Raw genomic sequence first — 103806 nt, 5'->3', positions numbered from 1 at the left:
ATCGCTCAGCAATTAACATCACAGGCAAAACAGACTTGGGGAGAAAAAAAGACTTGATTTATTAATAAACTATAAGAACAGGGTTATGAGAAATAAAACTGAATCTTAAAACATCTCCCCTACCTTTCTCTCCCCCTCTCCTTCTTTTCCCCCAAGCAGTGCAAGGGGTGGGGATGGGTGTTGTCATTTCATTACAGATGGACTTTGCCACTGCTTCTTCTCAGGGGGAGACCTCCTCACACTTCCCACTCTTACAGTTTGGGGTTCCTCCCTACAGGAGATAGTCCTTCCTGAACATCTCCAATGTGGGTCCTTCCCATGGGCCACAGTTCTTCACAAACTGCTCTGGCATGGGACCTCCCATGGGGACAGCTCCTCACACCCTGCCCCAACGTGGGTCAATCACCAGGAGAACAGTCCTTCAAGAACACACTGCTCCAGTGTGAGTGCCTTACAGGATCACAAGTCCTGACAGCAAACTTGCTCTGGCATGGGCTCCTCTCTTCCCACAGGCTCCCAGGTCCTGCCAGGAACTTGCTCCAGGACAAGCTCTCAACATTCACCCTTCTCTGCCTTCTCTTCTCCAGGCTAAACAGCCCTGGATCTCACAGCCTTTCCTCCTCAGAGGCATGTTCCACTCCCCTGATCATGTTGGACCGCTGGACTCTGTCCAACAATTCCCTATCTCTCCTGGACTGAGTAGTCCAGAACAGGACACAGGACACATTTAACAGACTTTTTTGGGAAGAAATTGTTCCTCATCTACAGTATAAACCTACCCTGGCACAACTTAAGGCTGTTTCCTCTTGTCTAGCCTCTTAGGAGTAGAGATCTACCCCCTTACCTGGCCACAGCCTCCTGCCACGTAGTTGTAGAAGTTGATCATGTCTCCCCTCAGCCTCCTCTTCTCCAGGCTGAACATCCTCGGTTCACCCTCATTCTCTAGACCCTTCCCCAGCTCTGGTGCACCTCTCTGGACACACTCCAGCACCTCAATGTCCTTTTTATAGTGAAGGGCACAAAATTGAACACTATTCGAGGTGTGGCCTCACCAGCGCCAAGTGCAGGGGATAGTCACTGCTCTGGTCCTGTGAACCACACCAGTGCTGATAAAAGCCAGGATGCCATTGTCCTTCTTGGCCATCTGGGCACACTGCTGCCTCATGTTCACTTGCTGTCACAATCCTCCCCCAGGACCTTTGCTCCCCAGCCACTAAACTCTCTTGGGTCAATCTCAAAGTAACCAAAACACCCATCAGGGTCCTACACTGGGGTCCCCCACACACCTCTATGGTGTGGGGCAACCAGGTCCCCAACCCGAGAGGCCTCCTGGAGCCCTCCCTGCCCAGTGGCCATGCCACTGCTCCTCACCCAGGGGATACCCTAAGTTCTGGTGTCTACCCCCTGTGTGACCCCTTCCGCCCCCGTGGTTTTCCTGTTATCTTCCTCTTGCGTCTACATTTCCTGCCCAGGGGTGGGTGGAGAGGATGTGGCACCTAACAGTCACTGTGGCCAGTGACAGGGACAACAAATAGCCACCAGCCAGACCAGAGGCTCACGAAGGGACATGTGAGTCCTCAAGGTACAGGAGGGAAGACTGAGGGGTGGGAGGGCCCAGGGAGGGGACATACACTTGAGAGATCTGAAGGATGGCGAGCTGGAAGTTCTGGAGGGTGACTGGGAGGTTTGGAAGGGGAAATTGGGAGATCTGGGTGGACAACAGATGGCAACTGGGAGGTTTGATGGGGGGAGAAAATGGGTGGTGGGCCACTGGAAGGACTGCGAGGCAACTGGAAGGTCTGAGTGGGCAACTGGGATTTAAGTGGGAGGGTTGATAGAGGCAGCTGGGTGGTGTGGTGGCCCAGTGGGAGATCTGGGATGGAGATGTGTGCAGTTGAGAAGTCTGAGAGATGCCAAGATGGAAGGAAAGAGGTGATGGGGATAAAGGAGAACAACGAGATGTGGGACAATGGGGAGAAGGAAAGAAGAGTGGGAGGATGGATGGGGAGGGGACTGGGATGGGGTGAGATGGGAGGCATGAAAGGATGAAGAGAAGGAGGAATGGAGGAAAAGATGGAGAGATGGAGGGATGAAAAGATAGTGGGAAGGAGAGATGAAGGGATGGAGGAAGGGATGGAGAGATGGAGGGATGAAGGAGTGAAGGGATAGAGGAAGGAATGGGGGAAGAGATGTAGGGAAGGATTGAAAGATGGAAGGAAGGATTGAAGGATGAAGGAAGAGATGGGGGAGGGGTGGAGGGAAGGAAAGATGTTGGGAGATGAAGGGATGGAGGAGCTGAGAAATGGAGATGGAGGGATGGAGGAGTGGAAGGATGGAGGCATTGAGAAAGGGATGGAGGGAAGGATGGAAGGATGAAGGAGGGGATGGGGGGATGGAGGGAGGGATGGAAAGATAGAGGGAGAGATGGAGGGATAGAGAGATGGAGAAAGGGGTGAGGGAATGAGATGTACTCTTTCTCTGGAGAATCCTATGTCTTCTTCTCTCTACAGCCCCTCCTTCCCCCCGCCATGTCCTGGTCCCCCACCAATGCTTCGTTGCCTCCCAACACGACGTTGGGTGCCATCCCCGGTGCAGCCGTGGGGCTGACGCTGCTAGCGGCCGCGGTGGCGGTGGGACTCCCAGGCAATGCCTTGGTCCTGTTGAGTTGCATGGCCGCCCGTCGCTGCAGCGTCCCTGTACTCCTCATTTCCCACCTGGCCATGGCCGACATCGTCACCCTCCTCACAGGCCCCGTCTACCTCCACGCCCTCAGTGCCGGCCAGTGGCGTATGGGCTCGGCCGTGTGCCGCGGCTGCCACTACCTCTGCGCTGCTGCCATGTACGTCAGCGTCTTCCTCATTGCCCTGCTGGGCCTGCACCGCTGTGCCGCTGTCTCCAGCCCGGCCACGGCTGCGCTGGTGGCTGCCGGGAGCCGCGCGGGCCGCTGGGCTCACGGGGCAGCCGCCGTGACATGGGTGACGGCGCTGGCCTTGGCCATCCCAGCCGCTGTGTTCCGGCGTGTGGAAGGAGGGCAGTGCCGGCGGGCGCACGGCACAGGAGCCCGGCTGCTGCTCCACAACCTCCTCGAGACCATCTTGGGTTGGGCTTTGCCGTTGGCCGCCGTGGCCACAGGCTACGGGCTGCTGCTGCGGCGCTTGCGACAGACCCGCTTGGCCCAGCGCAGCCGCACCTTCCGGCTGGTGGCCGCCGTGGTGGTGGCCTTCGCTGTGGTGTGGGGGCCCTACCATGTGGCTAGCATCTTGGAGGTGGTTGTAGCCCTGCAGGGCGGTGGCAGGGCCCTGGAGGCGGCTGCCAAAGCCCTGCGGCCGCCGGCCACCGCTCTGGCCTTCCTCAGCAGTGCCATCAACCCGCTCCTGTACGCGTGTGCAGGCCAGAGGCTGCGCCACGGCACCACCAGGATGCTCCTGCCCCGGTTCCTGGAGCTCTCGGCCGTGACAGGCAGCTCCCGTGGGACACTGGCCAAAGACAATCCACGGGGCAGGAGGGGAGGGGAGGAGCAGGGGACGAGGGGAGAGGGCGGAGAGGAAGGTAGGGAGGGGGATGGGGGGGTGGAGAGGGGGTGAGAGGATACTGTGGGGGCCCAGATGTAAACCTCTCCCTCCCTGTGATCCTCCAACCCTCATCGTCTGTCAGTCCCTCTCCCCATACCTTCCTCTTCTCACCACTCCAGCCCTCCCTTGTTACCCCTATTTCTTCATCCCTCCAACCATCCTCCTCTTCCTCCAAGCCTCTCTCCATCCCTGCAGACCTTCCTCCTTCTCTCCCTCCACACATCCATCCTTCCTCTAACCTTCCTCCCTTCTGCCATCTCTCTATCCATGCCTCCCATCCTCCTTCCTTTCTTTCATCCTTTCCTCCATCCAACCTTCTTTCCATCCTTCTCTCCATCCCTCACTGCTCTCTCCATCCCTCCACCTCCTCCTCCATCGAAGAATGTCCCTCTCTCCATCCTTCCTGCCACCCAACTCTCCCTCTCTCCAGCCATCCCCCCAATCTTCCTTCCCTCCCTCTCTCTATTCCTCTAACCTTTCCTTCACTCCCCGGCCACCAGTTGCTCCCTCACCACCAGTTCCTCCCTCCCTCTCCCTCCCCACCATTGTCACCCACCACAAAGGAGAAACCTGACACTGAAGTCACTCACACCACATGTCACTGTGTCCTCTCTGATGTAATTGCATCCCCTCTATCTCACCGTGGGAGGGGGCTCAGGGGTGAGGGACATACAACATTGTGGGAGGTCACAGATGAGGCAAGGGGTCACCGAGGGGGGGTCACTGGGGATCACCAGGGGTGTCACTTGGGCCCATAATCTCATATAGACCCCGCAGCACCCCATAACCTCATACAGATCCCATAGTGTCCCACAACCTCTCACAGATTCCTGAAGTCCCCACAGCCTCTTAACACACCTCATAGGGCCCATAACCTCTCACAGACCCCTTATGGCCCCACAACTTCTCACAGACTCCCATAGTGCCCACAACCTCTCACACACCCCATAGCACCCCCACAACCTCATATAGACACCATAGCACCCCACATAGATCCCACAGAGCCCTTCCTGCCCCAAGCCACCCACTACCCCACAGCGCCTTTTCCCTGAAGTCATGTGTCTACCTGCCCGTGGGTCAATGGCCGTGGGGCTGATGGGTTAATGATTGACCCCCAACCGCTCATCTGCTGCTGCCGACCCCAACTGCCCCACACAGATGCTGCCATGAGGCCACCATGGGCACTGGAGCTTCTCCTCCTCCTCTTCCTCCCAACCGTGATAGGGGAGAGTCCCCTGGACCCCCAGTAGGGATGATGGGGCAGCTATGGGGGTGGGGGAGGGCTGTGGGGTTGTGTATGACTATGGGCAGCTGTGGGGCTGGGAGAAGGCAGCTATGGGGTTGGAGGAGTAAGCAATGGGAGTGGGTGCAACTATGAGGGGGGCGGGGGGGGGCTCTTAAGATCCTATGGGGTTTATTAGGGGCTATGGGGCAGCTATAAGGCTATGGAGGACTTATCAGGGCTCTATGGGGCAGTGGGAGCTATGGGGCAAGGAGGCATGTGGGGTGCTCTGGGCCACCCCTGGGGTGCAGGGATCTGTGGGGCAGCTGTGAGTCAGGCGGTGTCTCCCCCCAGGCTGGTGCTGGTGGCCCCTCGGCTGGTGGCCCTGGGAAGCCCCGTGGGGCTACTGGTGACCTCTGTTGGGCCAGTAACAGGGACAGTGATGGTGTGGCCTGGGGAGGGTGACCGTGGGGCGGGACCCTGCGGCCCTCCTGTGCCTTTCAGCCTCGGGACCCACAACGACTTCAGCCAAATCCTGACCATCGAGGTGAGGGGACATGGGGGGCACAGGGGGAGTGGGGGGCATGGGGATGTCACTATGTGGCAGGAGACACTGTGGAGGGGTTCCTGTGGGGCATGGTGATGTTGCTATGGGGCAGGAAACACCATGAGGAGAGTTCCTGTGGGGCATGGGGGTATCAGTATGGGATAAGGGGCCATCCTGGTCCCCTACATCCCTCCATGCCCCACAGGTGCCCCTGGATCAGGCCCAACCTTGTGGGGTGACAGAGGCTGCTGTGGGGCAGACGCTGCTGCTGGAGGCCAGGAGCCCCCCCCTGCTCTCTAAGTGGGCACGTGTGGGGCTTGGGGCGCCCCGGGGAGTTATCCTCATCCAGACAGACAAACCCCTCTATGCCCCCCGGCAGACGGGTGAGAGACCTCCCCCCCTACACCCTACATTCTGAATATCCTCAAAACCCCAACCCCTCCCCAAACTCCAGATCCTCACCAAAATCAGAACAAATCGCCTTCAAAATCCCCCCAAATTACTCCCCAAAAAGCTGTAATTGCCCCAAAATCTCCCATTAGCCTTCAAAATCCAAAATATCCTAAATCACCCCAAGATTACTGCAAATCCTTTCAAAATGAGCCCCAAATCCCCCAAACCCAAATCACCCCAAAATCACCACCCAAAAATCACCCCCAAATTGCCTCAAATTACCTTAAATTCCCCAAACACCCTCAAACTTCAAATCACTCAAAAATTCCCCCCAAATCACTCCCCAAAAGCCCAAATCAGCCCCAGATCACCCATCACCTTCCCAAAATCCAAACCTCCCTAAATTCTCTCAAATCCCCTCAGTCACCCCAAATAGCCCCCCAAACCTCAAATGTCTCTATATCCCTCAAAAACCATCCCTAAAAAATTAAATTGCTCCAAATCACCCAAAAATACCCAGATCCCCCCCAATCTCCCCAACTCAAGTCCCACCAAATCTTCTCCAAACCTGAATCATCCCCAAACCCTACATCTCCTTCCAAAAGTCCTCCAAATCCCTGTCAAAAACCCTAATCAAGCCTAAATTGCCCTAAATTAATTTAATTCACCTCCCACACCCAAAATACCAACAAAATCACTCTGAATTCCACCTAAACCTCAAATCCCACTAAAAAAAAACCCCTCCAAATAATCCCAAATCCCTCCAAATCCCATTAATCTCCCCTATATGTGCCTCATATGTCCCCAGTGCGTTTTCGCATCTTCTCCCTGGACCCTGACCTGCGGCCAAACTCTGAACCTGTCCTGATCACCATCACAGTGTGCGGTCAGGGCATGTTATGGGGCTGGGGCCACCCTATGTGGTTGGGAAGGTCCTATGGGGCTGGGGAGATACTATAGGGCTAGAGCCATGGGGATGCCCTATGGGGCTGGCATGGCCCTATGCGGTGGCCCTACGATGCTGGAGTCACCTTATGGGTGACTATGGAGTTATGGGGTGGCCCTTTATAGGTGGGAGAGTCTTGTGGGGCTAGGGCTATGGGGATGCCCTCTGGAGCTGGCATGGCTCTATGCAGCGGCCCTATGATGCTGGAGTCACCTTATGGGTGACTATGGAGCTATGGGGTGGCCCTATAGAGTTAGGAGAGTCTTGTGGGGCTAGGGCTATGGGGATGCCCTATGGGGCTGGCATGGTCCGATAAGATGGTCCTATAGGACTGGGGTGGTCCTATGGGGTGGCCATATGGGGTTGAAATGGCCATATGGGGCACCCTATGGGGCTGAGGCAATGGGGCAGCCTTACAGAGTCCTACAGTGTGGCCTGTGGGGCTGAGGCTATGGGGCTGTGTTGTGCCTATGGGGCTGGGCTGGCCTGCAGGGTAGTCCTACGGGGCAGGGAGCCCTGGGCCAGCCTGTGGGTCAGGCTCCCTGTTGTTTTCTGCCCCTCTCTCCTAGAATCCCCTAGGCGCAAGGGTGCGCGAGGGGCAGCGGGTGCCCCATGGGCCGGTGCTGAGCGATCAGATGGTGCTGCCGGACATCGCCCTGTCAGTGGTGGCTGGGGGGGTTATAGGGCTGGGGGTGTTATGGGACTACAGGGCTGGAGGGTTATGTGGCTTGTGGCATCATGGGGCTGGAGGGGCTTGTGGGTTGATACAGGGCTATGGCTCTGGGAGCTGGGGGCTGGCATGGGACTGTGGGGCTGAGGGTTATGGGGCTGGGGGCTGAGATCAGACTAGGGGTGGTATGGAGCTGGGAGGACTGTGGGGTGGTACGGGATTATGGGGTTGGATGTTACAGGGCTGGGGGGATGGCATAAAGCTGGGGGGTTATAGGGGCTTGGGGCTGGAGGGTTATGGGGCTTGGGGGGTGTAGGGCTATGAGGTGATGTGAGGCTATGGAGTTCAGTGTTACAGGGCTGGCAGGCGGTATGAGGTTGTGAGGTTCTGGGGCTGGGGGGGGCGGGGGGGGCACGGAGGCCAGAGAGGCCCCGGAGCTGAGCAGGTTCGGTGGCACAGCCCGGGCACGTGGCGAGTGGAAGCCCAACTGGTCACCAGTCCTGGCACGCGCGGGGCGGCCGCCTTCGACGTGCGGCCCTATGGTACGGGGAGGGTGCGGGGGACACCCCCAGGACTGCTATGGGGAGCGGGGAAGGGGCGGCATTCCCACTTTCCCGCCGCCCTGTCCCCCTGCCCATCGCCCACCCGCGATGCCCCGTCACCTGCCTTCGCCTTTCCGCCCCCTCCCCGCAGTGCTCCCCGGTTTCTCCGTTCGCGCCGTTCCTGACCGCCCGTTTCTGCTGCTGCAGCATGGACCCTCCCCCTCCCTGTGCCTGCGCCTGCACGCACGGTACCGACACCCTCGGGAACCCCAAATCCCACTGGCATCCCCAATCCCCTTCTCCCGGGGACCCCCAACACCTCCGGGATCGCCAAACCCTCTGGGGACTCCCCACAAAAGCCTAGATCCCCAATAACACCCCAGGACTCTCAAAATTTGTCCGGGAACCCCTAAAACCACAGGACTCCCCCAAACCTCCTCTGGACTCTCCCTATCCTTCCCGGGACCCTCAACATCTCACGGAGATCCCCCACCCCCAAGGACCCCCAAATCTCCCGGGACCCCTCACATCACAGGACTCACCAACCCCCCCTCCCAGGACTCCCTCAACACCCTCTGGGGACCCTCAAAAACCCTGGGACACTTCCTCCCAAATCCTCCGGGATCACTAAGCCCCCGGGACCACCCCCCCCCCCGCCAAAACCCCAGACCCCCAATAACTTACCGGGAACCCCCAAATCCTCCCAGGACCCCTCAAATTCCCCCTTCTTCCTCGAAATCTCCCCACTCCCTGATCATCCCCGACCTTTGGAGTCCTCTCCATGACCCCCATTGATGTGTTGGGAGAGTTCTCCCCAACCCTCCTTGACCTTTGGGGACTCCGCACTGATTTTGGGATCGCCTGCCCCCGATTCCCGGGATCCCCCCAGGTACACGGAAGGGGCACCGGTGTGGGGATGGGCACTGCTGCGTGTGGGACTGCGGGGAGGAGCCCTGCTGCACGGGCTGGACCAGCGCACGCAGGTCAGACACCTCCAAATCCCCCGCACCCCAACCTCCCCCCCCCCGCAAACCAAAACGCCCTGCATCCTCACAACCCCTCTCCCAGCACCCTGAAACTCCCCCGACACCCCAGCTCCCACCCCTCAACATCACAAAACCCCTCCCCAACACCTCAACCCCGCACCCCACTCCTCCCTCCAGCACTACCAACGCCCTGCATTCCCAAATCCCCCTGCGGGCACCCTAAAATCCTCAAGCATCCCAACCCTCTGGCACCCCAAAACTTCGACACCCCCAAATCTCCCCCTGGGCCCTCACCCTTTGGCGCTCCAAAGCCTACCCGCACCCACAGCCAGAACACCCCAAAATCTCCTCTGAGGAGATCTCCAACACCCCCACCCCCGGGGTCCCCCCCCAAACCCCCATACGCCACCTTGGCACACAAATACTCCCTGTGAGGACACGAAAAATGTCATGGGGTACCCCAAAACTCCTTGAGAACCCTCAAATTTCTCCGTGAGGACCCTAAAATACACCCATAGACCCTTAAAACCCCTTTGTCCTCCCCGCAGGACTCCAAAACCTCCTCTGGAGTCTCCAACATCCCCACGGATGACCCCCAAAACCCCTTTATCCCCTTCCAGGGACCCCAAAACCCCCCCGAGGGTCCTCCAAACACTCCCCAGATCCCCCCAGGCCCTCGCAGACCACCGCCCCCAGCTCCGCCATTTGCCCTATTCCCCCCTTCAGCTGACGGCGGGGGAGGCGGAGTTCAACGTCACTCTGGACGCGATCGCCAGCGCCGTGGGCGTGTCCCAGGAGGAGCTGGCGGGGGAGAGGCTGCGGCTCATGGTCACGGCCGTCAGCAACGAGGGTGAGGGCGGGGCCTGGGCGGGGCACAGGGGCTGCGGAGCGGGAAGGGGCGGAGCCAGGGGTTGAGGGGCGGGCTCTAAAGGGGCGGGGCACGGAGGGGGCGGGGCCTGGAGGAGGGGCAGCGTCTGCAACGGGGCGCGGCTTAAAGAGGGCGGTGCCCGGGTGGGGGCGGGGCCAAGGACCGGACCGTGGAGGTGGGTGTTGCGGCCGTGTCTTTGACCCCGCCCCTTTGGCGACGTCACTACAGGGGGCTTGGCGGTGCGACAGGAGGTGGGGGTGGGGCTGGTGGCCACGCCCTGGGCCCTTGACATCAGCCCCTCCCCCCGCTTCTTCACCCCGGGGGCTCCCTACGTCCTCCTGGTGAGTCGAGGGGGGCTGAGACCCCGGCGCGCACACGTGTGTGCGATGGGCCTCGAGTGAGTGTCTTCCCACTCTCTCACAGGGCCGTGTGCTGGAGGCCGGGGGAGCCCCCGCTGGGGGCGTGGAGGTGCGGGTGGGGGTGGGTGTGACGGGGGCTGCCCCTGTCCCCGCCATCGTCCAGCGAGCGGATGCACGGGGGGAGATCAGTGTCCCCATCAACGTCCCGCCCGGGGCCACGGGCTTGAGGCTGACCGTGAGTGGGCGTGGGGCGATGGGACCACAGGGGGACAGGGGGACATAAGGGGACATGGGACCATGATGGACACGGGGTGATATGTGGGACATGGAGACATATGGAGGGACACATGGGGACGTGGGGTGACATGAGGGATGTTGGGAAACATGGGGTCTATGAAGGGATGTGGGAGGGTGCGGAGGACATGGGGGAGCATGGGGACTTGAGGAGATGTGAGGGGCGTGAGTGATTGGGGGAACATAGGGAGATGGCAACATGGGGGCATATGGGGACATGGGGTGGACATTGGGATGTGGGGAATGGGGAGGCATAGGAGGGACATGGGATATATTGGGAGATGGCGACAGGAGGGATATGGAAGACATGGGGGTAACATGGGGGACACAGGAGGACATATGGGGGGACACAGGGAGACACATAGGGATGTGGGGGAAGATGCGGACATATGGAAAGATGGTGATATGGGTACAATAAGGGACATGGATAAGTGGAGGGATATAGAAGGATATGGGAACCTGTAGAGAGATGGAGATATGGAGGGACATGTGGGGACACAGGAGGACATATGGGGACATATGTCCTATATATCCTCCTGTGGGGGATGTGGGGCCATGTGCCCAGTGGTGGTGGCTAATGCCCTTGGTCTCAGGTGGCTGCAGGCGCTGTGGATTTCCCCCCGGCGCGGGCGGAGCTGTTGGTTCAGCCCGTGGAACCTGTCTCGGGGCGATTCCTGCTGCTGGGGGGGCCAGGGGGGCCCTTGCACCCCGGGGAGACCCTGCACCTCACCCTGCACCCCATGGGCCCCCCGCCCGCACCCCACACTATTCACCTGCTGGTGAGCCTCCTCTGTGGGTATCCCACTCATGCCCCCCCACCCCCCAAGAACTCCCACCCACAGGACCTCCCATGGGACCCATGGATTTCCCCCATGGGACACTCATACACAGGAATCCTCATGGGGCCTCCCAAACCAGTGCACCCTGAATCCCAAAGCATGGGACCCCAACCACAGGAAAACCCTCAAACCAGCATCTCCCAAGGGACCCATGTGACCCCCAACCCATGAGACTCCCCCCACAGGACCAATAAAACCGCACAAATATGGGACACGCCCCCCCCCCCCCCCCCGTGACCTCCAATCCGTGGGGCCTCTGGAACTCCCCCTACAAGGACCTTTTCCCTGTGCTGTGGGTCATTGCCTGGGAAATCCCTCCCAGGACACCTCTGGTACCCCTGGATCCTCCAGCCCCTCTCTGGCCCCCTGTGATCCCCCCCATCCATCTGAGACCCCCCCATGATCCCTCTCTGACCAACCCACCCCTCTGAGACCCCCCATAACCCCTTCTGACCTCCCTGACCCCTGCAATCCGTCATGACCCCCCTTGACCACCATGACCTCACCATGACCTTCATGATCTCTCTGCCCTCCTAAGGTATTTTTGTGTGCCTCACACACATATCATGTGTCACATGGTGTGTTGTGTACATGTCACACTCCACGTGCGTGTCATGTTGTGTGGGGAGCTGTGGGTCGTGTGACACACATGACGTCATGTGTTGCATGTAGAAGTTGCACGTTGGTGTTGCACACTGCATGTTGCTTGGGGCAGGTGCCACGTCATGTGTTGCATGTTGATGTGACATTCTACATGTTGCATATGCATGTTGCATATTTCAGGTGGATGTAGCATGTTGTATGTTACATGCTTTATGTTGTGTGTTGCATGGTGCATGTTACATGTTGCATATTGCATGTTCCATAGGATGTCACACATCACATGTGGCATTTTTATGTTGCTGATGCATGTTACATGTTGCAGGTGCACGGTGAATGGGCATGTTCCATGTAGATATTGCACGTTAGTGTTGCATGTTTCATTTGAATGTTGCATGTTATATGTTGTGTGTGTTGTGTGCTACATGATGTATGTTACATGATGGTTCTTACTGCATGTTGGTGTTCCATGTTGCATGTTGGTGTTGCAGATAGGAGCCACGTTTCATGTGGATGTTGCATGTTCTATGTTACATGTTGTGTGACATGGTTTGTGTCTTGCATGTTACTTGTTGATGGTGCATGTTACATGTTGGTGGTGCATGTCACCCACTGCATGTCACACGTTCTTGTCACGTGATTCCTGTTGCATGGTGGCTGTGTGTTGCTTGTCACATGTTGCATGTTGTATTGTGTGTGCAGTGCATGTTGCACCTCCAAGTCCCTCCTGCATGTCACACATGAGATGTGGCAACCAATGTGCTCCATGTCCCCCTGTGTCTCTAATGCCCCCCCCATTCCCCATATCCCAAATGTCCCCCGTGTCCCCTCATATCCCCCACATCTCCATATCTCCCCATATCCCTTCCATAACCCCCATGTTCCCCCCTCCCCCATCTCCCCAGTGTCCTCAGTGACCCCATATCCCCCCAGCTCTCCAATGTCCCCCCATGTCCCCATGTGCCCCTGTCTCCATATGTCCCTCCCTGACAGGCGGTGGCCCGGGGGCGGCTGGTGGCTGCCCAGGGGATCCGTCAGGGGACGGTGACAGATGTGACACTGCCTGTGACCCCCAGCATGGTCCCACGGCTGCGCCTCATCGCCTTCTTCCAGAGCGATGGGGAACTGGTGACAGCAACCTGGAGTGTGCCTATAGTAGCCACCTGCCACAGACAGGTGAGGGGGTAGAGGGAGAGACTACGGGGACTTTTGGGGGGTACTGGGAAGACAGAGGGGGCAACGGGGGACATTGGAGAGGATCTGGGGGGACTGGAGGGGGATTGGGGGAGTCACTGGGAGGCATAGAGTGGGCACTGTGGGGCACTGAGGGGTCACTGGGGGTAGAGGGGTGGACTGATGGGCACTGAGGTCACTGGACAGTCACTGGGGGGATCACTAGGGGTTCGCTGGAGGGCAGCAGGGATCACTAGGGCTGCACTGGGGCTCACAGGGGTAACTGCGTGGTCACTGGGCATCACTGGAGGATCACTGGGTTCCCTGCAGGCAGACTAGGGGGCAGTGGGGTGGACTGGGGGTCACTGGGGCAGCTGAGGGGTCACTGGGGTTACGGGGTGCAGCTGACCCCTGACCCCGTTGTGGGGGGGGCAGGTGCGGGTGGGGGTGGGGCGGCGCAGGGTCCCTTTTCGCCCACAGGAACCTCTGACGGTGACAGTGACATGGGAGGGGTTGGACCCCTCCACCCTGCCCCTCACTGTGGCACTTGGTGCCACCGACGCAGCTCTGACCAAGCTGGAGCCGAGGCACCGCCTAAGCCCTGCACAGGTCACCTCAAACTGGGGCCCTCAAACAGGAACCTCCCCCAAATCAGTAACCCCTCCAAAGTGGGACCGCGAAAATCCCAGCACCTCCAAACTGATACCCCCAAACTGGGATCCCTAAACCGACACCCCATCCCTAAACTGAGACACTCTCCCAACCCGGGACCTCCAATCCTGAGACCCCCAAACATGGACCCCCAAAACCCTGAGAACCTCCCTAAACCAAGGCTCCCCAAACTTAGAACCCCCAAACAGGAATCCTCTGCAAAACCTGCCCCCCCTCCAAACCGGGACCATAATCCTGAGATCTCCAAACCTGGTCCCCTAAACCAGGACCCCTCCAATCCCAAGACCTCCCCCAAACCTGGACCCCCCAAACCTGGAACCTCCAAACCAGGAACCCTCCCAAAACTGAGACCCTCCCCAAACCCCAAAACACCTCTAAACTGGGAACCCCAAAACCAGGATACTCAACCCCCAAATCCCCAACCTCAGATGCCCCCAAACCTGTAACTTCCAAACCAGGACTCCCCTAAACCAGGACCTCCATAAACCTGGGTACCCCCAAACTGAGATCCCTAAAGCGAAACCCACCCTCAAACCTGAGACCCTCAATAAGCCTGGGACCTCCAACCCCAGATCCCCAACCTGAGACCCCCAAAACAGCACCTCCAGCCCCAGGACACCCCCAAAACCGGGACCTTTCCAAATGCCTGGGACTCCTCAAAACCTGAGAAACTCTCCACCCAGCACACCCAGCCTCAGATGTACCCAGACTGGGAACCCCAACCCCCTCCAAACTGGGAGCGCCAAAACCACAGCACTCCCAATCCTATCACCTTCCAAATCTTGGGACCTCCTAAAACCCGGGAACCCCCCAAACCTGCAACTCCCAAAAGCCCATGAATCCTCCCCCTGTAGCACTCCAAAATCTGTGAACCGCCGCAAAACCCTGCACCTCCAAACCCCAGGGTACCCCCACCTAAGCATGGTCACAGCCAACCCTGCACCCCTAAACCTCAGGAACACCCTCCACCCCCAAACCTAGCACCTATAATCCTGGGATGCCCCCAAAACCAAGACCCTCAAACATGAGACCTCCAAAATCTGGGAACCCCCCACCAAAAAGAACACCTCCAAAATCTGGGGACTCCAAATCTGTGATTGCCCTCCCCCTAAACCCTCTGGAACCCCCAAATTCCTTTGAGAGAACCCCACATGTCCCTGTTTCCCCTGGGGGACACATTGGCGCCATTCAGGGGACATGGGGTGACCCTCTCTCCCTGACTCCACAGGTGGAGGCAGTTTTGGGGAGCAATGATTTGGGGTGCGGCCCTGGGGGGGGCCCCAATGCTGAGGGGATGTTCAGAGGGACAGGACTGGTGCTGGGGGATGCCAACCTCCCCCTGGACCTCTGTGAGTGTGGACGAGATGGGGAGGGCATGGAATGATGAGGGGGGACGTGGAGGGGGCATTGGGGACCTAGGGGGGGACACGGCGGGATGGGAGGGACATAGAGGGGACTTGGGGGGATATGGGGGGCATGGAGGGGCATGGCAGGAACATGGGGGGACATGTGGAATCATGAGGAGGACATGAAGAGATATTGGGGAGGACACAAGGACATGGAGGACATAGGAGGACATGGAGATGTTGGGAACATATGGGGGACATGAGGGGACAGGGGGGAGCACAGGGCTGTGGGGGTGCCCCTGTGACCTGTGTCCCTGTACTCAGCCCCTGGCTGTCCCCCCGCCCTATCCCGCACACGGCGCTCCCCGAGGCTGCAGCAGCTGCTGGAGGAGACGGGTCAGTGTCACCCCCTTCCCCCATGGTAGCCCTCAGCACTCACTGTCCATGTCTCTGTGTCCCCTGCCATTGCCCACAGCGTTCCCTGGTGCCACCCCTTGCTGTCACCTTTCCCTGTAGTGTCACCTGTGTCCCTGTGTCCCACACTTGGCCCCATCCCATGTCCATGGTGTCACCCACATCCCCATAGTGTCCCCCACGTCACTATGCCCCCTCTCTAGTGTCCTCCCTGGTGTCCCCCAGGTCCTTGTCTCATGTCTGTGTCACTCTCCATGTCCCCATGTTCCCACCCTGCATTCGTGTCCCCTCCATGTTCCTGTACCCCTTCCCAATGACATGTCCTGTATCCCTGTGTCGTGTCCCCCCATGTACCCCCGTATCCCCATGTATCCCGTGGACCCTCGTGTCCCCATGCCCACCCCTGGTGACATGTCCTGTGTCCCATCATGTCCCCATATGTCCCCATATCCTCCCATGTCCCCCTGTGTCTCCCAGTGTTCTCCTCATGTCCCCTGTCCCTGGTATCCTCTGGTGCCTTCGTGGCCGTGCCTGTTGATGTGTCCCCATGTCCCATGTTGCCATGACCCGTGTCCATCCCAGTGACCTGTCATGGTGTCTCTCCATGTACCCCTGTGTCCTCCCGTGTCTCTCCATGTCCCCTCATGACCCCGTGCCCGTACCGGTGATGCGTCTTCTCGTCCCTCCATGTCCCGCCGTGTCCCTGTGCCCATCCTGGTAACACGTACCTGTGACCCGCACGCTCCCCCGGTGCCGTGCCGTGCCGTGCCGTGCTAGCGGCGGGGGTGGCCAGGCGCTGCTGCCGGGACGGGGCACAGCTGCTGCCGCTGCGGGTGTCATGTGCCCAGCGGAGCCGGCGGGTGCCCGCGGCCGGCGGGTGCCGGGCGGCCCTGGAGCGCTGCTGCCGCCGTGCCCGCGCCCAGCGCCGTCGGGGCGGGCCCGGCCTGGCCAGAGGTGGGGGCAACAGGGAGCGTGGGCCGGGGGGAGCACGGGAGTGGTCAGTGGTTAAGGGGTTACGAGTGGGGTCGATGGGAGCGTGGGTGTCGTGGAGGAAGTCACAGATGAAGGAGGATCTGGGGGGGGCAGTGGAGGAACTATGGGTGGGGGTTGGGGGAATAAGCAGATGAGGGGGTCGGTGGATAGGTGGGGGGTCATGGTAAGTCACTGAACGGGTAAGGGTCATGGGGGGCAATGGGTGAAAGTGTCAGTGGGTGGGAGAGTGGGTGGGGTGTCGGTGGGGGTCATGGGAGGGTCAGTGTTTTAAGGGGGTCAATGGAGGGGACGTGGGCTGGGGAGTCATGGGGCAGTAGGTGTAGGTCATAGGGTGGTGGGCAGAGGAGGGGAGGATTATGAGGGAGGGGCAGCCCTGACACCCCTCCCCCACTCCCAGTGCTGCTGGAGGAGCTGGAGGAGGAGTTGGAGGAAGGTTTGACCCCCACTAGGAGCTTCTTCCCTGAGAGCTGGATGTGGAGGAGTCTCCCCGGGCCTGGGAGGTGACCACATGGCCCCCCCATGTCCTCAGTGTCCCCCTTGTGTCCCCCCATGTACCCCTGTGCCCCTGTGTTCCCCATGTCACCCAGTGTCTCATGTCCCTCCATCACCCCATGTCACCCATGTCTCTGCATTTCCCCCCATGTCCCCATATCCCCCAATGTCCCCATGTCTCTACCATTTCCCCTGTGTCCCAGTCCCCATGTACCCTTCATCTCCCCGTGTCCCCCCCGTTTCCCCAATGTTCCTACCCTATCTGCAGTGTCACCGTTCTCCTCCCTGACTCCATCACCACGTGGGAGATTGAGGCCATCGCTGTCGTCCCTGGTCACGGTCAGTGTCCCCTCAGAGTATCCCAGTGTCACCCCCCTATTTCTCCCCACTCACCTCTGCCCCCTGGCTCAGGGCTCTGCGTGGCCACTGCCCAGCGGGTGCCAGTGGCCCAGGATCTGTACATACGGCTGCAGCTGCCCCCCAGCACCCGCCCCCATGAGCAGCTCCAGCTCCTGCCCCACATCCACAGCCGGCTGCCCCACAGTGTCAATGTGAGCCCCCCACAACCCCCTGAGTCCCTCACAGTCCTCTGCATGCCCCACAGATACCACCCTGTGCCCCACAGATACCTCTTTTGCCCCATAAATGCCCATCTGAGCCACATAGATACTTATTTTGCCCCACAGATAAACCACCAGTGCGCCACAGCCCCTCCACCTCATAGCCATAACTCCTATCCACAGCCTCCCCCATAGCCTCTCCTCTGTAGCCCCCCCACTTCACAGTTTCCCTCACCCCACCCCCCCATTGTCCCCTTGCCCATAGCCCCCGTCTGCCCCACAGCCCTTCCATCCCACACTCCCTTATGCCCCACAGTCCCCCCACCTCATAGACCCCCCATCACCCCATAGCCCCCTCACCCCATAACTCCCCACCCCATATTTCTCAGTAGTCCCCCATCCCATATCTCTCCCCACCCCACAGCCCCCCATAGACCCCTCACCTCATAGCCTTCTTATCCCACACTACCTCTGCCTCACACCCCCTCCTGCCCCATGCCCCCTACAGCCTCCCCACACTATACCCCCCCCCACCCCAACCCATCCTGCCCCACAGCCCCCATCATACCCCCCCACCCTACAGGCCCTTGCCCCATGCCTCCTGTGCCCCACACCCCCTCTGCCTCCACAGGTGTCAGTGTCTGTGGCAGTGCCCGCAGGGGTGTGTGGGGGTCTGTCGGGGCCCCCTGCTGTGCTGACAGTGCCCCCTGGGGGGGCAGTGGCTGTCCCAGTGTCCCTGGTAGCCCTGCGGCCAGGCCAGCACCCACTCACCCTGCGAGCCCGCGGGCCCTGGGGGGTGGGCGACAGCATCACCCAGCTGCTGCATGTTGAGGTCAGACCCCCACCCTGCCATGGGTGCTCCCCTCCCTTGATCCCCTCCTGCCTTGGATGCCTCCCAACACCCAGGTCCCCTCCTGGTCCCTGTATTCTCCGTGACCCCCTCCTCAGACACTTGAGTGCCTGCCCACCCCCGGGTACCCCACTCCTGAGTCCCCCTGTGATGCCTCCCCCAATAGTGGGTGTACTCCACACTCCTGAGTGCCTCCCAATACCGGGACATTTCCCCCCCACACACCATTGCTCCCCGTGGGATCCCCCTCACCCATGAGTTCTCCTCCCCTGGGTCCCTCTCTGCACCCCTGAGTACCTCCATGACCCCCCTGACTCCCACAGACCCTGGGTGCCCCACTCCACCCCTGGGTCCCCTCCTAGCACCCCGTGCCTTGATTACCCTCCTTGACTCCCTCACCCCTGAATGCCCCCCTGCACCAACCCAAACCCCTCTGATTCTCCCCCTAAGTGACTTCTTGCACCCCTGGATGGCCCCCTGTCAGTACCTGAGTTCCCCCCACCCTGGACACATGGGTCCTCCCTGGGTGTCCCTGTGACCCTTTCCCACCTCTGAGTGCCCCCCTTCTCCAATATCTGGGTGCTCCCCTTGCCCCCCAACCTCTGAGTGCTTCCGTGATCTCCCCTCACTCCTGAGTGCCTCCCCCAGTACCTGAGTTCTGCCCCCCCCAGACAACTGGGTTCCCCCCTGCACCTCTGAATGCGCCCCCTCCCCAATACCTGGGTGCCCCTCTGAACCCCCTCGGTGACCCCTGCACCCCTGGGTGCTCCCTGGACTCCTCTTCCCACCACAGCCCGAGGGGGAGCTGTACCTGGAGGAGACCACATACGTCCTGGACACTGATGGTGGGTCTGAGGCATCCGTGGGGGGGGGCACCCACAGTGAGGGGGCCCACAGCAGGTCCTACTGACCCTCTCTGCTGCAGGCGAGAGTGGTCGGAGGCTGCTGATCCCCGGGAATGTCCCGGGGGAGGTTGTACCCAATGGAGAGTTCAGCGTCAGCATCCGTGTCACCGGTGGGTCAGGCACAGGGGGGAGACACGAGGGAATGTGGAAGGACACGGGGATGTGGCGGGGATGTGACGGGGACATGGGAAAGGAACATAGGGTAATGTGGTGGGGACATGGAAGGGATGTGAGGGGGTACATGGGTGGGACATGGTGGGGGGACGTGGGGGGATGTAGGGAGGCATAGGGGATGTGGGGAGAACACAGGGACGTGAGGGGATGGGGGGAACATGTGGAGTACATGGAAGGGAGACAGAGACATGGGGACATTGGCGGGAGGACATAGGGCAATGGGTGGGGATGTCTGGTGTCAGCACTGACCGTGTCACTCTCCCTGTCCCTGTGTGTGACCCCCTGTGTATCACCATGTCTCTACTCTTTTCCCTCTGTGTGCCCATGTCCCCATCTCCTGTGTGTCCACACACACCTATGTGTCCCCATGTCATCTCTGTGTCCCCACGTCTGGTGTGTCCTCATATCTGCCCCACGTGTCCTCATATGTACCCCATGAATGTCCTTATGTGTGTTTCCATGTCTGATAATTTCCCCCTGTCCCTATATGTTCCCATCTGCACCTCCACACCTTGTATGTGTCCCCACATTATCCATGAATCCATGATGTCCATCTCTCCCCACGTCGCCATGTGTCTCCTCTGTATCCCCCCACCTGTGTCCATGTCTGGTGTGTCTCCATGTGTGTCCCCTCTGTGTCCTCCCATCCCCTCTGTCTCCACATGTGTCCCCCTCTGACCCCCCATCATGTGTCCCCTTGTCTTCTCTGTGTCCCCACCTGTCCCCAAACCCCATGTGTGTCCCCACATCCCCCTCTGTCCCCTTTGCACCCTCTCACCTGTCCCCATGTCTGATGTGTCCCCACATGTGTCCCCTCGATCTCTCCCCACCTCCTCCATCTCTCTCTGTTCCCATGTCTCCCCACGTCCCCTCCACCCCTTCTGTCTTCCTCCTGTCCTCTGTGTCTCCCGTTCTCCCATCCCTCCTGTCCCCCTGGTCCCCACGTCCCCCCTGTCCTCCCCATGTCCCCCTGTCCCTTGCCCCTCTGTCCTCTCTGTGTCCTCCCTGTCTTCCCCATCCCCTCTATCTGCCCCATCCCCATGACCCCTCTGTCCCCCGCATCCTGTCTGTCCCGCCTGACCCCCTCTGTCCCTGTCCTCTCTGTGTCCTCTCTGTGTCCCCTGTGTTTCCCTCTTCCCCTGCCCACATCTTCCCCATCCTCTGTCCCCTTTGACCCTTCTGTGTCCACTGTCCCTTTCCTGTGCCCCTGACCCCTTTGTATGTCTCCGTGCCCCGCCCCCCTCCATCCCCTCTGTCCCCATCCTGTCCCCCCGACCCCCACCAGGCCGGGTGGGGAGTTGGGCGCTGCGTGGGGCGCTGGGTGTGGGGCGCACGCTGCTGAGCGGCCCGGCAGGCTGTGGTGAACAAGCGCTGCTGGCACTCGCCCCCCGCGCCGCTGCCCTGCGCTACCTGGACCTCAGCGAGGGCTGGGCAGGGCTGCCCCCCGGCACGCGGCCGCGGGCCTTGCGCGGCCTCCACAGGGGTACGGGAGCTGCCGGGTAGCTACTGCGGGCTACGGACTACTGGGGGCTGGGAGGAGCTATGGGAGGTTTTAGGGGGCTATCGGCTATTGGGCAACTACAGAGAGGCTGTGGGCTGGCAAGACTGGGGGGCTATGGGTTATGTGGGCTATGGGACAGTTATAGGGGAGTTATAGGCTGAGGGGCTATGGGGTGGCTATGGGGCAGCTGTAGCGGGGCTCCAGGCTAGGAGAGGCTGGGAGGGTTATGAGAGGGCTATGAGGCAACTAAAGGGGGACTATTGGCTAGTGGAGACTCGGGGAGCTAGAGGGGGTTTATAGGGCAACTATAGGAGGCGTATCCAAGCAGTGTCTAGGGAAGCAATGGGACAGCTAAAAGGGATATGGGGGTCTATAGGGCAACTTGAGGGGGGCTATGGCATATGGGTAGGCTATAGGGGTTGCCAGGCAACTAGTGGAGGCTATAGGCTAGGAGGGGTGGAGGGAGGCTATGGGGCAACTATAGGGGGGCTATAGGCTAGGAGGGGATGGGGGGCTATGGGGTGACTATAGGGGAGCTGTGCACTAGTGAGGCCTGAGGGGGTCTATGGGCTCTGGGAGCTATGAGCTATGGAGCAACTATAGGGGTCTGGGGGGCTATGGGGCAAGTAAAAGTGGGATACAGGCTGGGGGGGTTGTGGGCTATGTGATGCTGTGGGGCTTATGGGCTATTGGGGGCATAATGGGAGGCTCTTGGGGGGGCAAAGGAGAGGAGGGAGCATAGGCTGAGGCGGGGATGAGGGCTGTGGGGATTGGAGAACACTAGGAGGTGAGGAAAGGTGGCTCTGGCAGTGCTGCCCCACTGTCCCCATATCCCTCCTGTCCCACCTCGTCTCCCCACCTCTTGTCCATCTCCAGGGCTGGAGCGGGTGCAGAGCTTCCGGCGGCCCGAGGGCTGCTACAGTGCGTGGCCACACCGGGGAGGGAGCACCTGGTGAGGGGACACAGATGGGGATGGGGGCACATGGGTGATATGAGGGACATGGAGGGACATGGGGAGCACTGGGGACATGAGGAGACATTTTGGGACATGGTGGGGACTTTGGGGGATATGGGGGGAAATGGGGACATGAGAAATATGTGGACACTGGGGACATGAGGGCACCGGAGCTTGGGAGGGGTCTGGAGCACAAGTGTGATGAAGAGTGGCCAAGGGAATGCCAGTGTTCTGTCTGCAGAAGAAGAGGCTGAGGGGAGACATGATCACTCTCTGCAACTCCCTAACAGGGGGTTGCAGTGAGGTGAGGGTTGGTATCTTCTCTCCAGTAATGAATGATAGGACACGAGGAAGTGGGCTCAGGCTGCACCAGGGGAGGTTTGGGTTGGATATTTAGGCAGAACTTTTTCACTGAGAGGCTTATTAAGTATGGGAATGGGCTGCCCAGGGAGGTGGTGGAGTCACCATCCCTAGAGATATTCAAAAGACATATAGCTGAGGTGCTGAGGGATATGGTTTAGTTTAGTGATGGGCCTGGCAGTGTGAGGTTAGTGGTTGGACACAATGATCTTAAAGGTCTTTTCCAGCCATAATGATTCTTTGATTCTATATGGGAGGACATGGGGAAACATGAGGGACACTGGGGACATGAGTATATGGAGGACATGGGGATATGGAAGATATGGGGACATCGGGACATGGAGGGCCATGGAGGAACACTGGGGACATGGGGCCAGTGGCATTGGTGTCCCCTCCTTCAGGCTGACGGCGCTGGTGCTGCGGGTGCTGTCCTTGGCCCGGCCATACCTGCCAGTGGCTGCCAATGGCCCTGCGCTGGCCCTGCGGTGGCTCCTGCAGCAGCAGCGCTCAGATGGGGCCTTCCATGAGAGCCACCCTGTGCTGCACCGGGAGATGCAGGTGAGCATGGCCACCTCTGGCTGCCTCGGGCCCACCTCAACAGTCACCTCCATGGCCACGTCAGGCCACCATAGGCCACATTGGGGCTACCTCTGTGGCCACTCGGGGCCACCTCCATGGTCACCTCCACAGTCACCTTGGGCCACCTCTGTGGCAACCCCCATGTGTCCCCAATTGATGCCACCACTGGTGCCACCCCCTGCAGTGTCCCTGGGCCACCCTCTGTGCCATGCCCAATGTCCCCCTGTGAGCCCCTGTGACCCCTGACCCCATGTGACCCCTGGCAGGGCTCGCTGGCAGACCCTGGCGCCGAGGCTGTGGTGGCACTGACGGCCTTTGTGGCGGTAGCCCTGCAGGGGGCACGCGTACTGCTGCCCTCTGACAGCACCGACCATCACCTGCTGGTATGACTCAAACCCAAACCCAGAACCTGAAACCCCCCAAATGTCCCAAACCCCAATCCCCCAAACTCCAATCCAAAACCCCAATCTCTGAACCCTAAAACCCCCCAAACTCCATCCATGAACCCCAAAGACTAGACCCTCAAACCCCCCAAAAAACACAGACTTCCTAAACCTCAAATCGCACAAACCTTTGAACCCCAGACTCCAAACACCACAAACCCCAAATGCTGAACTCTGACCTCCATTGCCCCAAAGGCTCAAACCCTGAACCCTCAAACCTCCTAACCCCACCCAAACCAACAAAGCCCCCACAAATTCCCCAAACACTCAAACTCTCCAAATTCTGAACCCCAAGTGCCAATCACAACATCCACAAAGCCTCATGAAACCCCCAAATGCCCCCAAACCTCCCTATGTCCACACATGTCCCCATCTCCCCTCATATATCCCCAATGTCTCATACCCCCTATGCCCATGTCCCCCCTGGTCCCTGCTCCCGCTCCAGGACCGGTCCCTGTCTCTCGCCACCTCCTTCCTCTCAGCCCGTGTGGGGACGCTGGGGCCGTTCGGGATGGCCATCACTGCCTACGCGCTGGCACTAGGGGACAGCGGGCCCCCCGGGCCTTCCCCGGCCCTGCAGCATCTGTACAGCCACGCACGCACCACGCAGGGTCAGGGGGCACAAGGGGGTCATGTGGGGTCATGGGAGTCACACGGGGGTAGTGTGGGGGCACAGAAGGTCACACCGGATCAGTACAAGGGGAAGGGGGTCGTGGGCTCCACATAGAGGCATTAGGTCAGCACGGGGGCATGTGGCATCTTGGAGGTCAGCATGGGGTCATGCAGGGCCATGGGGAAATATGACCGTGGGGTCACTGGGAACACACAGAGTCAGCACAGGGGGAAAGGGGTCACATGAAGTCAGGGGGCCACAGGAGCATGGGGGGGGGGCATGGAAGGCTAATGGGGTCATGGGGTTAGTGTGAGGCACAAGGTCATGTGGGGTCACAGGGCTTACACAAGGTCAGCACAGAGGGAAGGGGGTTGTGGAGAGAAAGGGGTAGTAGCTCTGGGCCCGTTGGTTCTTGAGTGGTGGTGACCACTGGCTGCCAAGGCCTCTGAGTGAAGTGGTCAGTCTTGGCTGATGAGTCCCCTGGCTTGGGTAGTAACCCGAGGGCACCAAGGCCCGTGGGTGGAGAAGTGGCTGTAGGTGCCTTGTCTCTGGTTGCCCCCTGAGCCCAGGCCCTGTGGGCAGGTGGCCGAGCACAGTTCTGGCCAGCTGGTGGCCCTGCGGCCACCGTGGAGGCCACAGCCTATGGACTCCTGGCGCTGCTGCAGCACCGGGACATGGCGGGGGCCACCCGGGTGGCCCGATGGCTACGGGAGCAGAGCAACTATGGTGGTGGATTCCACTCCACACAGGTGCGGTGGGGGGTGTGACTTGGGTGGGGAGTCCCTTGGGAAATGGGGTCTCTTGGGTGGGGGTGGTGATCCCTGAGATGGTTGAGTCCTTATCGGTGGGGGTCTCCTGGGGTGGGGGAGTTGCCTGGACATGGGACCACTTAGGTGAGGGGTCCCTAGGACACAGGACCTGTTGAGAGGAGGGGTACTGTGGGAGGGGGGTACCCTGGGAGGAGGGTACCTCAAGCAAGGAGTCTCCTAGATCCCTGGGTCACCTGGGACACAGAGTCCCTTGAGTGGGGAATACCCTGGACTTCTGGGTTCCCTGGGATACCAACTCCCTTGGGTGGAGGGTGCCCTGGGACACGTGGTCCTCTGAGTGGGGGATCTCCCAAAGCCCTGGGTTCTGAGGGAAATGGGGTCCATTGGGAGGGGAGGTCCTCGGGAAGGGGTGTCCCTTGAGTGAGGGGTTGCCTGGACATCTGGGGTCTCTGGGACACTGGACCCCTTGAGGGGGGGACCCTTGGGAGACAGGTCCTTTGACTGAAGAGTCCCCCAGACCTCTGCATCCCAGGGGTCACCTGAGTGGGTGTCCTCTGATCATCTGGAGCCTCTGGGAGATGGGACCCCCGAGACAGTGTCCTCAGGGGCGTTCTCACTAATGGAGGCCCTGCCAGGACACACTGGTGGCACTGGAGGCCCTGTCTCAACTGTGGCTGCAGTGGGGGGGGATGGTGGGCACAGGACTGAGCCTGAGGCTGAGCTGGGCTGGGGGCAGCCACGGGGCACCTGCCGGAACACGAGTGACACTGGGGCCCGGACTGCAGTCCTTGGAACGCGAGTTGCAGGTGGGGGCAGGGGCATGGGGAGTGTGGGGACATGGTGGAGACATGAGGACTTATGGGGATGTTTCAATTACACAAGAATGTGGGAAGGAAAATGGGGGATGTGAGGGGATATGGGGGGGGACACAGGTTGAGTGGGGACATGGTGAGACATGAGGGATGGGGGAACATGAGGGAACACAGGGTGGTCATGGGGCACGTGAGGACCTGGGGGAGATCCATGGTGTCCGCCCCCTACAGGTGCCTCTGGGCAGCCCAATCACAGTGGAGGTGGAAGGACACGGCGAAGGGACCCTGACAGTGAGTGCCCTCCTGACCCCCGGATGACCGCCGGTATCCCCTGACCCCAGAGTGACTCCTGACCCTCTCCTCAGGTCCTGCGGCAGTTTCGCCTCCTGTCCCCCCTCAACGGCACCTGCCAGGGGCTGCACCTGGAGGTTGCCCTGACTGGACCAATCATTTACGAGGGTGAGGGCACGCCGCCTGTCGAGGACATTTCCTGGGATGAGGAGGAGCCACATCCCCCTCCCCCTTAATGCTCCCCTCCCCCTGCAGAGGAGGACTATGAGGACTACGAGGAGGAGGTGCAGCCAGACGAGGAGACGGATCCTGCGGAGGGGGCGGAGCCAGGCGACGAGGCGGAGCCTGAGGAGGGGGCGGAACCAGGAGAGGGGGCGGGGCCTGTGGAGGGCACCACCCGCCCGAGAGTCCCCTCGGAGCACGGGGCGTCGCGGCGGCGCCGGAGCGGCCGTGACGCCGAGCGGGAGGCGGCGTTCGTGGTGTGCATGTGGTGAGGGGCAGGGCCGGCGGGCAGCGGGGGAGAGGCTTCCGCCTCTGGCAGGACAGGGGGCAGGGCTTCCCACTCTGGCGGGAAATGGGGGTGTCGCCCCCTCACTGTGTGTCCCCTCTAGGCGAGAGCTGGGCCTGCAGCTCTCTGGAATGGCCGTGCTGGAGCTGACGCTGCTCAGCGGGTTCCGGCCCCGGGCTACGGACCTTGACAAGGTGTGGGGGGGCAGTGGGTATCAGTGAGTGTGGGAGGGCTGTCAGTGGGTGTCAGCAGGTGCTTTTTGGTGTCTGGGGTGTCAGTGCCAGTGGTGCCTGCGGGTGTTAGTGGGTGTCAGTGCTGTCAGGGGATGTCAGGGGTGCCGTGTGTCCCCTCCAGATGCGGGATGTGGTCGATCGCTGGATCAGCCACTACGAGCTCAGCGGGACGCGGCTTGTGATCTACCTTGACCAGGTGGGGGCATTGCCCTACGGCCCCACACAGCCTCAGATGTCTCCACATCCCCGCGTCCCCTCAGATGTCCCCATAACCCCCCACATCTCCGTATCTCACTGCTCCCCTGTCCCCTCCTTGTCCCGTGCAGGTACCCGCGGAGCGTCAGTGTCTGAGCTTCGGGGCCACACAGGAAGTGGCCGTAGGGCAGCTCCAGCCGGCTTTGGCCGCCATCTACGACTACTATGAGCCGGGTGCGCGTGGCCACCGGCCCGCGCGGGGCGTGGCCCGTGCGGGGCGCCCGTCTGGGTGGGGTCGGGGCTCAGCGGCCGTAGCGGGGCGCGGCCGCCCTGACCCCCGCTCCCGCCCCACGCAGAGCGGCGCTGCAGCGTCTTCTACAGCGCCCCCCGCAGGAGCAACGCGGTCCCCACGCTCTGCTCCGACCAGAGCTGCCTCTGTGCGCACGGTGAGGCCCCACCCCCACCTCCCGAGGGGCTTCCGGTTCCGGCGGGCGGGATGGGCAGAGCTGACCACGCATGCCCCTCCCCCACAGCCGAGTGCCCACGGCTCCGCCAGGGGGCGCTGTCACTGCAGGAGCGCCTCGACTTCGCCTGTTACAGCCCCCGCGTGGATTACGGTGACTCACACCCACTCTACGTCCACCCCACACTGCCCAACATCACCCCACACTGCCCCACATCCACCCCACATCTGCTCAACACTACCCTACACTGCCCCACATCTGCCCCACGTCCACCCTACAGTGCCCAACATCAACCCACATTGCTCTACATCCGCCCAACTCCACCCCACATCCACCCCACACTGCCCCACATCTGCCCAACACCATGCCACATCCACCCCACACTGCCCCACATCTGCCCAACACCATGCCACATCCACTGCACACTGCTCCATGTCTGCCCAACACCACCCCACACTGCCCCCATCTGCCCTGCCCCACACACTGCCCCATATCTACCTAAGTGCCCCACACCCAGCCCACATTTGCCCAACACTGCCTCACAAACACCCCATACTGCCCCACACCTCCCCAGTGACCCCAAACCCCATTACCCCAGACCCTAATGTCTCCCCCTTGACCCCATGATCTCTTGACCCCTAAGCCTGTGACCCCTGTTTGACTCTGTACCCCTTTCATACCCCCAACTCCATGACCCTGTGACACCTTTGACCCCAACACATGACCCTCTTGACCACCCTTGACCTTCTTGCCCCCCATGTGACAGTGACCCCTGACCCCTTAATCTCTCTAACCTGGACTCCTCATGGCCCCTGCCCCCAGCTCTGGTGATTCAGGCACTGTCCCAGAGTGAGGCTGGGCCCTTTTTGGCCTTTGAGGTCGAAATTTTGGAGGTTCTGCTGGGAGGTGAGGGGGACACTGGGAGAGACTGGGGGGCACTGGGTGGGAAACAGGGCAGTGGAGAGGACTGGGAGGCTGAGAGGTTCTTGGAAAGACTGGAGAGGAATGGGAGGTGGCTAGGGGGGCAACTGGATCACTGGGAGGATATTGGAGGGGGACTGGGATCTGCTGGGGGGACTGGTGAGGACCTGGAGGGGCAAAGGAGTAGCGTGGGGAGGGGTTGGGTCATACTGGGAGAGACTAGGGGTGAACTGGGCTGTACTGGGGGGAGGTGACAGGTGCTGAGCAGTGTGCCCGTTATGCTGGCAGAGGCTGCCCTGCAGGGGCAGGGCCAGGTGCTGTGGAGGGGCAGCTGCCCCCTGAGGCTCCATCCCCGACGGCAGTACCTGCTGATGGGGGAGGGGATGGTGTTGGATGCCCATAGACGGTAAGGGGGGACCCTGTGCCCCAATGTCCCCAAATGTCCCCATATGTCCCTATGTTCCTTCCATGTCCCAAATGTCCTCTGCCTCTCCCCTATATGCCCCTGTGTCCTCAGTATCCCCCCTAATGTCCCCATATCCCCAGTGTCCTCAAATGTCTCTCATGCTTTTTCCCACGTCTCCACATTTCCCCTCCGTGTTCCCCCATGTTCCCTGTGTCCTCCCATGTCCCCAGTGTTCCCATCCCCATGTTCTCAGGTCCCTCCATGTTTCTGTGCCCCAATAGCCCAACAGGTCTCCATGTCCTCAAATATCCCCCCATATTACCAATATCCCCCTGTATCCTCCCAGTGTCCCTCATGTCCCTAGTATCCCCCATTTCCTCCCATGTCCCCATGTTCCCCCAATGTTCCCCATAATGTCTCCATGTCCCCCGTATGCTCCATGTCCCCAAAGTCCCCACACCCTTCCATCTCCCAATATCCCCCCAATGTTGCCCATGGGTCCCCAAATCTCCCCCCGTACCCTCTATGTCTGCAATGTCCCTCGTGTCCTCCCATGCCCCTCCATATCTGGAATGTCCCCAATATCCCGACATGTCCCCTCAAAGTCCCCGTGTTCCCAATATCTCCTCATGTCCCCAAATGTCTCACGTCTCCAAATGTCCCCATATCCCACCAACATCTCCATGTCCCTCCATGTTCCCCTATGTTGTCCCCCTATGTTGTCCCCGTGTCCCCAGTATACTCCTGTCCCAGTCATGTCCCCCCATATCTCCTTCATCTTCCCATGAACCTTCTGTGCCACACCATTTACACCCAATGTCTCCCGATGTCCCCGTGTCCCCAGTGTCTCCATGTTCCCCAATGTCCCACACATTCCCAAATATCCTCCCTGTGCCCAATGTTCTCCATGTCCTGCAGTGTCCCCGTTGTGCGCTGTGTATCCTCAATGGCCCCATCTCTGCCATGCCCGCCTAATGCCCCAATAACCCAAATAATGTCCTCACTGTTCTCATCATGTTCCCCAGTGTCCTCCTGTCCGCCAGTTTCCCTCCCATGTCCCCCAATACTGCTCCAATGTCCCCCAATATCCCTCATGTCCCTGTGTCCTCCCCATGTCTGAAACGTCTCCCCACATCCCCATGTACCCCCCATATCCCCCACGTCCCCAATATCCTCAATAATGTCCCCACATCCACTCGTATCCCCCGTGTCCCCTTCCTGTACCCAGTGTATCCCCCATGTCCCCCTCTGTGTCCCTCATGTCCCCAACGTCCCGAATAACGTCCCCCATGCCTCTACACCCCGCAATGTCCCGCGAGCGTCCCCATCTCCCCCACGGCCCCAAATGTCCCGCGTGTGTGCCCATCTCCCCCACGGCCCCAAATGTCCCCCGCTCCCCATGTCCGCAGTATCCCCAGTGTCCCCGAGTCCCCCTGTCCCCGGCACCCCGCGTGTGCCCGCGCGTGTCGCCAGCACTGTCCCCCCCAGGCCGCGCCTCCTGGCCGGGCCCCGCTCGTGGGTGGAGCCGATCCCGCCCCGCTCCCGCTGCGGCGCCGCCGCCGCCTGTCGCCCCCTGCTGGACTTCATCGGCACCCTGCGCCCCCACGGCTGCCCCTTCTGACGCGCCGGGGCAACTGGCGGCACTGGGGCGGTGCTGGGATTATACTGGGAGTGGCTGAGGCCACACTGGGGACAAGTGGGATATACTGGGAGCAACTGGAACTGGGAGCTCAGAGTGACTGAGAGTGACTGGAGTAACTCTGGGAGCATTTTGAGGGACTGGGAGCGCACTGGGGGCAACTGGGAGTGTGCCACGGTGATACTGGGAAGAACTGGAAGCGACTGACACCACATTGGGCATGACTGGGATATACTGGGAGCAACTGGTATCATGTGGGGAGTAGCTGGAAACACGCTGGGGGTGACTGGGAGCGATGATTGTTCTGGGAGCAACTGGGAGGGACTGGAATGACACCGTGAGGAACCAGGATTCCAATGGGAGTGACTGGGACCGTGCTGGGGGCAACTGGGATACACCAGGAACCACACTCCTCCCAGCCATAAAGCCAAATTTATGCTAATGAGCCTCACGATGTCTCTTCTTTCCCCGCGGCACCGCCAAGTTGCAACTGGGAGCAACTGGGAGGGTGCAGGAATCACGCTGGGAAGAACTGGGAGTGACTGGAATCCTGCTGGAAGTGACTGGGAGCAACTGAAGCCGGGACGGCTTTGGGGGGTACTGGGAGAAACTGGGAGTCTGTAGAAGCACGCTGGGGGCAACCGGGACACCCTGGAGGCCACGGGCCGGGAGCCGGTACCGGCAGCCGCCGGCTACACCCGAACGAGCTTCGCGCCGACGCCGCCGTAAGTGGCGCGTGCGGGCGGTGCCCGCGCGGGCGCGGGGCGGAAGTGACGTGCCGCGGGAGGTAACGGCGGGTCTGGGCAGCGCAGCAGCGCTAAAGCGCCCTCGGTCCCTGCGGCAGACCCATGGACCCCTCTGTGACGCCCACCCGCTCGTCCCTGGACCCTTTAGCCCCCGCCCCCCCTCCCCGCCATGGAGCCCTCTTTGACACCCCTCAGCCGTGTAGACCGCCCTGGCAGCCTCCCTCAGATTCTGTAGATCTCTCCCTGACTCCCTGACCCCAAAGACTCCCTCTCAGTCCACCCCCACACCTTATAGACCTCTCTCTGACGCCCCCAAACCCCCATACACCCATCCATGAACTCCCCAGACTCTATGGACTCCCCTGATTCCCCTACTGCCCCTAGACTCTAGAGACACTCCTGCAGCTCTGTAAGACCCCCTACAGACCCCTCCAGTTCCTCCCTTCAGACCCAATAGACCACTCCCAAGACCCATGGAACCTAGGAGACTCTTCTGTAACCCTGCCCCCAAACCCTATAGGACCTTATAGATCTCTCCCTCCCTCTGGTCCCAGACCATCTAGACCCCCCTGGCCCTATAGATTCCCCCAAACCTGCACCATGGCCCTATTGATGCCTCCCCATAGCTCCCTCTTAACCTCCAATGGATGCCTTCAAGCACTATAGGACCCTCCTACACCCTATAGTTCTCCTTTTCCCCTGCACCCCATAGAGCCCCTCCAGCCCTATAGCCCCTCCTGGCCCTGTAGACCTCTTCTGCACCCTGTTCCCTGCTCTGGCCCTATAGACCCACTCCTGCACCGTATACATGCCCCCTTGGCCCCTATAGACCCCTCCACTGCCCCCTGTGCACTCCCCTGCACCCTATAGACTCTCCCTGGCCCTATAGACCTTCCCTACACCCTGTACACGCCCCCGTCTCTATAGACTCCCCTGTGCCTTACAGACACCCCCCTCTTTGGCTCCTATAGATCTCACTCTCCACTTCCTCTTTTTCCCCACACGCTGCCCCTATAGAGTGTCCAGAGCCCTCCATCCACCGCACTCCTATAGATCCTCCCCATGTCCCTGTCCTTTCCCCACATGTGTCCCTGTCCCAGGGACATCCAGGGACCCCATCCGTCCTCCTCAGGGGATCCCAACACCCACCTGGGGACACTCTCACCCCCGGGGGACACCCCAAATGCTCCTGGGGACAACCTCACCCGCCTGAGACCCATGCAGTCACCCTCACCCGCCCGGGGACACCCTGAACCCCCTGGGACACTCTAGAGACACTCCCACCCCTCACTAGGGACCCCAGCCCTTCCCCCAGGGACATCCATCCCCTTCAAGACCAACCCCCCCTCGATGTCCTTGTGTCTCCCTGCCATGACGTGGGTCCCCCTTGGCCTTGTGTCCCGCCCGGTGCCAGTGCTGCGGTGGCCTTGTCCCCTCCCCCCACCATAGCCTTGTGTGTCTGCTCGGGATGCTGTGTCCTCTCTGCCCCTCCCCCATGTCTCCCTGTCCCCAACCCGGGGTGGCCCCACGGGGGTGTCCCTATCCATAGGGTGGCCCTGTCCTCATCAGGGTACTTCCAGGGCATCCCTGTGCCCCTGCTGTCCCTCCCCTTGAGGTGGGCTGTCCCCATGCTGACACTTGGGTGTCTCCAAGCCCAGAGTGGCCCCAAGGTGGTGGTGGCCCCGTATCCCCACCCCCAAGTTGTCCCCATCCCCACTGCCCTTTGGTGAGTTCCCAGGGTGTCCCCTGTCCCCAGGGGGTTGTCCCCAAGGCCGGAGGGTGGCCTCATCCCATGTCACTGCTGTTGCCCCCCAGTTGTGGGAGATCTGTCTCCACCCATGGCATGGACTGTCACAGACAGAGCTCAGCCCTGCTGGTGCAGTGCTGGGGGTTCTGGGGTCTGATACATGGGGGCTGGGGAGACCTATGGGTGCTGGGGTGGGCCCTATGGGTGCTGGGGGAGTCCTATATGTGTTCGGGGGGCCATGGGGTCTGGAGGGGAGCAAGGGTGCTGGGAGGTTCTGTGGGTGCTACTGGAAGGACATGGAGGCTGGGGGAGTCTTGTTGGATAAGGGTGTTCTATGGGGGCTGGGGTAGACGTGTGGGCTGAGAAGAGTCCTGTGGCAAGGGACTTGGGAGGACTGCTCAGCGTCTGCAGAGGGGAGGGAGGGGCAGGATTGGGGGGGTGGGTTTTGGGGTGCCCCCCTCACCGCGCCTCCCCCCCCCCCCCCCGTGCGCATGCGCAGGACGGGCCCGTGCCGCCGGGCGAGGCGCGCGAGGTGCAGCGCCCCCTGCGGGTGCAGCAGGTGCAGCGCGCCGCCCCGCGGGCCCCGCCCCGCCCCGCCCGCTCCCAGCGCCCGAGCGCCGCCGCTGCGAGCGCCACGAGCCCAGCATCGCCCGCGGGGCGGCGCCGTAATACCGGCGGCGCGGACACGCCCCTCCCACGCGCCACCATCCCCAGAAGCTCCGTGTGTCCTGGGCATAGATTACCTCAAGAGAGGGTATTTTGAGGACCCAAAAGGGTACCGGTGGGCCGTTGGTGTGGCTGCAGTGGAGACCGAGGAAATTATCAGGTCTTTGGTACTTGAGGCTAATCGTGGTCTTTTGTTTCCTGATGGCCCTAAACCAGGACATGTGGGTTTTTGGAGAATGCACACTCCAAATTACAGTATGATTGTGAGCCCTCTCTACCACGTGGCATGGCAGAAAAATTATTTTGAATTGAATCCTGAACAGCAATAAAGTTTTAAACAAATTAAACAGGAGATTGTTCATGTGATGGCTCTTGGGCCGGTCTGGACAGGACCAGATGTTAAAAATGTGCTCTAAACTGCAGCCGGGGAGAATGTCCCTACTTGGAGTCTTTGGCAGAGAGCACCTGGGAAGACTCGAGGCCGACCCTTTGGGTTCTGGAGTTGGGGATACAGAGGATCCGAGGCCTGATATACTCCAACCGAGAAGGAGATTCTGCAGCATATGAAGGGGTTCAAGCTGCCTCAGAAATGATTGGCACAGAAACACAACTTCTACTAGCACCCTGACTGCAAGTGCTGGGCTGGATATTCAAAGGGAGGGCCTTCCCCACGTGTCATGCAAGTGATACCACATGGAGGAAGTGGATCGCACCAATCACACAACGAGCTTGTGTAGGAAATTCTAGCCACCCTGGAATTCTGGAATTGATCACGAACTGGCCAAAGTGTGAAGACAGTGAATTATCACCAGAAAAGGGGGTGACACATGCTTAAGAGACCCCATCATATGAGGAACTTCCAGAAGCGGTATGCCTCGTTTACTGATGGGTCCTGCTGCCTTGTGGGAAGTCATCGGAGGTGGAAGGTGGCTGTATGGAGTCCCCTATGCAAAATCTCAGAAGCTGCGGATGAAGAAGGTGAATCAAGCCAGTTTGCAGAGGTAAAAGCCATCCAGTTGTCTTTAGACATTGCTGAACGGGAGAAATGGCTGAGACTTTATCTCTACACTGACTCATGGATGGCGGCAAATCCTCTGTGGGAATGGCTACAGCAATGGAGACAAAACAACTGGCAACGATGGGGCAAACCTGTCTGGGCTGCTCCACTATGGCAGGACATCACTGTTTGGCTGGAGAAGCTAGTTGTGAAGGTGCACCATGTAGATGCCCACATACCTAAGAACAGGGACATGGAAGAACATCAGCCACCACCTGGAGCACCATCCAATGCCTTGAAAAGAAAATCCTCAGGAGCTGGCTGATGTGATTGCTAAGCCTCTCAACATCATTTTTGAACAATCATGGAAGACAGGTGAGGTGCCTGAGGACTGGAGAAAGGCCAATGTCATGCCAGTCTTCAAAAAGGGCAGGAAACTACAGGCTGCTCAGCCTCACCTCCATCCCTGGAACAGTGATGGAACAACTCATCCTGAATGTTATCACTGAACATATGAAGGATAAGATAGTCGGGAGTCAACATGGCTTCACCAAGGGGAAATCCTGTTTGACCAACCTGATAGCCTTCTGTGAGGGCATAACCAGCTGGCTAGATGAGGGAAGAGCAGCGGATATCATCTACCTTGACTTCAGCAAGGCTTTTGACAGTCTCACATAACATCCTCACAGGAAAGCTCAAGCAATGTGACTTGGATGAGTGGACAGTGAGGTGGATCGAGAGCTGGCTGAATGACAGAGCCCAGAGGGTGGTGATCAATGGAACAGAATCGAGTTGGAGGCCTGTGGCCAGTGGAGTTCCACAGGGATTGGTTCTGGGGCCAGTCTTGTTCAGTATCTCCATCAATGACCTGGATGAGGGGACAGAGTGTACCCTCAGCAAGTTGGCTGATGACACCAAACTGGAAGGACTGTCTGATTCCCCAGAAGGCTGTGCTGCCATTCAGCGGGATCTCGACCGGCTTGAGAATTGGGCAGAGAGGAACCTCATGAGGTTCAACAAAGACAAGTGCAGAGTCCTGCATCTGGAAGGAACAACCCCCTGCACAGGTACAGGCTGGGGGTCGAACTGCTGAAGAGCAGCTCTGCAGAGAGAGACCTGGGAGTCCTGATTGATAATAAACTAACCATGAGCCAGCAATGTGCCCTCGTGGCCAAGAAGGCCAATGGCATCCTGGGATGCATCAAGAAGAGTGTGGCCAGCAGGTCAAGGGAGGTTCTTCTCTCCCTCTACTCTGCCCTGGTGAGGCCTCATCTGGAGTCCTGTGTCCAGTTCTCCTCAGCTCCAGAGAGACAGAGAACTTCTGGAGAGACTCCAGCACAGGGCCACCAAGATGATCGGGGACTGGAACATCTTTCTTGTGAGGAAAGGCTGCAGGAACTGGGACTGTTTAGTATGGAGAAGAGGAGACTGAGGGGGGATCTTATTAACATTTATAACTATCTAAAGGGTGGGTGTCAGTAGGTTGGAACATCCCTTTTTTCTATAGTAGCTACAGGACAAGGGGTAATGGGATGAATCTGGAACACAAAAAGTTCCACTTAAACATAAGAAAAAACTATTTCACTGTGAGGGTGATGGAGCCCTGGCACAGGCTGCCCAGAGGGGTTGTGGAGTCTCCTTCCTTGGAGGTCTTCAAGACCCGCCTGGACGTGTTCCTATGCGACCTGATCTAGGTGAACCTGCTTCTGCAGGGGTGTTGGACTAGATGATCTCTAAAGGTCCTTTCCAACCCGTACAATTCTATGTTTCTATGTTTCTATGTTTCTATGTTTCTATGTTTCTATGTTTCTATGACAAGGCACTCCAGAAAGAATTGAATCAGACAATGGGACACACTTTGAAACAACCTCATAGATTCCTGGGCCCTGAGACTCTAGCACAGGGCCACCAAGATGATCAGGGGACTGGAGGAAAGGCTGCAGGAACTGGGACTGTTTAGTCTAGAGAAGAAGAGACTGTGGGGGCATGTCACTAATATTTACAAATATCTAAATGGTGAGTGTCAAGAGGTTGGGACATCCCTTTTTTCTGTTGTATCTAGCAACAGGACAAGGGGTCATTACCCCCCCTAGGATGAAGCTGGAACACAAGAAATTCCCTTTAAACATAAAAAACTATTTCACTGTGAAGATGAGGGAGCCCTGGCACAGGCTGCCCAGAGGGGTTGTGCAGTCTCCTTCCTTGGGAGGTCTTCAAGACCCACCTGGACATGTTTCTATGCGACCTGATCTAGGTGAACCTGCTTCTGCAGGGGGGTTGGACTGGATGATCTCTAAAGGCCCCTTACAACCCCTACCATTCTATGATTCTATGTTCTGGTCAGCTGTTGGTGCTCCAGGATGATCACCTGGTATGAGGTAGCTATCAGGTTGCTGGGCTCACCACCCCAGGGTCATGATCTGGGGGGGCCGTCTGGGTGTTGGGACAACTACCCCAGAGTCATGGTCCAAAGCGGTCGCTGGGGCGCTGGGTCAACCACTCCTAGGTAACAGTTTTGCTGCCTCCCCCTTGAACAACTTGAAAATACGCCTCTGACTACAGATATTCTAGTACCTCTCTATTGCTCAATCAGAGCAAGCCAAGGATCTCTCTCATGTACTGAATCCCTCAATACCCAAACTGCTTAAGTAGTAGCTGATTTCCTGCCTGCTCCAAATGGCTCTTTTCAAGACAAAGTATAGGAGCTATCTGAGGACAGTTTGGTCCAAGGACCATGCTAAAAGTCACAAGCTTTCGTCAACCAGACTCTGTTCTTGGCCTTGTCTAATAATCTTCTGATGCTAGCCCAAATATTTTGTGACTTTAAATACCTGCACATACCCTCCTGTCACACACTATGGGTATGTGATGTGTACCCTTAGTTTTGTGATGTAACTAAACCACTGCTGGACTGTGTAATGGTTCACTTTATTTCAGACACTGGGAGGAAAAAAGACATAAATTGTGTCCTAGGTTTACAGTAAGCCAGCAGAGATCATGGGCTAAATGCTATGTAGTTTGGACACAGTCAGGGAGGTCTAGAGGTTCAGAGTTTGGATGCAATCCAGTCCGTGCTACTTGACCTCAGGGATCATTCCCTTCCTCTCTTAACTGGAAGTATAGACTACACAAAAATTTTGTTCTCAGCAGACTGATGTAGGAAAAAAAACCCCTACTTTTCTTGCTCCTACTCTGTCACAGCTCCAGTGAATAAATTATTGCATCAATCCTAGTGTTTGAAAATGTTGCCTCTTTTTCCCAGGGGCAATGTAATTGTTTCTGTGCAGAGCTGTTTTAGTGCAGGTCCTCATATTTTATTGTTGCTCTGTGACAAAACTAATACATTACATCCAAAGCTAAAACACTGGACTGTGCTTGTGTAGAAATGTTTATATTAGCCACTGTTTATATTAGTCTGAAGATTCCAAGTGAAGTGAACAGCAATGTAAGTCCTTGAGTCAGGAAAAATAAATAGTTGTAATTAATGGAATTACTCATGTTTTTTTGTATCTGAACTGTTTCAGTCCAGGGAAAAGTTCACAGTCTTTACACAGTTGTTAAAAAATAGATGCATGAGTGTTACAGCCAACTAGATGCATTATATCCAACATTTTAAACATAACTTATCTCCAAGCACACAAGTTAGGCTTTCAGATTAGAACTGTACAGTAAGTTCTTGAACCTATGTTTGCCTAATCTAAGAAGAAATTATTATATTTACAGCACCTCTCAGCTACAATTTAAAGTCAAGGTACTAGAAATCTTATTGTATTTTGTGTGGAATGGTCAGCAGAATTATCACTCCAAACTTTTCCTGTTAACAGCATCTTGGAGTCTAAGATTTTCTAAGCCATATTCAAGCAAGTTTTTGAGAAGAAACATTTTAACCTTTGAGCACAAACATCTACCCCACTTGGCAATCTTAAACTTACAAGTAAATTTCAGTAACTTGTAGGAAACTTTGGAGTGGATTCCTGAAAGCAGAAGGACTTCCACATAGCTATCTTTGAACAGTTAACCAGGAGAGATGAGGAAACACTTAAAGCATGGTTTTTTGGATGGAGGATTTTTTTTTCTTAGTAGACCTTGTACAACAAACAAAATGTTTACAAATAACATAATTAAAGGAGATGTTCAATCTGTCCAAGCATGTGTTTATATAGGGAACTTCTCCCATTATGCAAGGCTTTCATAACTACCTCTACGTGTAAAGATGAACCACAATGAATCAAATTTTGAGACCATACAACTAACATGGATAGGTGTTAACTTTATCAAATACTTTGTTCCTTATCAATTCCTACCATAAAAAACAGTAATTAAAATTGTTGGCTTTTGCTGCACTACATTATCATCTAGTCTGAATGAAAATCAGCTTCTCTGTTTTATTTGCAGCTGCTCAAAGTAAGGATATATTTTCCTAGGTGGAATTCACCAGCTTAGACAATGGATCTCTCTGTTCCTTGTGCCTATAGAGCATAGGGCTTCATAGAGTCTGGCACTGCTTACATTCTCTGCCTTCTAGAATAATACAACTTGCAAAAATTGTCATTTAGAAAAAGAGTATGTGATTTCTCAGATGAATCTAAATAATCATGACAATTAAAAAGACACTTGACTCAAGGACATTTCTGAAAACTTACTATTTTTTAAAGTGCAATCCATTGCCTAAGCTGGTGAATGTTCTTGTCATTGTAAAAGAGATGACCCAATCATGACGGGGGGAAATGAGTCAAGTGTCTTCTTAATTGTCATGATTATTTAGATTCATCTGAGAAATCACATACTCTTTTTCTAAATGGTGGAGTCACCATCCCTGGAAGTGTTGTAAGAGATGGGTGGATGCTGTACTTTGGGAAATGGTCTGGTGGTTAGTAGGGCTGGGACAAAGGCTTTACTTGATGATCTTAGAGTTCTCTTCCAGCTGAAAGAATTCTATGATTCTACAATTCTATGATTCTGTAACAGGTAAGAGATAGTGGCTGGATTGTCACAGGAGAGTTTGCCAATGTTTCAGACTTTATTAGTCCTTTTAAATATCTGTAGAAAAGCTGAGACTGACCTTTTTTGCAATCATTTGTTACTGAATTTATAGCCATCATTAGTGCCAGACCAGTGCTTGACCTCTCTTTTCTTCTTGATTGTCAACTAGAAGTTTTGCTGCTAGGACTCAGTGCAACACCTCTTTTGTGTGTTCCATGTACAACCGAAACTCACAGTCATTACAGTCAAAGTCTGGATCTCAAGTAACAGAATACAAAATTTAGCAATGCTTTTTGTTTGGATGCACATTCATTCTTAAGTGATGGTTTAACTTGAGTTACATCAAATTCCATCTCACCACCAGACTACAAGGAGATGTATTTTCCCTGTGTGTATTATCTCTATTCTGAAATCTGACACAGTAACGTATCAGAGGGTTGGAGTAATTATTCTCTAGTCTTGGAGTAGATAGAAGGCAAAGGATACCTCTTCCATATTTGTCTTCCTGTCTTATTCAAATTGCTTTTACATATCCTGCTCCTATTGTTTAAAATCCAATATTCCTTTATATTGTAATTGGTTTTGCATATATGAGTGTCGTGGTTTAGGCCCATCAGGGAACAAAGACCATGATTAGCCTCAAGTACCGAAGAGGCTGAGAATTGCTCAAAGGCAGGGAGGGCTTAATTGCCGCTTAAGGTTCAGGACAAAACAGACCAGGCTACTCGGTTTGGGGAAGAAAACAGAAAATAATTTAATGCAACATCAACTAAACCATACCTCCCCAAAAAAAACCCAAAACATAACCAAAACGAAACAACACAGAGTAATACATCAATGGAAAGTCCAACCAGCCTTTTTAAGAACACCTTCCCGCCACACCTCCCCTCTTCCCGGGCTCAGAGCCCTGATCCGGGTGTTTTTACCTTGCCCCCCCCTGAACGGTTCAGGGGGGCAGGCAGTGGAGGTCTCAGTCAGTCTGCTCCCAATAGCTTCTGCCGTCTGTCCCTCTTCAGGACGGGTGAACTCCACACCAGTCCTCCCTGCGAGTCCGTGGGGTAACTCATATGCATGGCAGCCCTGCACGGGCTGCTCCGACGTGCACCCATTCCAAAGGCTGCAGCTCCTCTCTGCCTCTCGTGTGGGGCTGCTCTGTGACGTGCAGGCTCTCCAACACGGCCTGGGCCATGGCCGTCTCCCCACACAGTCCCTCGCCCGTCCGGGCTCACTCACACGGAACTGCTGGTGGCTCTCAGTCCTGCCACGGATCTCCACAGGTTTCAGGGGCACAGCTTGCATTCTCGCCACGGCTTGCAGAAGGGTCTCCGGTCTACTGCTCCTCCTTCCTTCCTCCTCTGGCTGAAGGGTCCGCGTGGTCGCCTCCATCTTGTATCACCCATACACCTCCTGCCTCGCATTTCAAATTCCCGTCCCCTAAATAGTGATGGCAGAGGCGCCAGATTGGCCCAGCCGGGCCGGAGGTGGGTCTGAACCCAGGAGCCGGGGGAGAGTCCACAAACTCTTTACCGGGTCTTCACTGCAACCCGCTCCCCCTGTTATTAAGCCAAAAGCTGCTCCTTGCTAAACCAGAACAATGAGAAATGGGTTGTACATTTTGATTTCCTGTCTCTTGTGTGTTTTTTAAAAAGTCTGAAGTCAATTATTATTGTCTGTTCTGAGTCTTCTGTTGCACAAAGATAAAAAACTTTAGATAATAATAGAACAGTAACACTTGAAGTAGCTGTGGTAGTGCTGAATATTTACATAGAAGAGTAATTATATATGATGTTGCCCTCTAACAACTCTCTCTTACTACAGAGAAGTCCTAGTATTCTCACTGGATTAGAGACTGTCTTCTAGAAAGAAAACAAGCGTTAGTTAGAATGTAAGAAGAATATTTGAATAAAACATAAATAAAGATTAAAAGTGTCATAGTTTTCAAAAACTTCCACTTAAACATAAGAAAAAACTGTTTCACTGTGAGAGTGACGGAGCAGTGGCACAGGATGCTAAGGGAAGGTGTGGGGTCTCCTTCCTTGGAGGTCTTCAAGACCTGTCTGGATGCGTTCCTGTGTGAAGTGATCTAGGTGAACCTGCTTCTGCAGTGGAGTTGAACTAGATGACCTCTAAAGGTCCCTTCCAACCCTACCATTCTATGATTATAGTATATTTTTCATGTGTTTGCAAAACATATGGAAGGATTTTATCTAGCCTGTTTCTGTGATGCTGACATTTTTCTTTTCCATGTTCCATCTCATTTTTCCTAAGTTACAAACTTCTACATAAGCATAACTTCCTCCATAATATTTTTCCCCCTTCTTTTATTAATACGGTTATCACTTCTAATAATGAGACATAGAAATAGATGAAGGTAACCATAGAAATGTAAGTAGTCTCTCCTAGCACCAGACCTAGGAAGGACCCAAAAGATACTGTTTCTCCCATGTTTCTTGCCCTGCTTTAGGCAGTTCCTAATCTGTTAAGGCTATCTACCATTACTTCGCAGCAGTATATCTCTTCTGTACTGACCAGGTCATTGGCCAAATGTTAACGCATTCCTACTCTTACCCAGCTTTCTCCAAAACAGGATATGAGTTCCCAAGGAGCTTGTCCTTTTATTTCCCTGTAAGATCTCCAAACAAGAGAAAAAAGGGATTCTGCAATCTTCTGTACCCTCCTCTGATGCACAGTGAGATACAATATTGCCCTTCATGTGCATCTCTTTCTCAAGGGCGTCTAAGATTGCTTCAAAATGAGCCTCTCTCTGTGGAGACTTCTGCTGCAAAATATGCTTTTTTAAAGTTGTTCCTGGGTCTTGTGACCTCCACAGTGATTCAGGCTCATGTAGTTACAGAGGGAATGTTATCGTGTTCCACTTTAATGGACAATGAACATTAAGTTCCAAGAGAGTGGTTTAAATTTATGGTTCTCACTCCATGATGTTCCTGTAAGCCTTGCCTTTGCTTGTGACCCTCTGATTCCCATGACCTTATCTCTCTAAAAAATGCTCCTTCTCAGCAGACCTCGGTCCTGTTCTTTCTTTCCTGTCATTATCCCAAATGCTCTGTTTTCTCCAATTTATTACCCCATGGTTACTCTGTTCTTTGATGATCCATCCACTGGAATGCTTTGTCATCTTAGGATAGAAGATCATCATGAGGGGCCCAAGGCATTACTTTCCTTCCCTCCTTTGCTAGAATGCTAGTGAAGAAGACACTAATTGCCTTTTATCTGTAAGTAGAACAAGTATTTGCAATCCTCTTCTCCAAAACTCCTCACATGTAGGCAGAAGTTTTCAAATATATCTGCATGTATAACTGTGAGCTGTTTTACTACTGTATGAACATAGACACTCGGGTCAAAATCTGTTTGGCTGTCTCATCTCATGATCAAGTATAGAATTATTCCTTAAGGTTTGTTATTTAGTAATCTGACCAGCCTGATGTTGGACAATTCAATGCTTTCTGTCATTTTGCTTCCACTATGCCTGATCTATGATTTTTCTGAAAACAGAATTCACGGTAAGGAAGCATTTTCTGATATATAGTTTTCATGATTTTGGCCTAGCAAGCAATGAAGTACCACAACAGTCTTTTGCTCACTGCTCCCCATCCACCCGTACCCTTGTTAAGATGGTGGAGGCCATCGTGAGATGGGAGGAAAAAAGATAACCAAGGATGTTGTGGATTGAGACAAGGGCAAGGAGGGCTTGCTGCCAATTATGGTTCCAGTCAAAACAGACTCCAGTGCTTGACTTAGACAAGAAAGTAAGGAAATTTTATTCTACTACCTACAAGAAACAGAACAGAACAAAAAGCAAAAAGAGCAGGATGATGATAAAATTACAACCAGCACTTTAAGATCTCCCTTCCCCATCCCTCCTTCCTTCCCGGGCCCAGCTCACTGCTCCTGAAATCTCTACCTCCTCCCCCCTCAACGGCTCAGGGGGGCAGGGAGTGGGGGATGTGGTCAGTCTCTCACAGATGGGCTCTGCCGCTTCTGTCTTCTCAGAGGAGGACGACTCCTGGCATTCTTCCTCTGGTCTGATACGGGATCCCTCCCACAGGATACTGTTCTTAACAAACTTCTCTGGTGTGAATTCTTCCCAACAGCTACAGCTTCTGCTCAAAAACTCCTCCTGCATGGGACTCCTCTGTGGCAATAGCATTCCAGGCACCTTATGCTGCAACGCTGCCCTCCCACAAATTCACAACCTCCTCTGGGCATAGTCACTACCCCTGGCATTGGATCTTTTCAGCTTCACCAGTCTTCTCCACAGGATACAGGGGGTTCTCTGCTCCAGCACACCTCTTCCTCACTTCTCTCGCTGACCTTGGGATTTGCATAGTCACTTCTCTCTCCTCCAACTCCTTGCACCACCGCCAACTGGAAAAAGAAGGAAGAACAGCAAGAAAGAACAGGAAGAACCCTCCTCTTCTGGCTTCTTCTTCTTAAAAAGTGATTGTGGAGGTGCCTAATTGGCTCAGCCCAGAAGTGGGTCTGGCTCAGAGCTGGGTAGAGTTGCGAGCAACTTCTTACAGGAGCCATCTTTACAGCCCCTTCCCCCTTACTAGAAACAGCTCCACAGAAAGCCATGACAATAGCTTCATGGCTTCTTTTAGTTATTTTGTTCTCCTAGTTATCCATACCTCAAACTCATCTGCATAATTTCTCCATCTGTTTGGTAATACTCTTCAGATACTTGAACTGAAGGCACTCCATATCATTGGAAAATGTTATTCAAATCTCCTTCCTGTTATCATTTAGCCAAGTACACAAGTTTGGTTCTTCCCTGTATCTCACTCCCTCTGTTCTTCTGATTTTTTTTTTAATTGTTCCACTCTGAATTCTCTCCAGTGGTGAATTTTCTGTGACATTTCTGATGGAAAACTTGGAGCCCAACAGAAATGGCATTTTAATGTCATGAATGTTTTTGTGGGGCTCTGGAGGTGTTCTAGATTTTAATTTAGGCTTTCCTTTTACTGTGGAGCTGCATTGCACATGCACATGTTGCCTCTAGGTTCTGCAGGTTTAGAAATATGTTTATGCTGGAGACATGAGATTTTAATGGGAGTTTGATTTATGGTGAAGGCAGTTGATAGTGTTCATGTGGGTAAGAAGTCACAGTTTGCTTAACTGCTTGTAGTTTAATTATCCATTTGTCAAACGAGGAGAAAGATATCTCGACTGGGTATCTTGCGGTATCTCTATGGACACGACTATGCTCTGACATAGTGGCGATCCAGCTAAGAGATTGTTTTTGTAGCACTAGTTATAGCCAGATATTCCTGAACCCAGCAGTTACCATCTTATGGGTTACGAAAATATGGAAGTCACAGGTAAAAATACAGCAAGTTCTGAATTGTGTACCTCACAGACCAGCACGCTGCTTGTCTCTAGTGGCAGTTTTCACCAAAATATGGAAGTAATTGTAAAATTGCAAGAAGTTGCTGGTGACAATAGTGGTGACTAGATACACAGCAATGTTTCTCTCTTTTAGGTAGGCAGAGTTATAGCTCGATCCTGGAGTGTCTTGTGCTCCTGTAATTTGCCAAATGCAAAACTTACCAAAAAAAGAAAAGTGAGCAGATGTTTACAGAAAGGTCAAAAGCTGTGTGAAAAGCCTGTGCGTAGCATTTCAGCTGCCTTCCCTCAGGTGGCTTTCTGCAGTAAACATTATGGAAATATCAGGACATACACTTTACTGAACAATCTGTAATCCTTAAACATTGCACTCTTCACTTGGCAGCTTTAGGATAGATGAAATACACCCACTCTTCAGTTGCGTCTGTTTTATGAGAGCAAGACTGGGCTATAAACCATGAAGACAAAGTCAGAAACAATATATTTTAATATCTCATATTTATTCTCTATATGTCTCTCATCATCAGTGAGTTTTCATTTACAGATATTTTTTCTTTAATTTTACAACCAAAGGCAGCTTTGACATTGATGATGTTTATTTATGAAACACGTTCCAGGGTATGTCTTCATTCCCCCACCCCCCCCACTCCCCGATGTTAAGGACCTGGTGTGAAAATGACCTGAGAAGCCAGCACAGGGATTCGCATTTTTGTTTCCCGCTGCTTTGGGGACTTTGTTTCCGTGGCATACTGGCGGAAATTACCGCAGCTGCTAGAAGAACTTAGAGCCCGCGTTTCCTAAACTCACGACGAAACCCTGCCGGCCCTGGGAGAAAGCCGTAGCTTCGGAAGAACCCGTCGGACGCCCAGAGCCACGCTCCGCTTGAGCGGCCCGAGCTCCTCACTCCACCAGCGACCCGCTGGGACCCCGATAGGCGGCTGGGTCTGTGCCACCAGCCCTGGCGCGCTCCCGCGCCCTGGCTTTGCTCTGCCCCCAGCGCCGGACTGTGGGAGCGAGCCGCGGGGGGTCCCGCCGGCGGGCGGAGCCGTGCTGGGGACGCCCCAGGGCACTGGGGCTCCCGCCCGCCCCCTCGCCCCCCGCTCGGCCATTGGCCGCCGCGCCGCACTCCGCCCGCCGCCGCGGCCCCGCTCCCCGCGCATATAGCAGTGGGACGGCGCCGCTGCCGTGCGAGCTGCCGGGATGGGCGCCGGGCGGAGCTGCGTGCCGTGGCCGCTGCTGGCCCTGGCCCTAGCGCTGCCCGCCGAGCCGCTGGCGCTGCTGCCGCACGGCGAGGAGCACGGCGATGTCTCTCTGGAGCCCGGGGACGATGCGCGCTCGGCGGCTCTGGAGTTGAGCACGGCGCTGCGCTTCTACGGCGCCGCCGTCCGCTCCCTCTACGTGAGTGTGGGGCCGGGAGGGCGCTGGAGGGTCACAGAGGCTCTCGCGGACTCCCCGCGGGGCTTGCGGCCTCTTGCCGTGGTGCTGACTGGCTTTGGGTTGGTGCGTGGTGGTGGTTGCTGGGTTTCACGTCGGTGGTGTGAGCACCATGGTCGGAGGTCGATCCAGAGAGCTTAACTGTTCCAGCTGTATTCAGTGCGGTGGCGAGTCCTTATTAATCCCTTTCTCACATTATGGTTGTTGCTGATTCTTTGCGATATGCACAGTGTGTGCTGAGAGGCAATGCAACGGACAGTTAAAGAGAATGCAACCGGAGTGAACGCCATCCTCAGGCGTTTTCTGTGCTCCCACATAGGCTATATGTCCAGCTATGAAACATATTCTTCTGTGTTTGTGGTCTGTGTTCTGTGTCTTTCAGCGTGCCAGGGTCAGCCTTTTAGCACCGAGAATGCTCTCAACCATTTAGTGTCTTAGGCACTCTCAGACGTTTGTTGCTTAAGGGTCTCTTGGGCAGGGGAAATCCACATCCAGAGCAATTGCAGACTTTGAGTTGCAGACAGACCTCAGCCGTTGTGCATGCCTCGTAGCAGAATCTGCATCCCAGGGTTGTGTGTGCATGTTTATAGCTAATGGATGATGGTTAGTATATGAAGGTGGGATTGAAAACAGATTGTCTGGAACAGATGTGCTCAAAAGTAGCCAGACAAAAAATGCTTAGAATGGCAGCATGCCTTCAGAACACTACAAGAGTGTTGGCTGTTTTATCATGTCTTTTCCCCTGAAGCTTTCCCTTCTGGCTGTCAGTTGAAGATGCTAACGTATTTAGAAAGATCTTAGTAGGGAAGGCCCAGTGTGTTTGGTGTGTTAATCTGATCAAGTAAAAACCAACTTTCCTGTCCAGATAAACCAATATGCTTTAGCTCTAAGGTGCAACTTGGGGGACTAATCTACATGGAGACATTTGGGAAACTAAATCTCCAGATGATTACAGGAATTCAAAATTTGGTGGAGTTCCCATGTACTTGAGTTTATTTTATGAATACTCACTGAAGATTTAACATGCATGTATTACGCTCAATTATATTAGTGCTGACACTTCAGTTGTGTTCTTTCTTCGTTGTCCTCACTGCCTCTATCTAGATAATTTTGGATTTCAGGATTTTTGAGGAATTCAAGTTATGCTCACGTGGAAAGTGGGCGTTATTAACTGAGACTGGTCATCAAGACAAAGTAATTCACAACTATTAATTGAAGTTCAGACTTCAGTTTGACCCTTAGTTCATTGTCTTGTCTTTCATGCTCAAAGTTTGGTCACTGATTAGCCTACCCAAGTAAAAAATACACTTTTTGAAGCACAGACGTACTCTTGAAAGATAGCGGGCTGTGTATCCAGTCACCAAGGAGAGAAGATAACAAGTAACAGCACAGATAAGTGACAGAAAGAGGACAGAGTTTTCAAAGAGCAGTAAATTGGTTAACACTATGTTCCTTTAGTTTAATGATCTTGTTACTTGTCCATGCCATAAAACAGAAATGGTTCTGGCTAGTTTTTGTCTGGAAGAATACTCATATATCAAGGCTATTCCAGAATCACTTTTAGGGTTCATTCAGCATGATTAGTCAGTACTAAGGATGAGCAATTTGAATATAGCCAGAGTCTGATACTGAATGGCATTTCAGTATCAATCTTCGTATGTGGAGGCTTTTAATCTGTCACAAGTATTGCAAAACAGGAGCACAGTACAAAGTGTATGGAGATATTAAAAGGAGAAGTATTCCTGGCAAGGAAATATCTTGAGCAGTCTTAAACGCACTTTCACAGTAGGCAGATTTATTGTATATGGGCAATGGGTGCTTGGTCAGCTCTATGCTGTTACTCAGTAAGCAGAATTTACCAACATATTACTAAATGATAGTAAATGTTCTCAAGCTGATAGAATTAAAATACAATATCAGTAGGAAGACACTGTAAGGCATAAAATAATTCCTAGATCAGATTTTGAGTCGTGATGAAATATGTCTTTCTGTATGGTTCATCCAGATAACATGATAAGCTCATTTTCATTTTTCAGTGCTTGACTTTTGCAAGTTTTACCTTCAATCAGCTAAAAGCCTGTGTGCATTCTCTCTTTTTTCCTAACAGTTGAGAAACTGAGTTGATTGAGTTAGCCCTATGTGTGAATAAAAAGGCAAAGAGTTCTGCAAAACAATTGTTTAGTATCAATTTGTCATAAGGTCCCCGGCAGCAAAACTTTTTTCTTTTAATAGAGAGAAATAACATAATTTGAAACAGACTTTCACATACTGTAATCTTTAATATGGTATGTTCCTATGCAAGATCTGTAACACTGAATCCTATCATTAACCCACTTGATCTATTTGCTTCAGTAGCTCACTTTTATTAAGGCTTTTTCAGTTTAACTGATGTGGAAAAGTTAAAACGTTAGGGATTGCTTTCTTCTAGGGAAAAATTAGAGTCCTTTAAGGCAAGCTTGGATCAATTTTTAATTGTTACTTTTATTCACTTTCTAAATTAGTTGTTGATCATGTTTGTATTAGAAAGTTGTTCTGCTTTTAGTCAACTGGGACTTCATTATACAAAGATATTTTAAAATTATATTATTTAAATATAAATATGTACATACTATAAATATATATATTTAATATATATATTTCTGTTCCTCAGAAATATTCAGGTCCTCAAAATGCCTAATGACAGAACATGGAAAAATACCTAATTTGTTTAAAACTTTGGGGTTTTTTTGTACACACATGATATGCTTTTTCTTTCAATAGAAGTATTTTGTACTTCCTTCCTACTTGTTTTTTCAAGGTGGGCCTATAACAGAGCATCCGTGATTTGTTCTGCTACAGACCATGAATGTATTTTAACTATGAGTGTAATCCAGAAGTTTAACATGCTGAAAATACATTTGTGTTAGTTCCTGTCAAGTTAAATAGTATTATACCCTAAAAGGAAAGATGTACCATACAGTTTGTCTTTAAACAAAGCTCACTTGAGGCGTTTTTTTCCACTTTCCCGTTTGACAGAATGATACTTTAATGAAACCTAGTACTTGTCCTGAAAAGTTCTCTTTATTTTGAGGTTCACACTTTAGCCTATCTGTGTGACCTTAAAAGGGACAGGGTAAAGTGAAATGATACTATTCACCATCTTTGTCAATGTAAATGTATTGTTAAATATGAAAACTAAACCCATTTTTTTCAGTAATGGTGAGTGTTCTTTCTCTAAACTAATAATCTCTTTGCTGGGTGAGAAGTTTATTTGTTTTCATTTAATGGCTTATGAGTTTTTTTTAGGTGACAGAGTACTTGCATCCAAACATTCCATTAACATTTAAAACTGGATGGACTTGTTTATGAACTACAAGCAAATGGAAACAGGATTGGCATTTTTGAATCCTCTAAATAAAATTATTTGTTGCATTTAATTTTTTTTTTTTAGCAAAATAGGAAATGAATAGTTAGAAGCATGGCCTTAATAGTTGAAGAGAGTCACATGTTAGATCATTTCTTCTAGCCTCTGCTTCGTTCTGTAGTATTAATTAGTCCTAATTGTATGTTCTCTCAATGTTATTTTAATCTCTGCCATAAATGGTGGACAATGCAGCCACAAAGTCTGCATGTACCAAATCTGATGAAGAGCATGGAATTTGTTTAAAATACTTCAAACACCAGTCATCTCTCATAAGAGGATTTGGAGTGGGAGTAGGGTGCTTGTGTACAAGAAGTGTAAGCAAGGAGAAGGAAAGGAAAAACTAATTTATGAAACTGGATTGTATCTCCTTGCTAAAGTCTTAGCAAGGAGACTGTAATGCCCTCCATCTTCCCTACTATCTTCCCATGGTATAGTATACTTGGTGGCTTTTCATTTTGAGGGTAAATTTTAGCTTTGCTTTACAGGATTACAAGGTGTTTTCCAGTGTACAGATGTTCTGGGAACCTGTCTGGACTAGATCTGTTGCATGTCTGCCTGCAATTGCAGACTCTAGACTGGGGTAACCCATGCTGCCTTTTTGGTTCTACATTCCTAAAATTCATAAATTATTAAAGGAAAAGTGATCACAATATTTAGCTACTTCTCATTTCTGACATAACTTCTCATCATTCTTGTACAGATTGTATACTGTTTATATCTCTTAGATATACTGTTCATGCATAAAGCCAACTTTCTATTTGCTACATGATCTTAAATTTTTAAGTATTTTTCACTGGGGCAACTAATGAAATTATACATCTGCAGACAATAGTCAGCATATGTCAAGCTATTTTTAAAGTAAATTCTGACATAGTGTGTGGACTAATTGCTAAGTTTAGGTAATGGTTTGTGCTAAACATTATCCAGTTACACACCAAGCTGATTGACTACTAGCCTGTGGAAACATAAAAGCCAGATTGGATACAAAGAAAAGTAGAGGAGACCTCAGGATATGAGTCACAAATCAGTGGAGTTCCATTTTAAGGGATTTTCTGGATGTTTATGTGTGTTAAGGGAAGACTTAATAGATATGTGAGCGAGATCCACTGAGGATGAATAATTGGTTAAATTACACGGAGTCCCTTGAGCTGAAAGTGGTTGGAGGCTGGTCAGAAAAGTAAGTGTATGCCCTTCTCTTGTTCTGCTGAATCTGTAACCTAGAAGTTATAGCTGGGGACAGGTTTGTGGTCTGAGTCACGGTAGCCATTCTGACCGTCTTCCAAGCATTCAAAAAGATTGTGTAATGTTGATTGGGTAATGTTGTGAATGCCTTGACAGTGTGAAAAGATCCAGCAGCAGTTTGTTACTGGACTTGCAAGAATCCTTGTGAGTTGGATAAATCTGTGGTAGATGGCAGTTTTAGTGTCATAGCTTGCAGTGCCAATTTTGGGACCTCTGTGGCAGCAGCTCTAGGGTGGTGAGTGCGTGGCTGCCTGCAGATAGTCAGATGTGTCCTGTTATCAGGTAGTCAAACACTTGGAGATAAATTTGTGTGTGCCTGATGCATACAGTGTCATACACATCTGGAGGAAAGGACTGAGAGAAGACAACTCCATGTGAGCAGTTTATGCACTCAAGGCTTCACACATGTAGTCTGTTTTGCTGCTTCTGAGCGTGTTAGCTCTGATTTGCCAAGGGAATTTGGCTGTTATATTGGCAAACGTGCCACATTTTGGCATGTACCCTGTATGTATGCATATATATGTGTACTTACTTAATTTTTAGTCAGAGGCAACTGGCTGCCAGTCATCATCTCATTGACCAGTTAAATCTCACTGGGCCTTCTGTCTTCTAGCCTTGATAACCTCTGGTATAGGAGCTGTGCTCACAGCATATTTTAACAGTAAGTAGCAGCATATTGCAGTGAGCCTTTCACAGTAGCAGAGAGGATGATTATAGTGAAGGAGGATGTTTCCACTATATAACCATCCTCCTAGGATGTTATAGTGAATTGAAAATTAGACAGAGAAATCTGTACATCTTCACAGAAGACTCACCCAAGCTATTACAATATTTAAGCATGGAACAGTTTTTTTTGGATGAACATCTATGTGCAGATGAGTTCTTTGCTCAGAAGCCTTATCTAGCTTCTGAGGCAGTGCTGTAGTAGCAGGGAAAGCTTGGCTGACCCACTTGTACCCTGACTCCCTAACCAGATTTTCTTGTGGATGACATAGCCTGTTGTGTCACCACTTTTATGGGTGTGTTGTCCAAGAAAGAGCAGTTCAGTTTTTCCTTCCCCCTCCTCCCTGCTTTTTCTTTTTTTCATTAACATCAAGCTTTCGTAGGAGTGGGCAGCTTTCTCAACAGTCCAGATTAAGTATCTTCCTCTGTCTTCATGGTAGAGGTCCAGATTCTTTGACACAGCTTCTCTATAGTCCACTCTGCTTTACAACAGGTAAGAATTTAGCTCACTGGTTGACAAAAAAGTAACCATTGCAAATACTTGCTTCATCTTTACCATCCCCAGTCATGCTGTTGTAAAACTACTCTTCAGGAGAGTAAGAGGTAAAAACAAGAAGAGCTTTTGGTCATCTGAGAGAGACTGTACACAGTTCTTGATGGGTTCACAGAGAGATTGCACTGGCTTTTTGTCCGAGAGACTTGGAAACCTGTGAAATGTGGTGGTTGTGTATGTCTTTGCCTGAAATTTAAATAGCTAAAATCTTTATCTAAGGAAAAAGATTGGTCTGTCTGTCAAGTAGACCTCTGGTTTTGGGCAACTGAAATCCCAGGACTCATGACATGGGATACAAAACAAAACCTTGAAAAAATTCAATTACTTTAGATAGAAAAGACTGATTTTTGATTCAGTTTCTTTTGGAAATACAATGAAAGTATCACAATCCAGATCATATAGGTGTGAGAGACTGTTTTATAATATCTTATATTTTATAATCTCATAACTTCCACCTTTTTATTAGGTTGCCACTAATGGGATTATTGCAGTGAATGAACCTTCAAGTGAAGAAGAATATCTTGGTCAATTCCCAGTCAGTTTTGGGGTTATTGCGCCTTTTATGGCTGACCTGGACACATCAGATGGACGTGGAAATGTCTATTACAGAGAAGATTCATCCTCAGGCATCTTGCAACTTGCGTCAGACTATATCAAAAGTGGTTTCCCTGAATCTGCTTTTGATCCCAGCAGTGTTGTCATTGTTACCTGGAAACTTGTGGCTCCTTATGAGGCACAGGGAGAAGACCATACTTTGGAAGGAAAGGTGAATGTTAATGAGAGCTTTAAAACATCTTGGAGACATGTTCAGCTGAAGTGTATTGATGTAACCTATTGCTTTGAAGCCTTGAATTTCTTTGGGTTAAAATGAATCTTACACAGTTAGGAATGTATTTGATTGTTGAAAAGGCTGTAGCAAAATAGGAGTTTCTAGAATTTTAACTTGATTTGTGTTTTTCAGTATTTTATTCATTCAGAAGAAAATTCTTGGATCCATGTAGCTGATTTCTTTGCACTTCCTGGCAATTAACTTTTAAGTGTGATGTGGTAATAAGTGAAATAGTAGGATATCTTGTCCTCCATATGTGCAATATAATCCAATTGGCTTGCATTTTTCAACAGATTGCTAAATCATCTCGACTTAAAACTCCCTAAAGTCTGATAGTTATGTGGATTAACAGGAACGTCAAACTGTGTGTCTCTTCTGAACAGAAGATATTATATTCACAAAAAGGTCATTGAATGAAGAAGTTGTTAGAGGTTAATTTTTGTATTACTTACAAACCATTTTCCATTTTTAAAACAGATGGTATCCTGCAAAGATATGTACCTTTGTGCACCATAATTATCCCTGCTGATGAACCTGCTCACAAAATCTTACTTTGTCAAAGATTAATTTTTTGTGCCTAACTTGACACAAGTGTTGTGTTCACAGTAAATAATTCTGCACTCTAGTAGCAACAAATAACTGACGGCCTTTAAAGTATGTAGGAGTGTTCCTCCGGGATACTTGCAACACTTGAGTTCTTTTTTAAATTGTCTCTTTGCAGAATTTTTCTATTTAGTCTAGCACATCACTTTTTATTTTAAGGAGATGATCTAGCATCCTATGCATATGACAGAACTTAGAATTGTTGTGTTTTAGATGATCTCTCTGAATATTTCCTAACAGATTTAACTTACCTTTGATAATATTTTCTTTTTCATATTTATGCATGCTAAAGCTAAAACTGCCTTAGCAAAGCATAAGCTTGTGTAGTATTGATTTCTCCTGTAAAGTACATGATATGTTACGTGTGATGGACATTCTGACTTTAATTTTGTGGGTTTTTTAAAGTTTTTCTGTTTTCTATCTTGACTATTTTTCCATAAGTAAATAGTTGTTATTTTTTTCCACAGAGAAACACATTCCAGGCAGTTTTAGCTTCTTCTGACTCCAGTTCCTATGCTATTTTCCTTTATCCAGAAGATAGTTTGCAGTTCTATAGCACATACTCCAAGAACAAAGATGAAAAGATTCCTGCTATGGTTGGATTTAGTCAAGCCTCTACAAACTACTACTTTTGGGAAAAGCCAGGATCCTACAATGTCATTGCTAATGATGAGGACAGCATTAGAAACCTGCACAAGTATGCTTTTTTTGTTTAAGCTACTCAAGGAAGCATCAAAGAGTTCCATATTTTTCTTAATTGTAGCATGAGACAATGTGAAATAAGAAGATGCCATTAGACAGTGCATGAGACATTGCAAAGTTTGCCACTAATAAATGCCCACCTTCTTGAGGAATAGGAGGGTTTTGGTCTAATTTGTCAAAAGTCCATGGTGTCATTGTCACTGGTAGGAACTGTTGTATACTTAGCCCTCTGAAAATAGAACACCTTAAATCTTTAACCCTTTATAGTCTATCCTGGGTTCACTATTTAAAAAAAGAAAGTGAACAACAAGGAAAAGGAATGAGTTAGAAAGTTCTAGTAAGTGTTAGTAAGGTCCTTGTGGCAAATATCTCCTGTTCCCATCACTTTGGAGACAGGAAGGCTAGAAAGTCTCAAGAAGAGAGCTCTGGATATGAAGAAAAAATGCTATCCCAAATGTCAGGGGTGGTTTATAGCTGAGTAAACTGTACCTGTAGATAAGTAAGATAATTCATCAGTTTTGTCCCGATATTTCTCAGTGAAGGATAACATTTTGTGTAGACTAGAAATACCACACAACTTGCACTTGATTGTTTTGATCTGGCATATGCTTTTCTTCTTTCAGAAGCAGCAATGCTGGGGAGCAAGGTGTCTGGGTGTTTGAGATTGGTAGCCTCTCTGACAGCATTGTGCCTGCCAAGATCAGCAATGTTTTGAAGAGCTTAGAGTCCAGTGAACAAGACCAGGAGACGACTTCAAAACCATTTACATCAGACTATGGCTCCACTGAAATAAGACAGCAGTACGTTACCAGTAGTGTAGGCAGCACAGAAGAGGATCAGCACCACGTTACATATAGTGTTCCACAGCTAGCTGCTGAAGACTTTCTGACTCCATATCTAGATATAATAGGAACACCTTCAACTGAGTCTTTTTATAGTCATCAAGATTTCCCGACAGCAAAAGCTCCACCTCGCCAGTTCCAGGTCCAGCAGTTTCCCCCACAGCAACCCCAAGTCATAGATGTAGAAGAATTTGATGAAACTGGCATAGGTAAGGTCTTTTTTTACAGCTTGGGTCTTTTTAAGATGGGTAGGCTGCAAAAAAAACAGGTACACAAGAGACTGAACTACTAGAGAAAGAATCAGTTCCCTTCTCATTACCTTCATATATGAAAATCTGGGCACATTTAATAAGTTGTGTTATTCATGAAGATATTTTGGATATTACCTCAGATTTAGGTTTTGCCACATTCCCCATTCAAGCTTAAAGGAGAGCACATTTACAATGTGTTTGCGGACCCTGAATCACTCCAAATGTATAGAGCTGACACTTCAGGAACTGATTTCCCCACATCTCTTTTGCTCAGGACTGTTGTTATAAGTATGATCTCAACTTTAATAACTACATTAAGTGGCTATTCCTAGTAAGAATTTTATAATCAGTTCTACTGAAACCTAGCTTTTTTCCTTTCATATGTAACTGAATACAGGCGATTTAATAAAGTTTGTGAATAGTAATTGTTGGCTTAGGTTACATGGCCACAAGTTTCCCAAGGACGAGATAGTGATTTGAACTCCCGAGGAGGTGTTTCTAGAAAATTAAAAACAGTTTGATTGTGTCCCAGATGTTATTTACTTCTCAAGGCAGATGTGAGAATTGCTATCTTCACAAAATAATAGGGTAAACTAATTAGGATTACAGGGTGAATCAGTTAGTTCCTAGCCCTGAGTACCATATTGATATATTTTGTTCTGAGGTTGGAAAGGTTCCTTATTGCTTTGGTTTGGAAACAAGTACAAGTTAAAATGACTGTATTTTTAGTTTCACCAAGGCAATTTAACTGATGTGTTTTAATATAGCTCCGATGAAGTCGATACACTTAAAGTTTTCTAACATCTGCAGACCTGATATTTTCTGCAAAATAGCAGACTGTAACTTGCTTATTGCAAGGTTAGCAAAAATCAATTGACATTGTGAGAAAATGAATAAACAAATTGAGTGAGTGTAGAGATATTTTTAAACTAAACCAAAGATATGTGAATACATTAGTAATTACATGAAGTATAAGTGTCTGGTCTTATTTTCTACAGTGTTTCGCTATCACACAGATGTCCAACAGACCTGTTCTAACAACCGCCACCAGTGCTCTGTTCATGCTATTTGCAAAGACTATCCCAATGGATTTTGTTGCAGCTGTATTGCTGGTTACAAAGGAAATGGCAGACAATGTGTAGCAGAAGGTAACTTTTTGGAAAATTACATCCATAAGCATGAGTTACCCACAGCATTCTTGAATGAGGTGACTTATTTTCAATACTAAAACGAAAGTGCTTAAGTACTTTTTGAAAGACTTACCACTGAGATATCTTGAAAGGTATTTAAAGAAGTGAGCTATATGTTTTTAAATAGTGTGGGTTTTTTGTATGAAGCAAATTGTTTGAAGTCATAAATTATATGCATTATGCATTTTCACATGAATTTCTAGAAAAAATAGTCTTGTCTAACTAACATAATTGTAAGATAACGTAACATGCAGTGTTTTTTTGCTAGAATTAGTCCTGAAATTCCAATGTGCTGTAGTCTGATACGGTCCTCACACCAGAAATGTCAACTCAAAGGAGATGAACAAATTAACTTTGATCATCAAACTGAAGAGCATGGCTCCCCTTTGTCTGGCTCTTAAGCTTCTTTACCAAAGGACTAATCTGCCAGATTTTTGTGAGATACCAGTTTAAACTTTGTTCCTGTGTAAAATCCATAAAGGAATTTCTTATGTATACACTTGTAATCCTCATAGTGACTTGACTCACAGTATAGATGCATTTCAACAACTAAAATAGCTGACTGCAGACTTTGTGTTTTATGAGGCAGCAAAGCAAACCCATCTACTTAAATTCAGCTTTATTAACTGAGAGCCTCTGGAGAAAGAAAAGAAGAATTTGATGATAATGAAATTGAATTCGCATGTAGGAAATTAAATACTGAAGAAAATGAGCAATCCAAACTGGCTACCTCTGTAAAACATGGACAGTCAATGGTCAATAGTTTTGAGTCAAGAAATATGATAGCTTAGAACAATAGGTCAATTACTCTTAACATCTAGTGGCGTTAGCCTTCTAATAGGAAATGAACAAATTTGCGTTCAGTCAGTATTGATGTGAAGTGTGATTTTTGGATTTTTTTTTTTCAAAAGAAGTTTCGGTGTGCTACTTACTGTCAGAGAGACTGTAACAGCTTAGTTTGTTTATGTCCTTGCAGACAAAATTGTTAGGATAAAGGGTATCTCTTCAGGCAATTTTGGCCACTTAGTCATCTGTATAATGACAACACACACATACACACAGGTACATATGTATGTAAGCCAATTAACACACTGTTTGTAGGCACTTTCCTGTCTACTGAATTCTGTGAGGATTCGTTTGCTGCAATTGATTTCAACGTTGATATCTTTGAGCATAGTGAGCACTCTGAACACATTCCTTAGACAGTATGTGAAAACTGTCATTTTGTTCTGATGTATTGCATTGATTTGCTAGGTTCTCCTCAGAGAGTCAACGGGAAAGTCAAAGGAAGAATCTTTGTAGGAAATAACCCCATTCCAGTTACATTTGAGAATACTGATCTCCACTCCTATGTTGTGATGAACCAAGGGCGTGCCTACACTGCCATCAGCACACTCCCAGAGACTTTGGGATATTCTTTACTGCCTCTTGCCTCTATTGGAGGCATCATAGGATGGATGTTTGCAGTGGAACAAGAAGGATATAAAAATGGATTCAGTATTACTGGTAACTTCTAAATTAACTAATGTTCAAAAAATGTACTATGTTTTCCTCTGACTTAAAAAAATGTTTCTTTAGAAGCAGTATAGGATGAAAATATATTTATTCTTAGCTGTAAATTTCTTAGTAGTCAAATATCTCACCATTTGTCTTGTTTATGATTTGTAGATATTGGGCTTTTAAATTTACTGTCAGTGCACAAGCATGCACATGCTCCTTTGGCCAGTTCCTGTGCAAGAAAGCTTATGATCTGATGATCTGATTTTTCTTGCTAGAGTGTACAGAGCTACTGACAAAAACTGCCTCTATATCTACAAGAGATCTAATGGTAATATGCCTGATTGTATCAACAGAGAAAAAAAGGAATGAAAATCTGACCTCATGAAGGTCTGAAATTCTTAACAGAAGCAATTCCTACAAGAGATGCAAACAATTCTGTTACCTTACTTGAGGAGATACCCAGTTCCCAGTTACAGCTTTCCATAAGAGGCCAAATCTCATTGTTTGTGCACATGAATTTAAGTTGTAGATCCAGTCTGTTCTAGGAGAACATGTGTTTCTTTTTAAATTTTTATCCTTTACAACCCCATATTATGAATGTAGTTGAACATAGCTTCTTAGTGTGTGGTTTTTTTTTTATTTGGTGTGCATGAAATTTGTTCTGGAATGTATAACATACATTTCACTTGGTTTTCATTTGGAAACAGATGTACTGGATTTAAATTTATATTTTTTTAACTCCCTGTGTTCCTAAGGGAGGTTTTATCTAAAATGTACTTTTCCTTTGCCATTTTAACTGTGTTTTTAATTTAAAAAACCCTACTTCTTCAGGCTTATTTGCAATTTCATGTATTCAGTGCTTAAGAAAAGATAATTTCCTTGCTATATGCAACGATATTATCAGTATACATCTGGAAGTTATTTCTGTAGAAACCCAAAAATTTAGATCAAAGCCTTCAAAAAATAGTAATTTATATCTTATCTACTAGAAGTAATGCTTTGGATAGAAGGATTCAGAAACCACTATTGGATGGTTTAACTAGTGCTATTTCTTTAGGTGGCGAGTTTACACGGCAGACTGAAGTAACTTTTCTTGGCAACAATGAGAAGCTGGTTATAAAGCAGAAATTCAGTGGAATTGATGAGCATGGTCACCTTACTATCAGCACAGAAATGGAAGGCAGAATACCTGAAATCCCATCTGGTGCATCAGTTCATATAGAACCATATACTGAACTCTATCACTATTCTAGTTCTGGTAAGTTTTGCTAAGAATGAAATTACAAGTAAGTGCATGTTCTCAGAGCAGAGAATAAGACAATCTGAAAAACGTTATTCCCTTGTTAGTGAGTGAACTTAGGACCATTCAGTTTTTAGAAAGTTGCTTTTTGCATCTTAGGAACACATCCCAAAAGAAGGTAGATTTTGAGTGGGACAGTGCAAGTATTTCTAGCCTTTTTATTTTAAAAAGTGAGTTTCATTTTCTCAGAACTGATGTTTGCAAAACACTCTAGATTTCCCTGTTAATTGGGTGTACTTGACACTGTTGATGACAGTCGTACAAGTCACAAAGCTTTTTTTGTATGGCTCTTCAATAGGAGATACACTGACATACATCTTTTTGTGGTAATGGTATTAAACGGGCTTTGGTCTTTTCTGACAAGACTATACTAACCAGTTATTTACCAGGATGTGTCATGCAAACTGCATTGCAGTGACCATGCCCTGTGGTGTTAAGATGCATTTGTCAGTATTATTTGAGCTGATTTTGAACAATTGACCATAAAATTAGGAGCCTCTTAATTCCCTTATCGATTTCCTCCATTGTTTCTTTAGTACTTTTCTCCTTCTCTCTTCCTTATCTCAGATTTGGTAAGAGAGCCATTCTTCATTTCACTGTTTACAGGAGAAACCCCCTTTTTTTGCCTTCCTCTTCCTGGATAAAATTATGAGTGTTTCAACACAGCAAAACCAAAGTGAGGTTGGAGAGTTGCTGCTAACCAGCCAACCCAGCTGCCAAAGAGCAATAAAGAGGAAGTGGCCTGTGCTGCACCCAAGTGCACAGGAATACTGGACAGAGTACATTTTACTTCAAGTGCACACTTTGATTGCTAGAGATAGCTGAAAATGGTGTAGTTATGTCATCACCGCCTTATATCCACTGATATCTGGCTTTAGTAGTGGTGATGAACCCCTCTTGCTGCTTTACTTGTTGCTATAGACTTGGAGGAGAAGGAGCTGGAAGCAGCAGGAAGCTTGTGCTTTGTGCTGGGTATCATCAGAGTTTTGGAGGAGTTATTTGGGCAGTGTGTGCTCTGTAGAATGCCTGCCTTCTTGGCAGAGATGCTCTCCCCTTGGAGGCTGGAAGGTGACATCCTTCAGGCTGGATTTGATTTACCAGTACTCAAATAGCTATTCTTCTATGCTATGCCATGGCATATCTGATAGACTGTTATTTAGCAGAAACCCAGCTTTTGCCAAATGTTGCAAGTCGATTGAGATAGGCGTGTTCTGGTGTCCAAATGAAAAATAGTGGAGTTTTGAGGATCTTTCTGTTGGTGAAAGGATCCTCTGCTTTGAGGAGTTTTGGTAAAAACTTTTCAGTATATAGAAAACTCTGGCGAAGTATACAGGAGCTCTCGCAGCCTTGCATCTTCTTCACGACTCCATTAAAACCTAAAGCCAGTAGACTACAATGAACTAAAAGTGGGTGTAGGTTACTGCTGAGTTTTCCGAGTTTAATTTTTCCTTTCTTTACCTGGAAATCCACAAAGTAAGGCCAATTTTTAAAATATGTCAAGCTAAATTATAGGACTTATTCCTCAAGACTGTGATACCTGAGAACAGAGTAAGCCTAATCAGGTGCCAGTCCCTTTGTATGGAAATGCATCCACTTTCATAGCTTCCTGCCTTTACATTTTTCATTTACAATACTCAGCCTCTATCCAAAGTCTACAGATAACATTTGGCAGAGTATTTTGCTCTCTGTTCTGATCAGTGTGATTGCTGCCATGTTGCAGTAATCACTTCGTCATCCACGAGGGAGTACACAGTGACCGAGCCAGAAAGGGATGGGATTGCTTCCACGTACACGGGTGCCTACCAGTGGCGACAGACCATCTCCTTCAATGAATGTGTTCATGACGAGTCTCATCGTGTTGCTTCTGCAACTCAGCAGCTCTCAGTGGACAGTGTGTTTGTCCTGTATAACCAAGAGGAGCAGATCCTGCGATATGCTATGAGTAACTCCATTGGCCCAGTCAGTGGTATGTATGACATTGAAGTCTTTCCCTTTCTCTTTTGTGAGTAATTAAGGGCACACTTTTACAATTTTTAGCCTTATGTCGCTGGGTATTAATGAGTTAAATTAATCTACTATGTTAGTACAAGTCCAGGTCCATGAATTAAGAGGAGAAATGGGACTGCTGAAAGTTTCTGGTTTTACCTGGTAGTATTGAGGTTATTCTCTCCTCTTGAAATTCAGTGGAGCTGGTATCTAATTCCTTGAAACACTCTGAATATACCACCTATATTGTATTGCTGCTCAGACCTATGGACTGCATCGTTCACCTAGCTTGTAGTTCCTCCGTTAATGATTTTTTTGTATTGTCAGAGCAAAGGACGAAAGCGGGGAATAAAATCTGCCATTGAAACAGCTAGTTTCTTGAAACCTGACATTTTGTCTTTGATAGGCAGCCTATGAAGTACATATTTTTTTTAGGACGAGCTGTCCAATTTTGTCTCTTTGCAAAAAGATCAGAGAAAAAACAAAGGAGCAATTTAAAAACACATACCAGATATACAACAAAAGACTGCTCACTTTTTTCTGTTACAAAATGAAGTTCTACTAATTGAAATGGATAAACCAAGCTGTTAAGAATTGCATTTTGGGTCTAGTGACAGTGACTGGAAGGTGCATTATCATTGTCAGTCTTGCTCTGTAGAGAAGGTTTTGTGCCTTCTCTTTTAGCTCAGCAGTCCTTTGCACAAATAGCAAAGAGTACAGGTGCTCTTAGCATGTCTGAAACTCATGTCCTGCATGTCACCTGCAAATTCCCTTCATCCTGATGCAAAAACCATTCCCTTTCACGTGTATTAAACCCAACCTCTTTCTGGGCCTTAGCTGAGTCCTATTGCTTGGAGTAATCATGGCTTATTATGGTCTCTCCTGTCAGATGGTTCTGCTGATATTAACCAGAATCCCTGCTACACTGGCACCCATAACTGTGATACCAACGCTATATGTCGTCCAGGAACTGGAAACCATTTCTTCTGCGAATGTTTGATTGGCTTCCATGGAGATGGAAATGTTTGTTACGGTATCAGAAAATCTCCTTACAAAATGACAGCTAATGTAGAACTTGTTTTGCTTGAAATGTATGGACCCTCAAGACTAGCCGTTCCAGCAAAATGAACCGCGTGGAGAGGCTGGGTTTGGGCAAGATAGGTTAGAGGTACCTGATTTATCTCAGTAATCAAAGTAAACAAATTTGACTGTCTTGAAGGGTCAAACTTGGATATGTTTTACTAGTCTGCCAAAGCACCTTTCCCTAGCCAGTTTGTCTGTTTATAAAGCCTGGGAGAAATTTAATGTAATGCAAGTTCTGGTTAAAACGAGTCAACTAGGTTAAAAGTTATTGAGGGAGATGAAGAGGTTCCACTTAAACTTAAGGAAAATCTTCTTTACCATAAGAGTGAGGGAGCCCTGGCACAAGCTGCCCAGGGAGGGTGTGAAGTCTCCTTCTCTGGAGGCTTTCAAAACCTTACCTGGAATTGTTCCTATGTGACCTGATCTAGGTGGACCTGCTTTAAGCAGGGGGTTGGACCTTTAGAGTTGCTTTCCAACCCCTCTGATTCTGTAAATGGTATACACACATGCATACAGAGCACAGATACGTGGAACCCGTTGAAATAATCTTGTTTCAAGATTGGCTTTGAAGTTCCCTTCTGTTCAAGGAGACTTTTATTTCTCAGCTCTGTATTCTTAATGTATTTCGGTTTTGGTTTATAATCAAATAACAGCACAAATACTTGTTTTCAAGAGGTAAAAGTGTGTATTAATGAAATATGCATAACCCCTATTAGTTAAGTGAGCTGTGTTTTTAATAAAAAACAAAACAAAATACAGCCTTCCCCTTAACTGCAGTTGTTAACTTGCAAATGACAACAACAGCATCACACTCCTCTGGTGCTGTTGCTTGAACAGTAGGGGATTAGAGATGTGTACGGATAATGAAAGGGGAAGCCTTTCCTGAAGTTAATGGTCCCCTAGTAGTCATCACTGCTTCTGATCACCTTGTAGTCTGCATTTTCTTTATCAGTGGCTCATGAATTTCCTGTCCCTTCCCTTTATGACTCCGTTATAGAACCTCATTTGTGTTTTTCTGGTGGAGGTTAGCTGAGGACACAGTTACCTGAAAACGTCCTTTCAGGTTCCTAATATCTCTTAAGAGATACGGTCTATACAAGATGTGATTTAAATACATAAGCCTGCTATTATTCAACAGTTGCACAGTTTCTGGTTTTGGTTTGGGTTTTTTTTTTTTTCTGGCATCAATATTAAATGCATCTTTGTAATAACTGGAATCCTTATAATATTCTAGATGTTGATGAATGTTCAGAGCAACCAGCTCTATGTGGCAGCAATGCAATCTGCAATAACCAGCCGGGAACCTACCACTGTGAGTGTGTTGATGGATACCAGTTTGCAGCAGATGGGCAGACTTGTGTTGGTGAGTTTCACATTTCTTAAAAACCACAGACAGCTTTTGGGCTGTGATTCATCTCACAGAGACAGAAATCAGAGCTCAAAGATCTGTGCTGACTTCTAACATGAGTTGAATTTAGGAGTTAATGTTGCAGTTAGTGATTAACAATCCATTAGGTAACTGAAGAAGGTGCCTCAAGTACTTTGTTTTTATTTCATAAAAATTCCCCATTCATAGTGCTTCAAAATAAAAAGGGGAAATTATTATTGAGTGCATTGATCCTTTGTATAATATTACCTTTAGATTTCACATGGTAGTAAAATTCAAATTTGTAAAAGAAGAATTAAAGTGAGCACTTATTAAATTGTTGGTATTTTACAACATCTCACTTGAGGTAAGGCTTTTTCTGCATTTTCTGTAGTGCTGTGCTTTGTTTTTTTGGGGTTCTGGGTTTTGTTTCTTTCTTATCTCTAAATTAGATTTAAAAGATTAGATTTTAGTTACAGATTCATCCCTTGGATAAGGAAGCTTGCAGGTTTTTAAACAAGCGTATCTTGAATACTGCAGGCTTGTTCTGAGAAGGACTTACAACTACAGATCCTTTTACTGTTCAAGTCCTTGAAATTTGGAGGAAATCTAGTTGGTTTGTTGATGGAAAATTAAAACTTCAAAATCAGTAGTTGTCACAGGATTTTTTAAGATTTAATTAAAAAACTTCTCTTTTCCTGGAGGAAGCTTGAGTTAATTTGTGCTTGGTGGACTAACTAGGGATAATTTTCTTTTTACTCTGTTTTTCACTGAAGTTGTAGAAATTCCATTTGGTGGTTGTCAGAATTACAAGATAATGGTGTGATGTGTGTATTGAAAGTGAATTTTCTCTATTAAAAAAAAATCCCATGAGGTTTACCCTCAAGAACATTCAACTGACTGTTCTGGGTGGCATTTATATTGCAAATATCAAAAGCTAAATAAAAAAAGTCTATAAATGGCAGATAACAGAGTGGTAATGACCCCACCTTTAGAGGTGCAACTGTCAGGATAGGATATAGATTAGATTTAATTTTTTTTTCAGTTAGAAATTTTTCCTTGTTTGTAACCTGACAGTAATTCTGTACTGACAAAACCTATACACACTCTTTCAGTATATTTGGATTGGCTCCTGTTTGTTTTGGAAATAACTGTTAACAGTTGAGGATTACATTTGTGTCATGACTGCTTTCTGAGGGAAGCTTAGTTACCCTTTGACCAGCTAATGTATACAGAGCTTTCCTCATTATAGCTGAGATGGTTGTTCAGCAAAGACTGAGGAGCTTTCATCTTACATCAGAAAGTTGCATTGTTTCTCTTAAGTGTGTGACTTTGCATGCTGTGTACTACATTCCATCATGAGCCCAATTTTCTGCTCCAGTAAGAATTACCAGTTGCATCTGCTTTCAGTGAACCCTAAGTCTCTCCTTTGTTGCAGAACTGTTAGAAAAAAGCAACTTCCCAGAGGACACTGGAAAGGATAGAGTTATACGTGGAAGAGCGGCTTTATGTTCTTTCTGTTATGTCCACCACTACCCTTTTGTCAGTTGGACTTGAAAGGGAGTATTCTTCTCTCCAGCCATGACTTCACTAGCTTCTCTCTACTACTATCTTAGGAAGCTGATGTTTCACACTTCTAATAAGTGCCAAGTAATGTCTTTCCCAGCTTGAAGGACTGCAGTTTGATCCCTTCTATGAAAAACAAACTTTGCATCTGTAAGACTGAACAAGAAGGAAGAACTCTAGTTTTCCAACAGATTGAAAATAAAGGTCATGGTAATACTGTTCCCTTTTCCGCAAGGGAGGATTTTATAATCTACAAACAATTTGAACCCCAGAAGGGCAACAGCTACCCTCTTTGTGCTTTTTCAGGTTGCTCTGGGATACCAGCTTTTTTTAACTTAGCTTTTCTGGATCTGCAGCTTTTCCATAGCAGCTGAGTGACTCACTGGAGATCTTTAGAAGAGTGTTGTAAATAAATCCCATTCTCCTCTTTGTAGGCTGAATAGGAGGACTTGGGGTCTCCCATTGAGCTCCAACTCCAAATCTTATGCATTTATAATGCAGTTCTGAATAGATTATTTTGTAATCTAAACTTTATTTCATCAAACAGAACATACAAGTGATTCTAACAATGATGTCATCTGCTCCAGATTGATAGGAAAAATTACGTTTTCAGATCTATCTCTGGTGGCAGATTTCTTTTATTTCCCTGACAATACTGTGGTAGTTTCCATCTTTGTATTGTTATGAGTCTCATCTTGCCTGTCAGCTCCTCATAAGAACTGTGTAAAAAGTGCCTTGATACTGTGATGAAAGAGTCTCATCTTGATGCCCTGTCAACTCCTTATAAGAACTGTGTAAAGAGTGCCTCAGTAGACTGTTACAGCAGCTGGAAGTCTGTTCCTAGATGTTCACACTGGAAACTCATCTGTTTCTGGGCCCAAACTTTTTTTTTTTTTTAATTTTGCCTCTTCCTATTTTAAAAAACATGTTTTCCTTTCCTCTTCTCTGACATAACAGGTAAGCACAGGCAGGGCTCCAGCAGCTATCTGAAACAAATTTTGTGTGAAGCAGTGCAGTGCCTTCAGAGACACTGCGGTCAACAATGAGAGTTATGAAAAGCTGCAGGACTGATCCTGGCTTCTGCTGTTGATAAAAAATCTCTCCACAAATATGTTTATCTCCTAATTGAGTGAGTCACAGCTCCTATCTGTTGCCAAGTGATGACAGCCCTGGGTCAGTGCTAGGTTAGTGTAGCAGAATATCCTAACTTCCAGTGCAGGAAAATGCAGATTTTTCATCTTTCCTGTTGTATGTCTCCCTGCAGCTGTTGAATATGTCATAAACCATTGCCAGAGAGGCACACACAATTGCGACTCTCCTCAGCGTGCTCAGTGTGTATACACTGGAGGATCCGCCTACATCTGCACATGCCTTCCTGGCTTCTCTGGAGATGGCCATGCCTGTGAAGGTGGGTAGTATTGTTTGGGGGATTTTTATACTCCTTATCACGCAGCTTGGCTGGTCATTGCAATGTCCTATACTTACTTGTGATTTAAAGAAGGAAATGTTGTATTTTAAGTCTCTCAGGCAAGCATTGCATTAAGCTTTTGTCATTTCCTCCCCTCACTTTTGAATTCACACTTCAATATTTGAAGGTCCAGAATGAAGTAAACACACAAATTGTAGTACCTGGAATCAGCAGACCAGATCTTCATCTTCTGGAACTGTTTGAACTGTATTGGTTTATATTACTAAGGTGGTGACACATGATGCTCAGACCATGTAAGACAAGTTATGTTCTGTTTCATGTCATTTGGAGTGAAGCGGGGGAGAAGCTTTACCTAACTACCTGTTGAAAACATTGCTGGCCAGATCCTACTTCTCTTTCTGTATTAAGTATTTTCCTTGAGAAATATAGACATGTATGTATAAAATACTGTACAAGTCAATAATACTAGTTACTCATTGGAATGGCAAAGTGCAGAGGCAGAACCTGAAATACATGCATGCAGGTTTTTTTCTCTTTTTCTCTTCTGTATAGATGTTCTTCCAAAGTTCTGTAAGTCTAATGAGATCCTAAAATAGGAGCCTGAAAGTAATACAGCAGATTTGTACTTCCTTTAATCTCTCTGATTTTTCCACCAGGAGGAACGGTTTTCTGATACTGATCTCTTTTACAGATGTAGATGAATGTCAACAGGGCCAATGTCATCCAGATGCTTTCTGCTACAACACTCCTGGGTCCTTCAGCTGCCAGTGTAAGGCAGGTTATCGTGGGGATGGTTTCTGGTGTGTGTTAGGAGGTAAAATTTTACAGTTCTTGAAAGTTGGACCAGAAATGTAATTTGAGAATGTTAATCTGGTTCCTCTCTGCAACTGATTGTGTATTGATCTTTATTCTTTCAAGTTTTGAAGTTCACCAAGCTTGTGTCAAAATCTGTATCTTGACTGTTATGACTTTTCCGTGATATCCTGTCCTATTTTATGTTTTGTTTGTTCTATCTTCAACAGTTCTCAGCTTCAAGGTGATACTATCTTTTGAAGTTGTCTTACGTAAAGTTTTGACCACAGATTGATTTTGTTTGCATACATAGTAGTCATGTATTGTAAAACATCTGGAACAGTTGGAAATGTAAAAGAAATGCAACAACAGGAGAAAAGTGAAGGATGAGACCAAAGTAGCTGCAGTGTTGTTTGCAGTGGGATCTATATGCCTGCATGCCACATAGAACAGCAGGAGTCCAGAAAGACTCCAGTTTCTAGCTAGCACTTAGTTGATTCTGTATTTACCTAGCTTGTTTTCTATTTAGCAGAAAGTTCTTCACCTTTTATGGTGGTTTAGCTTGATGTCCACCTAGTCATAAAATCACTCCCCCTCCTAAACTAGACAGGAGAGAGAGAGAAATACAACAAATGGCTTATGAATTGAGATAAGGACGGAGAGATCACTCTGCAATTAACATCATGGGCAAAACAGACTCAGCTTAAGGAGAAAAGGGTTTGATTTATTAAAGAAACAATAAGAGCAGGGAGATGAGAAATAAAACTGTCTTAAAAACACCTCCCCCCCACCCCTCCTCTGCCCAGGACTCCCTTTCCTTCCCCATCCCACCAGCGCAGGGGATGGGGGATGGTGGTTGCGGTCAGTTCATTACAGATGGACTTTGCAGCTGCTTCTTCTCAGGGGAGTCCTCCTCACACTTCCCACTGCTACACTGTGGGGTCCGTCCCCACGGGAGACAGTCCCTCACAAACTTCTTCAATGTGGGTCCTTCCCATGGGCTGCAGCTCAACACGAACTGCTCCAGCATGGGGCCTTCCACAGGGGCAGCTCCTCACACTCTGCCTCAGCGTTGGTCATCCACGGGGACAACAGTCCTTCAGGGACAGACTGCTCCAGTGTGAGTGCCTTACAGAATCACAAGTCCTGACAGCAAACCTGTTCCAGCATGGGCACCACCCCCACGGACTCCTAGGTCCTGCCAGGAACTTGCTCCAGGATGAACTTACAGAGTCACAGCCTCCTTCAGGCATCCACCTGCTCCAGTGTGGGATCCTCCACAGACTGCGAGTGGGTGTCTGCTTCCCGATGGTCCTCCATGGACTGCAGGGGGACAGCCTGCTTCACCATGGTCCTCACCACGTATCACAGGGGAGCCTTTTCAGTGCCTAAGCACCCTCCTCCCCCCTCCTTCTCCACTGACCTTGGTGTCTGTGGAGGTGTTTTCACATTCTCCCTCCCTGTTGCTGCTGCAGTTTTGCAACTGCGCAACAATTTCTTCTCAAATACATTATTCACAGAGACGTTACCCCCATCACTAATTGTCTAGGCCTGGGTCAGGTGCAGGGTCCAGATTAAACTTGGCTGACCTTAACCCTGTCAGCTACAGGGGAAGCTCCTGGCAACTCTTTTTGTTTAAAGAAGCCACCCCTGTAGCCCCCCTGCTACCGAAAAACCTGGCCCAGGCAAAACCACTACACCCTTCCACACTTCCATTCTTTGGAATGTTGTACTTTGGGCTTTGAAGCATAAAGCTCCTAATATTGAAGCTATGTTTGAAAAAAGAAGGAACCCTCAAGCTCAAAGTCTCATTGTTACAGTTACTTTAGTTCAAAAGCATGACAGACCTGTGGGAGAGCACTCAGGTTTTTCAGTATGATGAATGCTTTAATCCAGGAAAGAAAGCCTAACTGAGTATATTCAAACCCAGTTCTCCTGCTTCTATGATCCTTTCTATTGGGTAAAACACCACTCAACACTACATCACTCAACAAACTGAAACTCAGACTGTGCAATCAAGAGTAAGAAAGGCATAGAGCCAAAGGGAAAGAAAGCCAGAAGCAATGTAACTGAAGAGGAATGTTCTCTTTATAATTCAGCTTGTGCACTATGGTCTTAATGATGTCCAAAGTATTTAGTGATTCAAAATTGAGGGGGTTTTGTAATAACGGATGTGCTGGCTTAAAATGGCATGGTATTACTTCCTGATGCAATGTTGAAACTTAATATTTTTCTTTTGCCATTATATTTCCTAATTGTGAATTTCTGACTTTTTTGCACAATTGGATACTCCTATCTTAAAAAAAAGGCAAAGGATTGTTTATAAGAAAGGCATAAAAAAAATCAAGTGGTTGTTTCTGGTTTTAAATCTTCGTTGTGAGCTTAACAACATGTGTTGTCTCAAATCACCCAGTGCTTGTAGACTTTTCTGTCATAAATTGTAGGAGGTTTTGCAGTGCTTAATTGTGAAACTTGAGCTTTTGCCACTATGTCAATCTTTCAATATTATTTTTAACTAAGTTGCCATTCATAAATCCCATATATGTTTTTATTTTAATACCAGATAAATTAAGAACCTGCCTAATGTTTCTGACCTGTATCAAAATATTTAGGTAGCAAACCAACTGATAAAACCAGGATTCATTCCTCCTAGAGAAGAATCTCAATGTGAAAAACTTGATGCAAAATCCAGCCTTAAAGCTTACAGTTCTTGTCTGGCACATGTCTTTTATAGCTGAAACAAGTAGTTTGGTAGGCGGATGCTTAAATTCAACCAATTTTATTACCAGGATACAATTTCTTTTGAGTATATGTGATAGCATACTTAAATGTTTGTTGTTCTTACTTTTTTAAGAATGCTGTGGTTAGTGTCCCTACTAAGCTACTAAGCACAGTGTGTTATTTTGTAGTGACTTTCTGGGTTTTTTTTCTACTTATTCTATATGTTTCTTGGCTTTCCATACTCATCACAATTGTGTCTTGAATAGGAATGTTTTCATGTAATGGAAGTACCAAATAGTTTGGAGAGTTTTGTTTTATATACTGTTTTAGTGGGTGGTGATCTACCAGATTTTGTTAGTTTTCATATATCCCTCACTGGTTTTTATTTTTTTTTTTTAAATACTGTTTTGTACTACCAGTAGAAGACATACTTTAGAAACACTTGTATTGATTGGCTCGACTCATTAAATGCTCTGAGCAGAAGACATCTGTGTAGATAAGAAGTCTCACTCTTGCTGAATTCTGCCTGAAGTACAGATTATCTGTATTTCTCTGCTAGTCTCCAGCAATGGCAGTGTTTACAAGAAACTTAGCTACTCCTCCCTTCTTGGAGAGTTAATAGAACAATAGCTGCCCCTGGGTTGTCATCTGTTGCTAAAGCTTTGGTACTTTAAAAATGGATATATCCGACAGTTAGTTAATCATTGCCAGGAGACAGAATCAAAATGTGTTTTCTGAAGCCTAGCAAAAAGCAGCTTAGTTTACTTTAGCACCCAATTTGGAAAGTAAGTTGCTTCAGAATGGAGATTCCAGATGAGGCTATATTGTATTCAATTGCAATTAGAGACCCTTTCTCCCATTTTTTGCTTACAAAGGTTTTGATCTAATTATCTGCAGTCAAGTCACTGAAGTTTTTCCTGGTTGTTAGTAGCATGGAAAGCTTCCTGTATTCAGATGTTTTTGCTGTACTGTTTTCTGATCCAAGTGTACAATTGCTTGCTTGTTTGGTGTCTTCATTAGTAGATGAAGCCTTGCTGTTAAAACAAGTAGGCTAACAAGTGAAGTGGATTTGAGTCATGCACAAGAGAATGTCTGTAGGAGTTAACCAGCAGTTAATGAAAGAGTTAATGATACTGCAGTGTCCCACTGCTCACAGCTATTAAGAAAGTCTGTACTTCATTATTTCCTCACGCTTCATTTTTCCATTTCAAAAAACCAGATGTCTGAGTGTTTCAACTGCTGCAGACCCCAGACACTGTTTAGTAAACAGACACAAATCTAAATGCTTGGAACTAGGGGTCTGACTGTTAACGGCCATTTGCTGGTCCTCTGTATACAGTCAGTTTCACATGAGAAATGCACTGAACAGGGCAACACTAAGTGAAGGATTACAAAGGAAAATGAAGAGACAAAGGGAAGTGTGTTATTTTGTTTGGTTTTTTTTTTCTGGCAACGTCTGACAACAGCAATTAAAAATGTCACTATAACTATTGATATATGGGGAATAAAGTGATCCTCATAGGAAATTTTAAAGTGTTCTTTGATTACATACTGATTCCAGATACCGTTTTAAGTAATTTGTGTCTTCAACTTGCAAATTAAAACCCGTTTGAGTAGTTCAGTCTTTAAAAATTTTGAATGCTATTGTAGAACTAATTGAATTTGGTTTAGTGTATTATCAGACTAACCCTCCCTGAAAAAGAGAAGGGAAGGTGTCCCATACATCTCTGTTTCCCAGTCTGTTTTCTCAGCCTCCATCTTTTTTATAAAAGCCCATAAATAATTTTCTGTAGTACTGCTGCAAGAGCTTTCCTTTATCACCAAAAAAGACTTTGAATGCTTGTGTATGGCTTTTGGGCTTTTTTTCTCCCCATTGTTCTATTTCTTTGCTTATGTGGGAAATGTATACATATATGTTTTTCATCTGGCCCACTTTCCGTATCCATGCCATTTTCATTTCATTTTTTCAAGTTCCATGATCTATTTCAGTGACTCTTAAATTCCAGAATACTACTGCTAGTCTGTGAAACAAATGAAAAAAAGTTTAAAACGTTAAATACACATTTTTCTGAGGAAGGATAGTGATTAAACTTGAATTCAGGATGCACCCCTCTTTGTGTTTAGTCTGACTTGTATGTACCATGATCTGTGGAACTTAAATTCTTCATGAAGCATTTGACCTCAGTTCTGCACTACAGTTTCCCTCTTGGGAGCTCTTTTCTGTACGCTGGTTCAATTTTTCACTGTCCTTTCAAACTGGTTGCCAGAGCTGGACCTAATACTCCTTGAATAATACTCCCCTGATAATTCTTTGTACTTGTGCAGTGTTCCCTGTGTATTTGTCGAGCTCTTTTGCACTCTCACAATCCCTACATCACTGAGCTGAGTGCTGGCAGTCTGTCTGTTCACAGTTACCTGCTGATAGCTTTTTTTTTGGTTGTGATTTCCAAGATGAGTCTATCTTTAGAAGCTGGCCTACACATTGCATTCCAAGAAGTGTTAACTTTCCATGTGACTATATGAATCTACTAGTTGATTTTAATGTTCTCAGTTTACCTGGTGATGAAGTCTTGTCCTTCTCATAATTCATGGCCTGTTTCTCTTCGACAAGCGTTATTTGCACTTAGCTCTACCTGCTGTAGTTAATGAAAGTTTTCTTCATGCCAGTCAAGAAATCAGAGAGCTCTCCTGATGCTAATTGTTCTGTGTCTTTGAAGAGTCCTGACTGGACAAAATATTACTGTATTTAGATTAAAGGAGGAGCATTAAGAAATCTCATTTATTTAAGCTGTTGTACTGAGGGAAAGTTACTAGCCGTAAGATTTATACCTAGAACCTGGCTTACAAAGTAGCACCTAAATATGTAGCAATTCTATGTTTTGTCTAACTAGTGCTGTTAGCTCATCAAGGTGCTTTGTTTACTGTCAGCCTCATTTTCCAAACTGTCACAGCTACCCTCCTTTCAGACAATTAATTAATGCAATTGAAAACTTGCAAATCAGAGCATCTTCTCCCAAGCACACAGAGTAAAATATATGACTGCATGACTATTTATCCCAGCCAGCTGTCGTCCGTATCTGAGATGGCTGTGTCTTCATTGCTGTGTAAGTTACAACTCTGAACTGGGATTCAGCTCCCTTTTTGTTAGGTGCTTTTAAACTGTAAGCATAGTAATCCTACCTATGATTCAGAGATAAGGAGAGAATAAATACAATATGGATTCCAAGTGCCTGGTTTAGACAGTCATAATCAATTTTGGGGCTTTTTTTTGTTTGTAAATTTCAGTATCAGTTAAATTCATGTTAGTGAGTTGAAAGGAGCTGGATGTTAAAAGGTTAAAATGATCGAGTTGGCCCAGATGAAGATGATAACACTGGTTTTATTTCTTCCCCAAATATTTCTTTAACATATATTACTTACCACATTTCATAATGTTAAAAAAGTTATTATAAATCTAAGAGCCTTTTAGGTGTGACTAAGCCATAAAATACATAGTTATGCTTAAAAGTAGCAATAGGGTATTTTGTATCTTTTTATGCAACTGAAAAACCATTGTTGATGGGTTTTTTTAGGAAAAAAACATACTTTATGCCTTATAGAAGCTGAGTCTTAATTTTGAAAATGAATTTGTTTATAGCCTCTTGACTTTAGAGAGACTGACTGCATAAGCAGGCCATTTGTGCGACTGGTATTGATCATTACTGTATAAGTATTCTTCAAAAGCTCCATCAGTTTTCCTGGATAAAATCTATGGATAAATGTGAATATTGTCTTAAAATTAGAACAAACCTTAGTATTTCAAGTTACCAATTATACTAGTATATTTTGTGTGTAGCAGGTGGATCCTGTCTGGGAGAGTGTACTCTCACCTTTTGTATAATTTGTATTGGCTAACTGACTTTCATAAAGTTGATCTAGTCTATTGACTTTAAGAAATTGTAAAGTGTTGGTTATTCTCTAATTCTGGGAGTTTCAGATGGGAAGGAAAGCTGACCAGCTTCTACATGTGGTTTTAATTCCCATGGAGTAGGAGCTCATAGTATCTCTCAAAAGATGACATGAATGCAGTGAAGATTTTGCTCTGCAGTGAACAAAAGCAGTGTGGGTCGGTTTATCAATATTCTATTTTCCCTACTTTCTCTTATGAGTGGTGCTTAAAAAAAATCAAACCCCAAACCTCTGGCAAAACTATCCTGGTTACTGTAATCAATATTTCTTTTACCTGCTTACTGCATGGTGAGTTGAATACATGCAAACAAAATTTGAGATAGATAATGGAGGCTGTCCTGGTTTTGTAGGTTGATTCAAGGCTGTCTACCACCCACATGGAAGCTGATGCCAAATATTTCAGCTGCTTAGTGAGCTGTTCTCCAGACATTAATATTTCTCTAATTGTGTTCAGGTGCATGAAACTTGTCCAAAGTTTTAGATTGCATAACTAGTTTAAATAATAGTAAAAAACTATGCTTCTTTTTTGTATTTGTGTGATTTACTCCACAACAGTCTGTAGGTGCATGGGATTAGCTTTTTGCTCAGCTGGTCTGAGCCACACATAGCTAATGCTGTCCACTAAGCAATATAAAACCACAGAAGGAATAAATGTAATAAGCGTAATGTGAAAGCCTCTTCAGCAGGCAGTTCATGGTATTTCTAACTGTCTCTAAAAATCACTGACAGGCAAAAGATACTCCTCCATGATTAGAACTGATTCTTTCCCAGTGCATAGAACCCTTCAGGTGTCTCAAGTGTAAGGTAAAAATAAGCCAGATTTCTTTGCCTAGACAAGGAAAACAATTATTGTATTTTAATTTCATTATGTTTGGCATCTGGAAGGATATTTTTATCCAGGTGACATTCCCTACTGAATCACAGATCACAGTCACAGAATGGTAGGGGTTGGAAGGGACCTTTTGAGAGCATCTAGTCCAACCTCCCTGCTCAAGCAGGTCCACCTAGATCAGGTTGCACAGGAATGTATCCAGGTGTGTTTTGAAGACTTCCAGAGAAGGAGAATTCACACTCTCTTGGAGCAGCCTGTGCCAGGGCTCCCTCACCCTTACAGTACAAAAGTTTTTCCTTAAGTGGAACTTTTTGTCTTCCAGCTTTTGTCCATTACCCGTAGTCCTACCACTGGACACTACAGAAAAAAAGTGTTCCCCCATCCTCCTGACATACACCTTTTAAATACTTGTTCAGAGCACTTGTTCTATTAAACAGCAGCATCTTAAAGGTCAAAGGGTAAAACGTTGTTGCTACGTGATGGATGATAGTTGACATTACTGGCAGGCATTCAACCGTATTGTAACCCATGTTAAAGGCAGGAGTGGAAAAGCAAAGACCTTTGTGGCACTTCCTCCTTCACAAACCTGCTTCCACTATTTCAGCACAAATTCTTCTCCACACATGCAAGGCAATGTAATTTCAAATAGTAATGAAGTATTTTGATCAAGATTGTCCAAACAACCGCACTACACAGAAAAGCTCAGTATATTACATACAGCAAAAGCTAATGTTTTAAAACTATTATGAAACAGAAAACAATTTATCTGACTATAAGATTTCACGAGAACTATTAGATCCTATTGCCAATTCTGACACTAATCTGCTGTGAGACCATGTTCCTTTTGTGCCAGACACCCTACCATTAATTGGGATAATACCTATGTGGCAAGACATTAGAATATCACAATTTTAAAGAACTATGAAGTTTCACTCCCACTTATAAACACTATGGAGTACCTAACATTGTCAGATGAAAATTAACACCTGAAAAACAATACCTTGGAAAAAAGCTTCATATCTTGTGAAATAATAACTTATATCTTATTTGATAGTCACTGAATATCCAGAAACCAACCTACCTTTCTGCTTGTAGGGATTACTAATTACCAGATTGGTGTCATCTGAACCAGATAAAATATATTGTCCTGTATCATTCCAGCAAATTCTATTCACACAGCCATTGTACACAGATAATACATAAGAAGATGTATATTTTAGTCCAGGCTGTTTTGAAGTTGACACCAAAAGAACTGAGCCCCTGAATCTCTTGATAATCTAGAAACTTACCCTTTCATCTCTAGTCTCTACAGTAATACCTATGCATGGTGTAGCTATTGTGCATCATGTGTTTCTCTGAGTACGTGGTAGTATTCCTGTTTTCTTTATGGCCTTTACCAGGCACTGAACAATCTTCTGTCCCTACCATTCCTTTCTTAGGTCCGAAAGTCTCAAGTGAGTGCTCACCTTAATGTACATCTGAGCAAGAATTTGTTTCATTTCCTAGATTCTCTAGAAAGCTCTGCATCTGCCTCATGGTTTGTTTTTTTTTTTTTCTCTTGTGACTCTGAAGGGAGGCTCAACTTAAAGCCTTTCTTCTAAGGCTAAATGTGTGGCCACTGTATGACCTGGCTAATTAATCACATTTTAAGGCTCGTGGATAATTGCCAAATGAGTAGACATTGGGGGTTCACAAGTCAAACAGAGAATGTTCTTGTTAATGTGCCTCAAGGAGAAAGACAATGTTCTCCAGCTTCTGGTTTTGACCTTTCCATGTAGGAAGCTGCACAGGGCTGTTTGTTTTGTTTTAAACTGGAGAGTGAAAGATAAAATGATGTAAGTTTAAGACAAATGTGTTGCATTTACATAGACTGGACTGTTCCTGAAGGTGCACTGAAGGCATATACCTTCAAGGTTTGTAACAATGTTCCTCCAGCAATAAGAATACTTGCCTTATAAGTGGTCAGCATACATTAACTGTTGTTAGTTAAAACAAAAATATTCACTGGTCTTTATTTTTTTTCATAGAAGCAGAAAAGACCAAATGCCTGCGAGAACGAGAAGTAGCTCTTGGAAGTGGAGGCACTTTCTTCCCAAGGGGGATGAGAGTTGGTCAGTTTGTTCCCCAATGTGATGAGCATGGGAATTACCTACCCACTCAGTGCCATTCTAGCAGTGGATATTGTTGGTGCGTGGATAGGGATGGAAATGAGATTGATGGCACCAGAAGCAGCCCAGGAGTTCGACCGCCATGTAAGTGGCTGAAGCACTGTATCTTGTGTGTGTCTCTCTACCCATTGCACTTTCTCACAAATGTGGAGCTTGGTCGTGCCCCTGAGATACAGCACCAACTTGGAGCAATGCAGATCTTTGCTGTCCCAGTGACAATATGCTTTGCGCTACAGCCCTTTGGTAACTCCAGCATATGCTTTTCCTTCAGCCAGGGCATCTGGACAGCTGTGGTGAGCCTCCGAATAAGAAGATGGTTTTCTGACTTCTTCCTTGCCTTGAAACTGTGAGAGGCCTTTGGGAACTATGACAAGAGTCAGTGTGGTAACTGACTTGCCTCAGGAAGTGAAGGATATTCTTTCCTACATCTTCCTCACTTCAGCTGCAAAATAAAATAGGTTGTTATAAACATTTGAAAAAGAAGAGCAATTACAGAGCTGAACATGAAAAGACCTGTTTTGTTAATTGCTCCTTCTCTGTCAGCCAAGGGGAAAATTTCAGAAGCTTTCTGCATCTGGTTATAGTTTTTAGTGTCTGCTTTTAGGGCTGTTTCCTTCTAAGAAGTCTGACTGTAATTATCTCTCTGCAAATAACAAGGAGCCTTGTTAAGTACAAGCTAATTTTTTTCTCCATCTGTTTCTTTCTGTATTAACAAGGTCTGAGCACAGCTGCTCCTCCTGTTGTTATTGGGCCCTCTGTTCGACCAGACACAGTACCTCTGCCACCAGGAACACACTTGCTTTTTGCTCAAAGTGGTAAAATTGAACATGTTCCACTAGAGGGAAACAGCATGAAGAAAAATGGTGCAAAAGCACTCTTGCATATCCCAGTAAGTAACCTACTATACTAAGTTCATGTGTTTTAGAAGACTTGTAACAAAGATGAGAGTGTCTACATAATTAGGTAATGTAAGCTCCAAACTCAATTTTTGCTCTTAAGATTTCAACATCCCATCACTTTGTCACTGAAAATTCCTGACCTGACCAGTCAAAAAGCCTAAAACTATAAAGCTATAAAAAATTAGTTGTCTTTAAAGAATAGCTCATAAGACAAAAATCTAGTATTTGTGATCTCAATGTCTCCAGAAGCTCATGACAGAAACTCTTCTACACTCACACTTCCATTGGCTTTCTCACTCTGGTATAAAATTCTAGGAGACCCACAAGGGGCTGTTTTTTTCTCTCTTACTCCCCCAGAGTTTTTTCCCAAATCTTAATCTCTTCCTGTTTTTTCAGTCAGTTCTGTGCTCTTCTTGGCTACAGACATATACAGATCATGTTTTTTTTCCTTTTTTGTGTCCTTCTGGATGTGCAGGCCCAGCGGGTGGTAAATCTTTTTCCCACACTTCTTACTGCTATCTTGAATCTTTTTTCCTTGAAAATGAATCCCTGACGCTGATGATCTGTCTTTTCTGTCATCTATGACACACCTCAGCTCCTCTCACTTCCAATTTCATCGGATCCAATTTATTTTCCCCAAAGCCTGAGATTTCTGTTTTCATTCCAATGTTACTGTATTTGTAACAGCAATACCAGGTAGCATGCTGGCCTCTTTTTATTTTTGCATTGCATTGCTGTGAATATTTAGTAGATCAAATACTGACTAAATTGCACACATTCAGTTCAGTAAATATTACCACAAACTACTGTGATGGGAGCAAAATTAAGCTTTGTCTTGTCTAAAGTGCCACTGTAATAATATACAAATAAAATACTGTGTGCAAAATAGGGTAGTTAGGCTGATATAGACACATGATTCTGAATCCTTGTTAGCTAGTCTCTTTATTTACATATTACTATTGGTGTAGCTTAAATTAGTTAGAATGTCTTCAAGAAAGAGCTTCCATGAGATAAGATGCAAGTCTCCCTTAAATCTTTCAATTAAAAGGAGACTTTCAGGCTCTGATAATAGCTTTATGTTTGTGTTGTCTCTGTATGAGTATTTGTAAAGTGACAGTGTTCAGGAGCCTTCAGATTTTGTAACCTATATAATTCATGTAAGTGTCTGTTTCACCTGTGCATCTGCTTTAATGTGTGGTCTTTGACCATCTTTCTAAGAACTTGCAACTTAGAAAAGCAGCAAAAGTGATAGATCTAGGAACCCATGTGAAATTATGAATGGAAGTCTCATTTGCCTGGAGGAAAGAACTTCAAGCTGAAAATCTAGTCCTACTTTTTTCTCTCTGGAAAATTGTATATATATATATGTTCCTTGTCTTTGAGCACATGCTTTCCAGCAGAACCATTTATGGAGAATTTGTTTAAGCTATTGTCTTGGTTTTGCCCAGCCAGCAATGAAGCACTACAACAGTTTCTTGCTCACTGCTCCCCATCAACCCCCACCCTTGGTCCCAGAAAAATGGGAGGAAAAAGAATAACCAAGGATGTTGTGGATCAAGACAAGGGCAAGGAGGGCTCATTGCCTGTTACAGTTCTGGGCAAAACTGACTCCAGTACTCAACTTAGAGAGGAAAATAGGAAAACAGAACAACAGCAAAAAGAGAGCAGGATGATGAGAAAAGTACAACCAGCACTTTAAGATCTCCTCCCCCATCCCTCCTTTCTTCCCAGGAGCTCACTGCTCCCCATATCTCTATCTCCTTCTCTCTCAGTGGCTCAGGGGGGCAGGGAATGGGGGATGTGGTCAGTCTCTCACAGATGGACTCTGCCACTTCTATCTTCTCAGAGGACGATTACTCCTGGCATTCTTCCCCTGCTTCAGTAGAGGGTGCCTCCCACGGGACCCAGTCCTTAACAAACTTCTCTGGTGTGGGTTCTTCCCAACAGCTACAGCTTCTGCAAATACAGGGTCCCTCCCACAGGACACAGCCTCCTCTGGGCATAATTTTAATGAACTTCTGTGAATATGAGGTCCCTCACATGGGACATGGCCTCTTTTGGCCATAGTCACTGTCTCTGGCACAGGGTCTTTAACAAAGTGAGTCACTGCCCCTGATGCGGGATCTTTACAAAGAGCAAACAAATCTCAGCTTCACCAGTCCTCTCTGCAGGATGCAGGGAAGTCTCTGCTCCATCACACCTCCTCTCCTTCCTCACTGACCATGGGGTCTGCACGACTGCTTCTCTCTCTCTTCCAACTCCTTGCACCACCACCATCTGGAAAAAAAAAAAGAAAGGACAGAACCAGAAGGAAAAGGAAGAACCCTCCTTTTCTGGCTTCTTCTTAAAAATGGATTGTGGAGGTGTCTAATTGGCTCAGCCCAGAAGTGGATCTGGCTCAGAACTGGGGAGAGTTTCAAGCAACTTCTTACAGCAGCCACCACTGCAGCCCCTTCCCCATTACCAGAAATGGCTCCATGTCAAACCGTGACAGCTATTTTTTGTTTTTAAAACTTTCTTTACTAGAACTTTTTTGACACAAATGATGCTACATAGGTTGTACTGCTGAAATGCAGTCATAATGCATAAGTTGATGAATATTCAGAACACAAGTCAGATTTGAAAAAAGTCATTATTGCTTTGAGGGGAAGGAATAAGAGAAAAGCACATAAGTAAAATAACAGCCTGAACTTTCTCTAAATGGTTATTCAAGTAAAGTAGAAGTCAAAACAGTGGTTCAGTACTAATATCTACAATTTTTCTTTGAAACAAGATCATTATAAATGGTGTCTGTTAGTTAAAAGGGACTTATTTTTCTAAGCTTCTACAGTTAACTGTCACCCAATCATTTCCTCTGTTTTTTTCTCCCCATCTCCTATGTTTCCTTAAGAATTTCTTTTTTTCAGGCTTGAGACTTAGATCCATAAGCTAGTACTGCTGGCAAATTAGTTGTTGTTTAGCATAAATTGATGTAACTTGCTTGTTGGACAACAGGACAAAGTTGTTATTGGAGTTGCTTACGATTGCATGGACAAGATGGTTTATTGGACAGACATCAGTGGCCCTTCAATCAGCAGGGCTAGTCTGCATGGTGGGGAGCCAACAACCATCATCAAAACAGGTAACAGCACAAAATTCTTCACCTTGCTACTTCCTAGAAATGGCATTAGAGACTTGAATGTAGTAATATACGCTTGCCAGGTACTGCCTGAGCTGTAGCATTACATGTTGGTGTTATTTGGATAGACAATAGCTAAAAAGTCTGGATAACAAAATGGAGAAGATCTGTTCCCTATGCAATAGCCCTTCACTGCCTTTCCAGTGCTAAGATAAGCTAGAACTCAGTTCTCTTTAAGCTTTGTTTATTTACGGTCAGAAGTGGGAGTAGAATGGTAGCGAGATGTACTGTATCCGTCTAACCATTGAGTGTCTTGTGAACATCACTGGGGACATTTTAATTGAAGGCTGAGGGATTTGCAAGAAAAATCAGGCTGTTGTGGTGGTTATCTCAAGCATATCTCAAGGCACTAATGGATACAGAGTTCAGAGCCTCACAGTCTAGGCTTTGGACTGTGTCTCAGCTCCTCACAGGAATGTTTAGAGAATTTCTGTATCCAAGTACAGTCCTAGGCTGTACTTATATTCTTGCTGTGTTTAACAAAGAAAAAAACCTCTCCTTTGGATGCTTTGTCTGTTCTGGGGAGGAATCCTGGGATAGACTTGAGGCCTTTATGGCTCTCTACCTGTAGTGGCATCCTCAGGCATGCCACTTCAGTGGAGTAGCAGAGCTAGTGTCCTCAGGGCAATACATCCATACTCAAAGCACTTAAAGCACTCTCAAGACCTCCCTTACTTGTGTTAAGGACTGGCTGTACTACGGCATGCCCAGACTGAGAGCCTTTCTGTAGCACACCTCTTTTTCTAGTTACGTCTTGTCAACCATGCTGGTCTAGCATCCTTCCTGAAAAAGTCCCTGTCCATGAGGAATAGAACACATAGGTAGGTTAAGCTCAGTTAGATAGATGTTATTTATGCTTACAATGATGCAAGGGCTATAAGACATAAATATGTAAAGAACGAAGGTTATCATAAAAGCCTAGGTCGTGTGATGGGGTAGACCCAACATTTTCAATGTATGTACAATCTGAGGAGGGGATGATGTCAATTTGCTACTGAATGAATATTGAACACAATCAAATCTAAAGCTGACTGAAGAGTTGCATTTGTATGTCTACATGGAATATGATCTTTGGGTGTCAATGAATTTTTGTTCTGGCCAGCTGAGATTTGGTTATGTACAGTCTTCTTCTCTTTGAGGATCAAGCAGATGAGAGGTCATTACAAACTGTTTCAGCTATGACTTTCCATGCCTCCCACTCAAGCTGTAAAATAAAAGTCAGTAAATACACTCTGTTCAATTTTCACCCATGGAATTGCTCAAGGATTCAAGAATTTTATTAGAGGGTATTGTAGGGTTAGTGCTTTTACAGTGCTGCTCTCTCCTCCAAGACTCTGCTGCTCACTGCAGTTCATGTTCACTTTCATTAGAAGGGTAATTGTGAGCTCATGTATCCTAAATACAAAAACCTTTTTTAGAAGAAAAGATTTAAGGGGAAGGGTGGGTTTGGAGAACAAAGTAAAGTGTAGGGAGGGACATTAAAAAAACCAAAAAAAACCGCCAAAAAAATAGCCAGAGGCACTTTTTGAATACTAGTGATTCTAGAACACCTGTAAAGATATGAGAGGAGGTCACCATTGCTTTGGATCCTTTGCTATTGTAACAAAAATTTAGGAAATTATTTTAGCAAAATGATCAACCAATTTTAATTCTCTACAGTAAATTAGCTGTAGTTTTCTTTGGATCTGTTGAGAATTTCTATGTGGAGTTTGTGCTTTGGAATCAAAGAATCATAGAATCATTTCAGCTGGAAGAGACCTGTAAGGTCATTGAGTCCAGCCTTTGTCCCAGCCCTATCAACCACTAGACCATTTCCTTAAGTGCAACATCCACTCATCTCTTAAATACCTCTGGGGATGGTGACTCCACCACCTCCCTGGGCAGCCATTTCAATGCCTGACAACCCTTTCAGTAAAGAAATTCCTCTTGATTTTCCAGCCTGAACCTCCCCTGGTGCAACTTGAGGCCGTTTCCTATTGTTCTATTGCTTGTTACTACGAAGAACAGACTGACCCCTCCCTCACTACAACTTCCTTTCAGGAAGTTGTTGTAGAGTGATCAGGTCTCGCCTGAGCCTTCTTTTCTCCAGGCAACACAGCCCTAGATCCCTCAACCATTCCTCATAGGAGATGTGCTCCAAATCCATTACTAGCTTGGTAGCCCACCTCTGGATCCTGTCCAGCACCTCAATGTCCTTCTTGTAGAGAGGGACCAAAACTGGACACAGTATTTGAGGTTCAGCCTCACCAAAGCTGAGTACAGGGGAATGATCACCTCCCAATGTCCAGGATGCCATTGGCCTTCTTGGCCACCTGGGCACTCTACTGGCTCATGTTCAGCTGCTGTCAACCAACACTCCCAGGCCCCTCTCTGTCTGGCAGCTTTCCAGCCATTCCTTCCCAAGCCTGCAGCACTGCTGCGGGTTGTTGTGGCTGAAGTGGAGGACCTGGCATCTGGCCTTATTGAAACTCATGGCATTGGCCTTGGGCCAGCCATCCAGCCAATCTAGATCACTCTGTAGAGCTTGCCTAGTGCAGATCAACACTTCCACCCAGCTTGGTATCATCTGCAAATTTACTAAGGGTGCACTCTATCTTCTCATCCAGATAATTAATAAAGATGTTAAACAGGAGTGGCCCCAGTACTGAGCCCTGGGGGACACCACTCATGACTGGCCACCAACTAGATTTAACTCCATTGACCACAACTCATTGGACTCAGCCATCTCACTAGTTTTTCACCCAGGATAGTGTATGCCCATTCAAGCCAAGAACAGCCAATTTCCTTAAGAGAAGTCTGTGGGAAACAGTGTCAAATGCCTTACTAAATTCAAGGCAGATAACATCCACAGCCTTTCCTTCATCCAAGAAGCACATTACCTTGTCATAAAAGATCCTGTGTAGAAGAGGCAGGCCACAAAGCAGGACCGTGACCCTGGATTTCAGACGAGCTGACTTTGGCCTCTTCAAAGATCTACTTGGATGGATCTCATGGGATATGAGTCTATAAGATAGAAGTGCCTATGAGAGCTGGTCAATCTTCAAGCATCACTTCCTCCCAGCCCAGGATCAGTGTGTCCCAACGTGCAAGAAGGGAGGAAAAGGAGGTAGGAGGCCTCCATGGATGAGCAAGGATCTGTTGGGACAACTCAGGCAGAAAGCAGCCATCTATGAGAGGTGGAAACAGGAGCTGGCTTCTTGGGAAGAGTATAGTAACATTGCCAGGGCATGTAGGGGTGCAGCTAGGAAGGCTAGAGCCCTTCTAGAATTACATTTAGCCAGGGAAGTTAAGGACAGTAATAAGGCATTTTGCAAGTACATCAGCAGCAGAAGGATGATGAGAGGGAATGTGGGCCTGCTGCTAAACACAGACAGTGCCCTGGTGACTGAGGATGCAGAGAAGACTGAAGTACTGAATGCCGCCTTTGCTTCAGTCTTTACAGCCAAGGCTGGCCCTTGGGAAGTGCAGTCTAGCAAGGATAACAGGATGGCCAGGACAGCAGAGGACTTGCCCTGGGTGGAAGAGGAAGAGGTTAAAGACTTTTTGGCCAACATTAAGGCTCATAAATCAATGGGTCCTGATGGGATGCATCCTAGAGTGCTGAGGGAGCTGGCTGATGTGATTGCTAAGCCTCTCTCCACCATTTTTGAACAATCATGGAGGACAGGGGAGGTGCCTGAGGACTGAAGAAAGGCCAATGTCACTCCAGTCTTCAAAAGGGCAGGCAGGATGACCCAGGAAACTACAGGCCGGTCAGTCTCACCTCCATCCCTGGAAAGGTGATGGAACAACTCATCCTGAATGTTATCATTGAACATATGAAGGAAAAGATGGCTAACAGGGGGAGTCAACATGGCTTCACCAAGGGGGAATCCCGTTTGACCAATCTGATAGCCTTCTATGAGTGCATAACTGGCTGGCTAGATGAGGGTAGAGCAGCGGATGTCATCTACCTTGATTTCAGCAAGGCTTTTGACACTGTCTCCCATAACATCCTCATTAGAAAGCTCAAGTAGTGTGGCTTGGATGAGTGGACAGTGAGATGGATCGAGAGCTGGCTGAATGACAGAACGCAGAGGGTGGTGATTAACAGCACAGAATCGAGTTGTTAATGTATTTATGGAAACTTTTCCTGATACCCTTTACTTCTAAAGCCAGTTTGACTTCTTGATGGGCTTTTGACCTTCTAATTATCTCTCTACATAATCTAACAATGTTCCCATACTCACTGTGAGTAGTCTGCCCTTTCTTCCGGTCAAGTGGCTGGGGCTCCAGGCTCTTAGGGGCAGTAGAGAGACAGGGGTGACTTAGATCCTCTCATTGGCCTGTGAAGGAAAAAGGGAGAATTTAAGGCCAGCTCTAATAATTCCAACGATTATGGAGCTCCATATTTGTGTACAGCTTGATGGCTGAGATATTTTTAAAGCTCCTTTTTCATCCCAACATATTTAATCTGAAAGAGACCTGTAGTACAAGCATGTGTGTGCAACTACAAGTTCTGTGTGGAAAAAATTTCCAACTTCCACTATCAAAGTATTCTTTCAGATTCCACACTTTTTAAAGTGAAGGAAGTTACTATTACTAAAAGTTTTATATGGATGTGAATTAGTCTGTCTAATGGAGGGAGTGTAAACATTAAAAATCTTGTGGTGTGTAAAATTTTAGAAAAATATTTGTGAAGGCTTTCAACTACATTTGATTATTTTGGGTAATTCAAGGTGCTTCAATGCCATGTGGAAACCTCATGATTTTTATCTGCTACAAAGAATATGGTATGCATAAAGACATCTTATGTCTGTTCTGTTGTTGGCATAAGAAGCCAATGCTGTTCCTGAAGAGATGTTGAGCAATGCTGCACGTTACTTTTTGTATGTTAATGGGCTCAGTACAAAATAAGGTTGAACATTCAGTATTTGAATGGATGTCTTCTATGCTGGCCCAAACTGAAACTTTAAAATTTCAGGAAAAGGAAAAAAGTTTCCCTCTCAGAAGACACATGAGAATTTGTTTTGTTTTGAACTTTGCCTTTTCCTTCTGTGAGCTGCAGCTGCTTTCTTCAGTTCACATGTATTGTGGAATGCACTACTTTTTGTTTGTTAAAGCTCATCTGATCCAAGTCATATTGCTTTGCAAAAACATATTTTCTTGTAGAGCCCCGTACAGTTCTCATCCATCCCTGCAGCTATATAGCCCATGGAGAATTTCTGGGCTCTGCAGCTGTGGAAGCAGGTTGGGAACCAGAGCTTTCCTCTTTGTTGTAGGTGCTTAAGTCATATCAGCTGTACATGTCTGTTTGAGCCTATCCCTTGGAACAAAGCCTGTGACTCTAGCTGGAGCAGGAGCATATTTGTGATTCTGGAAAGAATGGTGATATATGAAGCCTGTATATTCCATTACCCCATAATCTGTGAGGGATTGATTTTTTTTTTGTTTTTTTTCTGGCTCATTGTCAACCAGACAGAAAAGACATTTACTTTAGACTTCTTTATGTCTCCTGACATAGAGCTGAAGCAAGTAAAGTAGTCAGAGAACAGAGTCTCCTGGGAATTAGTGGCAGCATACAGCCTATTACAACCTTCTGTTTCTTAAAAAGAGGCTGGGAGCTCCTCTACAGCTATTTAGTTAATGATCTTCTGATCCCAGAGACTGGGCATTGTCACCATGATCACCACAGAAGGGACCCACTCTAAGCAGTGGCTGCCATTAGCAAGAAAAGAAGTAGGAACATTTGAGAGTCTGAAGTATATGTGAGGTGGTTTCTTGCAGATGACAGATTTGGCTCCACAGAGGCACTGGAGAAATGCAAGTAGTAATGTGAAGTTAGTGTTAACTAAGTTAAAGTATACTCAAGTGTCCTTTGGAAATGTAAAGAGATAACATTCACATTTACATCCTTAGCCCTCCCCCTGTGTAGGAGCTATGAGTCAGAAGCAGTAAAATAGATCTTCTTTGTTCCTTTCCACCTCTTCAGCAAGGAATAGACATCAAAATGTCGTGTGTCCAGGTTAAATGTGGTAGATATAATCCACCTTTGTGAGAGAGCAGCAGCTGTTTAGGCTGTTGTGTGATTGTTACTCATAGCAAAGTCACAGTAGCAAATTTTAGACAGTTGTATCCAGTGTTCTGGACCAAATGCCTTTTCTCCAGAAAGATTGGTTGGGTCACATAGTGTTTACTTAATGCCTGTCAGTAAATAAACTTGGGAATGAAAAGAAGGCTAATGGGCCATGTTCTGTCATTCTTGGATATTTTCCTGATGTATGGATTTTTTTCAACAGCTGGCTGATATGAAGGATCACTTCACCTGTTTTTAGGAGTGACCATGTACAATTCTTTCTTTTTCTTTTGAAGCTGAAATTGAACTAAAATTCATTTGTACTTTCACTGCATGCCACACAGCCTGCACATACAGCCACGTACAGTGGATGTATGAACCTTGGAAAGTATTTTCATAGTGGCTGAATTAAACCTTGGAGTGCTATATATTTTTTCTGCATCCTTCATCTGATTTAGAAATTACTAATGCTAAAGCAGTAAGGTCATTATCTGCTATTTCCTGTTGCTTTTGTATCATCTAACCGTCCAAGAAAAACTGTGCACATACAGTACTAAAACGTGTTCCAAAAATGATTGCTTTGCAAAAACAAAGAACTGCATCTAAATTCCATCAGCTAGCTAATATCATTATTTGTAGTGCTTTGGACCTTGATTATCTTGAAGTATTGCATGGCTAAACTTAGCACAAGTCCAGTTTTCAAAGGGTTGCCACATATGCCAGTTCTGAACAGTGAATATTAAGGATTAGAATAATAGAATCATAGAATGGTAGGGGTTGGAAGGGACCTTTAGACATCATCTAGTCCAACCCCCCCCGAAGCAGGTCCACATAGATCAGATTGCACAGAAACATGGCCAGGTGGGTCTTGAAGACCTCCAAGGAAGGAGACTCCACACCCTTCCTGGGCAGCCTGTGCCAGTGCTTTGTCACCCTCACAGTGAAACTGTTTGTGTTCCAGCTTCATCCCATTACCCTATTACCCCAATTATAAAGTATATTCTAGATCTTGGCCTACTAAGAAGGGTTGAATAAGATTCTGATAATCTTTACTGTTTATTTCTCTGATATCAACTCTTTTTCTGTGTCCACACCATCAGGAAAACTTGTATGCATGATGAATTTGTTTCTCGTAGGATTTGCCTTTCTGTGTATTTTTGCAAGTTCTGTTTATTTAAACTTCTTAAGGCAAAATGTGCATTCCTCCTCCAAATGACATGAAGCAGCTTTTGTTGCACCACAGCCAAAAATCAGAAGAAAATCTATGCTTATGAAACTGACATTGGGAATAAACATAATGCCTAGGTGTGTTTTTCTCTGTTCTCTTGCAGACTTGGGAAGTCCTGAAGGGATAACTGTAGATCATCTAGGTCGCAACATCTTCTGGACTGACTCTCAACTGGATAGAATAGAAGTGGCTAGACTGGATGGGCGCCAGCGTCGCATCCTTTTTGACACTGGCCTGGTGAACCCCAGAGCAATTGTTGTGGATCCTGTTGGAGGGTATGGATATGTTGTTGAAAGATAGACACAAACCTTGATTATGTCTCTCTGTCTATCTTATCTGTCTTATCTGTCTGTCATGCACTCTGAGTCCATATTTTCAGACTGTCTGTAGACAATAATAGGACTAGCTTTCCCTAAAACAACTATCAAAGAGAAACAGAACAATTTACTTTTGCCCTGAGTTTGAGTGTTGTATTGGAAATAAGATTTAAAAATACCTGCTAATTAATACTGTGATTTTTGTTGGGAGCTTTGTGCCTTGTTTTCAGTTCATTGTTTGTAGGATGACAACTGTTGTTACCTAAAAAAAAAAAGATTTTTTTTTTAAGATTACTGGTCTAAAATACTAGATGAAACAATTTTATATTTTCATTTCTGTCATGACAACCCTTCTTCCTGTATGACATTTCTTCTTTGCAAACTCCCATGGTGGCTAGTCTGTCATCATTTTAATTTCTGTCATTCAGTTCCCTGGGAAAGTCCCATTAGGCTTCTGTCTGAAGATGTGGATAACTACATACTTCAAAAATTGAACCTGTAAGCTACAATCATAGAAATAGCCTGGGAAAGTGTAAATGTTTTGAAGTTAGAGTTCCAGCCTGTAAAGGTGGAAATATGTACGTACTTTTATGTAGTCTGTCATCTGTTGACAATTTTTCTCTCTGAATATTGGAAGAAATACAGGGAAAATTAAAAGTACTACAGAATCCATGGAAGTACTGCATGTCTCTCTGTTAATGTCTGAACTTACCTGGTGTTGTCCTGGTTCAACTTTCTGTAGTGTGTCCACTGCTGACGAGAGACATTTCTGTAAGAGTAGTCAGAGTGCAGAAGAAAAGAGGCTTTCTTTTGAGTCTTAATTTGCTGGGAAGCTCTACTAAATGATTGCCTAAATTATATAATAGGCATTTAGAATGCTCTTAGTTGATAATTCAGTTATGAACAGAAATATACTATATTACTCACAGAGAGTTTCTTGGAAGATGCATTCTCATTCCAGATGTTTGCAGATGAGATTTGTAGTGAGAAAAGAATGCAAGTGATCCATGAAAATTTGAGTCATACAAAATTAAATGAAAAAGTAATGTTATTGTTCTCCAGTTCCTTTAACAAACTTAAATGTAATAGTGATGAAATAGTGGGGTAAAAACATCTGTGGATGTGTGTGAAGTGGCTGCATAACAAGGAAAAAATAATGCACTTCATGATGTGAGAGAAGGGGAGAGGCTCAAGTATAATCAGACTGAGTAAAGACCTCTGTTTTATGCAGAACCTTACTGCTGGAGTAGAGCTCTGGTTTCAGGTCAAGCAGGATGGACTTCTGTCTCCTAGTAGATAGTGTGTGTTAAAAAGTAAACAACAAAATGTTTGTGTTGAGGGGACCTGTAAATTCTCAGCCACAGAATGTGTATCCAAGGAAAAAAAACCACTAAAAATTAGCCGTTAATAATAAAGCATCAGTGAATTAATGTCCCTCTCTTGGGTTCCCTGCTGACCATAAGTGACTCTGATTACATTGTATGTTGCTGATTTGGTGCACTGAAAAGAAAAATGTAGTTTTGAATGAATCCTTCAAATGTATGCCAGATGCTCCTGCTGGTTAGCCTGAACAGATGTGATGGGTAGTGAGGAGGAGAACTGTAGATGGTACATTTTAAATGGTCCTCAGAACTGTTGAAGTAGAGGTCTTTTTGCCTGTCACCTTGAACATAACCTAAACAATATCAGGAAAGCATTTCTTCTGAATGTTTTTGCTCTTTTTGTTTTTAATGACACTACACTTTTGTTATTGTTCCATCAAAGTGCAATGTGGTCCTTAATTATTAAATTATTTAGGATATGTGCATGTTGCTGTTGCATCCATAGTGTTTTCCTTAATTACAACTATCTTTTGAGATCAGTCACTATCTTAATGCTTTCCTTTTTCTTCCACTTAAGAAACTTATACTGGAGTGACTGGAACAGAGAAGCTCCTAAAATTGAAACCTCATACCTGGATGGCACAAACAGAAGAATTCTTGTTAAAGATGATCTTGGGTTACCGAATGGGCTGACGTTTGATCCTTATTCCTCAATGCTGTGCTGGGTAGATGCAGGTAAAGAGGTGTTAAAATCTTTCTTCATAGCAGTAGTAGAATAAGTGTGTCCAATCTTAAAGACAATAGCTCTTTGGGTTGCATCTTAGATTTCATGCCTTTCTTTTTGACTTTAACAAATCTTGATTTATTCGTTGCTCCTACCACTGTAGCATTCACATGAGACTATGTGCAGGCTGAAAGATTTCAATTCTGATCACAAAACTTTCTAGGAATGCAACAGGTTTATATCTGTGTGTCTTCTATGGGCTATCCCTCCAAAAAGGCCTAAGCACTACCTAGAGGTAATTGTGAATTTAAGATCAGGATAAAACACTGATTCATCTAATCTTACCCTACAGGATGTCATCCTGGAACTATTGTTCTAAGTGTAGACAAAGTCTGGCTTATATTTGACTGAAGCAAGTCTTATAAAAGCAATTCACATTAGTTTTAAAGATCAAGAGATGGTTCTGCTACGTGCCCATTGTTAGTTTTGTGCCAGTGTCTTCCCAGTGAACAAAAAGTGTGCTTTTACTTCTCATTTGAATTTTCTTTTTTTTTAAAGTCTTGCTGTGACTCTCCCTGTAGGTTCTGCCAGAAATCTCCTCCTGTGGAGGTACTTTTACACTTCAAGTCACCTTCCAAATTTTTGATGAACAAAAAAATACCAAGGTCTCTTTTTCATTGAGACACTTTCTCCAGCCTTCAGACAGATCTCCTTTTTTTTTTTTCTTTCTTCCTCTCTTGTTCTCACATTTGTCTCTTTTCCTTTTTCCCTAATTCTGAAACCCTCTACTTAAGAGAAACCTACAGGAGTTTACATTACCCAGCAACTTCCCCAATGTATATAGCAGCTTTACAGCTATTTGCGTCTAGAAGTTAGATGTTCTTCCTGCAGTCTTGCCTTCATGGCCAACCCAGCAAGCATTTTAGGAACATGCTCAACAAACTAACATTGCAAAAATGCCTTCTAGAGGCGATGGGACTGGTAACTGATCAAAGTATGCCTCCAGAGGAGAGAAGACCTTCTGTCAGCTTCCACACCAGCCTGAGTATGCTGGTATCTGTAGCAAGAATCTCGTCTTGTGAACAGTGGCCATGGCTGCATGTGACATCTGTATTTCTGTAAGTTAGGTGATACACTGATCAGCATTAGGACCAAAGTACTTTTCCATGCAGTCTTTAGCAGATACAAAGATGTGACTTGGGGAGGGCTTTGGCTAAGCAGCATACTAAAAGACTTCCAAGGAAGTTTTACCCTGGTCATGCTTGCATACTTAGTCTTGTCTTTTCCTCATGAGCGCTCTCTTGGTCTGTTTAAAAGGCTTGTTTCACTACACCCAGGTACCAAGAGGCTGGAATGCATGAACCCTACTCAGCTTGGTCGACGAAAGATAGTTGAAGGAATTCAGTATCCTTTTAGTGTTACGAGCTATGGGAAGAATTTATACTACACAGACTGGAGAAGGTATGTTATCTGCTAAAGAAATTTTGGAGTGCTTTCATCTATTCAGAGGTACACACACACTGCATTTCTCATGTTTGACCTCTCACATGTTCCTGTTTTTTTTGCTTTCCTGGCAATAGCTGATGGAGGGTAGAGTGAGTCTGTAAAGTTGACCTATTGATGTTGATAGTTAACTGAGTTTTCACTTTCAGCATAGTGATTTGTCTGTTAACACTGAAAATTTTGGGGAAAGGAGTGGTGAGCTAACATGTTTCCCTCATAGCTCTATTTACTGCATTGCAGAGGGCAGCGATTAGTCACTTGGACTTTCTATGCCCTATATTATCTGAATGTTCAATCAGAAATAAGAAAAAAATATTTTTACTGGCTTGATGATACTTTCTTTGTTGCAAATATTCTAAAATGTTGACATATGACCAAGACTTTAGAGTTTACTGAATTTGCCAAAAGTCTATCTATCCATGTATTTTAATTTTTTCTTTTCTTGACATAAATGGTTGCATGGGCTCTGTCTGCAAACTCTTACACAATCAGCTCCATCTATTGCAGCATGAAGAACTACTAATGTGTGTAAAGATTTCCAAGCTAGAGCCTAACAGCTGGGAAAAAGTATTCTAGAATAGGCTGGTATAAATCAGAAGGAATGTGTTTAAAATCTGTAAGTTGACTGTCCTTTTATTTTTAGGAAGAAAAAACAGCTTATGCCTTCTGGATATTAGGTTTCACCTGAAATACAGCATTGTCCACAAGCATTATGCCTAATGGCTGCAATTTCAGCTATGCCACAGAAAAAGTCAGAGAGGCAGAATATAGAGAATGTGTCAAAACTATTAACAGATGTGTTTCTGTAGAGGGACATTGTCCTGTGTTGGGATGGGAGTACCTTCAAAATTAGTAACATGGCTCCCTGATAAATTTCTTAGCTGTCTAGAATGAAGGTTCTGACATATTTAAGTTTTCCAGGAAAGATGAGGTCTTGGAGGATTTTGCTTCTCTCATTGCTTCGTAACTGTAAAACAAGAAGCAACTTCAGATTTATTTCCCTTTTTTAATGCTGTTTTGTTTTCACCTGTACTTCCACTTTCATCTCACTTCTATATACTCTCTTCTGCATATGGTAGGGATGCTGTTGTAGCAGTGGATCGCACAATTTCAACAGAAAAGGATAACTTCCAGCCCCAGAAGCGCTCCCGTCTCTATGGAATCACTACAGCCTTTGCTCAGTGCCCAGGAGGTAATCCAGATGATTCTCAAGTTTTTACTGCAGTGCAACACCTTAGCCTGTAAACAAACTTAGTAGCAGCTCGCATTGACAGGTTACCAACTGACCTAGGTAGTTAGTGAAGAACTAGTAGAATAGAAGAACCCTAAATTTACATTTACTAAGAAATTTAAAGCCACCTAATATTTTTTTTAATATATATAAAGGCAGTTGTAGTTGAGATATGAAACCAGAATAGGCAGGGAAGAAAGGATGTATTTGTGAAAGCACACATGTATAATCAACATGAGAATCTGACATGGCAAAAGCTGCTATGTTGTCATAATCTAAAATGAAAGCTATATTCATGACTGGGGCCTTATTTACTTATTGTTAAGTTTAAGCTACAGAAATTTCATGGTCTTCTGGAGGTCCTTAATGAGATCCAGTGTTTTTAAAAAGGGGATGTTTAGAAAAAGCAGGTAGTAGAGTGGCTGGGATGATCCTTCTGCTCTTTGGAATGTTAATTTTTTTGGGTATGTTATTGGAAAGGTCCTTGTGAAGATCAGAAGAGAGGAAGTTGATGCCCTCGGAGTTATTAATTCTGTGGGAAACAATCTCACTGTTCAATTATGTTGTTCTTAGCAAGTCACGGCTAGGAGAAGAATTCACTTCTTTATTATTACAACATGTCTGGAATTCTAGAAGTTGTGGTGGTTTTACTTTAGGCCTGAAAAAAACCCTGAGATAATTTCTTTTCAAATTATCCTACATATATACATATATATATATATATATATAGTGAAAATTAATTTATTTGAAAGCTTGGTTCGGAGCTTAGAAATGGATATAAAAGCCATAGTTAAGAAAGCAGTTACATTGTTATTACTAGCTAATTCCCAAATGCGTTTTGGTAAGCAGTGTAAAACAAAACAATATTGTGTGCTGTGAGCAAATGTTTGTTTATAATATTCAGAACTTTGTTTCTTTCTCATCATATATCTATATCAAGTGTTTTTCTCTCACAGATGCCTTTCCCTTCAGATTCATTGATCCCAGCACTCTTTCATTTTGCCCACCAACATGAATATCCTCTTCCTTGCTTGTGTGATTTTTTTGCTTTGTTTTGTTTTGTTTTGATGGATCACTCCTTCATGTTTCTATAGTTGGAGTTATATTCTTTTGGATTTTGTCCCTGCATACGTTTTCTGTGTTTTCTCACTTGCTATCTCTTCATTCTAATGTCTGTGACCACTAGGCCAATTTAGGAAAGGCATTTCTGGAACAACCCATTTATTTTATCTTGCCTATTCTGCTCTGTTCTGGTGTCTGAATTTTTCTTCAAGGTCGATATCTGAAGCTAACAAAAGGGATATATTGACTCTCATCTCTCCAAAGCAGTTTTATTTCACTCTCAGTTTTGTTATGGCCTGTCTTTCTATTATAGTAATTAAATCTGCATATTTTTTTTCTGTATGTGTGGTGTTTATTGTGGTTTTGCTTTTGTTTTTCTTGAAAATTTCCTATCTCTTCTTTTCCAGGACATAACTACTGTACAGTGAATAATGGTGGTTGTACTCACCTCTGCTTGGCTACCCCAGGAGGTCGTTCTTGCCGCTGTCCTGACAACACAGTTGGAGTGGATTGTATAGAAAGAAACTGAGCAGTAAAATAAGCTTTAGAGCAGCAGACACCTTTTGGAAATGTGCTGTAAACAAGTCACTCATATCAAGACAGTCAGGGCTTAAAGATAAGTGCTCCATGCTGCTGAAAGCAAGCCACAATCCCCAGATGCAGACACACACAGGGGCAATGAATGTTTTATAGCAGTTGGGCAAGATGGAGCCCAGGTTGGGTCCAACTGCATTTTGTTCCTTGCAGTATTATCTCCTTGCTTTTAAAAGTAAATGTGGAGGCCTTAGTCACACCCATGCTGGGACAGGAGGAAATATCTGTCAGCAAAATTCAAATAACAAATAACAAACAGAATAAAGAGGATGATGGCATGACTCAGATCCTGAGACTGGGTTATACCTCAGAGTGTGCAACAGTTACCTGTGCAGTGGCATACTTAGCCCATCATATTTGTGGCTGAGAAAAAAGCAAGGTGTCCCAAGTATAGATGTGGGTAATATGACAGATTTAATGCCTAACTGCACTCCTTCCCGTTACCAGTCCTTCCACTTCCAAAACTTGAGTCTCAACTTTTGCCTCTTGTATTACGGAAATACTTTATGTGTGTGCTGCGACGGTAGTTCTCACCCTGGGACATATGATTATTTCCCACAGCATGTGATTCTTTATAGATAACCAGCACTGTTTAGTAGATGTATTTGAAATTTTTTGTTGGATTTTAAGAGATTTATTTTTCTTATGTCTGAGGTAAGTTCCTGAGTAGTTTTCTAAAATCTGCTAAATTGACTTTACATATATATCTCAATTGCCAATAGTTCATCAAAGAAGTCGATTCATTTGGAAGTGTTTGGTTTTAAAGGGTGACACAGCCATGTTTGTTGTGTGAGAGTTTTTAGAATAGTATTTTCGTGTTTGATTCCATAAGCCTGCAGTTGGCCTTTGACTCTTACCCTAGACATCCTTCTTTAGCAAACCATGTCATGCCTTTTCGTAGACCATGAGAAACCATGGCAGTTAAATCCAGAAAGGTCATTTATGTCTTGGTGCTTAAAAGAAAAAAGGTGGTAATACCCTATTTGTGTACCAGTTACTCAGTAAAAGCAAGAAGGTGTGCTGAAAATCAAAGCAAAGTTGATGTTTTCATCATAACTAGTAAGTTTGGAGTGATGGGGGGAAATCAAAATGCATGTTCATTTGTCAGATTAACAGTACAAATCTGGGAGTGAAGTTTGGCCTGCAAGCCAGCCTGCAGCAGTAGAAAAAAAACAGGACATGTGAGCCTTCTGCCAGAACATGTTTGACAATGTCATGCTCAGAGCAGTAATCTGACATTCCTGTTTCCTCACTCCCTCTTCAGACATTACAGTAACAGTTTTAAACAGTGCCAAATCGGAATCTTAACTGTGTGACAAATTCATCTTTAATTGTATCTTTATCATAAAATAACACACCATATAAACATTTTAAAATATTTTTTACAACTTTTTGTAACTTCTAATTCATTTTATTCATACACTTAATCAGGTATATCTTACTGTAAATATAAAAATGTGTTGAAATGAAGGTGCTTGATAACTCTTTCCAGAACAGTTCACATATCTGGTGAAATATTAAAGTTTACACTCTGTACAGGTATCTACAGTACAGCCAATAAAAATATTTTGGTTTTATTTTCTATTAAAAAAGTCATGCCTGCAGAAGAAAGTGGTATGTGGTGTCTGAAATCTCTTTTCCTGTTAAGTTCTGGGTTTTAGCCAGTTCTCATGCTAATGATGGTTCTTCTAAGATGCAGCACTATACAGGAAAAACTGGTGTTGAGACCTCTGTATTTTGAAACCAGTAGGATACTCTTTATTAAAAAAAATATATGAGAGCACTTAAAGAACATACAGCTTTCTCTGTTTTGACACAGACTTCTAAGTGGTCATTAACTCCTGTTTAACTTTGTTGGGTAAGAATAATTCCGTTATACTATACTTCAGACTTTCATATTTGTGGAAATAGAGAGCAAAAACTAGATTAAATGGGAGGACAGAATTTATCCTTCTGCTCAAAAATGCCCTGGTGTTGAATTTTCAGGTGACAGAGTGCTTTGCTGCCTGGTGCCACAGCACACAGGCTGTGTGTGTGGATGCAGAGATGCTGTTGTTGCAGGACATTATAGACTAAATGAAATGTGGCCTGTTGAAGGTGGTGATACTGAGATTTAAACTCTTCAGCTTGTACAACTCCAGCGTATCAGTGTCTCAAGGGGGATGGCAAAATCCTCTGAAGTATGCTGTAGATGGACAACTGGAGAACAATGTGTCTTGTCAAGTGAGCCTTTGGAAAAGTGTACAGTGGGGCAGCAGAGAGAGCTAGTGGGATCTAGAGGGTGGTGTTTAGTTACAGAAGATTGGTGTTTGTCCATGCTGGGGGCTGCACATGGAATTGGAGGGAATTGGACCTTTAGTTTGTTCTTTACTCTCTGCTTTGTTTTATCTATTCTGATCCTTTAAAATTGATGATTGCCTGCTTTGTATTTGAACAAACTCCTCTTTGTGCATTATGACAATTACTAATTTACTAAATCCCAGTCACCTAATTCTGTGCTAAGCAATGAGCAATGACAAAGATGCCAAGGAAAATGCACCTCAGTAGAAATTCTAGTATCAATGTGTGAACTCCTGTGGAAGTCTGTAGGGCAAGTAGAGAAATGATATTACTATGGCCCAAGTTTTTAGACTGAGTGACTCTGTTTTAACTCTGGTCATTCACATCTGGCAGTAGCTAGTGCTAGATAGGGGAAACTTCAGCAGATCTGTGCTAGTAGTGTAGATGTGTCCATTTGCACAGCTTCAAAGGAACCTTCAGCATCTCAGTCCTGAAAAATGAGGAAATTTTTCAAGTGTCAAATTTTGTTTCTCAGCAAATACTTGTTGCTAGCTTCAGCAGTTGTAGCTCCCTGTCAGAGTGCAGCAAGCACAAATCCATTGCCTCAGGGAATGGAGGCCAGCTACTGAGCATGACAAGGCCAGTAGAAGCAGTGGCTTCATCAGCAAGGCATCAGTTCTACCATACCCCAAGTGAGGCACACAGAGGGTAGTCGGGTTCAGCTCAGGAACCAGACCACCAAGCAAATCTGCAGTGACAGGATAGGTCTAAAATCAAGTTCAGAAGTCAAGTCAGGATCAGAATTGGGCCTGGACACAGTGACCAAAATCAGCGATTGCCAGCCATAGTGGTGAGGCATGCCTGCAGCCAAGCTGGGAACTTGGCTGGGATCAAGATCAATGGGGTGCATGGCTGTGGCACAGCTCAGGCAAGGACCAGGATGAGGACCAGGGTACTTTAAAAGTAGCCTTGAAGGGAAAAAGAGGGTTGCCCTCACTGAGCCCTCCTAACAGAGCTCTTTGAGGACAGGCCTCTGCTGAAGTTTCTTCAAGTTTTCTCCATACCTTCTGTCAGCTGTCAGTTAAGCTGCTAGTGGCAGGAATATGCTCCACTCCTCCATGCTTCCTAACACCCTGAAGTTAAGTCCTCTACCTGTTTGCTTTCTCATTGAATCTTAACTTTAAATGATGTGTGATGTTGAGTTCCTTATTTTAACCACGACAGGCTGGGCAGGAATTTCATACATTGATAAGATTTGGCTTTAGCCACTCCAGTGTGTCTGTCTCATGCCCGTCATATGTTTTCAGTTAACTGTTCACAAGTTAATGTGAATTTTCTGTTTCCTTCTTCTACTCCCAGAGAGTTAATTTATAACTTGTTATAATTTATTTTTATAACACAGGATTTTCTCATGCTGACTTGGTTCTAGTTCATCTAACCAATCCTTTTTGTGACTGTTTCTTAGTAGTGTCTGATTGTTGTAGTCTGATCAGGACCAAGTAAATTTCAGATAACTTTTTTGCATTTTGCTTTTTATTATTATAATAGGCTGGGACTGGTAATCATGTCAGTTTCTGGTGCTGGGGTGATTGAAGAAAAGATTCATTCTAACTACACCTTGTTTTGCTGCAAAAAAATAGTAGATTCCCAGGTTTTCAAGGAAAGGAGAAATGCTTTAATAGTTAAACAAAAGACAAAATAATACTTAACATTCAGTTCACTTTTGAATAAATCTTTCTTAAATGCTTCCATTCAGATCTTCCAGCACACACAAAAATACTTAATGATAAGACCATTAGTAGTATTTGTCAGTGATGTGAAGTTTTTAAAAAAGTGAAATCTACTGAAACTACCCCTGGCTTCCTGATGACTTAATGGCATGGTTCAGCCACCTTTCTATCTGAAGGGTGTTTGAAAACCCCAACTTTACTCAATTCTGTAAAGAACACATGGTGAAAATCCGGTATGACTTTCTGAATCTCAGCGTCATAGAATCATAGAACGGTAGGGGTTGGAAGGGACCTTTAGAGATCATCTAGTCCAACTCCCCATCCTATCCCATGTTGTTCCAAGTTAGCAAACTGCTTACTCTGCAGCTTTCAAATTGCAGAGTTTTGTCACAATATATTAGATTTTTAACTTGCAGGCATATAATTAAGAATGACTAGAGGATAATGGCCCCACAATGGCAGTGTCACAATGCATCAGTTTAACCTGTGGTTAAATGCAGACTGGTTTTGTGTAGTATTTTGGAGTGTATTGCTTTAAGATCTTGCTGGGGAAAAAAAAAAAGGGAGGTTGTGAAAAATATGGCTATAGAAACTATAGTTGTGAAAAGGCCCCTGCTTGGCCTGTCTGTAAGAACTAAATATTACCTCCAGAACCCAAGTTCCCCAATTGAGGATCTGGCAGCAATTTGTTCATTAAGTGATTGCATCACCTTCTTTATTTAAATTCTACTTCACTTGAAGCCTGTCAGTTATATTATAAATAAATTGAGGGTAGTATGTAGGTAAAATAGGTTAAAACCTGCAAATGTACATTTTAATGATTCTGAAGCTTTGCTTGAGTAACAAATGGCTCAGCAGCTAGTGGAATGCAGTGAGTGGGCTTCCCTGTGCTTTGAGGCAAAGCAGATGGGGCTGCAGTATCTTAATGCTCATCTTTTGTTTCCAGAAGGATTTTGGAGTTGATGAATGGGGACATACTCCCATTCCCAGGAGTAAGCAGGATGGTATATTTCAGCCTTTGGATTCTTTGGTTTAAGTGTTCACTAGAGTCCATTCCATTTGTGGTGGTGATGCTTGCCCTGGGCAGGCAATGTTTCCTACCCGACAGGGTGTCTAGAACACACAGGAAGCTCACAGAGGAGCTGTGTAGTGCAGGGCCTTCAACATGAAGAAGTTGTATGCTGTACAGATGTTGGTGTGGCATGCCAAATGTCAGCTGTAACTTGTACAACAGCATTGGAGTTTTCAGTGGAAATCTTCCCACGAGCTGAGTGTAGGCTTATGATAAAAGGGGAATTGTGGTGGAAGGCAACTGAAGAGGAAGAAAATTGCAAAAGATGCAGAGAAGTGTGAAGTTGAGGGGGGGTGGTGGCGGTGCTTTAGGAAGGGAAGCAATTAGCATCACAGTTGTAGTACTGTGCTTTTGTTATTTCAGCTGGGGGTAGGGTGAGGGAGGCAAAGATGAATAGTTGCTGAGTTACAGTGTGGATTTTGGAAACCCTTCCAGTCCCTTTCCCCTGTAACAGTGTCCCATTGACCACCGCACTCCATATGGGCACTGTGGGATAAACTGTGGGATCTCAGATCCAATTATAAGGACAAAACCCAAGAGTATGTGGTTTTGTTCTTCCCATCCTTCTTTCCTGCTTTTTGCAGATAAGAAACCTAGGTAGATATGCAGGAAGAGAATAATAGTATAGTCCATCTAGCTTCCTAAGGGAGGAAGGGCATGGTGTTAAGCATGACTTCCCTCATTCCTTTGTCAGCCCCAGATACCCTGGTGAGCCACTGCTGGTGTTTCATGGTGTAGCTTCTTTCCCCATACAGTTTTTAATCTCCACCTGCACCACCTCTAGATTCTCTAGCTATGACATACTGTGGACATTAACTGTACACCAATTGTGTCACAGGGTTCTCTTTAATAATAAACAGTACCAAAGCACTAGTCTGCTAACAAGCTGCTAAACCTATCCAGGAGCTTAGAGCCAAAGGTCTTTGATGACCCTTTTGTAAGCATGTATTATAGGCTGTCTTATTGGTTCTTAACCTTTGACCAGATGTATCTCATGTATTTTTAAGTGATTGCACTGTAATTAATCATTTATCCCACTGGCCTGTTAGTCCTTTCAATGTGGAAATTACAAACCTCACAGCTAATTTAATTATTTTCCAGGCAGAATGTCCTTTTAGACTCTTGGCACCCAAGTGACAGTTCAACTATGACACTGACTTCATCAACACAGTAAAAGACTGATGTGCTACAGTCTGTTTGCTTATATGTGCTTGTATGCCATCTAACTCAAGTGTCAGCCTGGCATGCCACACTGACATTTTTAGCTGACCTTAACCTGCAGAACCAATGGATTTTGCTTTACAGTTGTTTGAGCCTTGTCATGGGTTTGTGTAGAACCACTTTTTGCTTGGTCATGGGGAGGGAGCTGCAGTGCTGTCGCAGTAAGAAGTTTTCAAAACATTCCCTGGCTCTGAGCTGGACCCACCTCCAGCCCAGCCAGGCCAATCTGGTGCCTCTATGATCATCATTTAAGAAGGGATATTTCCAGTGGAAGAGGAGGTGGAGAGGTGGGATGAGATGGAGAAAGGAAGGAGGAGTGCTGGACCAGAGAAACCTCTCCAACCTGTGGTGAAATTGCAGGCTGTCCTGCAACCCATGGAGGGCAATGGCAGGACTGAGAGCCACCAGCAGCTCCAGGTGAGTGCACCCTGACAGGCAGGAGACTGTGTGGGGAGGTGGCCATGGCACAGGCCGTGCCGGAGAGCCTGCAGCCTGCAGAGCAGACCCACATGAGAGGCGGAGGGGAACTGCAGCCCTCAGGATGAACGCACATCGGAGCGGTCTGTGCAGGGCTGCCAGGCCTGTGAGGGACCTGACACTGGAGCAGAGAGGACCAATGAAAGATTCCATCTGCCTTGAGGAGAGACAAGCAACAGCAGCCTTTGGTAAAGGACTAACTGTACCTCCCATTCCCTGCCCTCTGAGCTGTTCAGTGGAGGAGGAAGTAAAATCACCGGGATGAGGGCTCTGAGCCTGGGAAGAGCTGGGAAAGGGCTAGTTACACTCTTCATCATGGCACCACACTGTTGTTTTCTGTTATGTTTTTGATCAGTGGTAGATTAATTTTTGTTTTCTTCCCCAAGTTTAGTCTTGGCTTTTTTACTTGGCTTTTTTACTCGTGACTATAAGTGGCAATTGAGCCCTCCCAGTCCTTAGGGGATTCCAAAGGCCCTTGATACTTCTTGCTGATAGTGGTCCTTTGTTCCTAGATGGACCTAAACCAGGACATCCTGGTATGTCTGCTGTATCCTGTACTGTGTTACAAAGCCACTAATAAGGCAAAGCATTGTCTGATATGGCCTATGTATCAATCAGACAAAATGTATTTGGTCCTGGGCCAAAAAAATTTGTCATCTCCTGATGCATGCTCTGTTGTGGCAGAAGCAACTTTCAGCAATGATAGGTAGCTGTGGTCTTCACATGCTTTACCCTAGCTATCTGTGGCTTACACTCCCCTATCTGGTAATTTTACTAATTAATTTTATCAACTTGAGAGTCTGGACTTCACCAGTAAAGATGTTTTTAGTGTTAGACTTTGATTGAGACAGACAGGAGGAAATAATTTCTCGTGTGAGGTACTGACACAGATTTATGTGCTCAGTCTTCCTTGGATATTCCCTGGAATCCAAACTTTTCAAGTACAAGTTGGCAGTAGTCATTTCGTTGATCATTTCTTAATTTGTGTGCTAGATTGGCTGCCTCTGAGAGATGACATTAGGGTCTGAAAACCTCTGTAAATTATACATTTGTTCTGACCTGGTGTTTTATTACTAGTGGAGCAAGGAAATTTAGCTTTGTTCTTCGGTGCTGTGACAAATTTATGTTCTGCAACTATGCAATTTTTATTCATTTTCAGCTTGATTTTTACTTGAATGAAGAATTACAAAGGGAGAATAAGCATGGTCTTATGTAAAAACCAAGATGATGTTTTAATGAGAAACAAATGTACTACAGTTAAGGAACACACAATAAGAGTTTGTTCACAGAATTCTAGCAAGTATAATGTTTTTGACCCAGTTACTGGATGAGGGGGAGAGTGTAGATGTTGTCTGCCTGGATCTTAGTAAAGCCTTTGACAATTTCCCACAGCATACTTCTGGAGAAAATGCCTGCCCGTGACTTGGGTATATATACTCTGCATTGGGCTGAAATGGACCATCCAATAACCTTGACTTCAATAGGCAAATAAAAAGACCAACACACATGATAGTATTCTTTCCCAAATTTGTGTTAACTATATGCCTTCCCAGGAAATTAATACAGAAATTGAGATTGGAAGGAACCTCTGGAACATGTCAAATCCAATGCCATGCTGAAAGCTGGGACAACTTCCATGTAAGAGCTGATTGCTCAGGACCTGGTACAGTCAACTTCTGAAACCTCCAAAGATGAGGATGGTACAACCTCTCTGAACACTGTCTCAGTACTGAACCTCTTTGGTGTTGAAGTCCTCCAGTCCGATAGGAATTTCCTTTGATGTTCCATAGTGACCATTGCTTCTTGTCCTTTCCCTGTGCAACTATTTGAAGTGTTTGGT

The 103806-nt window shown here is 47.0% G+C and overlaps 3 protein-coding genes across 3 annotated transcripts; all 3 read left to right on the top strand.

Moving 5' to 3' along the window:
• Positions 1–1517: 1517 nt before the first annotated feature.
• Positions 1518–3584, top strand: LTB4R (leukotriene B4 receptor). The gene is made up of 2 exons (XM_061989622.1): positions 1518–1582; positions 2511–3584. The coding sequence occupies exon 2, from the start codon at positions 2529–2531 to the stop codon at positions 3582–3584; it is 1056 nt and encodes a 351-aa protein (XP_061845606.1). The 5' UTR covers positions 1518–1582; positions 2511–2528.
• Positions 3585–4738: 1154 nt separating this feature from the next.
• On the top strand, positions 4739–30582 carry LOC133624855 (complement C4-B-like). The gene is made up of 40 exons (XM_061989621.1): positions 4739–4818; positions 5149–5341; positions 5547–5724; positions 6543–6613; positions 7250–7338; positions 7810–7892; positions 8044–8140; positions 8782–8875; positions 9605–9728; positions 9975–10087; positions 10170–10350; positions 11003–11178; positions 12832–13014; positions 13447–13620; positions 14912–15032; positions 16221–16397; positions 16834–16936; positions 17197–17267; positions 17340–17479; positions 18120–18320; positions 19132–19183; positions 19264–19353; positions 20703–20900; positions 21795–21870; positions 22635–22791; positions 23079–23195; positions 23701–23866; positions 24451–24617; positions 25274–25444; positions 25682–25741; positions 25816–25909; positions 25997–26231; positions 26353–26443; positions 26604–26678; positions 26809–26913; positions 27036–27128; positions 27216–27294; positions 27964–28047; positions 28351–28468; positions 29957–30582. Exons 1-40 carry the CDS (start codon positions 4739–4741, stop codon positions 30087–30089), a joined length of 5010 nt encoding a protein of 1669 aa, XP_061845605.1. The 3' UTR covers positions 30090–30582.
• A 15228-nt stretch (positions 30583–45810) lies between these two features.
• Positions 45811–96797, top strand: NID1 (nidogen 1). Its single transcript, XM_061991034.1, has 20 exons — positions 45811–46008; positions 52432–52731; positions 53865–54094; positions 54723–55150; positions 56191–56340; positions 57637–57888; positions 58940–59140; positions 60903–61148; positions 62058–62201; positions 63486–63614; positions 66448–66591; positions 67304–67426; positions 76933–77157; positions 77790–77962; positions 80967–81093; positions 88537–88708; positions 90650–90807; positions 92134–92257; positions 93379–93491; positions 95000–96797. Exons 1-20 carry the CDS (start codon positions 45811–45813, stop codon positions 95119–95121), a joined length of 3759 nt encoding a protein of 1252 aa, XP_061847018.1. The 3' UTR covers positions 95122–96797.
• The last annotated feature ends 7009 nt before the right edge of the window (positions 96798–103806 follow it).

Source organism: Colius striatus, chromosome 2, assembly GCF_028858725.1.
Source record: "Colius striatus isolate bColStr4 chromosome 2, bColStr4.1.hap1, whole genome shotgun sequence".
Lineage (NCBI taxonomy): Eukaryota > Metazoa > Chordata > Aves > Coliiformes > Coliidae > Colius > Colius striatus.
The sequence above is the reverse complement of the archived record's forward strand: the minus strand, read 5'-3'. Positions and strand labels throughout refer to the sequence as shown.

Coding starts and splice junctions, on each gene's coding strand:
- LTB4R (XM_061989622.1), top strand. CDS start 2,529: ATGTCCTGGTCCCCCACCAATGCTTCGTTGCCTCCCAACACGACGTTG.
- LOC133624855 (XM_061989621.1), top strand. CDS start 4,739: ATGAGGCCACCATGGGCACTGGAGCTTCTCCTCCTCCTCTTCCTCCCA. Junction 11,179..12,831: donor CCCACACTATTCACCTGCTG/GTGAGCCTCCTC, acceptor CCTCCCTGACAG/GCGGTGGCCCGGGGGCGGCT. Junction 16,937..17,196: donor AGTCTCCCCGGGCCTGGGAG/GTGACCACATGG, acceptor CCCTATCTGCAG/TGTCACCGTTCTCCTCCCTG.
- NID1 (XM_061991034.1), top strand. CDS start 45,811: ATGGGCGCCGGGCGGAGCTGCGTGCCGTGGCCGCTGCTGGCCCTGGCC. Junction 56,341..57,636: donor CAGACAATGTGTAGCAGAAG/GTAACTTTTTGG, acceptor TTGATTTGCTAG/GTTCTCCTCAGAGAGTCAAC. Junction 88,709..90,649: donor GTTGTGGATCCTGTTGGAGG/GTATGGATATGT, acceptor CTTCCACTTAAG/AAACTTATACTGGAGTGACT.